Genomic DNA, 144,179 nt, shown 5'->3' with positions numbered 1-144,179 from the left:
CAACGAACAAATGCTGTACCTTCCACATCGGCAAAAAGAATCCAAACCTCAAATATAAACTGAATAAACAAATTCTCACAGCCAACCTACACTCAGTAAAAGACCTTGGAATACTAATATCAAATGACCTAAGTGCTAAAGCCCACTGCAACAATATCGCCAAAAAGGCTTCCAGAGTTGTTAACCTGATCCAAGTAGCTTCTGCTCCGGCAATCTCATACTACTTACAAAACTTTTGCCAGACCCATCCTTGAATACAGCTCATCTGCCTGGAACCCATACCACATCTTAGACATCAACACCCTTGAAAACGTCCAAAGATATTTCACCAGAAGAGCCCTTCACTCCTCCACTTGAAACAGAATACCCTACAAAAATAGACTAACAATCCTAGGTCTAGAAAGCTTAGAACTACAACACCTAAAACACGATTTAAGTATTGCCCACAAGATCATATGCTGCAACGTCCTACCTGTCAATGACTACTTCAGCTTCAACCGCAACAACACAAGAGCACGCAACAGATTCAAACCTAATATTAACCGCTCCAAACTTGACTGTAAAAAATATGACTTTAACAATCGAGTTGTTGAAGCGTGGAACTCATTAGTGTCAACCCCTAACCCCCAACATTTCTCCCTTAGACTATCCACGATTGACCTCTCCAGGTTCCTAAGAGGTCAGTAAGGGGCATGCAAAAGTGCACTAGTGTGCCTTTCGTCCCCTGTCCAATTGTCTTTCCTTTATCTCATATATCATATATATTTTCTTCCTTTCATATATCTTCTCCTCTATTTTTATATATTTTCTTTATATATATCCTTTCATATATCTTCTCTATTTTTATATATTTTCTTTATATATATTACTTCATGTCTGTTCTCTTCTATATGTATTGTGTATTGGACAAAATAAATAAATAAAAAATAAATAAATAGGGAGATAATTTGAAACTTTGCTCAAGATTAACGCCGGCTGACTCACCGGCCCCACGGCGATGTTGCTGAAGGGCCGGGCAGACTCGGACCCTTCAGATGGCGGCCGCCATCTTGTTTTCGGCCGAAATCTCGCGAGACGAGATTTCGGCCGGGAATGCCCTGCCCACGTGGCCGGGCATGACGTCGGGTCCGGGCGGGGCCTGCTGGCCCTATTTAAGGGGCAGCAGGCCGGGAAACAGCCTTTTCGCCCGGACCTGGTTGCCTGAGCAGACACTTGTTTGGTGCTGCTCGGCCGCCATTTTGTGTCTCCCTCGTGTTGCGGCCGCCATTTTGTGGCTACCGAGGGGGCGAAAAGTGCTTTGCTAATACTTCTCTTGCTTCAAGACGTCGTTGAGGCCTTACTCCTTTCACCGGAGCTGTCTTCAGCGATCCCCCTCGGGCCCGAGGGGGACTGGTAACCTCCTCCCGGCTGGGAGGAGGGCGCGGTGGGGGTGTTGGGTTTGGGCCCCCTGGTCTTGGGCGGTTGGTGTTCCTGGATTGCAGGCCTTTGAGGCCTGCCTGCGCAGGGAGGCTTGCAATCATAATTGTCATTAAACAATAAATACGGTGTCAATATATATATATACTTGTACGTATTATACCCAATACAGGGGTTAATAGGGGTAGCAGGGGCTCCCAGGCCCTAGGTAGGGCCCTGTGGGGGGAGTTGGGCCTGCCACTCGTGTTGGGGGTTTCGGCCTAGGTGGTTTTAGTGGCTTATTGCTTACAAAGGGGAAAGTGTGATGGCTCCTAAGAAGAGGCCTGCCACTGCTCCTATGGCTCCGCCAGCAGCGCGCCCCAGGAGGGCCCTTAGGCCTTCTGCCCGGGCCCGGGCCAGCAGGGAGGGGACTGCTGGGGTGGTCCCTGAACAGGGGGGGGTGGTCTCGTTGCCTCCTGCCCCTCAACCTGATTTTTCTCCTGCTATGTCTTGGGCCAGGGTGTTGGAGAGGCTCGATGAGCTCGAACAGTGGAGGAGCGGTGCGGTCCCCGGAGTGTCCAGCGATCAAGTGCCCGCGGCGTTGGGGAGAGATCCGGCGGCGGCCCAGGCTGGGCAGCCGGCTCCGTTCGGACGGCAGGCCCCTGCAGGGCCGATGGCGGCTTTCCCGGGCCCCACACCATTGGGCCCCCCGTGGATGTCTTCAACCCCGTACGGGGCAGGTGAGGCTGCACCACACACCACATCCCTGTCTTTTCTTCCTCCCCCCGCCCCGGGTTTTCCCCCGGCGGGGGTCGGGAGTGGGTCCAGCCTTTTGGGGTCCCTCGCGGGCACCTGCGGGCAGGTGTGGGCTCCGCCGGTTCCTCCTCCGGGGCAGTCGGCGGCCGGCGCTGCTCCGCTGTCCGGGACGGGTCCTGCGGGGACACCTGCGGTGCCAGGGGCAGGGGGGTGGGTTCCTCCGGCCCCTCCTGTCATGCCCCCGCTCCCGGTTTTCCCCTACCCCCATGGGGCGGGTGTTTTTGGCGTGGCGGCCAACTCGGTGTGGGACCCCTTTGCTTGTATTAAAGCGGGGGCCATACCGTGCGGGCTGCCGTCCACCCCTCTGGGTTGCCACCTTCACCCGTCGGTCAAGGAGGCTATTTGGCGGGGTGAGTACGTGGATCTCTTTTCGCTTTTGAACCGTGAGGTTCCCAAGCAGGAGAAAGAGATTGTCCCGGGGGAGAAAACGAAGAAGACCAAGGTAACGAAATGCTTCAGCTCCTGGCTGTATGCCTTTCTTACCTATGGGTCGGTGGTGATCCAACGGCAGCCGGCTATGGCCTCTGCCATGTTTAAGTATATAGACTTAATTGCCAGGGCCCACTTTGAATATAAGGGCACCATCTGGCGCCATTATGATAAGGGTTTCCGCATGAGGATGTCGGTGGAGCCCAACTTGCCGTGGGATATGGTGGTCCCGGACCTGTGGTTCCGGGCCACGCATATGTCCGGGAAGGAAGGGTGTGAGCGCACGGATAGTGGGCACTTTATGGAGGAGGAGCCCGGCGCGGCTTCGCCGGCCAAGGCGACTCCGGGTGTGGCTGGCAAGGGGGCCTCGCCCGCTTGTCATGAGTTTGCTGCAAAGGGGGCGTGTTTTCGTCCCTTTTGTAAGTACAAGCATGCCTGCGGGAATTGTGGGGGGTCCCATGCGGCTTCAGTCTGTCCCCGCCCCAAGAAAGGGGCGGAGAAGAAGGGCGGGGGTCCAGGAAAACCTCCCCCACCAGCTGGGGGAAAAGGGGCCCAGCCCAATTAATGTTTCTGTGCTTGAGGGTTGGTTGATCGACTACCACCCTCGCCCGAGAGCCGAGTTGCTCTTGAGGGGCTTCTCCGAGGGATTTAGGATCCCTTATGTGGGTATTAGGAGGGCCTTCATGTCCGACAACCTCAGGTCGGTTGTCGGACATGAAGACATTGTACGGGCTAAGATTCGAAAGGAGGTGGCTGAGGGCAGGGTCCTCGGGCCCTTCCCGGAGCCGCCCTTTCCGAATCTTCGTGTGTCCCCCTTAGGTGTGGTCCCCAAAAAGGCGAGTGGTGAATTTAGGTTGATTCACCATTTGTCTTTTCCGAAAGGGGAGTCAGTGAATGACTTCATTCCTGACGAGCTTTGTTCTGTCCGGTACGCATCCTTCGATGCGGCCGTGGCTATGGTTAGGGAGTGTGGGGTGGGAGCCCTTATGGGTAAATGCGACATTAAGTCGGCATTTCGGCTCCTCCCCATTCACCCAGGCGACTTCGAGCTGCTGGGCTTCCATTTCGAAGGTGGGTTTTACGTGGATAGGGCATTGCCGATGGGCTGCTCTATTTCCTGCTCCCTTTTTGAGAGCTTTAGTACCTTCCTCGAGTGGGTGCTCAGGAGGCGGAGTGGCCTGGGGTCCGTCGTTCATTACCTTGATGATTTCTTGATGGCCGGGCCTGCGCAATCGGAGCAATGCTTTGCTTTGATGCGGGACTTCGAAGCCCTTTGTGCTCAATTGGGGGTGCCTTTAGCCTCCGAGAAGACCGAAGGCCCTGCCACCAGGATTACCTTCCTTGGTATTGAATTGGATTCAGTGGAGCAGTCTTCCAGATTGCCCCTGGATAAGTTGATTAAAATCAGGTCCAAGCTTGAGGCGGTCCTGGGCTGCAGGAAGGTTACTCTTCGGCAGCTCCAGGAGTTGGCTGGGATTCTTAATTTTGCCTGTCGGGTAGTGGTGCCTGGTAGGGCTTTTTCTCGCCGGTTGTATGATGCGATGAAGGGGCTAAGTTTGCCCCACCATCGTACCCGCTTATGTGCAGGGGTCAGGGCTGACCTCTGCGTGTGGCGGGAGTTTTTGGAACGTTTTAACGGGTTGTCGTTTTGGCGGCAGGAGCTTCTTTTGGAAGCGGAGCTGCAGCTGTGTTCCGACGCCGCAGGGACTTGCGGTTTTGGGGTAGTGTTAGGTGACCAGTGGTGCTGGTCGGCATGGCCTCCGGAATGGAGTGCTTGTTCATTGGTTAAGGACTTAACTTTTTTGGAGCTTTTCCCCTTAATAGTGGCCTTAGAGCTCTGGGGGGAGCAGTTCAGGGATAAGACTGTGCATTTTTGGTGTGACAATCTAGCGGTTGTCCATGTTGTGAACGCCCTGTCCTCTAAGAGTGACAGGGTGATGCGGCTTGTCCGCCATTTTGTGCACAGGTCCTTGTCTTTGAACGCCTTGTTTTTGGCTAGGCACGTCCCTGGTTTAGATAACGGGGTGGCTGACGCCTTGTCCCGTGGTCAGTTGTCCAGGTTTCGGACCCTGGCCCCGTGGGCCCGAGAGTCGCCGGAGGTGTTTCCAGCCCACCTGTGGAGCCTGGGCGGGCTCTCGAGAGCTGGAGAGATGAGGCCTCCAGGGCGATCGCCTTATCGGTAGCTCCTAGTACCCTGCGAGCTTATCAGCGTGCAGGTAAGGAGTTTGGGGATTTCAGGCTGGGTAAGGGTTACCCCCATTGCTGGCCTGCCCCGGTTGAGCACCTAGCTGAATTCTGTGTCCTGCTGAAGGGGCGTGGCCTTTCAGTGAGGACTATCAGGGCTAGGTTAGCCGGCCTCGCCTTTCTGTCCAAGGCGGGGGGGTTTGGTGATTTTACGGGTGATTTTCGCATCCGGAGGATGCTGGAAGGTTGGGTGAGGGAGCGACAGGGGTTTCCCGCTGACACTCGTCGGGCCCTGACGGTTCAGCAGCTGTCTCTGATTAATCAGATATTTGGCAGTCTGTGTGCCTCTCCTTACGAGGCTCGGCTGTTCAGGGCAGCGACTTGCGTTATGTTTTTTGGGGCCCTCAGGGTCAGCGAGGCAATGGCCTCCTCGCAGTCTGACTTGTCGCTCCGCGCCTTCCAGCTCGCTGATCTGACCTTTAGACAGGGGGGTGTCTCTCTTTTGGTGAGACACTCCAAGACAGATCAGTTACACAGAGGGGTTAGACTTGAACTTAGCGCAGCCACCGATAAGTCTGTTTGCCCGGTGGCTGCTTTGCAGCAATTTTGTGTTTTGCGTGGGTCAGGGCGTGGGTACCTTTTTATACACCAGGATGGTTCCCCCCTGACCCGGTATCAATTCTGGGCGATAGTGTCTAAGGCTATGTCTCAGGTAGGCATGGATCCCGCCGGCTATGGAACGCATTCGTTCCGTATCGGCGCCGCCACTAGCGCGGCACTTTCTGGTCTCCCGGCCCAACGGATTCAGGAGATCGGCCGCTGGCGGTCAGCGGCATATTTGGGTTATGTCAGGCCCGCTGAGGATCCGGGGCAGGGTTTAGGCTAGGTAACCTCTCTGTGTGTGTCCTCTTCCAGGTTCCCAGTCCAGGCAGAAACCGACGGCGCTGCTGTGTGGCCACAGCATGGTCTTCTGGGCCGGCCGCTCAGCAGCCAGAAGTGCCATCGGGACCCAGCTGTCGTTGGGACGGTGGGTCAATGTTGTTTGGATGGGCCGGAGGGGTATGCGGTGGGAGGGCCTCCTACCGACGCTGCTGGGTACGCAGCATCTCAGGGCGGTACCCGGCGCTGCTGGGCGGGCGGCTACCCAGGGTCGCGCCCAGATGGGACTGGGTGGTCGGCAGCCCATAGCCGCACCCAGATGGCTGGTCTTGCACCTCGGTGGCAATGACCTATGCCTGCTTGGCGGTCTACCGTTGATCGTCCAGGCGCGCGAAGACCTGCGGCGGCTTCGCACGTTATGGCCCACCACGCAAGTGGTGTGGTCAGAGATCCTCCCACGGATCGTTTGGAGGGACGCCATTTCCCTTAGGGCCATCCACCGGGTTAGACGTAGGGTGAATAAGGCCGTGGGAAAAACTGTCAAAGAATTAGGGGGGATTGTAGTTGCCCATCCCCTCATCACTGTAGATCGGCCGTGGCTTTACCGGGCCGATGGCGTTCACCTGTCAGAACAGGGGAACGCCATTTTCTTACAGGACCTGCAGAGGTCTCTGCGTGAGCTGGCGCAGATAGAGGGGGGAGTCGGGGGGCCAAGATAGAGATCTGACCCCCGCTCCGTGGCAGGTTAGGGGCGGAAATCTGGGTGGTTTCAGCAACTGCGCGTTCTCCCTTGGGCATCTTTGGGGATGATTGACAGGTTCTCTCCAAGACCATGGTGGGTGCTACCTGCGCACTTGGGGGGAACCTGTCTTTGGGTCCCGCTATTGAAGTCCCAGGGTAGGGGTGAGCCGGCGGGACCCCCCTCATGCGAGTGTATGGCAGGGTCTCAGGTGAGGGAGAGGTCCCTCACCTGGACCAGCATCGATTACGCCCATAGTTGCCCAGGAATGTTGACCTTTTACGTCATTTCCGCCCCGGAAGTGTTTGTTTGACCCTGCAGGTCCATTGGTTCCGGGTCATAGTTAAGTATGTTGATTTATGCAAATTTATGCTAATTCATGCTAATTTAATTAATAAATTATGCAAATTTATTATAATAAAAATGACCCAAGTTTAAATCCAGCTCTTGTGTCCGAGTCGTTACTCCGTCTCTTCTGCAATAACGCCGGCTGACTCACCGGCCCCACGGCGATGTTGCTGAAGGGCCGGGCAGACTCGGACCCTTCAGATGGCGGCCGCCATCTTGTTTTCGGCCGAAATCTCGCGAGACGAGATTTCGGCCGGGAATGCCCTGCCCACGTGGCCGGGCATGACGTCGGGTCCGGGCGGGGCCTGCTGGCCCTATTTAAGGGGCAGCAGGCCGGGAAACAGCCTTTTCGCCCGGACCTGGTTGCCTGAGCAGACACCCACCCGCCCTTCCCTATTTTGCAGTGTGCCTAGGGGTCGCCTGCGGGGGCCGAATGGGAATTTTTTGCAGCCTCGCCCATTAGGCCAGGCTGTTTTTTCGCCCATTCCACACTGGGGAGATGGATGTGCGGTTAGGGGGTGTTTGCATTTAATTAGGTTAATTGGCTTACCTCTGGTCATTGGGTAGGCAGGTTAGGGGCGGAAATCTGGGTGGTTTCAGCAACTGCGCGTTCTCCCTTGGGCATCTTTGGGGATGATTGACAGGTTCTCTCCAAGACCATGGTGGGTGCTACCTGCGCACTTGGGGGGAACCTGTCTTTGGGTCCCGCTATTGAAGTCCCAGGGTAGGGGTGAGCCGGCGGGACCCCCCTCATGCGAGTGTATGGCAGGGTCTCAGGTGAGGGAGAGGTCCCTCACCTGGACCAGCATCGATTACGCCCATAGTTGCCCAGGAATGTTGACCTTTTACGTCATTTCCGCCCCGGAAGTGTTTGTTTGACCCTGCAGGTCCATTGGTTCCGGGTCATAGTTAAGTATGTTGATTTATGCAAATTTATGCTAATTCATGCTAATTTAATTAATAAATTATGCAAATTTATTATAATAAAAATGACCCAAGTTTAAATCCAGCTCTTGTGTCCGAGTCGTTACTCCGTCTCTTCTGCAACACTTCAGCTTTCATCCCAGATGGATAGTTCTGAAAAGGGTTTCCAGGGGCTAATGTTCCAAAGGTTTTTTTTTTAAAATCCTGGTGAGTATCCAGGAATCGGTTTTTAAAAAGGACAGAGACGTAATTGTAGGGAAGGGTGTGCAATTGGGATTTGATGTCAATGGCACTTATCTCAGAATTGGAAGGAAAAGTAACAGATGGAACTCTATGCTCTGGGCTTCAATGCACTGCAGCTGTTTCCCTGGAGCTGTAATAGAGAAGATGGCAGCCCCATGCATGCTGTTCCACCCATAAAAATCATCATATCTCTTGGATGATGATGTCACTAGTCCCTGCATTATTGAAAAACTGAAAAAAAAGCAGGATAGGAAGGCAGGTGTTGTTGCAGATCTTCTTGTCTCCTCTGCCGTTTCCAAGGCAGCCCCACGGGCCAGATCTAAGCACCCCGTGGGCCAGATCCAGCCTCTGGGCATTGAGTTTGGTACTCCTGCCCTAAAGGTAGCATCTAAGACTTCAGAATTCATTGGTCTGAGTGAGAATTACGTATACTAGTTCTCTAAATTCTACATTTTTTAAATGTTGGTCTTAATGAACAAAAATAATAGGGATGCATATACCCCTCCTGTTGTGGTTAGCTCTGGCCCAGCTCCTGCCCCAAGGACTGTGGATGTGGGGGAGACATCCACATGATGCAGGCCTGGTTTGCCCCCGGTGGAATCTGCTGATGAAGGTTCCTCTGACCAAGAAGACATGAGTGACAGGGAGGAGGAGAGGGGTGCAGACAGCTCAGAAGGAGATCAATTATCTAGCTCCTCCTTGGATTCAGAACAAGAGTTAATGATACAGCCACGCATGCGGAGAGCGATGCATAGTCAACAACAACTGAGAGATTATTATCAAAGAAAATGAGGCCACCTGTGGTTGGGTGGGGCTGTGGTAATTAGTGAGGCTGCTATAAATAGCAGCCTGTGGGTTTGGCCATTGTGGAGGATTATCTGATCATTGTGTTTCATGACTGCTTTACTGACTGACCTTTTGTGTGCTGATTTTTCCCCACTTTGAAACTAAACCAGAGAAAAGTGTGTTTCACTTTGTGAAAGAAGAAGGACTGTGAATTGCCTCACAGCTGCAAGCTAAGTATCACAGGACTGATAAGGGACTTGTACAAATTACCAGTTTGTTTGGAGACCAGTGCTCTTTGCTATACCAAAAGAGGACTTAGTTTAAGTGAATTTTCATTATAAAGAACATTGTTTTGAATTTTCAAACGTGTGTGTGTCTGAAATTTGTACCTATGAATTTTTGGGAGGATTCTACCAGAGAGCCCAACAGAACACCTCCCATCCCTCTTTCAACCATTACATGGAAAGCTTGACGGAAGAAAGAAGCAGTAATTTTTATTTATTTTATTTTTATTAGTTTATTTTTGCAACAAGCAACCCAAGTTTGATACTGTTTGGTCTTGTAGCCGATTGTTTTCTAACTGAGCAAAGTTAGAAGCATGAATGTACCCAAGTTGTACAAATTGCTCTCCAAAGAGTTCAGGTCATCCTAGGTCTAAACAAATCTGGCCTACTGCTTGGGGTCTGACTTCTTAAAGTGCTGTGCTATACTATTCTGCAGCATCTCTTTTTGGAATGTCATGACAGTGACTAAACAAGGGAAGATTTTTATTTATTTTTTGAACCGGCAAGCAAGTTGCGGTGATCAGCATTTTTGCACATAATCTGCTAAACGGTCATTTGCTCAACAGAGTAAAGACAAGCAACCAAGCACCATCTGCAGTTCTGTGTACTTCTCTAATGATTATAAATATGCATAAAATCCAAAAATCCTGGAGAAACAAAGACAATTCTCTGATAACATGTAGACTAAATTAGCTATAATGAGAGAAAGAGATCTTCACTTAGGCTTCCTTTTATTAAATACTAGCTGATTACCCTATTTATCCCTTCACTTGTATTAGACATGGAAAGTAATGAATTATATCTATAGTGTCAAATCAAAGCAATTTTATTTACAGGGTTTTTAAAGTATAAGGACCTTGTTCAAATCCCAGATACAGAACCTATGGACAGCTGGGAGATTTAGAAGGTCCACCTCCCTGCCTCTGCCACCACCTATTTTAACATTTCCTCAAACTGGGCCTGGGACTTGAACATAAGTCCCTGAGCTGGCCCATGCTGTACCTCCTCCAACCCTGCTGAAATAGGCTGGGTCTCCTCTCTATCTTCCATCCCTGTTTTGCCTCAGTTGAGATGGTCCCATCCTTTGCATGATTAGTTGGTGCAAAGTACAATTTTGATTTTTGATTTGATTTTATTGGATTTGTATGCCGCCCCTCTCCGTAGACTCGGGGCGGCTAACAACAGTAGTAAAACAGAATATAACAATCCAATATTAAAACAGTTAAAAACCCTTATTGTAAAACCAAACATACATACAGACATACCATGCATAAAATTGTAAAGGCCTAGGGGGAAAGAGTATCTCAGTTTCCCCATGCCTGGCGGCAGAGGTGGGTTTTAAGAAGTTTACGAAAGGCAAGGAGGGTGGGAGCAATTCTAATCTCTGGGGGGAGTTGCTTCCAGAGGGCCGGGGCCGCCACAGAGAAGGCTCTTCCCCTGGGTCCCACCAAGCGACATTGTTTAGTTGATGGGACCCGGAGAAGACCCACTCTGTGGGACCTAACTGGTCGCTGGGATTCGTGCAGCAAAAGGCGGTCCCTGAGATAGTCTGGTCCGGTGCCATGAAGGAAACATGAGCCAAAGCTGTGATGTGGGGGCAGACAATCTGTTTAGGATGTGGCATGCTCAATCCAAGGCCCCTGTACATGCCTAATCAGGGTCCCTTTGCTTCGTAGGCCTATTGAGCTGTCCTCCTGTCTCCACCTATCACTCAGCTCTCACCTGTGGCTCCTAGTAGCTGTAGCATGCGCAGTGGCTACATCCCAAGCAACAGCTTTGACAGACTGGCCAAACCAGGTTGAGAGTAGCCTTTGGGTCACTGAAATTCAGTGACATAAGAACTTTTCTATCCTGAGCATATAAAGACAGATTCTGGGGACTGAGCAGATGAAATCTATTAGAATAGGACAATGGTCATGGAATATTGTGTTCAGTTCTGGGGACCTCACCTACAAAAAGATATTGACAAAATTGAATGGGTCCAAAGACGGGCTACAAGAATGGTGGAAGGTCTTAAGCATAAAACGTATCAGGAAAGACTTAATGAACTCAATCTGTATAGTCTGGAGGACAGAAGGGAAAGGGGGGACATGATCAAAACATTTAAATATGTTAAAGGGTTAAATAAGGTCCAGGAGGGAAGTGTTTTTAATAGGAAAGTGAACACAAGAACAAGGGGACACAATCTGAAGTTAGCTGGGGGAAAGATCAAAAGCAATGTGAGAAAATATTATTTTACTGAAAGAGTAGTAGATCCTTAGAACAAACTTCCATCAGACGTGGTTGGTAAATCCACAGTAACTGAATTTAAACATGCCTGGGATAAACATATATCCATCCTAAGATAAAATACAGAAAATAGTATAAGGGCAGACTAGATGGATCATGAGGTCTTTTTCTGACGTCAGTCTTCTATGTTTCTATGTTTCTATGTCATGAAGGCAGTCTCTGCAAGCATTGTGGTACACTAATAGCACAGCAAAACATGAAAAATGCCCCGGTCAACCACTGTGCCCAGCCCATCTCCAACTGTCTTGACTCTTGTCCTGCTATTGGAGCAAGATAGAATCTGGGAAGAGAGAGTGAGGCTCACTATGTGCACTTCTCCCTCACTTTAGTCCAATTCACATGCAAGTGTTGACACCCCCTCCTATTCCTGTGAAGATGTCAAAGTCCTCTTCGAGCATGATGGACGAACATCATAGGCCTATGGAGGGAGGCCTAGGCCTGAGTTTGGGGCGAAGGACAATCTTGGGAACACAGGCCGAAGATGTTTCCTGCAAGATCAGACCGCCGCAGTGAAGTGAGGGCAGCCGATCCACATAGACCATACCACATTCAATCAAAGGCCTCTATACTGGCCTAATCAGGTTCCCTTCATAGGTTTACTGTGTGAGGGAGGCCTAGGGCGTTTCAGAAAAACACTGGGGCTGAGTGTATAGAACACAACCACTGAGCTAGGCTCAGTGTACAAAACATGACAGTTGTTCTGAAAGGCCACCCCAGGGGTGTTGGGGTATCTTACCCACACAGTATTTTTCACTAGATAATAAGTCATATGTGTACCAATTTTGGTTGAAATTGCTTGAGGTGTTCCAGAGTTATGCTGGAATAAACACACACACACAGAGAGAGAGAGAGAGAGAGAGAGAGAGAGAGAGAGAGAGAGAGAGAGAGAGAGAGAGAGAGAGAGAGAGAGAGAGAATGTCTTATTTAATATAGATGATATTTTCTGCTATTGAAATGTACACTGGTGAAGAGAAATTCTTTGCAATGTACCTTCTATTCCACCGCTGTTACAGATTTTAAAAGGTGGCAATCTAATGCTCCCTTAGCGCCATTTCAACTGAACTACAGCATCTTGCACGTCTTTATCATAGCAGCTGAATATTTTTAAAGTTTAAAAGTTCAAAGGTGCCCTGCTAAGTTTGGTTAGCAGGCTTTGAAGTTGGTGTACCTCCACCTTCCAATCTCTTCTGCTTCATAAATATTTCTTATTCTTTAGCCTAGACATAGCACTACGCTAAGGTCTGATATTTTACAGTGTGTGCGTGTATTTGTTTATGAGATCTTTCCTCAATTATTTTATAGATGGCACTGTTGCAGAGAAACACATAGAATGATAGCGTTGGAAGGGACCTTATAGGTCTTCTAGTCCAATCCACCTGCCCAAATGGTTGTCCGGTCTATTGTTGAAAACTTTCAGTGATGGAGCACCTACAACAGTGATGGCGAACCTATGGCATGGGTGCCACAGATGGCATGCGGAGCCATATCTGTTGGCACGCGAGCTGTTGCCCTAGCTCAGCTCCAATGTGCATGTTTGTGCCGACCAGCTAATTTTTGGCTCGAACAGAGGCTCTTTTGGCTTCCAGAGAACCTCCGGGGACATGGAGAGGACGTTTTTACCCTGCCCCAGCTCCAGAGAAGCATTTGGAGCTTGGAGAGGGTGAAACATGAGCCTACTTGGCCCACCAGAAGTTGGCAAATTAGCCTTTTCTGGCCTCCAGAGTGCCTCTGGGAGGTGGGGGAAGATGTTTTCGCCCTTCCCAGGTATTGAAATATGGGTGTGGGCGCTCACGCATGCACAATGAGGCACACGCATGCTTTTTTGGCACCCAAGGAAAAAAAGGTTCACCATAACTGACCTACAACTTCCAGAAGCAAGCTGTTCCACTGAATTGTTCTTCTGTAAAAAAGAAAACTCCTTACTTTATTGAAACATATACAAGGTTTTCATAGGAGATACCGGTGTATCTACCAATTGTTTCCCTATATACAATTCACCAATTCAGATTAAACAGTCTTATATGTGAAATAAATGAGATGTTACAAATATATATGAAAAGGGAGAAGAGAAGGAAGATTACTAAACTGCAGTGAAGGTGACAAACCCTTCATGTATCTGCTTAGAGATCAAGATGCCCTATCCTCCTCTGAAAGTAACAATGGCTTTCTTGAAGCCAAATGATATTGACTCATATTCACATGGAAAATTCAAACCTATCAGATAAGATTAGATGGATGAAAGAGATTCTCCAAAGAATTTGCTTCAACCAGAATCTGAGATTCTGTCACTCAAATCGATCTTAAGGAGATGCAACCTTAAGGAAAGTAAGGGCAGAAAAAGGAACCCAAGTTATAGGGTTTTTTTAAAGGCTTCTAACCTAGAAGCATCCTTATAAATATATTACTGGACACCGGGTAGCACTGAGACCAGTACTTTAGCCTTGAATATTTCAACCTTGAATAATTTCACAGCTGTTGGCACATAGTTGTTACCATGTTGACATTTTCAAAGGATGCTTTGAGGCCTCTTAGAAAAAGATCCTTTGCTTGATTGAGCCAGTGAGTAGATGATTGAAAGTGGCAGCCTACCAGTAGGTATTTACAGGCAGTGACTTGCTCAATAGGTCTGTCATTAATCTGCCAGATAATCATTACCATTAAGTAATGTATCACCTTACTATTTATACACATTTCTTCATAATCTGCTGCTGCTAAAGCATTATCATATGTCTGGATTCATATATTAAAAGATACTTCATAAAAATGGAATGGCTTAGAAGCCATCTAAGAATTCGCAATGCATTTTTTTTTGTTTATCCATTTTCTACTGTATATTTATTATCAATATGGCATTATTGGCACTTCTTCCTTCCTTCTTGCAAGGTTGGGTCAACAACACTCAAGGCTATTGTTTTGGAAGTGAACTGAGAACTTTTTAACTTTAAAGTTGTCATAAGATTTGACAGAATAGATAACACCTTAGTTGCAGGAGACAAAATTAAGAATCATCTTGATGCATTCAGAAGAGAGAATAACAAAAGAAAGTTTCATGGCAAATATTTTTTTGGAAAAGAACTGAAACACACAAATCTGGAATGGAAAATAATTGGCAGCAGTTAAAATAACTTGAAACAATTCATCAGAAAAATATCTTGGTACTGACTAGAAGTATACATTTGGCTTGGGAAAAAAATGGTAAATATATATTTTTAGATATATCAATAGGACTACATTTTCCAAATCATATGATTATCAAATGCTATACTATTCTTCACTAATCAGGATCTGTCTGGTATATTAGGATCTTCAATTTATTAAAGAAATGCACATGTTTAGCCTTGAGAAAATTAGTATAAGCAAGATAAGGTAGGTTTCCTCAATGGTGGTCACATAAGTAGGAAATTTTTACAAATAACTGAATAGTATGATATGCAAAATAGTAGTCTTCAATTTCAGAAATGCAATGATCAGTTGAACATCACGATACCTTTCTTAATGTGACAGTGACCATACCATCAAAAAATCTGAATGAATTCAACATATATAGTAGTCCCTCACCTATCGCTGGTGTTATGTTCCCGACCTGGCCGCGATAGGTGAAATCTGTAATGGGGAATTTATCGCCTGATAGTACTTATTTAAGTATTTATATTGTAATTGTTTGGTAAGTTTTCATTGTTTTAAGTGTTTATAAACCCTTCCCACACAGTATTTATTTTAGATACTGTATTTAAATACAGTATTTACAATTTTAGATATACAGTATATTTTTTTTTTTAAAAAACCTGCCGATCGAGTTCGGCAGGCTGTTTAAATCTGCCGATCGACTTCCTCAGAAACCCGCGATGAAGTGAAGCCGCAGTAGGTGAAGCGCAGTATAGCGAGGGACTACTGTATATTGATATAAATGTTGGACAGAAAGTTTTAGGAATGCTTCAAACTGGATCCCTGCACTCAGCAGGATTAAACTTGACAGTCAATGATTCTTCCTGTTCAATTGAATAATCCTGTTAGTTGGAACAAACACAAAATATCCTATTTACTAGTGAATTCCAAAGAGCTTTCAGGAAAGTTACAGTGTGCATCCAAAGCGAAGAACAGTTCAAATGATACAGCGCCAAGGCAGAGAAAATACACTAACTTGGGACCCTAATATTAACCTGTATATAGTACTTGTTCTCTCAATCGTATGATTCTTAGCAGAAGAAGTAGGCAGTGGTATTATTTTGTACAAAGGGTTGGCAACTTTTTTCGGGAAGTGAAGGTTATTCATTTATCTACTCAAAGACATATATGATACATGAGGCTATCATACACAAGACTCACAATAATTGTCAATAAAAACAAAATAAATAAAACTAACTCAAACCCTTGACCTCAACATATATCTCAATTCCAGCACCACAACATCCCATATAATCTACTGATTCTTACATTTGCTACATACTTGACTTTTCGCTGATGTTTTTAATTTACTCTATTTACTTAATTGAATGAAAACTAACGTTATAGTAATTTTACCTTTATTACACCTTTATTACACGATTCATTAAGAACAATTGAGGGTTCACACTATTTATTTAACCAGTTTCTATTCTGTCACACAAAATCACAACTTGGAATCCAATTGCAGAAGGACCTTTTGAGCAGCGCTCAAAGCTTGGCAGAGAACAATGACCCAAAGGTGCCTTTTTAAAGAAGCAACTGGATTTTCTTGCTTAGAAAAACAAGAAAATCCAATTGCAACCTGAAAAAGCACCTTCGGGACAACCATGAGCTGGATGGCTTAGGATTGCTAGAGCTTTGCACTTTGGGATGAACACCCTTTGCATGGTGCAGGAGTAAGAATGGATTTCTAGCGAAATTTCAGACTACAGGAACCATTTGTATATCAGTTTGAGATGTAGAGAGTTTGTGATACAATGGTACCTCTACTTACGAACTTAATTTGTTATGTGATCAAGTTCTTAAGTAGAAAAGTGTGTAAGAAGAAGCAATTTTTCCCATAGGAATCAATGTAAAAGCAAATAATGTGTATCATTGGAGAAAACACAGGGAGGATGGAGGCCCTGTTGCCTCCCAGGAGATTCCTAGAAAGGCTCCATGGAGGCTTCTCCCTGCCTTTTCCAGTTACAGTTTCAGATGCTTGGGTTTGTAAGTGGAAAATGGTTCTTGAGAAGAGGCCAAAAAATCTTGAATACCCGGTTCTTATCTAGAAAAGTTCGTAAATAGAGGCGTTCTTAGGTAGAGGTACCACTGTATAGACAACACGGACTTCTCAACAGCCTGCACCTGACTTCAATAGTGAAGGGACATAGTGTCATGGATTGTAAAAGTCCATTTGAACTTTACACCGCGGAGGTGATGGATTTAAGAGATCCAAACATTGTTATTTCAAAACAAGCTTTCTTTTATTATAAAAGTAGAAAACAAACAGTGTCTTGATAGACAAAGGAAATCTAAAAGCTCCCATCATGGAGTCTTAAGAACAACAGGAGCAACAAGATGGAAATGACAAGGAGGATATTACATAAAATATGGGAGGTGATTAATGACAAGGCACACATGTTAACTTTTTAATTACTGAATGTCTCTGAGGCTGGCAATACTCAGCGTGACACCCCTTCTTTGGCGGTCATCAGGGACATTGGTTCACATAAGGCACATTTTCTTGGAGAGGTATTCGTGTTGGTCAGCTGGCAGTGGTTTATTCAGCACATCAGTGATCTGTTCAGTTGTGGGCACATAATGTAGTTTCACGAATCCTTGTTTTACGTATTGTCTTGCATTCTTATATCTTATGTCGATGTGCCGTGAACGAGCTCCAACATATTCAGCTTCAGCTATGAATGTAACATTGTCCTCCATAATAACGATTGGTTTCATGGGATCACCCCAAATACTATTAACGAGAGCAGAAACATTGGTTAAAGCATTACAACAGTCAGAAACACAAGCATATTCTGACTCAGTGGAAGAACAAGAAAACAAACATTCTGCAGCCAAGAAGGCTCCACACACATTTTACACTATTCAGGTGACCCTAAGAACACAAATAAACCTCCAGGTGGTCTCAATGACTCTCTAAAATAATGCAATTGACCAGATGTCTGCAAGGAATATAAATCATCCCTTTCCCCACCTGAAGAGGTTTCTTGGATGAGAAGTGAAACATCTGCAAAAAAAACCCACAAAACAAAACAGGAAAGTCCAGTTGCTTCCTTAAAAGGAACTTTTCGGACAATCATGACCTGGATAACTGAGAATATGCATAGAGATAGAGAACTCATGGAAACATACACAAATATGAAGTTTGTTCATGCAGCTGGCACCTGGAACTCCTTGCCCCAGGAAATTATGGTACATTACTTTGTTTTCTATTTGAATTCTGCCAGTGACAGAAACATTTATTTTTATAATGTGCTGTTATGGCTTAATTTATCTCATTTATTTTTAGGTTTGGATTCTGTAGGTTTTCAATTCTGTTTTTTGGCTCCCGATGTTGCTTTTAGTCTGGCACTATTTTAATTATGATTTCTTTTTATTTCTCTATATGATTTTAACAGTTTTTAGTTATTTCAGTGGACTGAGTTGGGAGAGAAAAAAAACCTTATGTTTTATTAATACATACATATGTATGTATGCATGTATGTATGTATGCATGTATATATGTATGTATGTATACAATTGGATGAATTCTTATGGGTTTGATATCAGAGAGACTAGTCAGTCTAGTCATTATTCCAAGAACACATTCTCCAAATATGTCTTTCTTTACTTGTACTAAAAAATTCAAAAGGAAACCACAAGAAGTACAATGGATCCAGAAGTAGTCTACTAGGTGTTCTGTCGGGCTCCCTGGTAGACTTTATTTATTTAATTTATTTATTTATTAGATTTGTATGCCGCCCCTCTCCATAGACTCCGTAGACTTCTCCCCAAAAATTCACAGGTACAAATTTCAGACACACACACGTTTGAAAATTCAAAACAATGTTCTTTATAATGAAAAGTCACTTAAACTAAGCCCTCTTTTGGTATAGCAAAGAGCACCTGTCTCTAAACAAACTGGTAATTTGTACAAGTCCCTTATCAGTTCTGTAATACTTAGCTTGCAGCTGTGAGGCAATTCACAGTCCTTCTTCTTTCCCAAAGTGAAACACACTTTGCTCTGGTTTAGTTTCAAAGCGGGGAAAAATCAGCATACAAAAGGTCAAAGTCGGTAAAGCAGTCACGAAACACAAGGATCAGATAATCCTCCACAATGACCAAACCCACAGGCTGCTCTTTATAGCAGCCTCACTAATTACCACAGCCCCACCCAACCACAGGTGGCCTCGTTTTCTTTGATAATAATCCCTCAGTTGTTGCTTCCTATGCATCGCTCTCCGCATGTGTGGCTGTATCATTAACTCTTGTTCTGAATCCAAGGAGGAGCTAGATAATTGATCTCCTTCTGAGCTGTCTGCCCCACTCTCCTCCTCCCTGTCACTCATGTCTTCTTGGTCAGAGGAGCCTTCATCAGCAGATTCCACCGGGGGCAAAACAGGCCTGCAGCATGTGGATGTCTCCCCCACATCCACAGTCCTTGGGGCAGGAGCTGGGCCAGAGCTAACCACAACACTAGGTAATAAGAATGAGGTACCATGTACTCAGATATAAGTAACAAAAGGATGTTGGAAAGGAATCCTTAAGATTACTCCTTCTGAAAGTTGAAAGAGAACTAATTATCTTTATTATCAGACAGCTGAATACCAACCAAAGAAGATAAATGGAAGGCTAGGGAGTGGGATAAGAAGATTAAGACAGCCCTGCTGGATCTACTTAATGATATTGTGAGCCGCCTCAAGTCTTTGGAGAAGGGTGGCATACAAATCTAATAAATTATTATTATATTTCAGCTTAGGATTCTGTGTTCCATAACAACAAACCAGAAACATTCAGAAAGATCATAAACAAGGACAGGGAATCAATAATCCTCTTTTGCTGTTGCTTTCCAAAACTTGCCATTTAATATATGATGACTACATTTGGTATGATGGGATGATGACATCATCGCTTTATCCCCCAGAAATTTACCCAGTCTCCTTTTATCAGTGATTGAATTGGTGGCTACTGCTTGCTTAAAATGGCATTACATTTGACAGTTTAAATTCTGTGTTGTAAAACTAAGTGCTTCCTTTTATTGGCTCTGAATTTTCCCGCGTTAGTTTCAATGAGTCCTAATATTTTCTCTCTCTGTCTCTCTCCCTCTGTGTGTGTATGTTTGCTGTCAATATTTGTCGTCCTTATTTATGGTTGTCCATTTTTGCACCTATGTCATCTCAGGGCTGGTGAGGATGATCAAGGCAAGATGCCTATTTCCCAGAATCCATTAGCACGAATCCCAGTGACCAGTTAGGTCCCACAGAGTGGGCCTTCTCCGGGTCCCGTCAACTAAACAATGTCATTTGGCAGGGCCCAGGGGAAGAGCCTTCTCTGTGGCGGCCCCAGCCCTCTGGAACCAGCTCCCCCCGGAGATTAGAACTGCCCCCATCCTCCTCGCCTTTCGTAAGCTCCTTAAAACCAACCTCTGCTGTCAGGCATGGGGGAACTGAGATACTCTTTCCCCCTAGGCCTTTACAATTTATGCATGGTATGTTTGTTTGTAGGTATGATTGGTTTTAAAATAAGGGTTTTTTAGTTGTTGTAGTATTGGATTTACATGCTGTTTTTATTATTGTTGTTAGCCGCCCCGAGTCTACAGAGAGGGGCGGCATACAAATCCAATGAATGAATGAATGAATGAATGAATGAATGAATGAATGAATGAATGAACGAACGAACGAACGAACGAACGAACGAACGAACGAACGAACGAACAAACAAACAAACAAACAAACAAACAAATAAATAAATACATAAATAAATAAATAAATAAATAGAAGCCTACAGTGCTGATAGCTATTTGACAAGTTTAGCTTTGACTCTGGATACCCCACACTTTGTTGGGAGCACCATGACTTTAAATGGATATTCACAAGTTACATCTTTCCTTAGTTCAAATAATATTCATATTTCATTTTCAATATTTTATTTTTTTTATTTATTAAATTTGTATGCCACCCCTCTCCATAGACTCGGGGCGGCTAGATGAACCAAATCCCTTAAAATCTCCCTCTATCTCTCTTTGATATACAGTGCTATAACGCGTGCACATTATGCAAATACTTTTATCAAGCACACTGTGTTCCTTAATAGCTCATTGCACTGATTATCTTCATAACCTTGGACACATTTGTCTCCATTTCCAAAAGCAATCTTTGAAAACCCACTCAAAGCCATGTGCGACCTAATAAATCCCCATTGGACAGAGCTTAGCAACACAAGACTATGGGATGATATCTATTTGCCTTTCTGCTTGCTACATGTAAGCCGCATCAAATTATTTCTTCAGATATTGGAAAAATAAAAGAGTTCCTTTTTATTTTCCATGATAACATCCATCACTTACCTGGTACCTGGGCTGGAGGCAAGATGTCATTCCTTTCAAAAGGAAGAGAACAAAAAAAAAGAGATTATTTGTACATGCTCCACTGATTAGAAGATCTGTATCAACGCTAATCATTGCCTTTAGTTCCCAATGCAATTTAATTGTTTTTTTAAAAGAATAAAATAACAAAAATCATGCCAGACAACAAAGCATGTTTTCTCCTCTTTTCCCTAGCAATATCATGACAGCATAATGTCCTATCTCCTTTGCTGCTTTGGGCAAGGCTTGAAAACAAAGTCTAAGCATTAGAAAATTGGTATGTTTAAAAGGGAGAATGTCACACATTACTGTTATTCTGGACACTGTGATGAATGAAACACCAGTTTCTTCCAAAATAAGGTCGAGGAAATTGGTCTACTGCTGCACCACGCACCAAGAGGCCAATTTGAAGGAAACAAACTATAACAGTGGAGAAAAGTTACATCATTCATCTAACTTTGCAGGACAGTAAAGAATACTGTTGTTTTCTCCAATCAGTTGTTATTTTTGTCTTTGAATTATTGTTGGGTTTTTTAAAATTACACTTGGCTTATGACAGAGCGTATTATAAATAGCCTATTTATGCATCAACATTAGATCATCGACAAATTTCTCTAAATTAATTTGGTCTTTCCCAATCTGGAGCTATCCAGATATTTAGCTCCCTTAATTGTTTACCACCAAGAAGGAAGAACACTGGGTTGTGCAAAGGGTCTGGCATGGCTTGAAATATCATTGGCTAATTTCTTGTAGCGTTCAAATCCATATGGTGATTAGCTTGCTTTTCATTTCAATTGGTGTGAATGCAGTTTGTTTATTTATTTATTTATTTATTTATTTAGTTAGTTAGTTAGTTAGTTAGTTAGTTAGTTAGTTAGTTAGTCCAATAAACAATGAGGGTTTTAGTGGGTATATATCTATATACACATAGTAAAATACATGATGAAGGTTATAGAGAAGATACTCATAGTAAAATACATCTAAGAAATAATAGAAAAGAAGATATAGTAATAGAACATATCAATGAAAGAATAGAAGAAGAGATATAGGAATAGCAGAAAGGTATAGGAGATATAGGAGAGCAATAGGACACGGGACGGAAGGCACTCTAGTGCACTTGTACTCACCCCTTACTGACCTCTTAGGAATCTGGATAGGTCAACCGTAGATAATCTAAGGGTAAAGTGTTGGGGGTTTGGGGATGACACCATTGAGTCCGGTAATGAGTTCCACGCTTTGACAACTCGGTTACTGAAGTCATATTTTTTACAGTCAAGTTTGGAGCGCTTAATATTAAGTTTAAATCTGTTGTGTGCTCTTGTGTTGTTGTGGTTGAAGCTGAAGTAGTCGCCGACAGGCAGAACGTTGCAGTTATTGTGGTTTCTTCTATAAATCATAACTAAGCAAGGAACGGCAGGATTTGCAAGTGAGGAACAATGGGTAATTCCACACATTACATACTGTAATCAGATATTTCTCTCCTGAATTCCTGTAACATGGATTCCAGGATATAACTTCCATAGGATAAAAATAACTGCAAAAGCAGTGGGTTATAACAATGAAGACCCACTTGCATCTTGTGGAAGATTTGATTTTTTTTAAAAAAAATATTACATTCACCTTTCTGTACAGAGTTTAATAAAAATTAAACATAAAATTGGTGTGGGATCCTTGGTGCTCTCTGAGCTTGTAATTTCCCTGTAGACATTTCATTATTAAACTTGGTAACATCATCAGTGCTACATGACTCATTGATGATGTTACCTTGTTTGTAATGAAACATCTGCAAGAAAACCCTCAGGCTCAAGAATGCACCAGGACCCAATAGTTCAACCCTGTGCTCAATGATGAGCTCCTATGGGTATGGTCAGGTACGCAGAACCAATAATTTTTTTTCCTCTCTTCTGGGCTCTGAGTATGTTTTTCCTATTGCAGTAAATTAAGTTGAATATGTATAATTTTCAAAGAGCTGTGCATGCATGTGTGGGCTCATACATACGAATACAGTTTATATAGTAGATAATATATATTTTTGTGTGTCTGTGTTTAAGATGTATGTACACATATGGCATATATACATAGAATTAAATGGTATATTTTGGATGTTCAGTAATAGCAAATAGGGAGATTGTATCCCTTTGAGTAGAGGAGGCACCCTAACCCAAACTCTTGACATGAGTGACATCAAGTTGGCCACCTTTAAGACAGTCACATGACGTTTAAGCCACCACCCCCTGGTCACATCATCATCAAGCAACTCCCACCTGGTCACATGGCCGGAAAGCCACACCCATAAAATAAGCCATGTACACAGTGTGGTAGTAAATTTTTTTTGCAGCCCTTCACTGCCTGTGCTACAAATATTCTCTTCCACTGGAATCAGGGATGGGCAGCAGTCGGACTAGTCAGGAAAGCCGTTCCAGCAGTGGCAATGGAGCACGTAGGCCCGCTCCACTGCCGCTGGGCGTGCATGCGCTGTGCAGACGCAGCCTGCGGGATTCTGGTAAAAATTACCGGGTTTTTGCTTCTGCGCATGCACAGAAGCAAAGAAATCGGCAATTTTTGATGCCAGAAAGAGATTTTGGCTGCACATGCGCAGCAGCCAAATCTCACTGCGCGCCTAGAGCGGCAGCTGGGGCCAACAGCAAAAGCGGCCTGCCCCACTTCTGGCCACGTGGGCCTGCTCTTAATCTCCTGGGTCACAGGAAAGATGCCTGCAGTGTGGGAGAGCACAGAACATGCCACATGGCCAGAATTGGGGCCACCAGGCCTGCTCCCTGTGCCATGGCTCCTGCAGGACGTGATCCAGATAAGAAGGGGCGTGGCAAAGCGATTGGTGGGGGGAGCAAGGGTGATCAGTACAGCAGGGCAAGTGGTAAGAAGAGCGAAGGTGATCAGTGCGGCCTGGAGGGGCCACGGGGTCTGGTGGTGGGGTCTGGTGGGGCTGCAGGGGCTGGTGGCGGGACCGTGGGGGCTGGTGGCCTGGCCTCGCAGGGTGGTGCAGCCTGGTGGGGTGGCGCAGCCTGGCAGGGCCATGGGAGATGGCAGGGCCATGGATGTATAGGGCCGGCATCCCCTGCCAGCAGATCTTACCTTTTTTTGCTGGTCGCGAGCAACTGGCAGTTGTTCTCTCCAATTTCCGGGGTTTTTTGCTTCCTCACATGTGCAGAAGCAAAAAGCCCACGGAAATCGTACGTACCTGTGTCTTCGCACGAGATTTGCCTTCCGTGCATGCACAGAAGCTGTATTGTGTGCCAGGAACAGGCGCAATCTCGACCCGTTCCAGTTGGGCTGGGATTGGTAGCCTGCCCCTGACTGGAATTAAAATGATGGCAACATTTAATTAACCTTGATTGATTTTCAAAAGTTTAGCAAGGATAGATTTATCTTTAGCAGGGATGAATCAGTTTGAGAGTTTCACTTGGAAATAAGAAAAACAAAACACTTTGATGGAGGACAAGAAAACATAGCTCTATATTCTTATTATAAAAACTACATGGACACATTTTTAAAGTCAACAAGCTTCTAGATCAGGGGTGTCAAACTTGCAGCCTCACAGCATCGTCATGTGACGTATCAGAACCTTTCCCTCTACGCTAAACTGAGCAGGGCTGGGGTCACCACATGATGCATACAGCCCATGGGCTGCAAATTTGACACTCCTGTTCTAAATCCATTTAAGAAGTTTTACCTTTAGTATTTAAAGCTGAATATTTATTTATTTATTTATTTATTTATTGGATTTGTATGCCGCCCCTCTCCAGAGACTCAGGGCGGCTAACAGCGACAATCAAACAGTGTACAATAGTAATTTGGTATTGATGATTAAAAATCAATTAATATAAAAACCAAACATACATACATACATACCATGCATAGAATTGTAAAGGCCTAGGGGGAAAGAGGATCTCAATTCCCCCATGCCTGGCGGCAGAGGTGGGTTTTAAGTTGTTTACGAAAGGCAAGGAGGGTGGGGGCAGTTCTAATCTCTGGGGGGAGTTGGTTCCAGAGGGCTGGGGCCGCCACAGAGAAGGCTCTTCCCCTGGGTCCCACCAGGCGACATTGCTTAGTTGACGGGACCCGGAGAAGATCCACTCTGTGGGACCTAACTGGTCGCTGGGATTCATGCAGCAGAAGGCGGTCCCTGAGGTAATCTGGTCCGGTGCCATGAAGGGCTTTATAGGTCATAACCAACACTTTGAATATGTTACAATAGTTCAGTTCTTAACCTTCTGGTTGAATTTATTTAATAAATGACTCTTCACCCTTTAATATATTTGGTTGCCTTATTTTTTTAAAAATAAAGAAACACCAGATAACTTACAGGTATATTTATAATGAATGAGGAAGATTAAAAGAAGGTGGTAGGATTTTTTAAAGCATTGGTTTAAATGCAGGAGGGTTTTTGAAATAAAGGATCTACAGTTAAAAGTGAACGCTTTGAGCAAACTCTCTATTTCTACGCTTTATAATCCTTATCATGAAGCCTAATTAAACTACCCCAGCAGGGGAAATTTATAGGAAGCCATAAAGAAAATGTTACTTAACATTGTATGTTGATTAGGCCCACCTCTTCTCCACTTGATTTCCAGATAGCCCGATGTTTAATTCTTTCAGATAAGACAGAACTGTACAAAAATATAGATAATTATCACATGTACTTTATATGCCAAGCAGGAATAATTCTTAAAGAAGGAAGATATGTTTAGGAGCAAATATAATATCTTACCTCCTGCAGCACAGGAAATATTTTATGACCAACTGCTGTGAATGCAGCTCTTTCAGGGTGTTTGAGTTATAATCTTGCTTTAGGAGATAATCATTTTGCTCTTTCAAATCGGTGTTTGCAAACTAAACTGGAAAATCTTAAAAGCATACTTAGGAACCCCAGATTCCTGTCTAAAAAGCCATACACTTCTTTCTCTGATGTCATGATATAAAATAACTTGTTAAGCATTTTTCATAGCTTCCTGATTGGATTACATAATAAAAATTTAATCTGAGTGAATTCAAAACGGAATAATAGAGTTGGAAGCGACCTTGGAGGTCTTCTAGTGCAACCTTTTGGTTGGTTGCCGATCAGTTTCCGGTCACAATTCAAAGTGTTGGTTATGACCTATAAAGCCCTTCATGGCACCGGACCAGATTATCTCAGGGACTGCCTTCTGCCGCACGAATCCCAGCAGCCAGTTAGATCCCACAGAGTGGGCCTTCTCCAGGTCCCGTCAACTAAACAATGCCACTTGGCGGGACCCAGGAGAAGAGCCTTCTCTGTGGCGGCCCCGGCCCTCTGGAACCAACTCCCCCCAGAGATTAGAATTGCCCCCACCCTCCTTGCCTTTCGTAAGCTACTTAAAACCCACCTCTGCCACCAGGCATGGGGGAATTAAGACTTCTTCTCCCCCTAGGCCGTTACAATTGTATGCCTGGTATGTTTGTATGTATGCTTGGTTTTATATATTAAGGGGTTTTAATTTGCTTTAAGTATTGGATTATTATTGTATATTGTTCATGATTGTTGTTAGCCGCCCCGAGTTTTCGGAGAGGGGCGGCATATAAATCCAATAAAACTTGAAACTTGAAACCTCCTGCTCCAGCAGGGGATCCTATATCAGTGATGGTGAACTTTTTTTCGCTTCATGTGCCAAAAGCGGGTGTGGGCACATGCTATTGCATGCCCACATTCATTCCCTCCAGCCCCACATATGTGCACCCCCTTGATGCTCCCTGTAAACAATCCCCCCCTCCGGCACATGTGCACAGGCCTCACTGAAGCCTGGGATGGTGAAAAAACGGCCCAATGGGCAAACAGGATGCTTGGAAAAAATGATTTCCAGTTTGCCCGTTGTGCTGTTTTTTACACTCTGAGGCTTCAAGGAAGTTTCCCTGAAGCCTCCAGAGGGTCAAATGGCCTTTCCCAAGGCCGAAAATCAGCTGGCCCGTGCGTGCATGCGTGCTGGAGCTGACATAGGGCAATTATCTCAGGGACCGCCTTCTGCTGCAGGAATCCCAGCGATCAGTTAGGTCCCGTCAACTAAACAATGTCGCTTGGCGGGACCCAGGGGAAGAGCCTTCTCTGTGGCAGCCCCGGCCCTCTGGAACCAACTCCCCCCAGAGATTAGAATTGCCCCCACCCTCCTTGCCTTTCGTAAGCTGCTTAAAACCCACCTGTGCCACCAGGCATGGGGGAATTGAGATACTCTTTTCCCCTAGGCCTTTACAATTTTATGCATGGTATGTCTGTATGTATGTTTGGTTTTTATATTAATGGGTTTTTAATTGTTTTTAGTATTGGATTATTATTGTACGCCATTTTATTATTGCTGTTAGCCGCCCCGAGTCTCCGGAGAGGGGCGGCATACAAATCCCCTACTCTACTTAAGGAAAGCCCGGGCATCACAAAACATCAGTTAAGCACTACCATTTTTTCTGGTTGTTTGGTTGTTGATGACCAAAGAGAGATGGTCTAAGAAAATACTTTAAGAATTTTGTAAATAAATGATATTGATATTCTATATAAATGTCCAATGGAAGATAAAGCAAAGTAATGTCTACCAGCAGGTATGAAGCATGTGACTCAAGCATCAGATGTGGATTGTAATGGAAAAAAGGAATATTATTTTTTAAAGTTATACTTTTATTGTACTTTGTTAAACAGCAGCCTCTAGCTCAGTGTTTCCCAACCTTGGCAACTTGAATATATCTGGACTTCAACTCCCAGAATTCCCCTACCAGCATTCGCTGCCTGGGGAATTCTGGGAGTTGAAGTCCAAATATCTTCAAGTTGCCAAGGTTGGGAAACACTGCTCTAACTAACCTTATTTATTGGACTTCCATGCCATCCAACATTGCTGCGGCAACTAGACAGATATGCAATTAAAATAACATATAAAACATTGAAACAATAAATAAGAACCATATATTTAAAAATTAAGATAACCTTGGCTAATCTAAAGCATTAAGCAGGGTCAGCCTTGGTCTCCCTATGGATAAGAGACCTTTAGAAAAATATGGGCTTGTGGTATAAACTGGTAAGAAAATATTGAAAGAAGGCAGTGGCAAACCATATATGTCCTTGTAAGGCAACAAGAGTTAAACCTGAAACCAAAAATTAATTATATAGGGAGAGAAGGAAGTATTGCAAAATATTTTGCAGTAAAAATAGTTAGGATGGCCTTACATATATATTTATTTTGTGTTTTCTGTAGCAGCATTTGAATTTAAGTGGAGGTCACTAACATATTTTTTTTAAATAATCCCAGGGCCACATTTTTACTCAAAAAGAGTGCAATTTGGTGATCTAAACTTCGAAGAAACAGATATGAAGAAGGAGAGAGTGATCTGAGTGAAGTGGAATCAGATTGTGGTGAAAATTTAGTAATGGACAATGAGGAACTCGTTGCCGCTGATTCTGACATCAGTAGTGATGAAGCCCCCAATGAAATTAATGACCAGACACTATCTATGTTGTGCAATAATTTATATGACAAGAATAAATTCAAATGGTCTTCTGCACCTTTTGGAAGCAATAGATACAGAACTACTAGTCACAATATCACAAATACCTGGACTACGGCCAGCAGCTAGAGGGTCATTTTGACCTCACATCTGTAATAGAGTAGCAGATATAGTACGTTTGTGGTTAAGGGTTAATCTAGAAATTATTCCGCATATAAATGCTAAGAGGAAGAAGCTTATGTGCTGGACATTTTTACCTCCACCTAAATACAAGTAGCATTGATCATCACTAAATAGTTACAGAAACTTGACTATAAATTTGAGAATATTAAGCTACTCTAGAATAGACCATTACTTTCTAATAATGACTACTTTTTTATGTGGCTTATCATCTTCTATCTGTCTGTTCTTTGGATTTGTATTCATTAATTACAACATGTCCATAGGTGAAATAGATGAAATAGAAAAAGACCTGAAGGTTCAATCTTGCTGAAAGATTATCCCAAATAAAATTTATGTAGTTCCTAAAAGTTGACACTAAGTTGATGGCACATTACTAATCAATCAATGCTAAAGTATTTTTTCATGCTAATATATCATCTCTGAAATAGTTCTTTGTTTGATATATAGAACCCTATATCAGGGAATGTAAATATGCATATATGGCTGCACAGAAGGGATACAGCTCCAAGTCATGCTGTTGCAACGAACAAAAATCTCCCCCCATAATGTTCCCAATTGACAAGCCAGCAGAAAGCAAATATGAAACATTGCATCCCACATGCAGATAAACTGTCAGGCAGGAAGTCTGAAGGACAATTTAGGAAAGGATGCCCTTGTTAAGAGACTTGCCACTGACTGAAAACAAAAACAGCAAAATGGCTTTTCATCATGTTGGCTCAATATAGGATGCAGATCCCTTTTATAAAGATCATTTCTGTTTCCTTCAAACAGCGTGAAATGGTTATATGAGCCAGCCATCTGTTTGCTGGTTGCAAGCAGGTCAGTAAGTACGAGGTGCAGTGATATTTCCGTTTGCAAGCTTGATGACTTAACTACTCTCTGCCAGAACAGCTTTCAAAGTCTGACATCCATCAGTGCTTGAACATATAATTTTCCAAATAGCTGTCTACCAGCATTCATGACCATAGCTCTCCATTATTTCAGTAGCTACGCATTTTCCTTTCCTGACTACAATAAAATGTGATTCATTTCATTACAAAGCTTCTAACAGTGTGTGTGTGTGTGTGTGTGTGTGTGTGTGTGTGTGTGTGTGTGTGTGTGCAAACCCCTAATGAACTAACTGGGAAAATGAAGGACCTGGTGATTATCCTGTATCCTTGAGAACAATTATGGGAAGTTTACGTTGATTTCAGCAAATTGAATAAAACATAAAAGGCTGGGTTCCTCAGCCATGATTTACAAACAGATGTGACAGGTTCTTGTCTCATGCTAAACCATGATATAATTTATTTGACTTTGGGTTATGAATAAACATGTTTATTTTTATGTGAAAGGACCGCCCTTTGCTTGCAGCGCCGCTGCGGTGTCCTTTCACGTAAAAATAACAATGTTTATTTTTACGTGAAGACCTCCTTTTGAAGGAGCTGGGGAATCCCTCCCACGAAGAGATTCCGGGGGCGGAGCCTTGATGTCACCAGCAGGTTGCTGAGGACGCCAAGGTGATCACTTCCTGGATTCCATGGAATCCAGGAAGTGATCACCTTGGCATCCTTAGCAACCTGCTGGTATATGTGATATCAAAGCTCCGCTCCCAGAATCTCTTGGTGGGATTCCCCGTTCAGGTTCGTTTCGGGTTCGGCCGAATTTTGCGTAAAGTTCGTCCGAACTTGCTGAACCCAAACACCGTTGGGTTCGCCCATCACTAAATGTCAAGAAATGTATGTATCCATAAAGTAACTAGAAGTTGAGCTCAATTTGAGATATTTTTCAATGATACAAACCAAGTCTTCATCAGGACTGTTTTCAATTGGTGCAAAATTTTGGAAGGAATTTAATGAAGGCGTATAACGTTCCAATGGTGCAATGATTGTTTATACATATCTAGGAATGGTGCATAGCATGAGAAATTTTCAGGATTAACAACATTTCAATGGCATCCTGTTCCCATCACATCTCCTAATTTTTGCCATCATGGTTTTTCTGGAAAAGAACAGAAGTGTTACCTCTCCTCACAGTACAATCTAACTTAAGTAATCAGTCTACCCTAATCAGTCCCCCGAGGGATAAAAATCCTCATTCAAACCAACCCAGCTCCTATTATAAACACATTACTGTCGTGTTGCATTGGCTCCCTTCTGAGATCATTAAAAGACAATCATAGTTATCAAAACCTTTGATGGGCTTCAAGGGATATTATTTTAGGACACCCAAAATATTAATTTTAAAAAATCTTAAAAGTTGAGACAGTTGACAGGAAAATTTGGGGCGGGGGGACCCCAATCTGCAACCTTTGTTTTTCATCATGGTCTCCTACACAAATATTATCTAGTTTTATATAACAATCAACCCATCATCTTACTAGACTAAAATGAGAAAAACACAATTCTCTGAGACGGGCGGGACATAAATACAATAGATAGAGAGGTAGATAGATAAACGTCGCTACAGAGCACTGCACACCGAGACAACTGGACACAAGAAGAGTTTTTTCCCAAACGCCATCACTCTACTAAACAAATAATTCCCTTAACACTGTCAAATGTTTTACTAAATCTGCACTTCTATTCTACTAGTTTTTCTCATCATTCCTATCATCCTTTTCCTCCCACTTTGGAATGTATGACTGTAACTTGTTGCTTGTATCCTAAGATTTTTTTAATATTGTTTCTTCATTGCTTATTTGACCCCTATGGCAGTCAATAAGTGTTGTACCACATGATTCTTGACAAATGTATCTTTTTCTTTTATGTACGCTGAGAGTATATGCACTAAGACAAATTCCTTATGCGCCCATCACACTTGGCCAATAAAAATTCTATACCTATACCGATAGATAGATAGATAGATAGATAGATAGATAGATAGATAGGTTCCCCTTTTCAGTGACTACAGAAATACATCCATACAGTATTTTTGCTTACAGCAGGCAAGTGGTTAATTATACTATTATCTTCTTCCAAGATGTCTTCTGAGTTGAACCCTGATGTTTTCTGATGGCTTTCCATAAAGTATTAACAAAGGTAATGTGCTTCTTAATTTCAAAGAAGGTTGGCCATGTGCATAGATCCATCTACTACTAGATAACAGAATAATTGGGTTGGAAGGGACCTTGGAGGTTTCCTGCTCAAACAGGAATCCATATATCAGTAATGGGTTGCTACCAGTGCGCCCCGGTGTGTGCGCACTGGTAGCGGTCTGCTGGTGATGTCACAAAGAGGTCACCGGTTGGTTGCCGGTGGCACCACCATCTCTTTTTTTAAATTTTTTTTGAAGATTTTTCTTTTTTCCCCTTCTGCACAGGCACAAATTTTATTTTAATTGGATTTGGATTTGGATGTCGCCCCTCTCCGAGGACTCGGGGCGGCTCACAGCATATATAAAAACAGAACAATAATGTAAATCCAATTAATACTACAATTTAAAAACAATTAAAAGAAAAACTTATCGATCAAACATTCAACAATCATACTTAAAATATTCAGTGGTCGGGGGAAGATCTAAAAGCCCCAAGCCTGGCGGCAAAGATGGGTTTTTAAGCTCTTTCGGAAGGCAAGGAGGGTAGGGGTAGTGCGAATCTCTGGGGGGAGTCGATTCCAGAGGGTCGGGGCTTCCACAGAGAAGGCTCTTCCCCTAGGTCAACGGCACCCTAAGGAGGTCAACTCTGTGGAACCTCACCAGTCACTGCGATTCGTGTGACAGAAGGCGATCTCGGAGATAATCTGGTCCTGTGCCATGTAACCAACACTTTGAATTGTGCCCAGAAACTGATTGGTGAGATGTGGGTATTTCTTGGAAGGCCCAAGACTGCTCATGCGGCTGCATTTTGGACAAGTTGAAGTTTCCGAACACTCTTCAAAGGTAGAGAGCATTGCAGTAGTCGAACCTCGAGGCGAGCTTCCAGTGCTGCATACGGTCGCCAACTTGTTTTTGGAATTTTTATTTAAAAGAAAATATTTTTGGGGATTTTTTGCACTTGACATGTGTCATAAGACATGGCAATGCAGTGTGGGAGGAAGCTAAGCTGCAGAGAGGTAAGTTGGAACCCACCTCTTTCCTATACTCATGATGATGAACCTATGGCACATGTGACAGAGGTGGCACACAGAGCCCTCTCTATGGGCATGTGAGTTATTGCCTGCTGCTCTTTTGGTTTACAGCGTGTGCATGCATGCCAGCCAGTTGGTCTTCATGGGTGCTGGAACACCCCTGTACCATTCTAGACAAGTGGTTGTCTAATCTCTTCTTTAAAATAAGCAATGCTAAAACATCACAACATTTGGAAGCAAGTTGTTCCACTCATTAATTTTTCTGTTAGGAAATGTTTCTTTATTTCTAGGTTGCTTCTCTTCTTAATTAGTTCTTTTTTTAAAAAAAACATTTATTTATTTAGTATATAAAATGCAAAGAAAATAGAAATAAGAAATTAGGGGAAGGAAAAAGAAAGGTGAAAAAGAAAATGTGAGTTACAAGGGGGGAAACAAAGGCACTTACTTCTGACTCTTTTTTAGTGCATTACAAGATAAAATCACTACAACCACAACTTTTTGCTTTTACACATTTGTATATATCTATTTCTATAATGACAAATCTATGCAATCAACAAAACCAAAGTCAAAATTTCATTTGTTTTTCATCACAAGCACAAAATCCAGACGTGATATCCAAGTGAAAAATACACTTAGATAAATTATCCTCTTTGAATATAAAACTAGTTCCTATCCATTGCTTATAGTTGTGCATTAAGGTGTTTTGGAGAATAGGCTGAGCCCCTCTTCTTTTGGGGCAACCACTTAGATACTTGAACACTGCTATCATGTCACTCCTAGTCCTTCTTTTCATTGAACAAGACATAACCAATTACTGCAATCATTCTTCATCTATTTTAGCCTTCTTTGTTGCTCTTCTCTGTGTTTGTATGCATGATTGGTTTTTCTGTTTTTCTGCTATACATAGTTTTTCCGATGTAAAAGCTTAGTAAGAAATAGGCTCTGAAACTTCACAGGGATTTTGAACATATTAGAAACCAAAAATGGATTTTGCCAGCTTCAAGTCCTAGAAAAGGTAAAATACTTATAAGTTATGGCACAACTCCACCGCATGGATTTCAGCTGAACTTCAAGTCTTTCTTCTTTTGCTAAATACACTTATGGGGGGAAAAGGGAAACAGCATACAAAGTTTTCAGTAATATAATAAAATATGCACTAAGACAAATTCCTTGTGTGTCCAATCACACTTGGCCAATAAAAATTCTATTCTATTCTATATGATTGCAATTATGTACAAAATGGTGCATAGAGTGGGGTAGGGCGTGGATCTTAAAGCACAAAGTCCTACCACCCATGAAGCAATAGAGAAATAGCAGACATTAAGAGTATCAAATTCTGGATTGATGTATAATTTGAGGCACATTATGACTATCCTGCAAGATCCTTATCAGAATCAGGGAATAATTAACAGTGAATAAACAAAGTTACTTTCATAAATTTACAAAGTTATTGTTTTGACTGCAAATTCTTCTTTTTTTGCAACAAATTTCTTACAGTAATTTCCAAAGAGGGGGGAATGAAAAAACAAAATGATACCATAGAAGTTTATTTGTGAATTATTTTTCCTGTCAACTAAGATGTGTCTCATTTAATATGATTGAACATCTTACCAACTGGGCAGTGAACTACAGAGTAAATCTCTCTGGGTTTCTTTTGACTACAAAAATGCTTTGGGAAAACTTGTGTTGTTCATTATGAAAGAATGTAGTAATTGCTGTAATGATTCATAGGGTTTTATTCACACCTTTCATTCTCAAGCTCAAGCTGTTTAGCAAAGATATAAACAGAAAGCTTTAAAGAAAACCTTTTCTTTTATACAGTGTACATCATATCAGATGAATAGTTATTTTTTTGCAAGACATGTTCAGAAGCTGAGGCTAAAAGGGACATCTCTACATGGAAAGTTGCCAAGTTTTCCCATTTCAAATGTATTCCCACCCCACCCATCCTGACAATTACAGTAACACAAGGATGATGCTAACGAAGATTATGATTACAACAATAAATACCATGTTGTCCCCAAAAATAGTCTAAAATGTGATACAGAGCATGTGAAGGAAGCTGAAACCGGAAGAAAAAAAATCATTAGCCCAGGATAATGTTCACTATGCGGTGTTCCCTCGATTTTCACGGCGGATGCGTTCTGAGACTGCCTGCGAAAGTCGAATTTCCGCAAAGTAGAGATGTGGAAGCAAATACACCATTTTCGGCTATGGACAGTATCACAAACCATCCCTTAACACTTTAAACCCCTAAATTACCATTTCCCATTCCCTTAACAACCATTTACTCACCATTATTACTGGTACTCACCATTGAATAAGACACATAGTGATCCTGATATTTATAAACATAATTATTTATTAACAATATTTTTTTTGTTATTTATTTGCAAAAAATTACTAGTTTGGTGATGACGTATGACGTCATTGTGCGGGAAAAAACGTGGTATAGAAAAAAAAAGTGAAGTATTTTTTAATTAATATTTTTTGAAAAACCATGATATAGGCTATTTGCGAAGTTCGAACCCGCGAAAATCGAGGGAACACTGTAATTTAAAATATGAATTACAGATTCCAGCCAAAGAAAATACCGCTATTTGTACATTTTATATGCTAAAAGATACTGTATGATGGGAAGCAGACTCTAAAGCTTTGCTTTGGCCTACCATCTAAATATTCTCCAGATGTCTTCTATTTCAGCTTGTTCCGGATTACCAAAGAATGCAATTCTCTTGCTTAAGCCCATATTGATTATTTTTTGCATATAGTGGGCACATTACTTGCTGAGTGAAAAAGTATCCAGCTGCTTCCATGCATCCAGCCAAGTAATTACTAGACACAAAATAAATGAGTCAAGTAGACCTTTGCTCAGACCAAAATCTGTTCATGAAAACAAATATATACAGCTAACGCTGTCAAGTTTTAGTCTTCTTAAGAGACGTCCCTTCATGGGGAATATTGCAGAAAGCAGAGGAAACAAGATTGTACAAAATCAATTTCAGCGAACAGCCTTACGTTAAGAGTGAACAATGTACTTTTCAGTCTATTTCTTATTTCAAAATAAAATAAAAGATACCTTGAATGATATTTACCTTGAGTTAGAAAGATGAGTGCTGCAGGGAAAATGCTTCTCATCAATAGTCTTCCTTACATTCTGAGATGATATTAAAAAGCAAATAAAAGTTTTCGAAATGATACCTTTTCCTCTTGGAAAAAGAGAAGGCAGCAGAAAGGTAAGTGAATATATTGGTGCATTCACACACTAGTCGTTTATTAAACTGTGTTTTTTTTTCTGAACAAGCCTAGGGGGCTGATCCACACAAACTGGTCAGCTATAGTGGATGGATTCATATGCTGTTAAGTCAAAAATAAACTGCACTGTATCTTAGTGCTGTTGGAAAGGAATATCCATCTGGTTCAGTTCCAGGCTGGGAGAAAGACACTGGAAACATGGAGGCTGATTGGAAAGATGTTCTATTGATGAAACAGAACCACATGGAATTCTGGAAAACTGACACAATGGATTTGAGAGTGTTTTTTTTTTTAAATACCTTCTCTGGGTTTTGTACTTGAGCTTCCTGTTCCTGTGCAAACACCTGTATTCTATTGGCTGTTGTCAGACTCCTAAGGAGTCATGTAAGAATTATGTAGGGGTCATAGCTGGTTCCACAGGCAAAGTACAAATCCTAGGTGTTTCTCTGAACTATGTTTGGTTGACGTTTGGAATATGCAATGAAGCGGCTTATGTTCTGAAAGGATGTTGGGCTATAGGGTTCCTGCTTGGGCAGGGGGTTGAACTTGATGGCCTTCATGGTCCCTTTCAACTCTAACAATCAATCAATCAATCAATCAATCAATCAATCAATCAATCCATCCATACATACATACATACCTACCTACCTACCTATTATGGCTTAATGGATTTTTCCTGTGCTGGATTTTGGGTAATGACTGCTTCTAATCCTACCATTCTGCCTTTCTTTCAAAATATCCTGTCTTGAATGGATTACCAAATCTGCATTTATAAAAACTGCCCCTATATCTGGGTGGGGGAAGAGTTGCCTTCCACCCCCACCTCCCCTTCGTAGGGCAATTCCTATTTCATTACAGGAGATTTTGGATAATATGAAAGCTGAGATCATGTTAGGATCAGAAATAGGAGAATGATTGACACACAAACTTTTATTGGTTTTTATTCTTCTAACCCTGTATGCATTGGCAGCCCTTCTGTCTGTGAAATATAAACACAGAATTTGCCAATTGAACAACATCTAGATATTTGGACCAACTTCCAGAATTTTTAGCAATAACTATGATAATGTTGGTTGGAAATTTTGGGAGTTCAGTTGCTGAATCTGGAATTCACTCAATTTGAGAGCATAGACTTCTTAGAACAACATGTAATGTTTAATAGGTGGCATTTTGAACTATTTGAAGAGTCTTTTCCGAAGATCTAGGTCTCCCGATTGCTGCATATTTTTATTTGCAAAGATTGTCACTCATGTGTAAGTGTACACTGATATTATAATGAAACTGTGAAAAATACATGTTGTTCCTTTTCTGGGTGATTTTTACAAGCCACTGGCTTCTGCACAATATAAGAAAACAAAAATTAGTTGCATTGTGTCTTTGTTTGAATTTTTATTTGAACACAGTGTAGCAATCACATTTATTGATAAGAAAATAAAACTCTACATTCGAAATGCCTTCAACTAGAACAATAAACAGCTTTTGAAATTAAAAATGTTCTTCTCTTACAAAGAACCCCTGCACTGGAGCAATAAACAGCTACTGGAAGAATACATTGACTCCCTTTTATATTGAGAACTTACATAACAGAGAAGTCATCAGCTTCAGAAAATGAAATAATATTGATCAGAAGTCCTTAACTTTACAGTTTCATTTCTGCAACCACAATCAAATTCCACAGCCCACCCTCCTTGTGACCAGAACTCCTATAAAACACATCCTCTCACAAAGGCTGTTTTCATAACTTGTCTCACCATTAATATTGTATTGAAAATTTCCCAAGATTACTCAAGAATAATTATTATTGAGAATGCTCTCAAGAAAATGGTTCTAACACTCAGAGCCCCCACCTGTTCCCAAAATATGACTATCCCAGTCAGTGATGGGCTCCTACAGGTATAGTCAGGTACGCAGAACCGGTAGAAATTTTTTGAATTTTTTTCTTTTTTTCTCTTCTGGGCTCTGGGTATGTTTTTTTATCGCAGTAAATGAGGTTGAATATGTATAATTTTAGAAGAGCTGTGCACGCATGTGTGTATATACACATACAGTTTATATAGTAGATAATGTATATTTTTGTGTACCTGTGTGTAATATGTATGTACACATATGGCATATATACATAGAATTAAATAGTATATTTTGGATGTCCGATAACATTAAATAGATAGGGAAATTGCATCTCTTTGAGGCGAGGAATGGCCAGACACCCTAACCCTAATCCAAACCCTTGACGTGAGTGATGTCAAGTTGGCCACCTTTAAGCCACTTCTGGTCACATGATCGTCAAGCCACTCCCACCTGGTCACATGGCCGGCAAGTCACACCCACAAAATAAGCCACGCCCACAGTGGGTAGTAAACTTTTTTTTGCAATGTTAGAATTGCTTTGCTCAGAATTTCCATACAGTATGATTTATGGGAATTTATTGGAATCTGGGAACTAAAGCTCAGCACATTTGGAGGGCATCTGGTTGGAGAAGGTTACTGTATTATACCATAGATTTATATACAGGTATTTGCAAGTTATTTGTATTAAAAATGTTACTTCTCTGCCTTGATCCTTTTTTTAAAAGAAAGTAGTACGCATGACTCTATTCCTTCATGTTATGTAGGGCAATGAAAACAAAGTTTCATTCAACTTTCAAAGATTCAACCTAGAAATAAGGAGAAATTTTTTGACAGTAAGAACAATCAACCAATGGAACAAGCTCACCTTCAGAAGTTCTGGGAGCTCCATCAGTGGAGGCTTCCAGGAAGAGACTGGACTACCATTTGTCAGAAATTATGTAGGGTCTCCTGCTTGGGCAGTGGGTTAGACTAGATATCCTACAAGACAAGGTTCCTTCCAGCTCTATTATTTGTTATTCCCAGCTGAATGTAGACTCTGCCAGCATCCTGAGTTTTGAACTCTTTAATTATTTGTTATTCTTTTTTAAAAATATTTTTATTTGATTTTTTTTTAAACAAAACACACACACACAAAAGACACAACAACAACAAAAAGCAATATGCAACAAAGACAATATGTAACAAAGACAATATGCAACAAAAACAAAAATTAAAGACATATTTACAGTTGCATTTCTGCTTCTTCGGGGTTTTTTTCATTTAAAAAAAATTTGTTATTCTTATAAAGCAAAACCTTTATCCTTGATAACACTTTACACTTCTTTGTTAAACTACTACTAATGAGATAATAACTTTTGAGCTGTAATTTACTTCATTTTAAGTGATGGAATAGAATAGAATAGAATAGAATAGAATAGAATAGAAGCTAGAAAATAGAGCCCCTGCCCAAGCAAGAAAAGCTATACATTTCAGACAAGTGACTGTACTATAATCTCTTCTTAAAAATCTCCAGTGATGGAGTGCCCACCATGTCTGAACACAAGCTGTTCCACTGGTTAATTATCATCATTGTTAGAAAGCTTGTCTTCAATCCCAGGTTACTTCTCTCTTTCATTAGTTCACAACCATTGTTTCTTGTCCTGCTCTCTGGTGTTTTGGAAAATAATTTGACCCCCTCTTCTTTGTGGTAGTCCCCCAAATACTGGAATGTTGCTACCATGTTACCTTTAATTCTTTTCTATAGATTAGTCAGACCCCAAACCGGTAGTCCTTCTTCATATGTTGTAGTCTCCAGGCCTTTGATCATCTTAGTTGCTCTTCTCTGAACTTTTCCCCAAGTCTCAACTTCTTATGTTGGAACTCCTGAAAAACATAGCTATTTAGTCAGATGCAGAAATATCTATACATTTTTCCTATTTCCTCAATCTGATTCCCTCCACCTGAGCTGGCTCGCAATCTCAACCATGCTAGTAATCTCTAAACTTCTAATGCAGAGACCTTCACACTTGACAACTTTAAGACTTGTGGACTTCAGCTCCCAGAATTCTCCAGCATAGCATAGCTGGCTGGAGAATTCTGGGAGTTGAAGTCCACAAGTCTTCAAGTTGCCAGGTTTGGGGACCCCTGTAAATCCAAAACAAGGTTATCCAACTTGGCAGCTATAAGACCTGTGGACTTCAACTCCCAGAATTCCCCAGTCAGCCAATTTCCCAACTTTGAGAAATTCTGTATTCTTAGCTGCCATCTAGCGATCATCTGGCTATATGACATATTGAGATTTCCAGGTCCTGCTAAAAATCAACCCGGATTGTGGGGGCAATATGCTGGCTCTGTTAAAACGTGTTATTGCTTACATGTTGTAAGCCACCCTGAATCTAAGGAGAAGGGCAGCATTTAAAAAAATCGAATAAATAAATAAATAAAATAAACTCCCGTATGCCACTGAGCTCCAAAAAGAAGCAAATGCTTGATTTTTTTTTTTTAAGGCAAGCCCTGATAGTTTTAAAGAAACACCACCACCCGTCGGTCAGACCCAGCCTACCTGCCACCTCCTCTCCCCCTTCCCCCCCCCTCTTCGGTCTCGTCGAATGGAACCTCCCGAGATGGAACGCTCCCGGCGTAGCCCACCCCTTCACTTTTGAAGATGGAAGAGGCCCAAAGCGACCGGTTGCCGTGGGAACGGCTAGCTTGTTTCGGCGGGAGCGCGGCTTCGGGAGACAGAAGGAAGCCGGCCAGGGAAGCCTGGAATGCGCTGCGTCCTTCTCTGGCCGCCGGGTTCTCGCAGTCCTCGGGATCATTGAGCCGGTGGGAAAAGAGGAACAACAACAGTTGCTGTGAAGGGACCGGCGGGGAAGGGGTTAATTTAAAGGGCTCTTAGATAGAGGGGTAATACACCCGTTTACCTAGAATCGCTCATTTGCACAGACTGGCTCTGTAATAAAATGATGGCTAGACTAGGATCAGATCCTGGGTTATTTCCAGTGCACTTATAGGGGGCATCATAGGTTTTTTTTGGTGGGGGGAGAGGAGGGTGTCCCAATATAGTGGAAGGTCTTAACTTATCAGGAAAGACTTCACGAACTCAATCTGTATAGTCTGGAGGACAGAAGGGAAAGGGGGGGGGGGGACAGGATCGAAACATTTAAATATGTTAAAGGGTTAAATAAGGTTCAGGAGAGAAGTGTTTTTAACAGGAAAGTGAACACAAGAACAAGGGGGCACAATCTGAGGTTAGTTAGGGGAAAGATCAAAAGCAACGTGAAAAAATATTTGACTGAAAGAGTAGTAGAAGCTTGGAACAAACTTCCAGCAGACGTGGTTGGTAAATCCACAGTAACTAAATTTACACATGCCTGGGATAAACATATATCCATCCTAAGATAAAATACAAGAAATAGTATAAAGGCAGACTAGATGGACCATGAGGTCTTTTTCTGCCGTCAATCTATGTTTCTAATATCCTCAGAGATTTTGTATGCAGGGGCTGCCAACGTTGCAGAGATTGAGATTTTCCATCTAATTTATTTTTTTGCATCTCTGCAGGTTTTTTTAAAAGCAGCTTTCCCTGTCCTCAAGATGCCACCCAGTGCTAGATTTGGTGATAGAGGCTTGCTTGTTTTGAATTAAATTGCTAGGGGATTGCATTTTGAATTGAATTTGAATTAAATTGCTAGCAGGATGTTTATTTTTGTTTATTTGTTTGTCAAACATGTATAGGATAGTAGTGGTAGTTTGTATAAATGTAACATGAGTAAAAAGTAACTATAAAAGAGGATAATAGGACACTAGGGCAGAGACAGTAGGCAGAGTGGTGAGCTTATGCAGGCTACTCACAAGCTTCTTAGAAAAGGGGAGATGTCAATGGTAGGCAATATAAGGTTAAAATTTTGGGAGGTTGGGGAAGAAGTGATAGTCAGGTTGTACATTCCAGGCATTGATCACTCTATTGCTGAAGTCCTATTTTCTTCAGTCCAGTTTGGAGCAGTTTCCATTGAGTTTGAATCTATTAGGTGCTCTTGTATTGCTGCAGTTGAAGGTGAAGTAGTCATTAACAGGAAAGACATTTTGGTTTATGATTTTATGAAATACATTTAGATCAGATCAGAGGCGAGGTAGTTGTAAATTGTCTAATAGCAGTATTTCAAGTCTGGTGGAATAATAGAATAGAATAGAATAGAATTTTATTGGCCAAGTGTGATTGGACACACAAGGAATTTGTCTTGGTGCATATGCTCTCAACGTACATAAAATAAAATATACATTTGTCAAGAATCATGTGGTACAACACTTAATGATTGTCATAGGGGTCAAATAAGCAATGAAGAAGCAATATTAATAAAAATCTTAGGATATACGCAACAAGTTACAGTCATACAGTCAACATGGGAGGAAATGGGTGATAGGAATGATGAGGAAAACTAGTAGAATAGAAGTGCAGATTTAGTAGAAAGTCTGACAGTGTTGAGGGAATTATTTGTTTAGTAGAGTGATGGCGTTCGGGAAAAAACTGTTCTTGTGTCTAGTTGTCTTGGTGTGCAGTGCTCTGTAGCGACGTTTTGAGGGTAGGAGTTGAAACAATTTGTGTCCAGGATGTGAGGGGTCAGTAAATATTTTACCCGCCCTCTTTTTGACTCGTGCAGTATACAGGTCCTCAATGGAAGGCAGATTGGCAGCAATTTTGTATTTTGTTGCGAAATATTTCTGGACTCTCTCGATTGTATTAATGTCTGATATGCAATGCAGGTGAGCTGTATTCTAGAATTGGTCTAACTAACAAATGTTTTGTAAACTCTGGTTAGCAGTGCAATATTGCCAAAGGAGAAACTACGTAGGATTAGATTAACAATTCTTAGTGCCTTTTTGGCAATGTTACAGTGGGTTCTAGCACGTAGGTCATTGGATATGAGTACTCCAAGGCCTTTGACACAGGGAGGGTCATCTACAAGTTCATTTCCTTCAAGTTTGTATTTTGTATTCTGATTCTTTTTGAGATACTTTTGTTTGAATCTCTGCATTTTTTTTAAAAAAAGCAGCTTTCTCTGTTCTATGCATGCCTGTCAGGAAGTCCTTAAGATGCCATCCAGTGCTAGATTTGGTGAAAGAGGCTTGCTTGTTTTGAATTAAATTGCTAGGGATAGCAGGAATTTCTAGTTTTGAGGCAGGACTGGTTTCTTCTTCTATTTTGGCATAAAGTCCTGGAACATCTGACTGGTTTCCTAATCCCATTGCTAACTAGATATAACTGGTGGAAACAGCCAAGTTTGTTTAGGTTCTAGTATTTGTTGGATGGATTTGGGAGTAAAGTAATTTTTAATATCTTGACTAGAAATGTGCTGTTTGGGATGATACTTTACAAATTGCAAAGTAGATAAGACACGGCTTTTCAGAGTAGGGTTCATGGAATATACTTCTCGTGGTTAACTAAGTACAATGTACTTTTCTTGTTTATTTATTTATTATTCGGATTTGTATAATTATGGTTTCAGATTTGTATGAATAATAGAATAACCCTAAACAAGCTGGGCTGAAATATGGTTAATTTTGTCAGTTAAATATGAACCAGGTATAGGAATCTATCCCAATATTACATAAGCAGAGATTTTTTTCTAATCTGATCCTGTTGAACTGCTGATCTTCCAATGGCAAAGGCTGCATTTTCCCATTGAATTCTTCCCAGTTCTCCACTTTCATTTCCTCCTTTACTAAAAAAAATCCTGTTCAATAAGAAATCCAAAATAATTTCAGTAAGTTTGCATTGATATGGTTAAAACTATGGCCCTATTAATGGGTAAAGTAATATCTAGCAAATAGAATGCTCTATCTTTATAGAATGACTCTGTGATAAAATACCAGTGTGAAAAATTGACTCCATGCAATATTTCTCCTCTGAGTAATTTCTAGCTATTTGCTTGGTGCATTGAGGCTGAATATTGTAAACCTCTCCTTGGGGAAAAACAAATATACTCATTCAACTATGCTTGGAGCATAATATATTTACATAATCTTATTCATAGACTAAATATAAACTTAGGTCAAGACATCGATTTGTGTTAATCCTGTTACCCTCATTATGTTTTTAAAAAACCTGCTTTGTATCACCCAGCAAGTAGTAACATGCTTAAACTTACTTTTGGGACAATTATATTAGTGTAAAGGCTATATGGAAGACCACTGGATTTGTATTAAGAACTCTCTGCCTCTGGAGTGGAATGGAGTGGAATATAGATGTAACCCTGCAGCATATACAATTCAATGTAATATTCTCATACTAATTTTATTAAAAACCCCAGAGGAGCCTCTTGTGCTAATTTTATTTATTTATTTATCTATTTATTTATTTATTTATTTATTATTTAAATTTATAAGCCGCCCAACTCCTTCTGGACTCTGGAAAGCATACTATACTATATTTTTAATATATTAGTATTTAGTATAATTTTACTATAACGGCAACACAAACATCTAGCCTAGTCTTTATACTCAATTTCAAACTAATGTAAAATATGCTATTAAATATGAAAATTTAACATAACACTTGTTCAGAGTAATTTTTACAGGAAACCTCAAAGGTTGATGGTAATACAGTGGTACCTCAAGATACGAACCCCTCGTCTTACGAACAACTCGTGATACGAACCCGGGGTTCAGAAAAATTTTGCCTCCTCTTACGAACTTTTTTCGAGTTACGAACCGGCGTTCGGCGACTGCTGGGAAGCCGCGGGGCTGTTTTAAAAGGTGACAGCCAGCCTGGGGGGCTTCCCAGCAACCTCCCGAACCCTGAACTTTTGCTGAACTTCCGGGTTCGGGGTTCGGGAGGTTGCTGGGAAGCCCCCCAGGCCAGCTGTCACCTTTTAAAACAGCCCCGCGGCTTCCCAGCAGTCGCCGAACGCGGAAGTTCGGGTTTGGCGTTCGGCTTCGGGAAGCTGCTGGGAAGCTGCCCAGCTGTTTTAAAAGGTCACAGCCGGGCTGGGGGGCTTCCCAGCAACCTCCTGAACCCCGAACTTTTGCCGAACTTGCGGGTTCGGGGTTTGGGAGGTTGCTGGGAAGCCCCCCAGGCCGGCTGTCACCTTTTAAAATAGCCGCGCGGCTTCCCAGCAGTTGCCGAATGCCGAACGTGGAAGTTCGGGTTTGGCATTCAGCTTCGGGAAGCTGCTGGGAAGCCGCGCGGCTGTTTTAAAAGGTGACAGCCGGCCTGGGGGGCTTCCCAGCAAACTCCCGAACCCCGAACTTTTGCTGAACTTCCGGGTTTGGGGTTCGGGAGGTTGCTGGGAAGTCCCCCAGCCCGGCTGTCACCTTTTAAAATAGCCGCGCGGCTTCCCAGCAGTCGCCGAACGCCCTTTTTTTGCGGGGGTTTTTTTGGTTGCATGGATTAATTGACTTTACATTGTTTCCTATGGGAAACAATGTTTCGGCTTACGAACCTTTTGTCTTACGAACCTCCCCCTGGAACCAATTAGGTTCGTAAGACGAGGTATGACTGTATTTAGTGCGTGGATTAGAATCATGGTCAGTGTTTAGGTATGGTGAATATTTTGACTATCTTTTAGGGTTAAAATAGAGTCTACTGAAGCGTGCTGTAAATTATGAGAGGGTTGTATTTACTCACTGCACTGTTGAGTTTCAACCTTAATCGGAACCCATGATTACTACCGAACATTCTGTATTCTTCCTGAATCCAATGCACAGTGGAAAGTTTTACCATAAGCATCACAAAACTATAACGTGAGCCCCAAGTTTTTCAAAAGTCCAATACAGATGCTAACAGTTAGAGCCATCTCAAACTTGAATTACCGATGTAATCTAAGCCAAAATTGCTATTACACATAAGAGCACTCATTGATTCTAACCCATAAGTATAATATTTCCATTGAATTTAAGGATCTGGCTTTTCACTTTCCAAGTTGCCATTATAATTGTAGTAACCATCATGATGCATTCCATCTGAATAGAAATAATTTGTTACATCATTCTGTAAACATCAACAATCTGCTCTTTTCTAACACATTGCTTGCATCTAGACTTTGTTATGCTTAAAATAAGCTACTTGAAATTAAAAGAAGTTAAGTAAGAGTTACTTAAAGTTCACTGATTTAAGTATATGGAAGCTAAGCCCAAGGTTTTATTACCAAGCCTTTTACACATATAAAGGTTATTATTCAGTATTGTTAGATCCAATGTCAAATTAATGCCCAGTCAACGAAGCGGTGGAAGTGATGTGCCGGTGCCTGGAGGCTGTTGGGACCTGGATGGGTGTCAACAGACTCAAGCTCAACCCGGATAAGACGGAGTGGCTGTGGGTTTTGCCTCCCAAGGACAATTCCATCTGTCCGTCCATTACCCTGGGGGGGGGAATTATTGACCCCCTCAGAGAGGGTCCGCAATTTGGGCGTCCTCCTCGATCCACAGCTCACATTAGAAAACCATCTCTCAGCTGTGGCGAGGGGGGCGTTTGCCCAGGTTCGCCTGGTGCACCAGTTGCGGCCCTATCTGGACCGGGACTCATTGCTCACAGTCACTCATGCCCTCATCACCTCGAGATTCGACTACTGTAACGCTCTCTACATGGGGCTACCTTTGAAAAGTGTTCGGAAACTTCAGATCGTGCAGAATGCAGCTGCGAGAGCAGTCATGGGTTTACCTAGGTATGCCCATGTTTCACCATCACTCCGCAGTCTGCATTGGCTGCCGATCAATTTCCGGTCACAATTCAAAGTGTTGGTTATGACCTTAAAGCCCTTCATGGCATCGGACCAGAATATCTCCGAGACCGCCTTCTGCCGCACGAATCCCAGCGACCGATTAGGTCCCACAGAGTGGGCCTTCTCCGGGTCCCGTCAACTAAACAATGTCGGTTGGCGGGCCCCAGGGGAAGAGCCTTCTCTGTGGCGGCCCCGGCCCTCTGGAACCAACTCCCCCCGGAGATTAGAACTGCCCCTACTCTCCCTGCCTTCCGTAAAGCTCTCAAAACCCACCTTTGTCGTCAGGCATGGGGGAACTGAAACACCTCCCCCGGCCACGTACAATTTATGTATGGTATGTTTGTGTGTGTGCTTGTTAATATAGTGGGGTTCTTTTTAAAACTATTTTAAATACTTAAATGTATTGAATTTATTTGGATTTGTACGATTGTTTATATTTTTTGTTGTGAGCCGCCCCGAGTTCGCGGAGAGGGGCGGCATACAAATCTAAATAATAAATAAAATAAATAATAAATAAATAAATAATTGGTGAAACTTAACAGTACCTATAGCTGTCCTTCAGTACTTATTTTCTCTTCTTCCATTTATAAATATAGATGGAATTGTTAAAGAAACTGTTTTAATACAAGTTTTTTCTCTTGTAAACAGGTTTCAAAACTGTATGATTTGAATACGTCGTTAAGCTTTTCTGAATTTGCAATCATGAACATCAATGATTTTGTGATACTCCCTGGTTCAAAAACTGGAGTTTCTGTAAAACTGAAGGAAAAGTAAGTTTCTCTCTCTAATTGATTTTGAAGTGCTTGGATAACCTCTTGCCTTTTTATATGCATCATTAAATGCAAACTATTTCTAACCACTAAAGCTGCAATCCTAAAATCACTTACTTGAAGTTAATTTTATTGAAACAAATGAGAGTTGCCGCCTTGTAAATGTATTCAGAATTGGAGTGCTGTTCACATGGGGCTACCTTTGAAGAGTGTTCGGAAACTTCAGATTGTGCAGAATGCAGCTGCGAGAGTAATCATGGGCTTCCCTAAGTATGCCCATGTTACTCTAAAACTCCGCAGTCTGCATTGGTTGTCGATCAGTTTCCGGTCACAATTCAAAGTGTTGGTTATGACCTATAAAACACTTCATGGCACCGGACCAGGATATCTGCGAGCCCGCCTTCTGCCACATGAATCCCAGCGGCCGGTTAGGTCCCACAGAGTTGGCCTTCTCCGGGTCCCTTTGACTAAGCAATGTCGGCTGGCGGGACCCAGGGGAAGAGCCTTCTCTGTGGTGGCTCCGACCCTCTGGAACCAGCTCCCCCCAGAGATTAGGATTGCCCCCACCCTCCTTGCCTTTCGTAAACTCTTTAAAACCCACCTCTGCCGTCAGGCATGGGGGAACTGAGACATCTCCCCCTTGCCCATGTAGTTTTTGTGTATGATATGATTGTGTGTATGTTTTTATATATTGGGTTTTTTAAAGACTTTTTAATGTAAAATTGTTGTTTTTAGATTTTAAATATTAGATTTGTTACCATTTATTGTTTTTTATCACTGTTGTGAGCCGCCCCGAGTCTATGGAGAAGGGCGGCATACAAATCTAATAAATAATAATAATTTATAATGGTGCTTTCTAATGTCCTTTTCCTGTTTCTTTTTTTTTTCTCTTTGTCCTAAATTAGTGGCCTATTGTTAAATAATACCTTTAATTGCAATGGCACAAACAGAATATTCATTCATTCATTCATTCATTCATTCATTCATTCATTCATTCATTCATTTATTGGATTTCTATGCTGCCCCTCTATGAAAACTCGGGATAGCTTACAACATATAATAAAAACAATAAAATACAGTGGCAAATCCAATTAATTTACTAAATATAGTTATTTAGTAAATTAATTGGATTCGCCACTGTATAAAATCCGTAACATTTAAAAAATCAATCGTACACATTCAGACCTCAGCCATATGTAACATTAATTGGCCAGGGGGCCTAAGAACTAATTGCCCCAAGTCTGGCGACATAAATGAGTCTTAATGCTCTTTTGGAAGGCGAGGAGGGTGAGGGCAGTGTGAATCTCTGGGGGAAGCTGATTCCAGAGGGCCGCCCCCTCACCACAGAGAAGGCTCTTTCCCTTTGCCCCACCAATAATAATAATAATTTATTAGATTTGTATGCCGCCCCTCTCCGAAGACTCGGGGCGGCTCACACCAAGCGACATTGTCTGGTCGACGGGACCTGGAGAAGGCCAACTCTGGGACCTAACTGGTCGCTGAGATTCATACGGCATAAGGCTGTCCTGCAAAGTAATCTGGCCCGATGCCAAATATCCTTTTTTTAAAAAAAAAAATTAAAAAATTAAGCTATAACTGTATAGTCCTGTTTCATACAATTCTATCAAAATACCAATCTGCCATTTTCTGCTGCATTGCATATACTTTAAATAGAGAAAGAAAGTACCAGTTTCTGGTGCCAGTTTTAGAGCTGAATTAAATCTCTCTAGAAGTGTACGGGAGCTGCAATTGGAAAAGGTTCAGCTGGAACTTGAAAATAATGAAATGGAGAAGAAACTGAAGCAACTACAATCAAACATGAGCCGAGAGAAACAAGACAGAGGGTAGGTAGAACTTTAATGACTAGTTATTTGGAGAGTAGAAGAGCAAACCTTTGGAAGTTATCCAAACATGGGAAAGTAGTATTCTTTCAGTGTACAGTGTACTGTTTGTTTATATAATTTATATATAGTTATATATTTGTTTTCGTAGATTTTCACGGGTACAGGTATGACGGTCTTGGTATGTTCGGGTTTCTTCCCATGTAGGATTTGGAAATTTCTGGCGACGTTTCGATGAGGTCCCACTCATCATCTTCAGGCTCGTGTTTCTGTCCTTGTTCTAAGGCAAACACTGCGAGACCTAAGCTGCCTTCCTTCTATAAATACTGGTGGCTGGGTTGGTTTGATGGCTCAGCAATTGCCTGCTGTGTAGAAACTTCCTGGTGAGTCAGTGGGGTAACATCTGGTGTCATTGATGTAGCTGAAGTATGCTGATTAACAACCATTAACTAATCAGCATACTTCATCTACATCAACGACCCCAGATGTTACCCCACTGACTCACCAGGAAGTTTCTACACAGCAGGCAATTGCTGAGCCATCAAACCACACCCAGCCACCAGTATTTATAGAAGGAAGGCAGCTTAGGTCTCGCAGTGTTCTCATCAGCTAGCCACACCCTTTCCTTTACTGGGATTCGATCTGGTGAACTCTGCCTTGTAAAGCAGAGAACTAGCAGTGTGAGCTATCAGATCAGAACCCTTCCAGCTCTGTGTGTGTGTGTGTGTGTGTGTGTGTGTGTGTGTGTGTGTGTATATATATATATATATATATATATATATATATATATATATATATACACATACATACACACACACACACACACACACACACACACACACACACACACATATATATATATATATATATATATATATATATATATATATATATATCATACTTCCATATACTGTACTGTATTTTTTGGAATATAAGAGGCAACGGAATATAAAACACACCTTAGTTTTGGGGGAGGAAAACAGGGAAAAGAATCTGCTTACCAGGTATTCATCTGGCTAGCGTCCTTAGTCTGATCAGCTTCAGCACATTATTTTATCCCCTCATTAAGGTCTTAAAAAATATTCTGAGAGAGTAACAAGTAACAAGTAACAAGTAACAGACAACAAGCTTGCAAGCCAGTAAGAGCTGGAATTATCATTAGCATCTGGAAAGAAAAAGTCTGAGCAGGTAGAACAATTGAAAGAGCTCTGCAAAGATTTAGGGCTTGGAAAACATTCTTCTTTGCAGAGAGTAACAATGAAAGAGCTTGCAAGCCTGTAAGAGCTAGGAACATTAATAACACCTGGTTAGGGCTGGAAAGAAACATCTGGAGCAAGTAAAGCAATGGAAAAAATCCCCTACAAAGACAGGATTTGGAAAACATTCTTGGCAGAGAGTGACAATGAGAGAGCTTGCAAGCTGGTAAGAGCTGGGAACATCATTAGCACTGGAAAGAAACTTATTCAGAGCAAGTTAGAGCAATGAAAAAAACCCTGCAAAGACTTAGGACTTAGAAAACATTCTTTGCAGAGATAAACAATGAAAGAGCCTGCAAGGTAAGAGCTGGGAAGATTGTTAGCACCTCGTTAGGGCTGCGGGGGTCGGGGTGGGATGCTACATTCAGAGTATAAGACGCACCCAAATTATCAGCCTCTTTTAGGGAGGAGAAAGGTGCATCTTATACACCGAAAAATGCGGTGTGTTTAACATACTTTTGGTGCATTGAAAATGAAGGGAGACTAGTATATATCTATTTAAAAGTTGTTTCCTCTCATCAGCTAGCCATACCCTCACTGGGATTTGAACACTGTCATACTGAAATTTGCATATATTTTAAAAAAAATAAAGTTGTACTTATGGGGATTTATGATGGAGCTTGGAGTTTTACCCATTACAATGTCACTGTGATCATATGAATGTAATCTGGATATTTAGCCTGTGATTATGATGTTTCAATGTACTGCAATCATAGGATTTGATTTCTGATGTTCTGTTCTGGCTTTGGCACTGAAGACCTGAAGGGAACCATATCATCTGCTGTAAGAGTTCTTATCTGTTAGCCAGAGGAGCAGAAGTCATGTACGATAAACTGCCAATACAGGAAGGGAATATCAAACTTTTATTTTATTTGTGACAAATTGTCTGAAGTAGGCGCAAAGATACAGGGAATTAATAAATGATATGTATGGACAGGAATATAAATAGATAGAAAATTCCGAGAAGACACTTTTGCCTTAAAAGTAAGAAGAATCTGAATATTTTAAGGCTGGCAGATCAAGGAAATCTCATATTGATATAATGGACTTTGAATGCAAAGGACTACATTTCTTCAGTGATTTACATAATTTATAATAATATCATTACACAAATGAGACAAATTATGCTGTTTTATATCAAGTGACAGGAACGACACACAATTTATATCACTTTTATGTTGATGTTGTTTTGCAGATATGGACAGAAATTGATGCAGAGTTATGTAATTTTCATTTCCATAGTGTCTCTTGTGCCATTCGCTTAATGATGTTTCACCAGTGATGCCAATTAATACAAATGATGTGGATCGCTGCCATTACTTATGAATTTATCGAATATTTGCAAATAGCAGACAACTTACTTACCATTAGTCTGTTAAAGTGACATTTTGCTGTATTGTAGCAAATTTTGCATTGCATAAAAATTGGGATTTAATGATTTCTGAAGTACCTGCCAGTTTTTTTTAAATTTACCATAAAATAGTGCAAAGTAATAATGGCACTGTTTAAAATGATTAGTTGTAAGAAAGTGACCTTTTCTTCCAGTGAGAATAATAAAAATTTGTAGTGTTATATTTGTGAATACTCTCAGAGTAATCTTCATGTTCCGTAATTAAGTTCATACCAATAGCTCTATCTAACCACAGTAGGATAATGGTTCTAAGATTGTGTATTTTCATTTCTGTGTCAAAAACAGATGTTTTTTAAAAATTGTTTTCCCATCCAACCTCTTTCTGTTTAAATTAGTGAAAAGCAGCAGTATATGAGCCCCTTGTTTCTCCCTTCCCTTATGCCACTCTACCAATTTAGCATGTTTCTACCAATTGCTATGTTGATAGAAACTGTGAGTGCCCTGCTTCTCAATCTAAGCTAGAAAAGTGATTTTTAATAGAAAACTACTTTATCTGGATTTTTTAATCTCAGCAACTTCAGCAGAAGCTGCAATACATTTCTGGCTTAATATATACTGTATCTTTGTGCTAGGCCAAAATATCTAAAAAAAGTTAAATTATGGGAACTGGAGAAAAGTTCATTAAACTGAGACGTTCCATTACTCTTCCAAGTAACTTCTTCAGTCAAAATGAAAAAATTAAAGTTAGGTAGAGAATCATTGGAATGTACCAACTCTTGCTATATCAACTGCAGGGGTTTCTCCCCAAAATGTACTGCAAATGCAAATGAAGACACAATCATCCAAAACAAAAGTATCAAAAAAAGGTTAAATCATGGCAACTGGACCAAAGTTTAAGAAATGTCTGAGTTTAATAAACTTTGTTATAATTGCCATGATTTAAACTTTTTAGATGCTTTTGTCCTGGATGATTGAATCTTCATTTACATTCACACATACATTCTAGGCCAAACTTTCTCTTGCCATGATGGCAAACCTATGGCCCGCGTGCCACAGGTGGCAACCGGAGCCATATTTGCCGGCACCGGAGCCATTGCCGTAGATCAGCTCCTCAATTTACAGCTGGCCCTCCCAGGGTTCTCCACATGACCCATTTTGAGGAAAGTAAAGAGCTTGTGCAAGGGCATTTCTGGCTTCTGGAGAGCCTTGGGGGACGTGATGGGGAAGGCCATTTTCGCCATCCCCAGGCTCCTAGAAAGCCTCTAGAGCCCTGGTTCCCAACATGGGGCCCATGCCCCACAGGCGGGCAATTTCAATTTTAATGGGGTCAATTGGAACCTTGTTTAAACCTAGTTAATGGCCTTTTAGGCTTCCTCCACTTTTTGAATAATAAGTATTATATGTCATGGGGGTGGGGGCATCATGATTTTAGAGATGCTTAGGTGGGCATCCCCAAAAAAGGGTTGGGAACCACTGCTCTAGAGCCTTGGAAGGCCGAAAAACGGCCCTACCAGGTCCACCATGCCATCACATGCAAAAACCGTGGGAGCATGTGTTGTGGTTGGCTCTGGCCCAGCTCCTGCCCCAAGGAGTGTGGAGGTGGATGTGGGGGAAACATCCACATGCCACAGGCCTGTTTTGCTCCCAGTAGAATTTGCTGATGAAGTCTCCTCTGACCAAGGAAGCATGAGTGACAGGGAAGAGGGGAGTTTGGCAGACAGCCCAGGAGGAGATCAGTCATCTGTATCATCCCTGGATTCTGAACAAGAATTAATGACACATCCACGCATGCGTAGAGTGATGCATAGGAGACAACAACTGAAGGATTATTACAAGAGAAAATGAGGCCACCTGTGGTTGGGTGGGGCTGCTGTAATTAGTGCAGCCTGGTATTTTAGCCTCATGACACTTTATCTGATTCATTGTTTCATCAAGATCGTGGTTTTTGCTCTTTAGGATTGTGTTTGTGGACTCTTTGGACTTTAGAATTGGACTCAATTTCCCCGTTATTGGGTGATGCAATTGGACTGCATTTAACCTGTGCCTTGTGTGTACCAGAAAATCCCTTTGACATTTAAAAAGGGAGCTGTTTCTGTTTTTCTGTTTATAAAAACTTTTGGGTATTCCTTTTATCGTGTGGTGTGTGTCTTAATGGACTAATTACCCAGTAATTATGGACGGTTGAGACACACTGGCAGAACAGCATGGAGAGATGACATGCACATGCATGGGGGGTGGGGTGCACTGAATTATGGGTGTAGGAACGCATCCGCATGACTCCCCCACTCTCCCCCCATTTTTGGCACGCAGAGTGCCAAAAGATTAGCCATCACTGCTCTGTAACATTGGAGCATTGTTTGTTTGTTTGTTTTTCTTCCATTGGGCTTTTGAATTCAATTTCAAGTACTGTCAGCTCCTCGACTTCACTTTCCATTCTTTGGGAGGGCTTTATTATTTATAAAGTTCTTCTTATATTTTACTAGAAATTCAATCCTTGGAAGCTTTAAGTGCATATGGCTGCATTATATATAAAAAAACCACCATATGTAATCATTCTTTATTTCAGAGAATCCATTTCAGATGTCGAAATATTCTGCAGACAAAGCACAGCACTTTTATCTGTAACTTTGTTTGCTATAAATTTGAAAACTACTTTATTAACCTCTTCTATTTGTTTCCCTTTCTCAGCGATGTGAGTAATAATGCTAACTTTCTTTGCCAGGATCAGCTTTTTAAGGATATGTGGTCATTAGTGTTCAACTGTACTTAGCAAGATATATAGTTCTGTTTAAGTTTTAAGTGTTACTAATGATCTTGGGCCATAGTCATTAATTTTTGTATCTTTTCCCCAAAGTCTTTAATACCACATGCTACAAGTTTGTGATCTTTCCCTCCTTCCCTCCTTCCATTTCTTTTATAGTAAATGATGGCTCTTCAATTAATTTATTTTATTTATTTATTTATTAGATTTGTATGCCGCCCCTCTCCGCAGACTCGGGGCGGCTCACAACAGTGACAAAAACAATATATATTGACAAATCTAATAATTAAAATCTAAGATAACAATTACACATTTAAAAATCTAAAAGCAAGGAACCCCAATATAAAAAACATACATACAGTCATATCATGCACTAGAACTACATAGGCGGGGCAGATGTCTCAATTCCCCCACGCTTGACGACAGAGGTGGGTTTTAAGGAGTTTACGAAAGGCAAGGAGGGTGGGGCAATTCTAATCTCCGGGGGGAGTTGGTTCCAGAGGGCCGGGGCTGCCACAGAGAAGGCTCTTCCCCTGGGCCCTGCCAAATGACATTGTTTTGTTGACGGGACCCGGAGAAGGCCCACTCTGTGGGACCTAACGGGTCGCTGGTATTTGTGCGGCAGAAGGCGGTCAGTTTGTCAGTTTGTAATTATTCGTTTTGCTGATTGCTTGCAAGGGAATGAAGTACAGTGTTCCCTCGATTTTCGCAGGGGATGCATTCCGAGACCGCCCGCGAAAGTCGAATTTCCGCGAAGTAGAGATGCAGAAGTAAATAAACCATTTTTGCCTATGGACAGTATCACAAGCCTTCCCTTAACACTTTAAACCCCTAAATTACCATTTCCCATTCCCTTAACAACAATTTACTCACCATTATTACTGGTATTCACCATTGAATAAGACACAGTAATCCTGATATTTATAAACATAATTATTAACAATAATAATTTTTTTTGTTATTTATTTGAAAAAATTATTAGTTTGGTGATGATGTATGACAGCATCGGGCGGGGAAAACCATGGTATAGAAAAAAAACCGCGAAGTATTTTTTAATTAATATTTTTTGAAAAACCGTATTATAGGCTATTCGCGAAGTTCGAACCCGCGAAAATCGAGGGAACACTGTAATACTAGAATTGGAAGCAGTTATTATTTATTTTGGTCATTTTGCCACTACTTGTCTGAAAGTTCCTGGTGTGGATGATGCTATGGGTTTGGTCTAGCTAACTTGTAACATTTGGTCGGTAACATTTAGGGTTTTTTTAAACAAAGTAGAATTAAGAGATATTAAAATATTTGTTCCAGAAAAGAAACCTAGAGTAAATCTTTACATTAGGTTCAAAGTGCTGTTACTAAAGCAAAGCTAAGTTGTCTATTGGCCATTATTCTTACATATACTAAACATGATTGAAGCAGAGGGCAGGCCCTATCTCTTCTTATTCCCAAAGAAGAAGAAAAGTAACAAAGGAAGTTAGATATATTCTTGTTCTAGAACATAGAGTATAAAATCATAGGGCTGGAATCCCAAAGGTCTTCTAATCCAACCTCCTGCTCAAGGCAGGAGAATTTATAATATCCCAAGAACAAGAAGCAATGAAGGGAAATTAATCAAGGAAAGAACCCATATAGAAAACAAGAGACATTTCCTAACAGAACAATTACCGGTAATCAATGGAACATTTTACCTTGATAAGTTCTAGGTGCTCCATCACTATAAGTTTTTAAGAAGAGACTAGACAGTCATTTGTCTGAAATTATATTAGGTCTCCTTCTTAAGTAAGGAGGCTGGATTAGAAGAATTCCAAGGTCCCTTCCAACTGTTTTTCTGTTATATTTCTGGATTTGTGATGCCCCGACAGCTGCCTCATAATTCTGGAGAAAGGCATTGTATCCAATGTGTTGTAAACAGTGTTATATCTATGGTCTGCAATATTCTTCATATTTGTTTATGAATGCTCATAAAAAGATTTTTTGATCTCCCTTTAGGCGAACAAATGGTTATCGATGGAAATCAGGTCACGGTAGTCTAAATACACAACCACAAATCTTACAAGATAAAGAAAATGCTATAAAGGTAATACAGATAGGATATTTAAATAAATTTTACATAACATCTTCAGTAAATAAATCTTTTTGTAGGATAGCACTGTGGTCAAATTTTTGAAAATAATTGATTGAAACTTTTTGATACTATTATTACAAAGTGAGCCTGAATGGCAGATTTTTTTTAATCTATATAGAAAGACTTTTTTTTTTTTTGCCAACTTGTACTGCATATATCTAGGGGGAAATTATCACAAAATCTAAGTCCCAGCAGATTTTCATGTGAGTTTTTAAAAAATTGGGCCTTGTCAGATACTATTGCTTCCATTGATGTGTTTATTTTCATTTATTTTCATTTAGAAACATAGAAAATGGACGGCAGAAAAAGTCTTAGCTATCCATTGAGTTTGCCAGGTTTTCTGAAAACACAGATTCTGGCATAGGTACAATATGTGATTTTAACTAGGCAAAGTGACAGAGAAAATAATTTTACAGTGGTACCTCAAGATATGAACCCCTCGTCTTACGAACAACTCGTGATACGAACCCGGGGTTCAGAAAAATTTTGCCTCTTCTTACGAACTTTTTTCGAGTTACGAACCGGCATTCGGAGACTGCTGGGAAGCCGCGCGGCTGTTTTAAAAGGTGACAGCCGGGCGGCGGGGCTTCCCAGAAGCCTCCCGAACGCCGGTTCGTAACTCGAACAAAGTTCGTAAGAAGAGGCAAAATTTTTCTGCACCCCGGGTTCGGTTCGGGAGGTTGCTGGGAAGCCCCCCAGTCCGGCTGTCACCTTTTAAAACAGCCGCGCGGCTTCCCAGCTGTCTCCCGAAGCCGAACGCGGAAGTTCGGCTTTGGTGTTCGGCTTCGGGAGACAGCTGGGAAGCCGCGCGGCTGTTTTAAAAGGTGACAGCCGGCCTGGGGGGCTTCCCAGCACCCCCCGAACCCCAAACCCGGGTTCGGGGGGGTGCTGGGAAGCCCCCCAGGCCGGCTGTCACCTTTTAAAACAGCCGCGCGGCTTCCCAGCAGTTGCCGAAAGCCGTTTTTTTGCAGGGGGGGGGTTTGGTTGCACGGATTAATTGACTTTACATTGTTTCCTATGGGAAACAATGTTTCGTCTTACGAACCTTTCGTCTTACGAACCTCCTCCTTGCACCAATTAAGTTTGTATCATGAGGTATTACTGTATTTTAATATTATGTTTTCCCTTTAACAACTCATGTTTCCCCACCCCCAAAACTGACACATTTACAGATTTTTTTAAAATGTTGCTTTAAATATTAATAGCAAAATGTTGCACAGTCTCTGAGAATCTTCCATTTCTGAGTATGAATTTGATAATTTCATTATCACTGATAATTTACTAGAGGTTCCTTGACATTGTTTATAATTCTTGATGCCTTATTTTCTCATCTGTTGATTCTCATGTTTTAGCATAGCAGTTCTAAGTTTTAAAGAACACAGAGCATAAAAAAAATTAAATTGAGAAACTCTTATGATTGTTATTTTAAAAAGAAAAAATAAGATAACTATGAAATAAATCAAGTTTAATCAATTCATTGTATTTAGTTTAATACTCTTGTCTGCAATTCCTTAAACCATTTTTGTTTTGGAAGTACATTGTACCTGAGGATGGCAGCCACTAGTTGATTTGAGTAGTTGTGAACAAAACTACAGGAGCATTCCCACATGATCTAAAACACTTTTTGCCTTCAATTTAGAGGTATGGCACAGCCCTATGAAGGACAGTGTTAGGAAACAAAGGGGGATTTTGGAGAACAGTTGGAGAAATCACAGTTTAATTCTCCCTCCCTTCCTTCCTTCCTTCCTCCCTCCCTTCCTTCCTTCCTTCCTTCCTTTTTTTACCAGGTTTCTTCAGGCAAAGTAAAACTGAGGCTACTTAAAGAACACATTCCAGGTAACAAGGTATTTGCAATATTAAGATTTGAAATTAAGGCAATAATAATAATAATAATAATAATAATAATAATAATTATTATTATTATTATTATTATTATTATTATTATTATTATTATTATTATTATTATTTATTAGATTTGTATGCCGCCCCTCTCCGAGAACTTGGGGCGGCTCACAACAATAATAACAATGTACAAATCCAATATTTAAAAACATAATTTAAAAGCCCTTATTAATAAAATAATCACACAATCCAATTCAATCAAACCATACATAAAGCAGTAGTTAGGGGAGGTGTCAATTTCCTCATGCCTGGCGGCAAAGGTGAGTTTTTAACAACTTACCAAAGGCAAGGAGGGTGGGAGCAGTTCTGATCTCCAGGGGGAGTTGGTTCCAGAGGGCCGGGGCCACCACAAAGAAGGCTCTTCCCCTGGGCCCTGCCAGAGAACATTGCTTAGTCGACGGAGCCCGGAGAAGGCCCATGCTGGGATTCGTGCGGCAGAAGATGGTCCCAGAGGTATTCTGGTGCGGAGGTTTGTAATTCAAATGTTGCAAATAATATTATTCTTCAGCCTTTTGGGGAATGTTACAGAAGCTGCTTTAAGTAGGTTAAACGAATTAATTGGTGACATCGCCCTACCTGTTTAATTTTCAAAATGAAAAAAATAACTCACCCAACAGACTCAATCTACCACAATGGTTTCTAATCTGTATTCTATGAATTACTGATAATCCATGAAAACGGTGCAGATTGTACTTCTTCAAATAGAAGTACAATGACTGTGGCCAAAAGAAAGCAAAAATGGTACCAATAGTAATAGGTACCTTGGATGCAATCCTAAAACAACTGGAATATCACCTAAACAGTCTTGGCATTGATAAAATCCCCATCAGTCAACTTCAAAAGGCAGCTTTACTTGGAATAATTTATACTCTATTACAATATTTTTAATACCATCAAACAACATCTGCCTATCTCAATTCCTTGGGAAGGATGTCATAGGTGGATAAAAATGCCACTCAAAACATCTGTTTGACTACATGACCAGTCATCATAACAACATATTTATGAAAAAAATGATTTGATAGCCTTACTCAAAATCTCATATAGATTTCAACATTAACATCTTGTGAGAATTGATAATTTAACAAGGATCTATCGATGTAATTACTCAATAAATTTTGAGGATGCATAAGACTACAGATGGCCCCACATATAACCAAGCCTGGAATTTTGGCCATTGAACTCAGTGATCATTAAGCAAGATGCCATGTAATCACTTCATTCAGTGACCACAATCCCAACTCTCCCGAGTTCAGTCTTTAAGCAACCTTGCAAGTTATTAATTGGAGAGCTGGGGAGAGGGGCCATCATTTCCTGGTAAGGTGGGCCAGGGAAGATGACTGTAAGAAAAATTGGCTTGCTACAGTTTTTGGCAGATTTAAGATCTGTTCCATTAGTTCTCCTCTGGAGCAGAAATCCCTTGATGTGCTAGAGGAACAGACCTCAAATCTGGCCAAAATGCTAGCAAACATTATAATCCTGGAATGGTTAGAATGCTGGCATTTGCTAGTGTTTTCTGTTCCTATAGTTAAGACTCTGAATGATGGTGTTTTTTTCATGGAGGCTTTCCTGAACCCTGGAGATGGTAAAAAGGGACCCCGTTTGGCCATTTTTTGCACTCCCCAGGAGGCTTTCCTGAACCCTGGGGAGAGCGAAAAACAGCCCAACAGGCTTTCTGGAAATCCAAATTTTCAGTGAGGCCTGTCTACATGTGCCGGGGGCAGCAGGGGGGGGGGGATTGTGCGCATTTGCAGGGGCAGTATAGTTGTGAGCATGCATGGGTGGAGGGCATTGCATTATGAGTGTAGGCATGTGCGTACCCGAGCCAAAGAAGGTTCACTATCATTGCTCTAGCAATTAGCAGCATTCTGAAAAGTTCAAAATAGTGGCATTCACTAGGGTTTGTCCTAGAGGCCACTGCAACAACATTGCCAAAAAGGCTTTAAGAGTTATTAACCTAAACCTTCACAGCTTCTTCTCTGGTACTTTTGAACTGCTAACAAGAGCTTAAAAAACATTTGTCAGACCAATCCTAGAATACAGCTCGCCTGTATGGAACCCACATTGCATATCTGACATCAACACAATTGAGAGAGTCCAGAAATATTTCACAAGAAGAGTCCTTCACTCCTCTTCTCACAACAAAATACCTTACTCCGCCAGACTTGAAATTCTTGGTTTAGACAACTTACAACTCCGTCGTCTCTGTTCCGACTTAATTATAGTTCATAAAATCATATACCAAAATGTCCTACCTGTTAACGACTACTTCACCTTCAACCGCAACAACACACGAGCATGACATCGATTTAAACTAAATGTCAACCGCTCCAAACGTGACTGCAAAAAATACGACTTTAGCAACAGAGTAATCAACGCCTGGAATGCCCTACCTGATTCTGTGGTTTCTACTCCTAACCCCAAAACCTTTAACTTTAGACTATCTACAATTGACCTCTTCCCCTTTCTAAGAGGTCTGTAAGGGGCGTGCCTAAGCGCACCACTGTGCCTACCGTCCCTGTCCTATTGTCTTCTTTTGTTACTTTTTTTATCATACTTATCTAATATTTAATTTGTACAAATTATCACCCTATAATTGTTTGACAAAAATAAATAAAATAAATAAATAAATTTTAAGCTTGTTTCTCCACTGCGAGATGATTTCTCCTTTCTTCAAGCAGAGGAGAAGTCCCTCAGCATGATGGGGGAACAAACCTCAAATCCAACGTGCCTGCCAGCTTCCCCACTGACTTTCTGGGGAAGCCAACAGAAAAGATTATAAACTGCAATCGCATGATTGCAAGGCACTTGGAAACTGGGCATAAATGCAAACAGATTATCATGCACCTGAAATGCAAGCATATGACTGGTGATGGTGCAATTTGTTTATAATGGCCAGTAGTAATTATGGGCCATAAAACACTCTTTCCGAGGCCATCTGTGAACATTCATTAAACAAGTGGCTACAGCTCGCTTGCCACTTGTATCTAATGTTGAGTTCTGCCATTATGGGGGGGAGTGGCCTTGTGCCATAGATCTACTGTATTTGTTATATGTTGTGATCCGCAGATGCTTTCAGTGGACAATATAAAGATCTGCATAAAGGAGAACTTTGTATATTTTCAGAAATAGTCCAAAAATATTTATTATAAGGTTGCAAAGATTAGTACTTCAATTGCTTCAATGTAATAGTTTATTTATTTATTATTGTGTAATGTATGTATGCTACTTAATTCTAAATAATATTAAGCAGTTTATATCAAAAACAGAAGCACGAAGAAAAAATCATGATAGTGAAAACAACTACAGCACCACTACGGGGTGGTTAGTCAGTAAAGTTAGTCTGCTTTACTGCCAAGTTGCTTATTAGTGCCAGTCATTTATCTATGCTTTAAAAACACATCTACATTTTGCAGCTCCAAGTGCAGCCAAGCAGCCATTTGTACATAAAACAGCAAATGATGCAGCCACTGAAAAACCTAAAGTGAAGGGCAAGGCATGTGGTCAATGTGAAATGAAGACAGCATTGCTAGTAAGTAGGTGACTGACTCTAGACAATAAATATGCGTATCCAAAAAAGTAATACTTTTGAAGTTCATTTGATTTATTTATTTGGTAAAATCCTTACAATAGCATATGTTAGCACAATAAACAAACTTGACAGCTTTAAGAATTGTGGACTTGAACTCCCAGAATTTCTCCTCCAGTCAACGCTAGCTCAGGAATGGGAATTGAAGTCTACAAGTCTTAAACTTGCCAAGTTTGAAGACCCTTGCACCTCTAATCCCTAGCCCAGGGGTCTTCAAACTTGACAGCTTTAAGACTAGTGGACTTCAACTCCCAGAATTCCTCCTCCAGTCATGCTAGACGGGGTAATTAGAAGGCAAAAACACCCCCATTTTTTGTGAAAAATAAGTTTTTTACTCATTTTTTCACAAAAATGGGGTGGACAAATGGTCTGGGAAGCCTGCAGAGAGCTCCTGGGTGCCAGGGGATGGAAAAAATGCCCCCGTTTTTTGAAAAATGGGCCATTTTTTGACATTTTTTTCACAAAAATGGGGCATTTTTACTTTTCCCTTGTCCCCCGGAGCTCTGCAGGCTTCCCAGACCCTTTGTCCATCCCATTTTTGAGAAAAATAGGCCCATTTTCCGCAAAAATGGGATGCAGGCATGGGGCTTAGGAAAGCAAAAATCACTTATTGCATTTTTGCATCTTATACAAAAAATACGGTAGTTCTCTTGTACTCTTGACTTATTGCATTATTGCATCTTATGCATTATTGCATTATTGCATCTTATACAAAAATACAGTAGTTCTCTTGTACAAAAAGAGAAAGATAGTTCCCCTCCTCACATCAAACAGCTCAGTAGCTTCACCGGTATACTAGCACCTGGCTTTTAACTGATATTTCCTTGAAGCTGTTTTCTTATTTAGTGTAGGGAGCTATAAGTACAATCAGGTAAACTAAAAAGCATTTCAAGATCATAGAAAGTATGTATTGAAGATATTTGTATCTTAATTTCCTTTTTTTCCTCCCATCCACAAGGCGTGTTTGGAATGTGGAGAAGATTATTGTCCTAGCTGCTTTGCCAGAATGCACCAGAAGGGGGCACTGAAACTCCATAGAACAACTTATTTGAAGGTATATTTCTTTGCAAAGCCTTGTGTAATTGCGAACTCTTCTTAGGAGACATATTACCACTAAATACATGCACAAACAGCCACCAAGACAAATTTAGGAGCACTTTTATCTGTGATATGTAGAAATCCTTTTGGCAAGTTGATGTTCTTATTCTCCATTTGCTCTTACCAACGTTGTTATGTAGAAAAACAGCCCTAAATGAGTGAGAAACCCAGAATGCATACTTGAAACTCTGTATAGTAGAGAATTGTGCTTAAAGTCCATAACTCTCTTCAGATAATGCAAATAATTATCATTATCTGCTGTTAGCTTGTAATGGCTATGACATTTTACAGGATGAGTGCATTTATGCAGTAATCTGGTCACATGAGCACTCTGGCATAGCAAGCAGCCTTCCTGATTGAAAGCAATGGCACATATTCTCATTAGGAATATGTTACTTAAATCAGTGATGGGCAGCAGCCGTTGCGGTCAGGTACTCCGTCCCGCTGGGAAATTCCGGGACGTGTGCGCACCCCATGTGAGATATGGCTTCTGTGCATGCGCAGCAAAATCTTGCGTTAGGATGCTTGCGTGAGTGAGATTTTGGCAATTTTGGCTGATCTTTTGCGCATGCGCAGAAGCAAAAATATCGGTGAAAATTCCCAAAATCGGCAAAAATTCCCAAAATCTCACTCACGCATGCATCCTCTCACAAGATTTTGTTTGCTGCGCAGAAGGAAAATATCGATGAAAATTCCCAATTTTGCGCAGAAACCAAATCTCATGCCGATGGGTGCGCATGCGCAACAGCCTCGAAGGGCAAACCGGTAGCACCGAAGATGAGCAGCCCTTCATTGATCACTTTATTATTTATTATTTATTGTTTATTATTTATTGTTTATTAATTTAATTTTTTGTTTATTTATTTATTTGTTTATTTATTTATTTTTTATTTATTTATTTATTTATTATTTATTCATTTATGTTTTATTTATTCATTTATTTTTTATTTATTCATTTATTTTTTATTTATTCATTTATTATTTATTATTTATTTGTTTGTTTGTTTGTTTGTTTGTTTGTTTGATTGATTTTTATGCCGCCCTTCTCCTTAGACTCAGGGCAGCTTACAACATGTTAGCAATAGCACTTTTTTAACAGAGCTAGGCTATTGCTCCCACAATCCGGGTCCTCATTTTACCCATCTCAGAAGGATGGAAGGCTGAGTCAACCTTGAGCCGGTAATGACATTTGAACCACTCACCTTCAGATCTACAAGTCAGCTTCAGTGGCCTGCAGTACAGCACTCTACCTGCTGCGCCACCCCAGCTCATTTTTACTTATTTACTTACTTACTTACTTACTTACTTACTTACTTACTTACTTACTTACTTACTTACTTACTTTCTTACTTACTTACTTACTTACTTACTTACTTACTTACTTACTTACTTACTTACTTATTTATTAGACTTACTTACTTATTTATATAAAAGAGGCAGAGACCGCACCCATTCATTTTGTGTAACTAAACATCTCTTGCTGTTCGGTTGCTTCCATCTGGCGTTGTCTTTCAAGGAAAACACTGTTGCGCTATTTTGCATCTCTACAGAATTTTCCTTCAACATTTCTTAGGTCCCTATTTTCTGCGGCCATAATGGCATGGGAAAAATTGCTTCTCCCACAATGTGTAGTACCAATTGGAACACAGAGCTATGGCAACAAAGTCAGTCAATTATCTCCACCAGTCACTCTGGTGGAATGGCTATCTGCTTGGAAGCACATACGTGTTATCCATTTGCATACCTAATCCTTCGCAGCAGCTTCTCTGGTAATTTTGAACTGCTAACAAGAGATTACAAAACACTTGTCAGACCAATCCTAGAATACAGCTCGCTTGTATGGAACCCACATTGCATATCTGACATCAACACAATTGAGAGAGTCCAGAAATATTTCACAAGAAGAGTCCTTCACTCCTCTTCTCACAACAAAATACCTTACTCTGCCAAACTTGAAATTCTTGGTTTAGACAACTTACAACTCAGTCATCTCCGTTCCGACTTAATTATAGTTCATAAAATCATATACCAAAATGTCCTACCTGTTAACGACTACTTCACCTTCAACCGCAATAACACACGAGCACGAAATCGATTTAAACTAAATGTCAACCGCTCCAAACTTGACTGCAAAAAATACGACTTTAGCAACAGAGTAATCAATGCCTGGAATGCACTACCTGATTCTGTGGTTTCTACTCCTATCCCCAAAACCTTTAGCCTTAGACTATCTACAATTGACCTCTCCCCCTTTCTAAGAGGTCTGTAAGGAGCGTGCATAAGCGGACCACTGTGCCTACCGTCCCTGTCCTATTGTCTTCTTTTGTTACTTTTTATCATTACTTATCTAATGTTTTATTTGTACAAATTATCACCATACAATTGTTTGACTAAATAAATAAATAAACAAACAAACAAACAAAGTTCCAAATATTATCACATCTAAGTAGTCTCTAGTGTGGTTGATTTAAGATATGTAATGTAAAGTGAATGGAGATACTAGTTACTTACAGGTGGCTCCTCCCAAGTCCTGCTTTGTTGACTGATCATGACTGCAGTGGGCAGGGCTGTTCTTGGGTTTGTGTGTTTGCCTTTTCTGCTGCTAGCATAGTATCCATTGATCTTTGCGTAGAGGGGGAGGATGTTGGAAGAGTAGGATTTGATCAGCATGCTTCTCAGTATGCTCACGATCATGGTGATTAGGATGTGGCTAGATTAAAGCCTTTGGAATGTCTAGTTGCCATGCAAATAGATATGGAATGTAAGAAGCATAAACACGCTTAATGCAATGAAAGATGAAATGAAATGGCATAAAGTGACATCATCGAATTGAGAAGGACTGGGATTGAAAACTTATAGCCAAAATATTGCTTCTCTTAGGACATGAAACAGTAAGCAACAGTATTTTTATAGCTAGCATTGATATAGCTACAACAGTTCTTAGATACAACCAGTGCAGTTAATGACTCAATAATATCAGATTTCTTGAACAACATTTTAATATAAAAATCATTCAGGTTTATGCTGCATATGTACGGCATAGTGCGGAAGAAGAGGGGGTTGATGAATTTTATGATTATCTTCAATTTGAAATTGACAGAAAATTCAAGCAAGATGTGACGTTTTTGATTCAAGGTTGAAATGCCAAAGTTGGAAACGTTAAAGAGGAAAATGTAGTGGAATAGCTTAGAAAACCAAAATGAAGCGGGAGATGAACTTGTCAATTCTCCCAACAACCAAAATGATGGTCTATGTGTGTTGCCAGGTGGAATATATAGAAATTAAATTGACTATGTTCTTGCCAAAAGAAGTTGAAAATATCTCAATTATAGCATCAAAGACATGGCTAAGTGCCAGCTGGAACAGACCCTGAACTTTTCATGTGCAAGTTCTGAATTAATCTTAAGAAGAAAGCCAACCAGCCTCTATAGCAAGGATGGATTCCTCCTGGTTCGGACCAGATTGCCCGAACTGGCAAAGATCCACTGGTGACATCATGGTGCCAGTCTGTGGGTGCTGCCATCTTTGTTTGAAATTTTTAGCGAATTTTTCCATGTTCAGATGGCTTCTCTTCTTGTGCTGCTTGAAAAAAGGCTCTCCCACCTGCCCCTGGGTTAATATTGACCTTATTTCTCCACCCGAAGCACAGCTGATCAGCTCCTCAGCTGTGTTTTGGGCTGAATCCTGCTACTGAGCATGCACAGAAACAAAATTGCATGAGGTTATGCAAGCGAAACATCACAATGCAAACCGGTGATAAAGATAAGTGGAACCCACCCCTGCTCCCCAGCATTATCTTGATCATCATTTTCAAGGAGAATATCAGAAATTGCTTTGAAGTCCTGAACAAGAAGAACTCTGGAATCAACTAAAAAGAGATTTGTTGAGAAGAATGTGAAAAAACACTACCAGAAATTAAGTCGAGAAGGAGAAGGTGAGGACACCCAGCAGCAAGGTTGATGGACTCAGTGGTTGCATTATTGGAAGATCTTAAAGACCAGATTAGGAACAGATCATTATGGAAAATATCTGCATATGTAGTCACTGAGAGTTGACACAATTGATGCCACATGATAAATTAATCAAAATGGCTGGTGATAGTTTCTGGACAAATTTTTAAAAAAGATACTGTACCTCTTATCATAACTTTTGGTTGACTTATGTATTTTATAGAATTGGCCCAATTTTGTAAAATTGGATTATTTAGGGAAGACATTTAAAATAATAAAATAAACTGGACCTGTCTTAATTTATCTATAACTACTCAAATATGGAGAATTGGTTTGGAATTAGAATAGGGTCAACACTACAAAATTTAATAAAATTTAAACATATTGAATTGTCCAACTTCTAATGAAGATGTTTTGGAAGCTAGAACAGAATGGATTGGGGGTTAGTTTCTTGTAAGAATTAACATTTATGGATGATCAAAGAAAGAATGAAAAAGATGATGCTATAATTGCAACCTTATAGCAAGCAATTCATGTGGCTTCATTTATACATATTGCTAAAGCAGAATTTTTCAAAAAAACATGAACGGAACCTACTGACTTGGTTTGTTCATCATACAAAGGCATGTTAGATTTATAAAAAGCACTAACTGAAAAGCAAGCTACATTGTGGCTTAATGTTATATCTCAACCTAGTTGTGCCTTTCATAATGAAAAAGTATACATCAGAATAAAAGTAATATTTTTGGAACCAGTACACCTTGGAATTGTTGTTTTGGTTATAATAATTTCCTTCATTTTGGTCATAAGGTGCTGAAGTTAGGAACTCAAATCCTTTTTTCATAGACTTCTTTCTTTTGCTATCTGCCAACTGGCAGCTTTAAACATGCTTTGTTCCCAAATGAAATATATTTTTGTAACTGATCCTTTCTCTTTGACTCACTTCACAATAAAGTTGGCTATTCTTTGATGAAAACCGATGTTCCTGATATTTTTCTTTTTACTGCAATAACAGTGACTTGAACAAGTTTACCCAGGTGCCACACTTGCATGACTTGGGGTGGACATGCAGTCACCTGCTCTTTATTGCCAAAACCAAATACTTAAGAGCACTTAAAGGTGCCACCTTGCATCTAACAAAAAATGAAAGCAAGTTGTACATACATAGAAAGAATCCAAACATCACCCAATTGAGAAAATCCAGTTGAATAAAAAAACAATGCAATTAAACTGGTTGTTTATAATATTAAAACATCTTCATTAACCCTTACAATTGTCTTAATAGATGTATATATTTTGTTATTTAGTGTCTTGGTTCTAATTGTTAGTACTTTGAAGAATTTATTCAAAACATGGAAGAAAAAATGCTATTGGTTCAGATATATAATTTGCAAGGGATATGCTGTAAAAACTTGTTTGTAAAAATGTAGTGTCACTAGAATTGCCTTAAGTATTCTCCAATTTTAGGATAAAACATAAGCAATTTTTATAATTAGATTTCCCCCCTAAAATGTTTAATGCTTTAAGATAATTGTGCTTGTGGCACTGGCTGCTTTCTGTGTATTCATGTTTCTGACCTTCTGTTTTATAGAGTATAGGCCATTTATGCTCCCACTTTCCCTTGAATATTAAGTTCAATTAGTTACTTCTTGGTTAAGCAGAACAAATTGTATTATTTTCTTTGAATAAAAAGTCCAAAATCACAGCTTGCCAGAGTTAATACAGAACATATGTAGTTTTTTAATATAGTAATGTTTATTTATAAAAATGTATTTTGGGGTAAATATTAACTTGAATCTTTCTGTTTGTTTTGTAAAATAATTTTAATTATGCTATCTATTTCTATTATAAAGAATAATCTGTGTAATATTAAAATGAATACTATCTTTAAATTCTTAATATTTGAATTACTTGCATTTTATTGATAGATTTGTATTTTATTTACTTAATCTGCTATATGTTGTGAATTTAGGCAGGTTAGGCTAACCAATACAGTGGTACCTCTATCTACAAATGCCTCTACTTACGAACTTTTCTAGATAAGAACCGGGGGTTCATGATTTTTTTGCCTCTTCTCAAGAACCATTTTCCACTTACAAACCCAATCCTCCAAAACTGTAACTGGAAAAGGCAGGGAGAAGCCTCCGTGGAGCCTCTTTAGGAATCTCCTGGGAGAAAACAGGGCCAGAAAAGGTGGGGAGAAGCCTCTGTGGGGCCTCTCTAGGAATCTCCTGGGAGGAAACAGGGCTGGAAAAGGCGGGAAGAAGCCTCTGTGGGGCCTCTCTAGGAATCTCCTGGGAGGAAACAGGGCCGGAAAAGCTGGGGAGAAGCCTCTGTGGGGCCTCTCTAGGAATCTCATGGGAGGAAACAGGGCCTCCACCCTCCCTGTGGTTTCCCCAATCACAAGCATTATTTGCTTTTACATTGATTCCTATGGGAAAAATTACTTCTTACAAACTTTTCTACTTAAGAACCTGGTCACGGAATGAATTAAGTTCGTAAGTAGAGGAACCACTCTATCTTACTTTTTTTTTTTAACAATTCTATAATTTCTTCCCTCAGTGTGGAGTTGGGCAACTGAATGGAGCTGAGCATTTACTGACCAGATGCATTTACTGACCAGATGCCCTTCCTGACGCCTATGCAGAGTTTGCAGCAGATATTTTCTCTTTGCACCCAAAGAGAGAAATATCTGCTGCCTGGTTAAGATTGAACTCACTGCCTCCTGAATGTGAGGCGAGAGCGCCATCTCTAGGCTACCACATCACATAGCATCGGAGTGGAATCAGGACGACTGAATGGAGCTCAACATTTACTGGCCGGTTTCCTTTCCTGATGCCTATGCAGAGTTTGCAGCTGCTATTTTATCTTTGCACCTAGAGAGAGAAATAATTTCAGCCTCTCTAATGTGAGGCGAGAGCTAACAAATAAGTTTCATATACCCTAGTCAATTGTATAAATGAGCATTAGGCAGCCATTTTAATGTGTTAAAGGAAGAAGAAAAATGAACTTTTTTGGAAATGGCTGAAACCCTGGACAATAACTGTAAATGACAAAGCCAGTTATCTGGAAAGAGAAAAAAAATGACCATGTAGATAAGAATGCAGGCAGATGAAATGAGAACAACCAAATATCAACCTGTAAACTTTGCTTCTTTGCCTGATATAATTAAAATAGGGTGTCTATAGTCATCTGTTGATTATACAGGGATACAAAGTGTTCTGTCGGGCTCTCTGGTAGAATCCTCCCAAAAATTCACAGGTACAAATTTCAGACACACACACGTTTGAAAATTCAAAACAATGTTCTTTATAATGAAAATTCACTTAAACCAAGCCCTCTTTTGGTATAGCAAAGAGCACTTGTCTCCAAACAAACTGGTAATTTGTACAAGTCCCTTATCAGTTCTGTGATACGTAGCTTGCAGCTGTGAGGCAATTCACAGTCCTTCTTCTTTCACAAAGTGAAACACACTTTGCTCTGGTTTAGTTTCAAAGCGGGGAAAAATCAGCACACAAAAGGTCAAAGTCAGTAAAGCAGTCACAAAACACAACGATCAGATAATCCTCCACAATGGCCAAACCCACAGGCTGCTATTTATAGCAGCCTCACTAATTACCACAGCCCCACCCAACCACAGGTGGCCTCGTTTTCTTTGATAATAATCTCTCAGTTCTTGTTGCCTATGCATCGCTCTCCGCATGCGTGGCTGTATTATTAACTCTTGTTCTGAATCCAAGGAGGAGCTAGATAATTGATCTCCTTCTGAGCTGTCTGCCCCACTCTCTTCCTCCCTGTCACTCATGTCTTCTTGGTCAGAGGAGCCTTCATCAGCAGATCCCACCGGGGGCAAAACAGGCCTGCAGCATGTGGATGTCTCCCCACATCCACAGTCCTTGGGGCAGGAGCTGGGCCAGAGCTAACCACAACATAAAGGTTTTTTAAAATTTGTATTGCATTTAATACATGTATAAGGTTCCAAGTAATGCGTTACTTTAAACTTGACAATATGATTTTTTGTCCATAGGGGAAAGCACGTATCCCAGTTGGAAAACTGGAAGCTGCACAGCAGTTCCTGAAAACTGTCAATCCATTGGAGACTAATGACTTCATAGATAATGGACAGGGAAAAAAAGTGACAGATGCAGTAGAGGATATAGTTGCTGTTCCTCCAGCTTCACCAAAAATGCCAACAGATAATACTGAGGTAGTATATGGTGTTTGAAGCCAGAAATTTGTGATCTTAAAAATAGAGTCACTTCTATGACATGAGCATAACCAAAATTCACTTATTCGGGGTGTAGTCTAATCAAAGCAACTTAGAGAAAATCCTTGAAAGAAAATCATTTGCTTTTATATTTGTTGTCGGGCAATTGAATAATATTAGATATTATCTAGAGTTAATATCTAATATTTTCTTAATTTTCTTTTTCATCCATGCTTCAGAGCTATCCTGAGGCTTTAGAACTATCCTGAGTCTAATATATTTATTTATTTATTTACTTACTTATTTATTTATTTATTTATTTATTTATTTATTTATTTATTTATTTATTATTTAGATTTGTATGCCTCCCCTCTCCGCGGACTAATAAGCAAAAGATTCAAAAAGTTTTCCTAAAAAATTTTCTGATAAATTTGGGGAAATGCCTATAATATTTGACATGTTAGCTTCCTTTCCTCCATTATTTTTTTTATTGCATTATAACATGTGAATAAAGGTAATGACTTACATAAAAGTCCTCTTATAGACAGAAAAATGCAGTACATTGGCACTGGTGATGCATCTTTCTTTGAACACGATAGCTGTGGTCATTGAAAGATGAAAGAGAACTTTCTAAAAAGATCTCTCTGGTCATCTGGGCATTCAAAAATAATTGTTTTCCTAGAAAAGCAGCTGTGATGATCTATGAAAACACCTTGAAGCAGCTGTGCCAAACAGTGTAAAGGATTGTATTGTCTCAACATTTTGAACATAGGAATTTTGCTTGTGCTCTGCATGCTTTTAAATGCTGCGCACACCCGAGCGATGTACTAAAAGATAATTAAATCCATCTAATTCAAGTTAAATTTTTCAATTTTAATTCAGAAACATTCCACAGTATCTTCTGTGGACTGGGCTGAGATTCAAGATGGTGGATTTTTTCTGCATGGCACCTTTGATGAAAAAGAATCTGCAGAGTCTTTTCAAGAAGCTCTGAATCAGTGGAGGAGTGGAAATAGTTCCCAGAAAAGTAAAGAAGAACGTTCCTGCCAGGTTGGGTCAGGTATTGGCTGCGTTTGTTCTGTACAACAAAACATTTTGAAAAACCCAGCATAACAGTTCGACTCTATTTTCAATTTAAAAGTAGGGGGTGGTTGCATCTTTTCCTGGACATGAAAACAGTAATAAGTCTGCCCCATGTCCTTCAAGTGCTTTGCTTGTCTTCCTGTCTCTCTTTTTGTACGCAATACAAAATTACCATTCACATATTTAATCAGAAGTTCTACTGTTTCATCTTTTTTTAAAAAAAATCAGTACTTCTGTGCTGATGTTTTTCCCAGAGGCCATGGGTAGCTTGTTTACCAAGCCTTAATGGAATTTCAGTGCAAAGAGCTTATGGTTGTGGCCAGTGTTCCCTCTAATTTTTTTGGGGGGTGGGCAGAAAAGTATAGTGTCTGAGCGGCAGTCCCTTCGGGACTGGGCAGCACAGAAATAATAAATAAATAAATAAATAAATAAATAAATAAATAAATAAATAAATAAACAAACAAACAAATAAAAAACCCACCCTGTTTTGCCTCAGAGAATTTCAAAATAAAATACTGTACTATGTGTCTATAACAGTGAGCTCATAATAGGGCAACTCTATCAATATCAAAATGCCACTTAAATAGTTGAGCTAGTTTCAAACTAGATTTTGATTTTCTTTCTCTCTTCCTTACTCCCATTCTTTTTCTTTCTCTTTTCCTTCCTCTCTTTTTTCTATCTGTTTCTCTCTCTTCCTCTCTTCCTCTCTCTCTCCTTCCCTCTCACTCTTTCCCTCTCGGCTTCTGGGCAGGTTTGGAAAACTCTGAGTTGATGATGATTTTTAAGTGAGCGATTGCTCACTGCTCAGCTTAGAGGGAACTATGGTTGTGGCAGTATTGATTTTATGAGTTGCATGTTATTCTAGTGAACATTAATATTCTGGATTATTTTTGAGGATTTAGTTTAAATATTCCACAGATCATTCTATTATTTTATAGTGAATATTACAGTAAGATAAACACAAATGAACATGATTATCTCCGGGACCACCTTCTGCCGCATGAATCCCAGCGACCGGTTAGGTCCCACAGAATTGGCCTTCTCCGGGTCCCGTCGACTAAGCAATGTCGTTTGGCGAGACCCAGGAGAAGAGCCTTCTCTGTGGCGGCCCCGACCCTCTGGAACCAGCTCCCCCCAGATATCAGAGTTGCCCCCACCCTCCTTGCCTTTCGCAAGCTCCTTAAAACCCACCTCTGTCGTCAGGCATGGGGGAATTGAAATTTCCCTTCCCCCTAGGCTTATAGAATTTATACATGGTATGTTTGTATGTATGAGTGGTTCTTTAAATTGGGGTTTTTTTAGATTGTTTTTAATATTAGATTTGTTTACATTTTCTTTTTATATTGTTGTTAGCCGCCCCGAGTCTTCGGAGAGGGGCGGCATACAAATCTAATTAATAATAATAATAATAATAATAATAATAATAATAATAATAATAATAATAATAATAATTCAATCATATTTGGTAGGTGTGCAATTAAACCATGCGTATTCTAATCCAGAATATGTATATTTTTAAGGACTATAGTATAATTCAAACCAGAGCCTTTTCTTTTGGCTCTCACGGACAGAAAAGCTAAGGAAAGAAAGTTATTTGTTGCTAAGTGAGACAGCCATTAAGGAAGTTTTTCCCCATTTGCATAGCAGTTGTTAAGTGAATCACTGCTGTTGTTCAATTAGGAATATGGCTTTTAAGACAGTTTGGCTTCTACATTGAGTTTGCTGGTCAGAAGGTTACAAAAAGTGATCCCATGACTCCAGACACTCTCATAAATATGAATCAGTTGCCACAATTGCCAATTTTGATCACATAAGTTTGACAAACACTCAAAGTTCACTATATTTATGACTGACTGGAAACTCCTTTCAGACTTTTTACATTTACCAAGTAAATATGATGATGATGGCACTTGATGATGATTTTAATGAATAGAAAAAAGCTAGACAATAGGAAAAAGTGAGCTTTTATTTTTGTCACCATAGAGTAAGAAATAACCTTGTACTCATATTTGCTTCAGAGAAAATTGGAAGCGACTTCTATTTCTGTTTCATTGGGACCTTTGACTTCTTTTTTCTTCCCTTTCTTACTTCCTTTATACTAGTTTTTGTTAGTTTTTATCTTCTCTTTAAAACTTTTAATATTTTTTAAAATTATAAAATTACAATCAGGCAAAATTGGTACCTTCGCATGCTAAAATAATAGCTAACAATTTTCTCTTATTGTTATAGAAAATTCAGATACATGTCAGGTGCAGACAAGCCCTCCAATTATGAAGAAGCCTGTTGAAATTGAATTCAAAGAAGATAGCTTGAACTATATGGAAAGATTACTAATTAAGAAGCATAGAAGGTATTGACTGGATTGCTGCAGTGTGTGAGGGAAATTGCATTTTCAAATGAATCAAACTATATAATAATACTTTAAAGTATTGCTTTTCAGAAGGATAACTTATCCTAAATGTTGATTGGGAATGAATTGCAGTAATAAATACCAAGGTTTTTTATTATCAGTTATGCAGTTAGCAAGCAATTGCCATAGATTTAAGATTCTTCATCAATAGAAGAAAATAATTGGAATGTTAGCATTGTAAACAGTTATTGTTTGCTATTGAACTTGAATTATTCAGTTGCTTGTGAGCAAATATTGATGGGAACTGAAAAACAGTGTAGCTCAGCTGTAGATGGTTGGAACCAAATGTTGTTTTATTACAATTTATTTATTACTATAGTTATTTAATACAGTTTAATACAGTTCTTTGTATCCTCCTCAAAACTTTCTAGGGTTTTACAACAGTGTATTAAAATACCCAGAGAACCATTAAATCTTTAAAAATGTTCACTGCCCCTCCAAAAAATAATGGAAGAGACACATAGGTCTGGAAAGGACCATGGAAGTCTTCTAGTCCAAACCTCTACTCAAGGCAGGAGTATTTATTTATTTATTTATTTGTTTATTTATTTATTCGATTTTCATGCCGCCCTTCTCCTTAGACTCAGGGCGGCTTACAACGTGTTAGCAATAGCACTTTTTAACAGAGCCAGCATATTGCCCCCACAATCCGGGTCCTTATTTTACCCACCTCGGAAGGATGGAAGGCTGACTAAACCTTGAACCGGTGATGAGATTTGAACCGCTGACCTACAGATCTACAGTCAGCTTCATTGGCCTGCAGTACAGCACTCTACCTGCTGCGCCACCCCAGCTCTATCTCTGTACTTATTACTCTTTGTACTCATCTTTGGGCCTCAGACTCTTTTTTGGTATCATAATAACCAGAACTGGATACAGTACACCAGGTGTGCAGAATAGATGGGTGTTATTATTTTTTGTGTTCTTGATGCTATCCCTGTATTGATGCATCCTAGAACTGCATTGGATCTCCTTCCTAAAGAATAACAGGATGGAGACTATCTAGCTCCACAGGAAAAGCTGTTCCAAAGTAAGGAAACTTGTAAGCGCTCCTTGTCCACCTCTGATAATGTCAAATTCTGAGGAGGATGAGCCAGGCTCCTCTGGATACCGGCAGTCAACTGAATTAGTTGCAGTACTGCAGTACTGCATTCTAGCCATTGTGCTACTGCAGCTCTCAGATTAGGTGCACTTTCAGATTAGGTGTGATTCTGTTGAATCTGGTCAACAGGTAAGCAACTGTATTCTATGCAATCTATGACTTCCAGGTCATATTCATGGGCAACTCCATGTACACTCCCTAGATCAGGTGCTGAAATTAGTTATAGTCTCCTCACCACATCTACCAATATTCCAGTAGGTATCATTGAGTCCACCAAAGGATTATGCACTTGATTTTTCTTGCAGACTACAATCCCATTATTTAAGGCACTACACTCCTTATTTTCATTTCTAGATCTCCAAACAATCAGTTGTCATATAACATTATAATGGATGAACTAAAACTCAAGGAATCATTGTTCGATGAAATTCCTGATACTTGGAACAGTGAAAAGGAAGAAAAAGAGGAAGGAGAGGAGGAGAAGGAAGAGGAGGAAGAAGACATAATAAATGCTTGTGAAATAGGTTAGTTGGCTTTTCATACATCACTGTGTATGTCTAAGGCAAAACAATTTCAAGAATTCAGCTAGTGAATTAGCTTTGGAGGAAGTGAAATCATATATTAGTTGACTCCAAAACGCGGCAGGGGAATATTTAAATACAACCAGGTATTGCTGCACCAAACCCAAAAGAAAGATTTGTAATAGTGTATAAAATAGAAAGATTTTATTGAGAAAAAGGAAACTACAATTATTGAACCCATTCTCATTACCGTATTTTTCGGTGTATAAGACGCATCTTTTTATCTCAAAAAGGTGGTCAAAAATTGGGTGCGTCTAATACACTGAATGCTGGGCGGCGGTCAGCAGTGGCAACGGCTGTCCCCGAGGCTGCCCAGCAGGCCGGCTGCTCAGTCCTCGGGATGCGTGGGGCACGTGGCAGCAGCTTCGGAGAAGCGCGCGGGCGACCCCTCAATGCATCAAGCTGGCGGAGGAGCCCACTGGGTGGCTTCGATCATCCGGTGGGATGGGGGCTCAGCTCCATCAGCCCCCACCCCAGGTCGGTGAAGGTGCTCTGAGCAAAGCTCCATCAGCCCCCACCCTCGTGGTCGGCAAAGGCGCTCCGAGCAAAGCTTCCTCAGCTCAGGAATTCTGCAGCTGGCGCCCTCTACTCAGAGCACCTTCGTCGGCCACCGCGCCCTCCAAAGGTGCCCCCAAAGGCAGGAGATTGGGATGGGGCCTGATGGAGCCAAGCCCCATCCTACCGGATGATCGAAGCCGCCCCACGGGCTCCTTTGCCAGCTAGATGTGTTGAGGGGGGCCCCGCCCACTTCTTCGATGCTGCTGCCGCGCACCCAGCCTCACCTGCCCGGAGACAGGTGCTCTTCCTGGGGTCCCTGCCACCATCGCCCCAGTTCAGATGCCTACCTCGGAAGCCCAGGATCCATGCGCAAGGCTGGAAGACGATTCCCCCTCAGGAGCAGCCTTGGCCCATAGCCCTCTTGCCTAGGAGCTGCCTTTCTGGATGACCGAGCTTCTTCGGCATGAACAGATGGAAGGAGATGGCTTACTTCGCCCAGTGAGGGAAAGAGGCAGGGTGGTGCTGGAGAAGGAGGAGGAGGAGGAGCTGTGGCCGTAGCCACAGGTGACTCTCCCTTTACCTGCCAGGCCGGCCTTGGATCTCCGCTGACCCCTGGGGCGGCACAGCTGTGTCCCGTTTTATTTCCCTGAAGTTTTGGGGTGGGGAGGGGAGGCATTATGATGCACCCAAGTTTTCACCCTCTTTTGGGGGGTAAAGAGTTGCATCTTATACTCTGAAAAAATGGTATGTAGTTTTTCCATGTTCTTATAAGTCCACATTGTTCTCTCAGTCATGGTGTTCATGTAGTGCAAACTATAATTTTCAATAAAGATATATCTTCTAATTTTAAGTACATTATGTTAAATATTTGAAACATTTATTTCTAGAATATAAAGCAAGAAAGCCATATTCTTTCAACAAGCAGGTGTTGTTATTCTAGTCATGCAGAAATATTTATTACTTATTACCAATCTTAAAAACTGGTCAGTGGCAAAGTTTAAATTTTTATTTCATTTCAGCTTTAGAAATGAAAAAGTATTGGGCAGATTTTTCGGAACAAGAAGAGCCTGAGACTGTTCTTACAAGCCCTGAGCCTTCTTTGAAAATCAAGATCCTTGATGATGTGAGTATATAATATCTGGTTAGTTCTCTTTTAATTTTATCACTTACATATTAGTTGGGTCACTTATATATTACAAAAGTGGATAATATCTTCCTGCATGTAGCTTTATGTTAATTATTGAACAAACTATTTAACTCAGTCACATCTGTGTGCTTTAACGACAGCAGTATCAAATGGAACATGCATAGTAAGTTTTTGTTTTTTTGTTGTTTAGTTGTTAACTTTGTGTCCAGCTTTTCAGGATGTAATGAACTCTAGCCCACTAGGCCCTTCTCTATGATCTCCTGGAATTTTTCCGAATTCATGTTCATTGCATCCATGACACTATCTAACCACTTTATTCTTTGTTCTCCCCTCCTGTTCTGACCCAGCTCCCAAACACAATAGACTCTCTGTAGTTAAATTAATTATTCCTTTATTAGGAGTGCCAGCAGCCCCAGCAACAAGTCTCTCTCTCACACACAGCATAGTCTGTCCGGCAGGGAGATGAATAATTGTTTATCACATCTATTTATCTCGGTCCCCTGCCTTTTATCCCCAGAGCTAGGGTGGGGCTTTGCTAGCAGTGGTGGCTTTTTCCTCCTAAGGATCTGCTGATAGATTTCCACTGCTCTCCTTTCTTCTGCCTTTTGCACATCCGTGCATCAGGCACTGGACCTAGCTGTTCCTCTTCTTCCTCATCAGCCATCTCCAGACCTGTGACCTGTTGATTCCCCATGTGAGGACTGATGGATGGCCCAGGCTCTGTCCCTGTCTCTGACAGCTCCATTCCCTCTTCCCACTTAGAATTCTCAGGTTGCCTATTGGCTCTGACTTCCACATTGCCTTTTTATCTGATTTGGTTGCTGGAGGGGCTGGTGGCTAACAGACCACAACGCCTTCTCCTTTTGCCCTCAATCTTACAAACTTTTTTTTTGTTTAGGGAAGGAAAAAGATTATGTAGAGCCAAATTAAATCTAGCAGCAGCTAAAGTTAAGCAGAACACAATTTAATAAAGTTAAATACTATAGGTAGTCCTTGCTTAATGGTACCAATTAGGATCCGAATTTTCATTGCTAAGCAGTGTGAATGTTGTTAGTACAAGGTACATGGTTGTTAGTGTTTGCCATTATAATCTACCTATTGTAGTCTCTTGTGCTATCACTTTAAATATTTTGGGCTGGTTCGCCATAAGAGGGCGCCAGTACTCCTTCCCTCAATGATGCTTTATCCCTCATTCATTTTTGCTTTGCCTTGAGGAGGGAGTGTACTTGCTTAGTGCTTGTGTTTGCTTAGTGCTTATTATGGATTGTTTCTATTTGTATACATGTAAATAGTACTTATTAAGCATAACTAAGTCTGTGTCTTTTTCTTTGGCTTTACCACACATCCACACTCTGTTAAAATTCTCTGCTCAGTGTATGTCAAAGGTCTCATAGCCTATCTATACCGAGACATACCAACAAATGTAAAGCAAATTACATCACCGTGCCTTTTGGCAATGGCCATTCCAACAGTTCCCACATCATTAGATGAATCTTCGTAAGTCATTAAGCCACAACTTCATGTGACCCTGACTTTTTACTTTCTGTCAAATTTATATTTTGACTTTCTTTGTCTTAAAAAAAAATATTTGTATTAAATTTATATACATTTAAAAGATCATACAAAAACAAGAATCAAAAATCATAAGCATAATAACATATGAAAAACATATTTTTAAACTTATTGAATAGAATCTGTGCTTAGTGCAAACTAATAATTTACCCATCACAATTTTCCAACATGTATAAAATCCAATTATTTTATAACGCAATTTGTAAGATAAAATATAATATAAAATCTATGTATTTATTTTTATAAGGCTTGTAAAGAAGAGACAGAAGAAGAGTCCACTAATTTTATAGTAATGGAAGCTGGGTCTGATGAGCTGATATATTATGGGTAATTATTTCAATTTAATTATGAATTGTGCATTTGTGAAAGACCCAGGTTTGCACCTTAATATTCCAAGAATACCAACAGATCTTGAATGAGTCTCCAGAGCAAGATGAGTTACTTACTATGATATTAAAGAATCTGCTGAAGATGTAGCCAAAAGTCTCTGAGAAATCCTGGAGAATAGATGATCTACTGGATCATCAGTTTTTGAAAAAGGAATGAATGAGGACCTAGGGAACTACAGACTTATCAACATAACAATGATACCTTGGAAGATCCTAGGCTAGCTGATAAAGCGATCTGTCTTGAGAACAATGCAGTGATTATTAGAACATGAGTTAGTCCAAAAAAAAAGTGTGGTCTGAGTAATAGATTGTAGGCATGCTATGAACATAGTATTTCTTATGAAAACATGTGACAAAGTATTGACAACCTTCTGTTAAAAAGGCAATAGAAATGAATGGCATATTTATTAAATGGATTCACAGCTATTGTAAAGAGAACAAGAATATTTTTTTAATCGTATTGTGGTCTTTGGTCTTTGATCCAGTAGTCTTATAATCATTAATGGGTTGAATAAAGGTTGGAAAGACTACTAGCAGATTTGTAAATTTCACAAATTAAATGGGTTAGCTAATACTCTAGGTCAGGCTGACAAACTCAGGGAAAAAGTCATGATATGTCACATGACGATGGCGTGATAATGCGAATTTGACACCCCTGCTCTAGGTAATTTTTATATGTATAGGCTTTCATTCTGAAGTTTGTATGCTGAATTATATGGGTGGTAATGTAAAAAAAATCTGCACAGCCGTACTATTGATCCAGTGCATGGATCTGTTTTCATATATTTCAGATATTTAGTAAAGGAAAGGAATTTGTAAAAAACTCAGTATTCTCTCAGTTTTAGACTCCAAACTGGAACATAAACAAATCATTTTAGCCTTTCACATTAAACAACCATATTTAATAAAAAATAAAAACAAAAAAATCCCATGATTTCAAAAGAATTAATATAATTATTTATTTTGTTTTCTGAAAACATAATTTATGTTTGTATTTCTATGCTATTTTTTAAAAAATCAAAACGTTATTAGAATGACAGTGCAAAATAATTGCCTATTCCAAGTCAGATAATTGCAAGCAATTAATGGTCAAATTATTTCAGTAATTTCTTTCTTCAAAAAATTGCAATTTATGATCGCTGTTTCAGTATTTGTTAAAAAAATTATGTTTAACTCATAGAAATCTGTCTGATGATGCCCTAACATGATAGTTTGATCTTTTTAAATTCTATTTTTTGCTTTTTATCTCAAGTGGTACTATGTCAAAAACTCAGATGACTGAGCCAGATGTTTTTCTGCCTCCCTTCATCGCTATGACTACAAGGTCACCTATTTCTTCTGTAGATAAAAGAGAAAAGGGCTTAACTTTTCTTTGTAATAGACATGAAGAAACTCCTAAAAGTAAGCTTATAATATTTTTCTCTTCTGTTAATGTAGACTTGTGTCAACATTGTTCTAGCCTCACTCACAAACTTCAGAAGCAGCCTTGCTAACAGCTTCTGTATTTTTCTCAAGGGTATATCTTCAGAAAAACTGTTCATATGTTCACTAGACCACTGGAATGCTGATACATTTTTAATATAAGTACTTTTTACTTCTTGCTTAGCTTAAATAGGGTAGACCGGATCAAAAAACCAATGCCATGCAACTCGAAAACTATTTTCATTAGAACAGCTGAAGTAGCAGAATTTTTCAAATCTGTATGTGCTTCTCCCCTCCCTTGCTTCATCTTTGTGTGAATAAGGCATATATCACATGCAAAAGACCACTCCACATGTGAAGGTTCGGTTAAGCGTCAGAAGGTTGTTGCTAAACAACCTATGCCCATGAATCTTCTCAGTTAATGGTCAGCACCTGGTTAGAGCTAAATAAGGATCAACGGTACACAAGGAGGGTTGGACTTACTTCACTTGTGGCTGCCTAGGGATTCTAGGCTGATCCCTTTTTTCACTCCCCTCCCCTTCCATGCACTCTCCAACAGGATAAATGTTTGGTCAAATTAGTTTGTTGGAACGGACTCATTCAACAGGCTTATCTGATTGTGGTCACGGGGGCTGTAAAAATAATTCAAGGAGTCCAGGATTAATAAAAGGGAAAACATTTTATTTCAAACAAAATCAAATCAAAATTCAATATGCATATTATTTTTCTTTTTTTTCTTTTAAAATATAAAACATACACACACAACTTACAAGTGATCAGTGCCCGCCACCAGACAACATTCGTACCCACCACCAAAATGGGGGCATATTTTATATATACCATTTTAACTCAAGAGCAATACACCTATTTACATATTATAAAGTGATTCTTATTTATTCCTTGTAGCTTGGTCTCGAATTCTACTGACCATATATCCTCTTATATCCTACCTTGTCCCATCGTCCCATCAGTTCCCGCAAATCAGTTTCATTGGCCGAATTCATCCTCTTGTCCATAATCTCAAATTGAATATGATCCACCATGTACCGGTACCAATCAATATGCATATTGAGACTGGAAAGACCACAGAAAAATGTCCATGTGTCTCTAGGGTCACTAATCAGTAGTGAATACAGCTTTTTATACATTTTTTGCTTCTACATCCTCCCATATTCCACACCCCTAATTTACTCCCATATTGGGGTGGTTCCTTAATGATTCAGCACTTCCATTGTCCATCTCCTTTTTTTGGGTATATCTCCCTCAACTACTTGGGACTTTTCAAAGTTCATTAATCATTGATATTCATGTCTTTATTGGTTCTACATAATTTCCATATCTCCTGTTCATTCTTTCTAAAGGTCATTTGCGCATGGGCCTGTGATACATTTCCATATTTGTAGAGGAACAGATCTCCCCTTTGTATAGGAATAGGGTTGTTTGAAGATTACATGAGGCATAGGGTTTTATTATTTTCTTACAGGAGCAGATCATTCCATTGTCCTTCAAGGTCATTCTTTATGCCTTCTACATTTCCGATTTTTAAAAAAAATTCTACTGGGTACATGGTTAGATGAGAAACTGATTTCATAATTTAGTATTCAGAATAGCTAGAGGATAAGGTGAAATGTGGCATGGGATAAATGAAACATGGGGAATTGTACAGGGAATACCCCTGGCTTCCCACCACCACTCGCATTAACCTTAATTAATAAGCTTTTGGATTTTAAATACTAAAATAATAGCAGGGAGCTAGCAATACAACAGTTTCAGCCTTCATTTGTATTATCAGTCTGAATAAAGCTCCTTGGTGTTTCATGCGAGCTGATAAAACTCCAGGGCTAATTATTCGAGAGGCTATGTGCCGCGATTTCAACTGACAAAGATCTTTTTTCCTCTCAATTCTTTAGCGAGAACATCTTCACACTTTGAAAGGGCTGACGTTTCCGGTAGTTGTTCCTCTAGAGAAGAAATGACTCCCAACTCCTTATCTGAAAGAGCAATAACAAAAGACACGAGTGGTAAAATGAAAAATAAAAGCTTTTGCATGTCAAATGAGCAGACACCATGTCCTCCTCAACTGCCCGCCAGCAAATCTTTCCCAGCCACGGAGTTAGTTAAAGAAAACAAAGTGCCTCAAGGGTTGCATGATGCTTCACCAGTTATTGCAGAATGTTCTTTGGTATGATGACTATATATTACTACTACTACTGCTATTTTAGCTTGGGAGAGATTTGTCTCCTTATTTATTGAACTATTTTTTAGAGTGCCAATCAGAATAATTTCTGGTTGTATGGTACACTGTACTTTTAGGTGGTCGCTGAATCCATGACAGCTATGAAGTAGAAGAGGAAGGAGAGGTTACAGGGAACAAAAAATAATCTTGCATATATGTCACATGTTTTTTGCTGAATTTGAAAATTAAGGGAGACTAGGATAGATCTATTTCGGCCTTATTTTGGCCTCATCAGCTAGCCATATCCACTGGGTATGTATACAGTGTTCCCTCGATTTTCGCGGGGGATGCGTTCCGAGACCGCCCGCGAAAGTCGAATTTCCGCGAAGTAGAGATGCGGAAGTAAATACACTATTTTTGGTTATGAACAGTATCACAAGCCTTCCCTTAACACTTTAAACCCCTAAACTGCAATTTCTCATTCGCTTAGCAACCATTTAGATTATTACTCACCATGTTTATTTATTAAAGTTTATTACAAATATATTTATTAAAGGTGGACGAAAGTTTGGCGATGACGTATGACGTCATTGGGCGGGGAAAACCGTGATATAGGGAAACAAACTGCAAAGTATTTTTAATTAATATTTTTGAAAAACCGTGGTATAGCCAGCTGATGAGGCCAAAATAAGGCCAAAATAGATCTATCCTAGTCTCCCTTAATTTTCAAATTCAGCAAAAAAAAACATGTGACACACACACACACATATATATATATATGTATTGTTTGTTTGTTTGACTTCTATGCCGCCCAGTCCCGAAGGACTCAGATCTTCTATATGTGGTGAAGCAAGGCTACTAAGGTACATTTTGTCTCTATCTTCATGATCGTTGATAGCATTTCCTGCCCTTTATCCCTTTGCTTTAGCTTCTTTCAGGGGAAATAGTTTCCAACCACACACTTACTTTCTAAGAGGTTCCCAAAGTGCCTACAATAAATAAACAAATATGTTTACCTGGCATGCATAGAAACCACATTCCATTTACAATAGGAAATCTTCAGCAGTCAGGAATGGGAACGGAGGTGCCATTCATGCTTCCAATTTCCCCTTCTTTAATTAATCTGAGAAGAAAATATCCCCCATTATTATTGGTTGGTACTGAGGAGGAAGGGAGTTGGCTGTGTTTACTTCTGAGTCCACTTGTTTGCAGAGATTGAAAAGATCTTTGGCAGATGGTTTTCTTTCATTGATTTATTCAGCAAGTACATAGCTGTGTCTAGGATGATTCTTTGAACATTAAGATGCAGCTGATGCAGATGTGTGAATGTTTACTGGGTTACAATTGTGTTCTTGTAAGAAATATTATTATTATTATTATTATTATTATTATATATTATTATTATTATTATTATTATTATTATTATTATTATTATTATTATTAATTGGATTTATATGGCACCCTTATGCAAGGACTCGGGGCAGCTTACAGCATATAAGAGAACAATACAAAATCTGAAATCCAATAAAACTAACAATCTGAAACCCAAATTTAATTTAAAAACCAGACACTTCTAACAGACCAAACATACATTCCATTTAACATACATTTATACGCAAGGGCTGATGACTAATGTCCCCAGGCCTCTTGGCCCTGCCTTCAGATTCTTGCGGAAGGCAAGGAGGGTGGTGGCAGTACGAATCTTTGGGGGGGAGCTGATTCCAGAGGGCTGGAGCCCCCATAGAGAAGGCTCTTCCCCTAGGCCGCGCCAAGCAACAGTGTCCAGTTGACGGGACCTGGAGAAGACCAACTCTGTGGCACCTTAATCCTCCTTAAGGTCACACAGGCCAATCTACAGCCATCACTATACTTTCCCATAGTCACATTTTAGATGTCTGTCTTATGGGACATCTGATCTTTAACAGACATTTCTGACCTTGAAATTACTTTTTTTTTTCACTTCTAAAAAACTCACTCTGTCCATTTCATTATCCCTTCCATTCAGAATGTTCAGAACTGCTTATTTAGAGAGTAAAATTGGCTTATTTGGATGTAAAAAAATTGAACATTTTATGCATTACTTATTATTATTTATTAATTTGACTTCTATGCTGCCCAATGCTGTGGGACTCAGCCTATTAAATACAATTATTTTTTTCTCACACATTAGTCACACAATTCTTTATCAAGTATGTAACATATACTGTGTCTTATATATAATTTATTTAGTTCACTGTCTTGCTTAATTTTTTCTTGTCTTTTGAACTCTGCTTCCCACATGGCCATCTTTCATAGGGCTACCACTTTTCCATAGCAATTTCTATTTTTTAAAAAATAATATTTGATATCAGCGGAAGCTTAAATAATAAGAGTGTACCGAGGAGTATATGGGCTTAGAGAATAGATCAGTGCTTCTTGACTCTAAATAGTTAATTATGTTCATTTAAATATATTTATGCATTAATGATTCCCATTTGAAACTCAAGGATTGTGAGAAATATGAGAGATTTCACCTGGCTGTTTTTAATATTTTACAAACTTAATTTTCTTATTCTGTATCCCTTAATTGTTTTATAATAGCCTCAAAGAAGATTTGTATTACAATGACTGTGTCAAATATTTAATATAACACTGTCCTTAATCATTTACTTAATGTTCCTCCTTTAAATGTATTTTTTTTAAAAAGAAACCATATTAATAGAACAATCTGCTGATTCTTTGCATGTGTATAAAATTTGCTTCTAGCGTTTGCACTGACAAATGAGGCCATTTGGTTTGTTGGACAGCAGCATCTACATTTCTTGTTTCTAGCTGTACTAAAGCTATGATATCCCATTTCTGCATGCCTTTAAAAATGTGTATTTTATTTTATACATAATTTTATTCCTGTGGAACCGACCAGATTTCAGTATGTGCAAATCCACTTACATTTCCCATGCTGCATGAAGAAATCCAAAATAATGCACCTGGGTAACTTCGGCCTTTTAATTCAATATATAGTATTGAATAAATACTATAAATATTGTGTTTATTTTTAAATATAGTCATGCCTGCATACCACATTGGCTCTTTATAGAGACAGGGCTTAATGAAAGTTTAGTAAAATAAGAATTGACTGCAAAAAGTCAATAATATTAATATTTGGCAATCTAGAAACAAATGACAGTAGCACTTAGACTTATATACCGCTTCACAGCACTCTCAGTGGTTTTACAAAATCATCATATTGCCTCAAATAGTTTGGGGAAAATAGCATGTAAGAAACTTAATTCTGAATAGGCAAGACAGGACAATATGTCATTACTATATTCATACTAAATGCATTATACTTACATTGGTTTCCTAGTATTCTTTCTCTTCTGGGCAAGGTGATGTCCTGTTACTTTTGGGGAAATCTCTGGGTATAGCACATAGCTCAACTAAAACAAAACGAACACACACACACACACACACACACACACACACACACAAGACCTAATACTAGCAGCAAAACTCACTCTATAATTTCATTGCTTACTTGGAACCTTTAGGAGAGACTATAAATGATGATAGTCCTAATTATTCTAGCTACAGAGTTGGCCTTTTCCGGGTCCTGTCGACTAAACAATGCCGTCTGGTGGGACCCAAGGGAAGAGCCTTCTCTGTGGTGGCCCCGATCCTCTGGAACCAACTCCCCCCAGAGATCAGAGTTGTCCCCACCCTCCTTGCCTTTCATAAGCTCCTTAAAACCCACCTTTGTCGTCAGGCCTGGGGGAATTGAGATATTCCCTTCCCCCTAGGCTTATAGAATTTATATTTTATGTCTGTATGTATGATTGGTTTTTTATATAATGGGTTTTAACTGTTTTTAGTATTGGATTATACTGTTTTGTTACTGTTGTTAGCCGCCCCGAGTCTGCGGAGAGAGTCGGCATACAAATCCAATAAATAAATAAGTAAGTAAGTAAGTAAGTAAGTAAGTAAGTAAGTAAGTAAGTAAGTAAGTAAGTAAGTAAGTAAACAAACAAACAAACAAACAAATAAATAAATAATGCTTGGTATGTCTGTATGTATGATTGGTTTCTTAAATTAGGGTTTTTAAATTTAACTTAAACTTAAATATTAGATTTGTTTATATTGTCTTATTATTGTTGTTAGCCGCCCCGAGTCTACGGAGAGGGGCGGCATACAAATCTAATAAATAAATAAAAATAAATGAATACATCAAGTTACTCTGGATTTTAGATGTTTTAAATGGATTATTCTATACATGAGTCCATGTGGAGGAATTCAAGATAACACTTGGAGTTATTTTTCTAGTCTTTTTCTTTTATTGTCATTCTAGTTGTCACAGGTCGCCCTAAGAGAGAAACCTGTTTGTAAACCGTATCAAGGACTTGAAGAATTTTTTACAATGGGTACAAGTAGTCTGCAGTGTAAAATGGAATCCATTCCTTCACCATACAAGGCCCAAGACTCTCCAAAGAACATCATTTCATTTTCAGGTTGTCATACATAAGAAATTTCTCTATGGTGCTTCTGCTTATTAAGAACATTTTCAGTGCATGGTAGTTTCTCTTTCATTTTTTTAAATGAAATAATTTTGTCTGTATGTGTTAGAAAGATAGCATTGTGTGCAAGCAAAGTTTGGCTTCAATTGTTATAAATGTTATAACTAAAAGACATAGAAATATTTCACTATTTTTTAAAAAAATGGCATTCTTTTATGTTATATGTAACTACTAAGCAATGCTATATTACACTTATTATGGGAAATATAATTATGTAAGTATTTGCTTTTTTTAAAAAAATCTTCAAGTTATGGTTGAGGGAACTTGATTGCCTCTTTATCAAGAGAGCTCTTTGGGAAAGCATTTATTAATCATGTAGAGATAACTCACTTGCTTAATAAACAACCTGGTCACTAATGAAAATGCTACATATTGTCTTAAAACAGTTTCCCATTTTACTTTTGTTGGCTGGTAAAGTGAATGTTTTAAGTTCATCTTTCCAGATCATTCAGGTTTTAACCTTGGAATGTTTATCATCTTGGGGTTGCAGTTGGGGTCAAGCTTACTTTCCACCAAATCTGTCCAGAGAAAAGGCTATGAATTAAAGGTCTTTCAAAGGTTCCAGTTGATGACATAGTATGACAGCAAGACAGTGTCAGCTCAAGTCTCAAGAGCTTTCAGTGAAATTCATTTTCAACTCAAGGTGAAACACAATAAAAGACAGGCACACAAGAAGTGCAAAATTATTATTATTTTTAAATAATCCAGAAAAATCATAGAACAATTACCAGCTAACATTTAATGGCATGATGGAGGATCCTGATATTTTCTAATATCTGTAGCTATGTATAAGAAAGTTTTAGAGGTTTCTGAAAAATGGTTACCACCAAACATAAGACAGCCTCCTAGTTGCAATGGCAATTAGAATTATTAACAATTGGAATAATTAAGCATGATCGCCATGTACAATGGACATTTTAATGGCACATGTGGAAGTCTGAACAGAAACAAGTTTATATTTCCTATGGTAACTATGTTACTTATTGCCCTAATAGTTCCCACTTCAGGCCAAAATAAATAGAGTTGTATGTGGACACTATTATCCGCGCTTTAGTTTCATAAAGACAGAGGTACAGAACTAATGTAGCATATAAATTGCTATCCATAAAGGCTTTTCCTTAACTCTGTCAATCCTTGTTGTAGTTTCATGTACTAAATGTCTATTGTTCTAGAAAGCTGCCTAACTTCAGAATGAAATGTTCAATGGTTACCAGAGAAAATAAAACAAATAGGCAGAGAAAAATTCAAATCATGGGTTTGAATTCAGAATATGTCTGTTTGGACTTTTTTCTTACTATGTTAAATAGAAAGTAATGATGTAAATATTTGAATTCACTTTATTTTGCGGCTATGAGCTGATGCAAACTCTCATTTGATCTGCTTATTTTACTATGTAATATACCTATACATTGATTATTTTTAATTAGATCTCCATATTAGCAACAGCTCATTATAGTTTTTTAGACAAATTGATGGATGTAAGTCTGTATTTAATTTAATAAGCCTATGATGCCTCTCACTTTTCCTTTTTTCAGTGTTTATTACATAAAGGAAATTAGCCTGAATCAAGACATTGCCTTTAATAGTTTGTTTTATTAAAATTTGCCCTTGCCAATTTAAACTGGCTGCTACCAATTCATCAAGTTGAAGATCCAGATGAACAATTTAATTAATGCAAGCTTGATCTTCTAACTCTTTTTCCCCCTATTGTTTGGTACATAAGTTTCCCGTCTTTGCTTTCTCACAAAATAGACTACAAGTTTACTTTTTGCATGCTTTTAAGAGCAGTTGGTTAGGAAGTAAGAAATTGAAAAATCTTTACCTGCTTATTTTCTCTGGATCAGGTTGCTATTGAAACTGCAAGACGAAGAAAGAGAGACATAATTATTTTAATATAATGTTCAGGTTCTCAGAGAGAGTTGTTGAAGATTTAAGTAATTACTTAATGTTGCATGCATTTAAAGTAATGGCTGTTCACCAGTATATATTTTTTAAAATATAAAATGCCTGATTGTCTTAACTGGATGTATTTTTTCATCTTCAGGACCAGAGCAATGGACAAGGCATTTGAGTCTAGGGGAATGTGCTGATGAATGTGTAGTACAAGAAATAATGAACAGTGAGCTTGGTAGACCATTAAGTAGACTGGGAAGGCAAACTCCACGTTTTAGACTTTCTCAGGCAAACGTATCCATTGGTGAGTTCTTTCCAAAACTAATTGGGCACTGACAGCAGTAATTTAACCTCCCTGCATAATTCCTTCCCAATACTGTAACCAGCAAATGATAATCAGTTGCAATGTATTTCAATGCATTGTACATTATTAAGTGTTTTACTTATTGACTGATGTTAGATATAGTGTGAAGAATTAAAGTTGCCAGTTGAGATTTTTTATGTACTGCGTCTATGATGGACAGTCATATATCATTTTCCCAAAAAACTATTTTATTGGTAATAGAACTGCTGCTGCATTGTTTTTTTAAAAAAATCCTGTAATATTAATCTCCATAATTGCATTTCTGCATATTCATTCCCCTTTTTGGCCTTCTGCTTGATGTAGCATGTATAGACTAGGTTTTCATAAATGTTTTATTTATCTGGCTTACTCTATAAGCAAGTAGCTCATTTGTGAATTGGGAGAAGAAGCAATATTTTTCATTCTTTGTTATTCAGGACTTATGAAATGATAAAATAATGTATACTAATAGCAAACCCATCTCAAGGTTTTGATCTTCATGCAAACAGAATCTTTCAGAAAGAAGAGGGGTAGTATTAGCAGACTCGTAAAAGTTTGCAGAAAAGCAATATAACTAAAATTGCTCAAATAATAGATTAATAACTGTTAATGCCACGTTATAATGCCTTGGTAAGGCTACAGTTGGAATACCGCATTCAATTTTGGTTGTCACGATGTAAAAAGGATTTTGAGACTCTAGAAAGTGCAGGAAAGAGCAACAAAGATGATTAGGGGACTGGAGACTTAAACATATGAAGAACGGTTGCAGGAACTGGGTATGTCTAGTTTAATGAAAAGAAGGACTAGGGGAGACATGATAGCAGTGTTACAATATCTCAGTGGTTGCCACAAAGAAGAAGGAGTCAGCCTATTCTCCAAAGCACCTGAGGGTAGGACAAGAAGTAATGGGTAGAAAATAAACAAGGAGAGAAGCACCTTAGAACTAAGGAGAAATTTCCTGACAGTCAGAACAATTAATCGGAACAGAAATTGTGACTGGTCCACCATTGGAATTTTTTAAGAAGATCCTGGATAACCACTCCAAGAAGATCTGCAAGGTCCTTTCCAACTTTGTTATTATTATAGCTACAGAATTTAGATTGACTTCTGTTGAAGGAAGACTGGAAAATAAAAAAGGGAATAAAAATACAATCCACATTAAAACAATCACACCCTATGTACATTTTCTAATATCAATTATAGTTGAAATGTTATCATGGAAGAAAAAAAATTATACTGTACAGTAAGAAATCATAATTTTTCACTGCGTTTATTATTACTTTAAATCAGTATTTGTCTCCTTGAAGATGTGCGGACTCCTTCACATCTTCAAGCTGCCAGATTAAGAAACAATGCCTTAAACAATCATGATCCACAATATGATACTTTACTACTCCCACACATACTAGAACTCTCAATGCAATGCTCAAAACAGATATATTTCTCTCCTTTTTTTTTGGTTTCAGATAAGACCTCAAGACCTTTATCTGCAAATATTCCCGTTCGCCAAATTGTTAAACACCCCCCTCGCCCATCTTCAGTCATTGAGACAGGATCCAAACACTTAAGTCCACGACCTTTATCTCAAGCTGCTTCTGAAATTTCTGAAATTTCAGGCATTGATGTCACTGAAAATGATGATCCTTCTTTAGAATATTACACCAGTCAACAAACCCTAACAGATTTAGACCATGAATTAAAGACTATTTCAGGTAATTGTACCAGTTCATCAGAGTTGCTTGGCAAAACAATGTAATTTTGATGGCTTAAGTATCGTTGTACGGTGTATATTTTTATGTGTGTTATTTTTTTAAAAAAATTGGGATTACTCACAATGAAATGGCCAGAAAATGGAAAAGTTTGCAGTTTTATTTCTTTTGCCCTATTATTGACTAAAGAAGGAGAGACGTGAATAAGTGGTCAAGCTGTAGCATTCCTCTACAGCAGTGTTTCCCAACCTTGGCATCTTGAAGATATCTGGACTTCAACTCCCAGAATTCCCCAGCCAGCATTCGCTGGCTGGGGAATTCTGGGAATTGAAGTCCAGATATCTTCAAGATGCTAAGGTTGGGAAACACTGCTCTACAGTGTCTTTTTCTAATACTTGGAATGTTCCTTTGAATATAAATACAAAGTTTATTGATCGAATTATAGTTCAGTTTGAATGAATTTATCCTAGGGATCATTTTCTCTTTTTTGTTTTAAAAGAAGAAAAGTGGTTTTAAAGTAAAAATGTTGCATTGGAAAGCCATTTATGGATGTTTGGGTATTAGAAGGATTGGCTAACATAGTAGATTTTTTAATGGGTTAGACGATGATATGTTGAGTCTCATTTCCTTCCACGTAGGTGGACTAGGAAATAGAACTCAAGCTATCTGTCTAGAATAAGTATATTGAAGAACCATAAGTATATTGAAGAGCAGAAGAAATCATCTATGCGAATGCTGCTTGTCAAAGTTTGAGAGGAGCAGGGAGCAGTAAGCCAAGTTTGGGCTTAATGAATGAGTCGGAGTAGAAAGAAGTGAATAAGGATGGATCAGCAAGCATATTTACATAATATGCATAAATAAATAATTCATTGTTTAGCTTTTGGTTCATCTTTGCTGCATGAATTGCTTTCAGCAAACAGAAATATGGTTTATTAGGAAGTCAAACTATAAACTAAGAGGTCAGTAAGGGGCGAGCATAAGTGCACTAGTGTGCCTTCCGTCCCCTGTCCTATTGTTTCTCCTATATCTCCTATATCTTTTCTTGTATTCCTATATTCTTTCTCTGTTCTTTCATTGATATATCTTATTCCTATATCCTATATCCTTATTCTTGTATTTTATTCCTATATCTCTTCTATTCTCTCTCTGATATATTTTACTACGGGTATATCCTCTATAACCTTCATTGTGTATTGGACTAAATAAACAAACAAACAAACAAACAAACAAATAAATAAATGTTAAAAAAAGTAAAAGGGAAAGTTTCCCCTGTCCAGTCATGTCTGACTCTAGGGAATGGTGTTCATCTTCATTTGCTAGCCAAGGAAACCAGCATTGTCCAAAGATGCTTCTGTGGGCAGGTCGCTGGCCTGACTATATGTTTAGGTTCATGGAACGCTGTTACCTTCCTACCAAATTGGTACCTTTTAACTACTTGCATTGGCATGCTTTTGAACTGCTTGGTTGTCAGGAGCTGGGACAAAAACTTCAGAAGAGAAGAATTTGGGGGTAGTGATTTCTGACAGTCTCAAAATGGGTGAGCAGTGTGGTCGGGCAGTAGGAAAAGCAAGTAGGATGCTTGGTTGCATAGCTAGAAGTATAACAAGCAGGAAGAGGGAGATTGTGATCCCCTTATATAGAGCGCTGGTGAGACCACATTTGGAATACTGTGTTCAGTACTGGAGACCTCACCTACAAAAAGATATTGACAAAATTGAACGGGTCCAAAGACCGACTACAAAAATGGTGGAAGGTCTTAAGCATAAAACGTATCAGGAAAGACTTAATGAACTCAATCTGTATAGTTTGGAGGACAGAAGGAAAAGGGGGGACATGATCGAAACATTTAAATATGTTAAAGGGTTAAATAAGGTTCAGGAGGGAAGTGTTTTTAATAGGAAAGTGAACACAAGAACAAGGGGACACAATCTGAAGTTAGTTGGGGGAAAGATCAAAAGCAACGTGAGAAAATATTATTTCACTGAAAGAGTAGTAGATCCTTGGAACAAACTTGGTTGGTAAATCCACAGTAACTGAATTTAAACATGCCTGGGATAAACATATATCCATCCTAAGATAAAATACAGGAAATAGTATAAGGGCAGACTAGATGGACCATGAGGTCTTTTTCTGCCGTCAGTCTTCTATGTTTCTATGTGATCTCATCCCATCATGTGGTACTTGGGTCTCAAGCTGCCAACCTTCTAGTCGACAAGCCGAGCATCTTAACTGCTGTTACAGGCCCTGTAACAATAAATGTTACAAGTACGTACATAATTTAGATTATAATTTTGCAGTAGAATTGTAAATCTTAAGACATGATGTTTTGAGCAATGCATTTGTCTACAACATTGTCAATGTCTTAATCAAAAGAAATAGACTATCTTGCTTCAAGTTTGGGGTGCATCTCCAAGGATTGCCTTCAGAATATGCAACCCTTGCCAATAGTACAACAACTTTTCCAACTTAATCAACTTCCCTGTTAATTAATATGGCAGACTGAGAGAATGTAAAATGATAGAATCCTTTGGTAGAAACCATGTGTGATATTTATTTTTATTTATATATTTATTTGTCAATCAAGTATAAGATAGTAGTTTATATAAACATAACATAGAACGTCATGATAAAAAAAGACAATAGGACAGTAGAACAGGGACAGTAGGCACAATGGTGCACGCCCCTTACAGATGTCTTAGAAAGGGGGAGAGGTCAACTGTAGACAATCTAAGGTTGACAATTTTGGGGTTAGGGGAAGAAACAACAGAATCAGGTAGTGAATTCCAGGCGTTGATCACTCTATTGCTGAAATCGTATTTTCTGCAGTCTAGATATGACATGATATGTTTTCTTTTTACTTATTAATGCTAGTGCTACCAGAAGAGTATAGCAGTCCGGTGTGGATAGTTCCATAAGTTTATAGCAGAGTCAACTAAATAAGTACATATCTATATTACACTAAAGAGGTTTCAGCAATATTTTGAGCAAGAATATAATATGTTTTGTATGTAAGATAAACATCATCAGAACTGGTTATTTTTCCATATGCTTTGTAAATATTTCATGCTTCTAAGAATTTCCATTGCATGTACTTTATATATATATATATATATACCGGTATATATTTGTATATTGGACATTTCAGATTCCTGGGAAAATCTCAATGGTTTTAACTCTGGAGACTTCAACAGACATTCAAAAATCACATCTCGGGATTTGCATAACAACTATGAACAAAAAGACTGTAGTCAAGGTGATGCTGAAAGGTTAGTTAATCCTGACGTTTATTAAGCTTTGAGGACACTTCTCTGTACATCTCAAAATCCCTTGGTTTTTTGAATGAAGGCCATATTCTTATGTAAAATATTCCTTGCAGTTCTTTGAATAATTTTTTGTAAACAATGCAGGTCTTCGTGATGGTTAGAAAAATGGTGCCTTCGTGTAGCTTAATGTGTTTTCCCTAATTGTTTGCTAATATAATTTGCTTCCCAATTATTAGCTCATTTGAAACATGTTTAATTATAAATGGTTTGAAAGCATTAGATTTTCTCTGTTTCTAATCATAATAGCACTTTTCCTCAAGTTAGAAGTCTGCAAGGATTCCGCCTCTCCCCCCGATTTTTTCTCCTACTCCCTCCCTATGTTATCTAGTTTGGCCTCTTCCACCAGGATCTCATCGGAACTTCTTATGGTTTTAAGGTCAATCTTACATCTTCATGAAAGTCCGAAGCTGCTTTTACTGGCTATTTGCCTAGTAATAACACCCCATAACTTTCTGAAGATCCAGCAACTATCTTAAATTTCTTAGTTCTTTGTTCATTGCCTCAAAATTAAAAAGCCCCTTAAATTTTGACTTTTCAGTGGCTGGATGGTATTGTTTCATACTCCTGCCGAAATCTCTTTTTCAGGTTTTATAAATGTCATTTAAAGTTTATTTGATTTTTTAAAAAAATGGGAAATAGAGAGGTCAGTGATGATATACAATCAGGCCATTGGTGGCAAGATCTATGTACAAAAATTCAGAACCTAAATCAAGAGAATTGGAAGATGCTCCCAAAATACAGCAAGGTTGGCATATTACATTTTATGTTGATTAAATTAAGGCATAGGGCTGTTTTAAGAAGGAATGCTAGTCTGTGGGAATATTTCCTGTTCCACTGGCTACCGCACAACCCCCCAAAATAACTAAGCCCTTAGAAATAGTCCAGGCAAGAAACACCAACTGTGAAAATTAATATTACATTTGTTGTATGAATTTACCATTCAAGAAACAAGGGAAGGTCCCTTCTCAAATGTTTGTTAGACCTCCATTGCTTCTGTGGCCTAAGTTGCCTCTTATCTACATTATGCCATTATAATATTGTTTTTACCATTGTTGTGAGCCGCCCCGAGTCTTCGGAGAGGGGCGGCATACAAATCTAATTATTATTATTATTATTATTAATAATAATAATAATAATAATAATAATAATAATAATATCTAACCTATACTTAATGGCAGGTGAGACTTTTTTTCTTCTTAAATGCTGAACAGATAGTCCTCGACCTACAACCACAATCAAGCACAAAATTTATATTGCTAAGTCAGAAATGTATTGAGTGAGTTTTGCCCCATTTTACTTTTCTTTTCTTCCCACATTCGTTGAGCGAATTACTGTAGTTGTTAAATTAGTAGCACGCTTGTAATTCACGTGACCACGGGGATGCTGTGTCATGATCATTTAAGTTATAAGTCTTTTTTTTCAGTACCCTAAATTCGAATGGTAACTTCAGATGGTCCAATAAGTGAATTATTATAACTCGGAGGACTACCTGTGATCTCTTTTTTTCCAGATGTATCTTGTGGGCTTGTGACTGAACAGCTCAATTGTCATTTCATAAATCCAAAATATTTAAAGCTTTGCAAGATTTTCTTTTACATTCAATTCAATTCAATTTATTAGATTTGTATGCCGCCCCTCTCCGAAGACTCGGGGCGGCTCACAACAACGATAAAAACAATATGATAATGGCACAAATCTAATATTAAAAATAACTAAAAACCCTATCATAATTAAAAAACCAAACAGCACATACATACCAAATATAAATTATAATGAGCCTGGGGGAAAGATGTCTCAAATCTCCCATGCCTGGCGGTATAGGTGGGTCTTAAGTAGTTTACGGAAGACAAGGAGGGTAGGAGCAGTTCTAATCTCCAGGGGGAGTTGATTCCAGAGGGCCAGGGCCGCCACAGAGAAGGCTCTTCCCCTGGGGACCGCCAGACGATATTGTTTAGTCGACGGAACCCAGAGAAGGCCAACTCTGTGGGACCTTATCGGCCACTGGGATTCATGCGGTAGCAGGCGGTTCCGGAGGTACTCTGGTCCAATGCCATGTAGGGCTTTAAAGGTCATAACCAACACTTTGAATTGTGACCGGAAATTGATCGGCAGCCAATGCAGGCCACGGAGTGTTGTAGATACGTGGGCGAATCTGGGAAGCCCCACGATGGCTCTCGCGGCCGCGTTCTGCACAATCTGGAGTTTCCGAACACTTTTCAAAGGTAGCCCCATGTAGAGAGCATTGCAGTAATCGAACCTCGAGGTGATGAGGGCATGAGTGACTGTGAGCAATGATTCCCTGTCCAAATAGGGCCGCAACTGGTGCACCAAGCGAACCCGGGCAAACGCCCTCCTCGCCACAGCCGAAAGATGATACATAGTTTAGATCAGGGGAGTCAAACTCATGTCATCATGTTGTAACGTGATGTAGTGCTGCTTTTCCCTCCTTTGCTAAAATGGGAGTGGACCTGGCCAGAGCGTGACACATCCAGTCCACAGGTCGCGAGTTTGACCACCACTGCTTTAGATGAAGTAAATGCAAAGAAAACTATACTGGGCAAACCACTAATAATGTAAGCCACACGGTATTGTGGACATTGGGCAACTACTCTGATGTCAACTGAGCCTTTCAGCTTGTTATTTGCAATGATTTCTAGGTATTCTTTTTTAAAAATCCCGTAATATTAAACCAATCGGTTTTTGACTAGTTCTAGGAGATATTTGGTGTTCCAGATCTTGCTTTGACTTCAATAGGTCTTGATTCTATGATTTTATGAAGTAACCATTTTATTTGTTCAAGATTTAATTTGCTAGATGAAAGCATTTGGATATTTTCTTTTTTTTATACCTTCTGTTTTATGAGAGCAAATTGCCTTCATGCTGATCTGGCAGTCTGGTTATTGAAAGGAGGCATGTGGAATTTTCTTCAACTGGTTAATTGTACAGCAGGCCAAATGAGTCAATCACTTTTGCTGGCTTTATGTTTAGGTTTGTAGTATATAAGTACAACTGGAAAGATGACTAAATGTTTGCCCTCTTCAGTGTCTTTATTGTAAATCTGTACACAACAGAATACACATAGTAAAAGTTTAACATACTATGTTCATACCATTTTCTGTTAACTTGGGGATTCAGTGAAACAGTCAATTTGATTGGGAATGCCTAAGTCTTGAGGCAGCTGTAACCTGATTCTCTTGTTCATTGCGGCTCCCATCCTTATAATTTCATCCCCGTCTGCATGTGCTATTTTGAACTTTAAGGGGAAAAAAACAGTAACAGAATATCCTTGATTTACAACTATTCATATAGTGACTGTTTGAAGTTAACAATGGCACTAAAAGACATATGACTGTGCTTTATGCTTAAGACTGTTGCAGCATCCCCATAGTCACGTGATCAAAGCTTAGTTGCTTGGCAACTGTCATGTATTTATGATGGTTTGTTGATTGATTGATTGATTGATTGATTGATTGATTGATTTGATTTATATGCCACCCTCTCCAGGGACTTGGGGCAGTTTACAACATATAAAAAGAACAATACAATACAAATCTTAAATCCAATTGATATAAAACCCACTTATCTAAAGTCCCCATTATATTAAAAATCAATATTTTCCACTCACAACAACATACATATCATTCATCGTCCAGGGGGCTACAGTCTAATGGCGCCAAGCCTGGCGGCATAGATGAATCTTTAAACTTTTACGGAAGATGAGGAGGGTGGGGGCAGTACTAATCTCTGGGGGGAGCTGATTCCAGAAGGCCATGGCCCCCACAGAGAAGGCTCTTCCCCTAGGTCCCACCAAGCAACATTGTCTAGTTGCTGGGACCTGGAGAAGGCCAACTCTGTGGATCCTAACCGGTTGCTGGGACCCATTCGGTTGCAGTGGGGGGAGGGGGTCATTTGATCATATTTTTCAACCTTCTGACAAGGAAAGTCAATGGAAATTTAGATTCACTTAACAAACATGTTGCTTCAGTGAGTCACTTAACAATTGTGGCAAGAAGGGTCGTAAAATGGGGCAAAGCTTACTTAACAACTGTCTCACTTAGCAGTGGAATTGGAACTCAATTGTTGTTGTGCATGGAGGACTATTTGTAGCTTTATCTGTTTTACAATTCACAGAATTGTAATATAATATAGTTGGATCTGAGCTACCATTCAAAGAGCATAGATCATTTGCTAGTCCTGCTGCCTGCTGAACTTTATACATAGTGTTGGCCACATGTTTTTCCAATGGCAATATTTCAGGTTTTCTTGGTAAGATCCAAGTGTTCCTACATAAGTGCCAACAGAAAATATTCACCTATTTAGAAAAAATATAATTTCTTCTTTATTTTTTAGTCTCTATGATGAACATTATACAGATGATGAAGATGACAAGATGGACAGACAACAGGTGATAGAATTGCAATGAAAAAAAAAAGAATCCAACCTCATATGATCATCTGTTTCAGCCTTCTAATCAATCCAAAATACTTGTCCCAAGTATGAACTAAAGGAAGTAAATAAATAAATTAAATGCACATTGATACTAAAAGATAAATGAAGAACAATATAGTTTCTTCCTGTCTTTTTCTGTAAGAAATTTTAATTTACATTTGCCTTATGTGTACCAATGAAGCAAGGAGTCAGCTTCATTCAGAAATGTTGCTTTTAAAACTTTCTAGTTCTTCAAAACTCAATTTAAGGGTGAGTGACCAGGTCCTCCAACAGTTAACTAGTACACATCTTGACGAATGATTGTAGCTTATCTGGATATCCACAAAGGAAAGGACATTATGAATACTTCTCTTAGGTTCAGGATTTGCCATTGTTCTGCATGTTCTGGAGACAGTGGCAGAATCTAGGACAGTGATGGTGAACCTCGGACACATGAGTCAAAGGTATCACATTTTGACATTTTGGGTAACACGGCAGTGTCCATCAACACCCAACAGCTATTCTCGAAATCACAGCCGGTTCTCACAGAAGTTCACAAAAGGTGATCACATGACAGCAACAGCATAAATATGAGTCAGTTGTCAATTGCCTAAATTGTTTTGAGAACTTTGGAACTTTTATTTTGGTGAAAACATCTGGAGACTTTAGAGTTGTTTTCACCAGCTCTATGCCAATATGATATATCCAATTCTTCGAGGTATTTGCTTGCCTTAGAGTTTTGCTTGATGTGAGTCAATTATTTGGAATCCTGACAACACCTACATTTTGCTACAGTATTTGGGAAGTAATACAATATTTATTTTTTATTTATTTATTGGATTTATACACCGCCCCTCTCCAAGGTTATTAAGTCATAAACTACAAAGAGATAGTAGTCTGCTTGCAAGTGGATTTTTATTTTCAGATAAGGTTAGCATTTACACACTATGTGTAGGCTACTGGTATGCTAATAAGTAGTTGGTCAACAGTTGTGTGGGTTTCAGTTGTAATTACTTTTTTATAATTACTGAAGCTAGACTTTGCTGAGGATTTCCACTAGTGAAATGAGAGAATAACAAACCTACACAGTTCTACATGTACATATGTATTTAGGAGCTGCACCTTCTACATTTTTTACAAATTTATAGAATTTTAAATGTGAATTTGTAAAGATGTAGCCTATTAACAAGCCTTCTTTATCAACTCTACACTCTCCCCACATTCTAACTTCCAAATCTTTTTTTTAAGTGTATTACTCTTTCTCTCACCTCTAAGTTGTAATTTGTGTTATTTCAAGACCTTCACGCAATAAGTTAAATAAGACCTCCACTGTGTCTTAAATTGCATGTTGGTTGTTTAAACAGGTTTTGTTGATGATGCCATTCAGATGAAAAGGTGAAAAATTAATTGCTGGTCTGATTTTATATACCTACTACAGAATTAGGAACTGCTTAATGTTTTTAACCAACACAATTCTTATTGTTGTTTTTTTGCTGTACTATTTAGAATGCTACTAACTTCAACTCTCTTACTGTTGTCAGGTTTCTTGTATTCCTTTCATTAGAGCTTAACTTCATTTAGATGGATCATTAAAGAAATTAATCATTGGTGTCACACAATCTGACATGCAGTTTCTATTGACAAATGTTTATCTCTTGCAATAAAAAGCAACTTTTATTATCACAATTAGAACGTTTACAGAACCTAAATGAGAACAAATAACATTCTCAACTACTTTGTAAAATGGGTACAGGAAATAACTGTTTCTTTTTTTTTTTAACCTTTCTCAGATTACTTTTCTTGGCTTTACTGTAATTTTTCACTTTCATTGTAAATTTATTATCACTCCTTATAGAAACATTCCTCAGACCTATGCACACTTTAAGAATGAAATTTAACACTTTGAAATTTCTTTGTGCATCAGCCAAAGACCTATGCAGTGTAGCATTTAGTATTATAAAATCAGCCAGATGCAAACTAGAAGCTTAGTGTAGGATATAAGGTTAATCATCCATCCAGCTACGTACATGGTAAGAATGAGTATGGAAGCCATACTGCCATTGGTTCTAGTAGTTAGATGCAGCTATCAAAATATCCACTTAGTAAACATTAATAGTCAAATTTTCCTTAAATTTGTCTAATTCCATAGATACGTCCTCATAGATATGTCCTCCACTCGAAAAAGAATATCCTACGAAAATAGACTAACAATCCTGGGCCTAGAAAGCCTAGAACTATGGTGCCTAAAACACGATTTGAGTATTGCCCACAGGATCATATGCTGCAACATCCTACCGGTCAATGACTACTTAAGCTTCAACCGCAACAACACAAGAGCACGCAACAGATTAAAACTTAATACGAACCGCTCCAAACTTGACTGTAAAAAATATGATTTCAACAATCGAGTTATCGAAGCGTGGAACTCATTACCGGACTCGATTGTGTCAACCCCTAACCCCCAACATTTCTCCCTTAGACTCTCTACGATTGACCTCTCCAGGTTCCTAAGAGGCCAGTAAGGGGCGTACATAAGTGCACTGGTGTGCCTTTCGTCCCCTGTCCAATTGTCTTTCCTTTCTTTCACCTATGATATATATTCTCTTCCTTTCATATATCCTCTCCTCTAAGTTCACTTTTACCCTTATATATATTACCACATGTCTATTTTCTTCCTATGTATTTGTGTATTGGACAAATGAATAAATAAAATAAAATAAATATGGATATTTAAATTCATGGTCCTCGTCATATAGGATGGCAGTGAATTTAATAAAGTATCTATGTGTTATACTGAGAAAAACAAATATTGGCCCCATGTTTTTCCCATATTTTACTTTAATAGCTTCACATTCTAATACAAGGAAGGAGAATAAGACTTTTTTTTACAACAATAAAGATATTTCTTTCCTTATTCTTCCCTCTGAATCAAAAAGTCCCAAATATTCAAACTTGCAAAATAACTATCCTCTAAGAGTCTAAGTAATTATTGCAGTCCTCTAAGTTTCTCAGTGTAGAAGAGCCTAATGCTGGGAAAGATTCAAGGCAAAAGAATAAGGAGACGGCAGAGAATGAGATGGCTGGATGGAATCACCAAAGCAGTCTGTGTGAGTTTAAATGGACTCCAGAGAATGCTGGACAGGAAGGCCCGGAGAAATATTGTCCATGGGGATCGCAATGGGTCAGACATGACTTTGCAACTAACAACAACAACAATTAAATTTACTCCTTTTGCAGCCTATTTTTCAGTTTTACAGTAGCTGTTGTGAAATTAATTCCCCATCTGATTTTACACCACATATTTATATAACTGCATTACTATATTGGCAGTTTATTTTTATTCCTTCTCTAATAACTCCTTTCATGAAATTCACTTATTTTTACAGCTATAACATACTGAGTTGTTATTTTCATTGAGTTATCCAGCATGTCTCTAGTTCCCTTGCTTGGCTTCAGTTTCAAATATATTTTAAGATAACACTTTTTATTGTTGGTCTGGTCTTAATGCTTGTTTCAATCAGTTCCTCAGTGCCTACTCAATTGTTTGCTTTGAAAGGTTACCTAGTACCTCAGCCTTATTTTATACCATATTTCCTAGTCTTGCTTAGCACTGATCATTTGTCAGATAAGTAGGCATATATTGTTAGTTTCCTAAATACAGTTATACCACATTATTAGCATTTGAACAATATCAGGGATAAGAAGATTATTAGATCCTGATGGGAAATACCATATCACACAAGGTGTGAAGGTGAAGAGTGCATGTTTATTATTCATTCATTTATTTATCCATCCATCCATCCATCCATCCATCCATCCATCCATCCATCCATCCATCCATCTATCTATCTATCTATCTATCTATCTACCTATCAGATTTATATGCCGCCCCTCCCTGAGGACTCAGGATGGCTCACAGCATATAAAAAGAAAATGTATATTGAAATCCAATTAATTAAAGTTAAGAGTTAAACCTAAAAACCAGAAAAAGATTAAAATGCACACATATCCATTCAGCCAACAAACCCACCATACATTAATCGGCCAGGGGGCAGCGCCTAATGACCCCAAGCCTGGTGGCATAGATGAGTCTTTAGACTCTTACAAAAAGCAAGAAGGGTGGGGGCAGTATGAATCTTAGGGGGGAGCTGATTCCAGGGGGCTAGGGCCCCCACAGAGAAGGCTCTTTCCCTGGGTCCCGCCAAGCGACACTGTGTAGTTGACAGGACCTGGAGAACTTGTGGGACCTAACCGGTCGCATGGGATTCATATGGTAGGAGGCGGTCCCGTAAGTAATTTGGTCCCATGCCATGTAGGGCTTTATATGTCATAACTTTGAATTGAGTCCAGAAACCAATTTGCGGCCAGTGCAGACTGCGCAGTGTTGGAGAGATATAGGCATGTCTGGGTAGGCCCGTGACCGCTCGCGCAGCTGCATTCTGTTTAGATTATCTTTCTCCAAACCCACCTCTTATATTGAATTTGTACTTCTGGAATTCTTGAATTTATAGCCAAAATATCTGGAACATAATTATCTAATTCCAAATGTTTCCTTGATTTCAACACTGCATTCAAAGAAGGCACTAGAGCAGCAACCTTAATAGCAATAGATCTATATACCACTTCATAGGACTTTACAGTACTCTGTAAGCAGTGTACAGAGTCAATATTTTGCTTCCAACAGTATTGGAATTTTTTATTTATTGGAATATATTTATTCTCTTGGGGCACTGCCAAGAGAAAGATGAGAGACATGAGACCGAACAATGCAGAAGAGCTGAAGGCCGCTATTGAAGCATCCTGGTCTTCCATAGCACTCCAGCAGTGCCATAGGCTGATATCTTTCATGCCATATCGCATTGAGGCAGTAATTACTGCATATGGGTCCCAAACCAAGTACCGAGTACATATGCATGCTTATACTTTTCAGAGGTCCAATATTGTACAATCCTTGTTTTATTGATCACATGTAGTATTCTAATTTTTTGAGATGGTGGATTGGTGGTTTTATGAGTTGTACTCCATAATCATCACAATTATGACAAATCACGGCTTGAACTATCTTGCCTTGCATATAATGAGTCTCTCCATATATTACATGTCACCTTTTAAGCTGCATTACTGAAATAAATGAACTTTTGCACAATATTCTATTTTTTTGAGTTTCACCTGTATATAAGATAGGAGATTTGAATTGGGCATTATCCTATTTCTCAAATTGATTTTGCCTATTATTGAAAAAGCTGAGTTCTTGGCTAGATCTAATGAGTACTTGAGTAGGAAGACAATGGGTGGTGTACACCTCAACTCCCAGAATTCCCCAGCCAGCATGCTGGAAGAGGGATTCTGGGAATCCCTCTACTCACAAGAGCCTACAAAACTTTTGCCAGACCCATCCTAGACTACTGCTCATCTGTCTGGAACCCATATCACATCTCAGACATCAACACACTTGAAAATGTCCAAAGATATTTCACCAGAAGAGCCCTTCACTCCTCCATTCGAAACAGAATATCCTACGAAAATAGACTAACAATCCTGGGCCTTGAAAGCTTAGAACTACGGTGCCTAAAACACGATTTGAGTATTACCCACAAGATCATATGCTGCAACGTCCTACCAGTCAATAACTACTTCAGCTTCAACCACAATAACACAAGAGCATGCAACAGATTCAAACTTAATACGAACCGCGCCAAACTTGACTGTAAAAAATATGATTTCAACAATCGAGTTATCGAAGTGTGGAACTCATTACCGGACTCAATTGTGTCAATCCCTAACCCCCAACACTTTTCCCTTAGACTCTCCACGATTGACCTCTCCAGGTTCCTAAGAGGCCAGTAAGGGGCGTAAATAAGTGCACTGGAGTGCCTTTCGTCCCCTGTCCAATTGTCTTTCCTTTCTTTCAACTATCCTATATATTCTCTTCCTTTCATATATACTCTCCTCTAAGTTCACTTTCACCCCTTTTATACTATCACATGTCTATTTTTCTTCCTATGTATTTGTGTATTGGACAAATGAATAAATAAATAAATAATTGAAGACTCCTTAAAGTTGCCAGGGTTAGAAAAAACACTGCATCAATATCTTCTGTTTCCCCCCTTCCCCATACCAGTTTAGTTCTCTTTCTTTGCTATATTCTATGTTCTATATTAACATGTGAAATAACGAATTAGGTATGTGTATATATTATAGGTTTTCTTGTTAACCAGTGATCATCTTCGCCTCTCCTGAAGATACGGTAGTAGAGGATTTGCAGCATTTTGAAATTTACCTGAAACAGCAAATTAGGGAAGTAGCATGCATTATTATTATTATTATTGCTAAGAACAGAAATGAGACAATTCTAGATAACGCTTGGATAGTTACAATTTGTTTTTGTTTAGTGTTTGAAAACACACAGAACGACATTCACTCCTTTGTAATCATAAAACCCACTTTCTGTTCTGATTAGACATGGCGGAAAACTATTAATTATGTGTGGAGATTAAGTATGTTAATTAGTAAAATGCTTCTTGCCTTGCCTTCTAGAAAAAGCTTAGTCATGTGAGAAAAAGCTTTCCATAGAAATAAAACGTTTTTCATATAATGAGGCATTTGCTTGTTAAAGTAAACACTATATGATCACATGATCTGTATGGATGCAAATAGTTTAATGACATTAGCAGTGTACAGGGATATTTGCTCCTTAAATTAATTTTCCATCAACCCTTAATTCCTTAATAATATAAACAAGCTGATAATAGAAGAAATATGTGAAATCTGTAAAATTGAGTGTTTTCCACTAAAAGTTATATGTTACATCACATATTTATGTTTATGTTTACATCACATATTTATATTTATTCTATGTTTCTATGTTTCTTTGTTTATTTTCATTTATTATTTAAGGTACAGTGGTACCTCATCTTACGAATGCCTCTTCTAACGAACTTTTCAAGATACGAACCCGGTGTTTAAGACTTTTTTGCCTCTTCTTCCGAACTATTTTCACCTTACGAACCCAAGCAGCTGCTGCTGGGATGAAGGGGTTTCTTCCCCCCCTTTTTTTGAAGAAAGAAAAGGGAGGGGCAGCTTGGAGGAGTAAAGATTTTGCATGCTTGCAAAGGCACTGAAACGGTGTCTTTTTAAGAAAGAAAAGGGAGGGGCGCTCCCCTTGCCTTTCTTCCTTCCCACTCACCCTTTAGCCTAGCCTTGCTTCTTCCACCCACCCCCTTTAGCTGCTCCTCCCTGCCCTCTGTTCGCCTCCCTTCTAAAGCTTGGGATTTTCCTGAAGGATTTGCACACATTATTTGCTTTTACATTGATTCCTATGGGAAACATTGTTTCATCTTACGAACTTTTCACCTTACGAACCACCTCCTGGAACCGATTAAGTTCGTATGATGAGGTACCGCTGTACTTTATTTGTTTACTTGACATTTTATATGTTTTACTCCATCCTTGCTTTGCCGGTATGTGCAACAAAAGTAACAGGAAACGTAACACAAGGCAGAGATTAAAGCTATAATTACAATCCAACTCACAAATGAAGGCAAATATATGTGTTTCAGCATAATGTTTGCAGGATTGTCAGTCACGGGGGCCAGAGATTTAGTCTTCTTAGTTTTTAGACCCGTGCTGGAGCCCATCCTCAGGAAACATCTCTGCTAGAGAAAAGTTTCTTGAAAATTGGCTTCAGCATAAACAGGAAAGCTCAGAAGACTAAATCTCTAGCCCTGGTGACTGACCCAGATTGGATCTAGCTACAATCAAACTAAGCACAGCATTAATTCAATTTCAATTCAATTCAATTCAATTTATTAGATTTGTATGCCGCCCCTCTCCGAAGACTCGGGGCGGCTCACAACAATAATAAAAACAATATAACAGTGAACAAATCTAATATTAAAAGAAAAGATATATAAAACCCCAACAATTAAAACCATACAACACATACATACCAAACGTAAAATATAAAAGCCTGGGGGAGGTGTCTCAGTTCCCCCATGCCTGGCAATATAGGTGGGTCTTGAGTAATTTGCAAAAGATAAGGAGGGTGGGGGCTGTTCTAATCTCTGGGGGGAGTTGATTCCAGAGGGCCGGGGCCGCCACAGAGAAGGCTGGGGCCCGCCAAACGACATTGTTTAGTCGACGGGACCTTATCGGTCGCTGTTATTCGTGTGGTAGCAGACAGTTCCGGAGGTACTCTGGTCCATTGCCATGTAGGGCTTTAAAGGTCATAACCAACACTTTGAATTGTGACCGGAAACTGATTGGCAGCCAGTGCAGGCCACAGAGTGCTGTAAAAACGTGGGCGAATCTAGGAAGCCCCACAATGGTTCTCGCTGCTGCATTCTGCACGATCTGAAGTTTCCAAACACTTTTCAAAAGTAGCCCCATGTAGAGAGCGTTGCAGTAATCGAACCTCGAGGTGATGAGGGCATGAGTGACTGTGAGCAATGACTCCCTGTCCAAATAGGGCTGCAACTGGTGCACCAGGTGAACCTGGGCAAATGCCCTCCTCGCCACAGCCGAAAGATGATGTTCCAATGTCAGCTGTGGATCGAGGAAATAAGATTGCCTTACAAAGTATTTTTAAAAAAGAAAGTGAAAGAATTCTATAACTGGGGTCCACTGTTAATGGAGATGCAAGTTGGTCCATAGATGGACTACTAGATATAGAATTTGCCAAGGAATGCAAAATTCCTAGAAGGGAAGAAACAATTATTGAGACAGATCTTCAAGCACTTCCAGTGTTTGATAATAAGCAGCATTCTTAATGGAGTTTTGAAGCAAACTAGAATGAAATCAACTAGGGCAAGATGGATGCGAAATGGTTTCGAAAATGAACATCAGATAATAATCTGGCATGTTATCATGTTATGAGTTAGCTATAGTTCTTGAACTTTTTCAGAAGGAAATACCACACTAGAACTGTTAAAGTAATCCGACTCTATTAAAACTACATAACACATCCTAGTATAGGTAGCAATGTAAGAAATTGCAATAACATGAAATCTATCTATTATATACACAAACATGAATTAATATGGAAACGTCTAATATTTAAAACGATGAAGATAAAAATGAATGAATTCTGTCCATTCTTTCAATCAATTAATCATCTCAATGTGATATTTAACACAGCACTGCCTGGGCGATACTAAAGAAAAATCATTACAGTGATTCAGTTCTGGATCTATAAAGGGCTATCCCTTTTAGAAAAATGGAGTGCATTTGCAAAAATGAAAGTAATAAAGAAGACATGAGTTGTATTGACTTTGAAGATAGAGCTCGAAAGGCAGGAGTGTCAAATTCCAGGCCACATCCGGTCCATGCAGTGCTTAGATCTGACCCACAAGGCTGTCCTTTTTTTTTTTTTTAATAAATTTTATTGATTTTATAAGTTTACAAAAAACAAACGTATAACAGTGCACAGTGCATGTGCCCATCACCAAACAACACACACACCCCATCACCCCTATTAATCCTTGGCTCTATCTTGAACGCTTTTTTTACTAAAAGAGTGATTGTAGTTTATTTTTCGTATTTACATCACAGATTCTACTTAACATATAATCTTTTACCTTGTTCCATCGCACCATCAGCTTCTCTAGTTTATTCTCATCAAAATTATTTAATCTTATTTCCATAATTTCAAAGTGTATGTAATCCACCATGTACCAATACCAATTCTGTAGTGTCCATTTTGTAGAGTCTTTCCATCCTAATACTATCACCGCTTGAGCACTTTCCAATGCTACAGTTTTAATTTCTTTAGATTCTCCTAGTTCCCTATATTTAATTAAGATTGCTGTTTCTTTTGTAATTATCCAATTAATATTTAACATTTTATTAATTTCATTCTGGATTAGCTTCCAGAATTTCTGTATTTCTATACATTCCCAGATCATGTGCATAAAAATTCCTTTTTTCTGGCATCCATGCCAACATTTACCTTTCTCTTTCCCCTGGTAATGTGCAAGTTGAGCAGGTGTATAATACCACTTATGTAAGATTTTTCTTCTCATCTCTTTAACTCTCGTATTTTTAATCTTATATATATTTACTATTATTTCTTCCATTTCTCTTTCGTCTATTTTTAAGTCATCCTGCCAACATCTTGTTAGACTTTTAACTACCTCTTCTTGCCTCTGCAATAGCAATCTATATATGTTACTGGCTTGTCCTTTACTTTCATTTATCTTTACCCTTATTATTTTTTCCAAGTTATTTTCTTCTCGTAAGAAGGTTTCTTTATTCTCCCTTTTATTTAAACATGTATATATTGCATTAATCTGCAACCATTGCTGTTTACCGATCAGCCATTCCAATCTAGTTCTACTAACTCTTCCATCTTTCTCATATAGCTGTTCCATTCTCATTACCCCTTTACTATTTAATATTTTAATGATTCTAATTAAATTAGCCTCATCCCCTATATTCAGTGCATGCAACGTTGATAGCTTGGATAACTTTATTCCACTTGTCCTCTGCCATTTAAGCCATATTTCTAAACATGCTTTAAAAGAATCACTTAGGGTACTGATTTCAATTCTATTCCAATTTTTAAATAATAATTCTTTATTATTTATATTATTAATTTCTCTTTCTAATTCTACCCATTTCTTTTCCCCCCATAGCTGTAGCTCGATTAACCTTTCAATTTGAAATGCATTTCTATATATTACTAGAGATGGGCTTCCCCAACCTCCTTCTTTTTCTTGTGCATACTGCCAATGCTTCCTTATTCTAGATTTTTTCTCTCCTTCAATCCAAAAGTTTAGTCTATTATCCCATTCTCTTAATTTTGCCTCAGGAAAGCTGCCCGGTAAAACTTGAAACAAATACATCATCTTTGGTATTATCATCATCTTAAGGGCCCTTATCTTAGCCATTCTTCCTAAATTTTTCCCCTTCCAATTTTTGATCTGCTTCTGGATTTTTTTCCATATTAAGTTATAATTGGCCATTGTTATTTTGGATGGATTTTTAAATAACCAAATTCCCAAATATTTCATTTTTTTACAACCTAGTTTCAATCCTGAAATTTTTTGAATTTCAATTTGCTCTTTGGGGCCAGTATTTAAGCATATTATCTCTGACTTTTCTATATTAACCTTGAGCCCAGATTGATCTTTAAATTCTTGAAGTAATATCATTATTTTTTTCATCATTTCAATTGGGGTTTGAGACATTACTATAGCATCATCTGCAAATAAGTTTAATTTCAATTCAAGTTCCCCTATTTGATAACCTCTCCATTCCTTATCATTTCTAATTTTATTTGCTAAGGTCTCAATTGCTAATGCAAATAGCATTGGGGATAATGGGCATCCCTGTTTAGTTCCATTTTGAATTTTAATCATTTCTGTTCTATTGCCATTTACTCTAATTTGAGCTACATTATCCTTATATATTGTTTCTATAACTTTACAAAATTTATTTCCCATATTTAAATCTTTACATAGTTGAAATAGGTATTCATGATTAACTTTATCAAAGGCCTTATAAACATCTAATTTTAAAATGCTTAATTTCCTTTTGGTACTGGTAGCATGATGTAGAACATTAATCACGTTTCTTATTGGTTCAAAGATTTTCCTTCCTTTCACAAATCCATATTGATCTTCTCCAATTATTTTTGGTAATATATTCTCCACCCTATTTGCCAATATTTTCATAAATATTTTATAATCCTGATTTAACAAGCTAATAGGGCGATAGGAACTAGGATCCATTAAATCACGATCTGGTTTTGGGACTGTTATAATTTCTGACATTTTCCACGTTTGTGGAGTTTCAAAAGTTTCCATTACATTATTGAACAATTTCTCCATATACGGTAATAATTCGTTCATATACACTTTATAATATTCAGCTGTAAAACCATCTGGACCGGGAGCTTTAGCAGGTTTCAATCCCTTAATAACTCTAGATATCTCCTCACTTGTAATTTTTGCATTTAACATTTGACTGTCCTCTTTCTTTAATTGCTTTTTAACCTCTGAAGTTTGTGAAACAACATACTCTTTTTTATATAATTCCCCATAAAAGTCTCTCATTATTTTTTCCATTTCTACAGTATTACGCTTTATTAGACCATCCTTATCTTTTAAAGCAGAGATAACAGATTTCTCTTTTCTTTTTTTTAAATAATTTACCATTTGCTTCATGGATTTCTTATTCCAGCTACTAATTCTATGTTTCATAATCATCTTCATTTTATTCCAATTTTCCTCATCAAGTAATTGCAATTGCTTTTTCTTAAATGATAGTAATAAATTCCATTCTCTGTTTCTTGTAATTTTTAAAGTTTCTTGGATTAATTCTATCTCTTTTAATAGATTATTCCTCTTAACATTCCAGGATTTCCTAAGGAAAGCTTCCGTACTAATGCAATTACCTCTCATCACTGCTTTATGTGTATCCCAAACTATTGTTTCTTTAACCTCGCCTGTTGCATTAATACTAAAAAATCCATTGAGTTCCTTTTGTAATTTAGTTCTGCTCTCCTCATTTGCAGAGACAATGGGGTTATACCTCCAAATTCTTTGTTTGTTAGAAATCCCTATTTCTAACACAACTAACATAGGAGCGTGATCTGATAGCCATATGGCTTTCACTTCCGCTTTCTTCAACTTAACCTTATCTGTTTTATTAATTAACATATAATCTATACAGCTAAATTTATTATGTCTAGCAGAATAGAAAGTGTCTCTTTTAACCACATTTTGATGGAGGTCCATCATATTAATTTTATTTAAATGTAACTTTTTCTTATCCCCCTTCCCTGTTGTTAGTTCCAAATTAAAATCACCTGCTAAAACCACTATACCTTCCGCAAAGTTATCTAATTTCCGTTTTACATTTATTATAAATTGTTTTGCATTTACGTTAGGGGCATAAATAACCGCTAAAGTTACTAAATTATTTCTTATTTTCCCCTTAATAAATAACATTCTACCATCCTTGTCTCTCTTAATATTGCTTAACTGAAAATCCACTCTTCTATGAACCATTATAGCCACCCCTCTGGATTTATTCGTTCCTTTCGAATGATAAGTTTTTTCCCATTCAATATTTTTTACTAATCTGTTTGTTTTTTCCCTTCCCTTATGGGTCTCCGACAAGAATAAAATATCTGCATAACAGTCTTTAGCCAGCTTCATGATTCTACATCGCTTCTTCTGTGATGATAGACCATTTACATTGAGAGATAGAAGGCTTAGATCACCCATCTGCATAAACTAAATGCATTTCCTCTTTCAACAAAACAGAGCCTACCGGAGAATTGTTTATTTTCCCAAAGAATCCCCACCCTGTGCCCCTCCCCTGACCCTCCCACAGGGGAAGGCAACGGAAAAAAAATCTTCCGCTACTGAGAGGCACGCTTAGATCTACGTTCCCTCTGAAAGCCCTCCCTTCTCCCCCATTTTACAAGACAATAAAAGATTCCCCCCTCCTTCCCTCCTTTCCCTTTCTTAACTAACGTGAACCCCCAACAAGAAATACAAAAGTATGGAAAAAAGGAAGTTAATTAGTTGAAAAACTTAATACCATATTAGCACGACAACTCAGTTCAGTTTATTATTTTTTCTTCTGTCTGGTCACACGAGGCTGATCACGCTTCTCCGATTGCAGTGAGGCCAATTCTCTTTGAAGTTCGGCAATCTTTTCCTCCTTGGTTTGTTCTGGCTCGCGAAAATGTTCTGCTGCTTCAGGCTGGTCGATCGGTGCCTGGATCTGCATTGCTTCCTCTGGATTTAATCCCAATTGTAAAAGCATCTTCCTTCCTTCTTCTGATGACTTTGCCTGGAAAAATTTAGTATCTTTAAACACAATGATGGTGGCAGGATATCTCCAAGAAAATTTTATCCCATTTTCATACAGCTGAGAAGAAATCTCTCTCATCTGGTTCCTCATCTTGAGAGTCTCGGCAGATAAATCTTTTAAAACACGTATTGGAAAGGCTTTGTAGCGTAAGTTTAAAATCTGTTTGAGTTCTTTAAAAATCTCTGTAGCTCTTCTTTCTGAAAGAAATCTGATAACAATGTCTTTTGAATCACCCCTGCGAGGACCAAAAGCCCAATGCGCTCTTTCAAATTCTTGCAACTCACATGTAACTTTGTTCTCAAAGAACCACTGGTAGATTTCTTGAATAAGTTGTTTGCCCCCCCCAAAATCTTTGGGGAAGCCTCTCAAACGTATGTTAGCACGACGCTGTCTATCTTCAAGATTAATGATACGAATTTCCTGGCGAGATTTCCCCGCTTCCAGTTTTCCAATCCTTTGATCTTGAGTTTTTGTTTGTTGTTTCAGTTCCGCCATTCCGGTTCCCAGTGCCGATAAATCTTTTTTCATCTCTTGGAGCAACTTGCCCATGTCAGCAAAACCTTTAAGCAGCGAGTCCATCTTCTCCTCCAGCTCCACCGCAGACGCCATCTTCGCTTTGTTCTTACTTCTTCACCCAACCGCGTTAAAAAGAGTTGTTTACTTCAACTTTTAACTCCTTCTGGTGAAGTTTTTCAACAGTTTATCCAGTTCACTCTCCTCTCAATCCACTTTTAGTAAGCTAGAGAGGGTAGTTAAGGGTTAACTTTTATTTTTTCTTCTTCATATGGGGGAGCTTTCCTTTGGTGCGTCTAGTCCATCCGACGCATGCGTAGATCCCCCCCACAAGGCTGTCCTGGAAACAGGGAAAGACCAGCCTGTGGTGCCTCTGCCAGTAAAAATGGAGCTCATAATTGTTCTGCCGGGCTCTCTGATAGGAGCCTCCTGAAAATTCAAGGGTACAAATTTCAGACACACACACACGTTTGAAAATTCAAAACAATGTTCTTTATCACAAAAGTCAAAATAAACTGAGCACTCTTTTTGTATTGCAAAGAGCACGCTTCCCAAAACAACCGGGTAGTCTGTACAATTTCCTTTAAGCAGTCATTAAGTACTCAGCCAGCAGCTGTGGAGAAACTTCACACCCCTTCTTCTTCCAACAAAGTGAGAAACACACACACACGTTGCTCTGCTTTGGTTTCAAAGGCGTGAAAAAGCAACAAAGTCCAGCACACAAGATTCCTGATGAAACTGCGAACAGATATTCTTCCACAATGGCCAAACCCACATGCTGCTATTTATATCAGCAGCCCTAATTACTGGAGCCCCACCCAAATACAGGTGGCCTCCCTTATTTCCTGTTATACGTTCTTACTTGGTCTCTTCTACGCATAATTCTGCGCTTGCGTGGGTCCAAAATTTCATCATCTGAAGCAATAGAAGATAAGGAAGATTGACTGCCTTGGCTGTGTGCCAAGCCCTCCTCTGCCGAATCATTCCCACCTTCTTTGTCCGAGGAAACTAAACTCTGAACTGATTCTGTCAGCAATAACACAGGCCTGTGACATGTTGAAGTTTCCCCTGCATCCACCTCCCCATTCCCTGGGGCAGGAGCTGGGCCAGAGCCAACCACAACAATAATGGCTACATGCAGCCCTTCCTAGCTTCATTTTCAGCTGTGATGGCTTCCTGCAGCCCTCTGCCAATGAAAACAGACCCGGAATGCTGCAGGTGGTCCTCCCAGGGGCCATTTTCACTGGCAGAGGGCTGAAGAATGTCCAGCTGGTCACACCCACCCTGGCCCTGCCCACTCAGCTGCCTGACGTAAATAGAAGTCCAAACATAAGTAAACACAAAAGCAGCCTTACTACTCCCAGTCCTGATGGAAATGATTCTGAGTTCACAAGGCAGCATGGGTAACTAAAAGTGAACAGAGTTTTTAAAAAAAATGCAGGGCAAAACTGAAGATTTGCAAAGTCTGACTCCATAAATCAGGATATTAATTTCCAGCTGCAACAGAGTATGATATAATGTAGATCTGGCTATCCTATTTAAAGTCATTTGAGGGGATATACTATCCATCAGAACAGTCCTGGCATGTGGTCCCTGCCCTCTCACCTGCTTCTCAGTAGCCTTATGATCTGGAGCATCCGCAGGACATACACACAAAAACCCCATCAAAATGGCAAGTGTAAATAGCTCGATGAAATCCTGCTCCTACTCTGCATGTGCAAAGTGTACCACTCATGTTAAAAAGGTGGCTTAGAGAAATATTGGAAGAGGAAATTGAATACTCACCATAAAGTATGCTTCTGGGCATTTGGAAATGGCGCTACCCCAGACAAAAGCTCTATCTAATGACGTGCATAGTTACTGTGGTCAGAATTTCAATAGCACAATTATGGAAGAAAGAATATATCCCATATGAAAACTTAATCACTGAAAAAAAATTTAGATGTGCTGAAATGGACATAATGACAAATGAAATTAAAGGAGTAAGAAATAAAGAAACTAAAGAGATAGGTGTGTATGCAAAAGACTTGGAAATATTAACATTCTGTTTTATATTACTATAATGATTTGTATTTGGTTTGCTTATGACACAATGAAAGGAATTGTAATGACGATGTGATAGCAGAAACGGTATTAGATCTGTAAGTACAACGATATGATTTTTTTTAAATAATAAAAGTTTAAATATTTTTTTTAAAAAAGAGAGGATTTGATTACTTCAGTATTGCTGGCTATTTTGATAAGGATGCATGCTTGTACTATCATCAGCCCTACAAGTTTGTTTGAAATAGGTCACGCCACATAGATCTTATTGCTTCTTTTGACAGTGACTACATTAGCTGATTAAGTGGGTGCCTGTATATCAGCCAGCAGCATGTTACGGTTGCCAAAAGACAGAACAATTGGAGATCGTAGTAAGTGGTAGTTCCATTGTAGCATAGGTTAGATCGTACTGTGAATTTTGTCTCCAATTTTGGTCGCTATACTAGAAAAAGGATGCTGAGTGTTTGTTTGTTTGTTTATTTATTTGGTTAGTTAGTTAGTTAGTTAGTTAGTTAGTTAGTTAGTTAGTTAGTCCAATACACAATGAGGGTTTTAGTGGGTATATATCTATATACACATAGTAAAATACATGATGAAGGTTATAGAGGAGATACTCATAGTAAAATATATCTAAGAAATAATAGAAAAGAAGATATAGTAATAGAACATATCAATGAAAGAATAGAAGAAGAGATATAGGAATAGAAGAAAGGTATAGGAGATATAGGAGAGCAATAGGACAGGGGACGGAAGGCACTCTAGTGCACTTGTACTCGCCCCTTACTGACCTCTTAGGAATCTGGATAGGTCAACCGTGGATAATCTAAGGTAAAGTGTTGGGGGTTTGGGGGTGACACTATGGAGTCCGGTAATGAGTTCCACGCTTCAACAACTCGGTTACTGAAGTCATATTTTTTACAGTCAAGATTGAAGCGGTTAATATTAAATTTAAATCTGTTGTGTGCTCTTGTGTTGTTGTGGTTGAAGCTGAAGTAGTTGCCGACAGGCAGGACGTTGCAGCATATGATCTTGTGGGCAATACTTAGATCTTGTTTAAGGCGTCTTAGTTCTAAGCTTTCTAGGCCCAGGATTGAAAGTCTAGTCTCGTAGGGTATTCTATTTCGAGTGGAGGAGTCAAGGGCTCTTCTGGTGAAGTATCTTTGGACATTTTTGCCAAGAGTGCAGAGAAGAGAAGGAAAAGATGGCACATGGCAAGAAAAAAAGGATAACGGAAAACATGAGAGCATGCTTCCATCATAATTCTATAATTAGGAACAAATTATCTCACCTGAGAATAAGACTAGAGCCAACAGATAGGGGCTTTATAGAGAGAGATCCAAATTCAAATGAAAATGCTGCCATCCCCAGTAAAGAAAGTTGCTGATTGGTTTGATTGGCTTCGCACACCTTCCTTTTCTCTATGTAATGTTGAAATGATCTAATTGTCTCATCTTTTTCATTGAAAATGGAAGAGCTAACTGGAAGGAATAAATCAGGTCAACCATAGTAAAAGAAAAAACTTCTGCTTTGGGTCTTCCTACCCAGTACTAGGGGAATTGCCACAATTCGTATAACAACTGTATCTTACATAGTAAAGTAACAAATCTTTTTTCCCCTTGGGTCATGCTAGAAGCCAATGAATAGGATGAATAGGAACTTCTATCTGTTGCAATAGTTAGGGGTTGAATAGAATGAGAAAGTAGGAGTTCCTCTCACCCTCCTTTTGGCCACAAATACCAGAATGAAAGCCAGGAATGTTTAATGCTGTCCAACTTTAGAAAGTATTTAGAATACCATAGTGATAAAACACTTTTGTTCAGGCTAGTACATTTTAAAAAAAACAACCCTTTCATATCTAAATACTAAGATAGGACATTTTCCACTTTTCTTAAAAAAAAATACAAGGCCATTGTCAAAAGAAAAAATATATAATAGAAATGTATTCACTTCATTAAAGCAAAACATACAAGTCATGATTACATATTATTTTTGTATTGATGTGCAATACTTTTGACAATGTAGCAGTGCAGAGATTTCAAAAGCCAACTTTATGCAATTCATTCTGCAGTGCAAATTAAAATTCTCTTAACTGTCTTAAGATAAAGCATCACCAACTTACATTTCATGTGCTAGAAGAGATGGAGTCTGCTTTGCAAGTCAAAATAACTTCCTCATAGCATATTTTGCATGCTAAAATTTGTTCCTGTTGAATATGTTCGGAATACTATTTTTTGACAGCTTATGGTACTATATACCAATGTTTCTCAACTTAACCACTTTAAGATATGTGGACTTCTGCTCCTAGAGTTCCCCAGTCAATAAATGCATTTTTAAATTGTCACGATTTAGAAAAACCTCTATACAACATACCTTTGAAACAGACACGTGTTCGTTATATCAGAATGACTTCATCAATACATTCTGCCAGTTAATACCTCTCCATCTCCATGTTTTTAACAAATTTAGAAATCCTCCAGATTTCCTGGTGGAAACATTGACAGTGCTAGTACATTTGCCTTACCTTTGGCGACTGTCTGGAGTTATCCCCATTTAAATTTCTCCATAATTAACAATATTTTTTAGCCTTCTATTTCATACAGATGTGATGAGAAAACTAGTATCTGGGTTCACCTAATAGGGCACCATTCATTGAAGTAATATAATTTTTCTTAAATGATTGCATGGAAGGAGATTCCAGAATGGAGTCTTCACTTCTTCCTTACCATCCTCTCATTTATGAAAATAAGTAAGCAAATCTCCAACATATTATAAGAAGTTCCAAGGGAATCATTGTTATATCATAGTATAAGTCAGGGGTATCAAACTCGTGTTGTCATGGCGACATAACGTGACATATCAGGACCATTTTTGTATAGTATTTTGTATAGTACAATATTTTGTATAGTACAGTATTTAGTATTTGTATAGTATTTTGACTCACAAATGGATCTGCAAGTCGTAGTTTCATCGGATTTCTTTTAATTAAGGGGCGTACATAAGCGCACTAGAGTGCCTTCCGTCCCCTGTCCTATAGTCTCTCCTATATCTCGTATTTCTTCTCTATTATATCCTCTATAATCTTCATTGTGTATTATTGTGTGTTCTGTCGGGCTCTCTGGTAGACTCCTCCCAAAAATTCACAGGTACAAATTTCAGACACACACACGTTTGAAAATTCAAAACAATGTTCTTTATAATGAAAATTCACTTAAACTAAGCCCTCTTTTGGTATAGCAAAGAGCACTCGTCTCCAACCAAACTGGTAATTTGTACAAGTCCCTTATCAGTTCTGTGATACTTAGCTTGCAGCTGTGAGGTAATTCACAGTCCTTCTTCTTTCACAAAGTGAAACACACTTTGCTCTGGTTTAGTTTCAAAGCGGGGAAAAATCAGCACACAAAAGGTCAAAGTCAGTAAAGCAGTCACGAAACACAACGATCAGATAATCCTCCACAATGGCCAAACCCACAGGCTGCTATTTATAGCAGCCTCACTAATTACCACAGCCCCACCCAGCCACAGGTGGCCTCAATTTCTTTGATAATAATCTCTCAGTTGTTGTTGCCTATGCATCGCTCTCCGCATGCGTGGCTGTATCATTAACTCTTGCTCTGAATCCAAGGAGGAGCTAGATAATTGATCTCCTTCTGAGCTGTCTGCCACACTCTCCTCCTCCCTGTCACTCATGTCTTCTTGGTCAGAGGAGCCTTCATCAGCAGATTCCACCGGGGGCAAAACAGACCTGCAGTATGTGGATGTCTCCCCTACATCCACAGTCCTTGGGGCAGGAGCTGGGCCAGAGCTAACCACAACAATTGTGTATTGGACAAAATAAATAAATAAATATAAATAAATTTAAAAAAATAAATTCACTTTAGTGGTCATTTGTTTGATTAATACCTTATTATTAATGGAAGACTGAAAGCATGCTTCGGATGAAAGCCTATCCTAGCTAGGCATAGGGTTTTCAGAGCAAGCTTTATAAGTAAAAAAAATGTATAATCTCACACTGATGGTTCTACTGGGATTTTGCTGTGGTTTCAAAAGAAAAGATTATAAGAATAGACGACTGCCAAGAGAGCATGTATGGATTACATAGTGAAAAAGGACCTTGGAAATAAGCTTCAAGCTATGGAGGTATTTGATAATTAAAACACCACATGAGAAGCCATCTGTCTTGTTGAACACATAATATCCTCACGTTGTGATATATTTTGCACTTCAGGTCCCTGCAGAATCCTTGAAAGTCAGGTTCAGGCAAAACAAATCAGTAATCTCTGACAACAAAAAGCAATAGCACCTCACGACATGTTAAAAACTAACAGGGTTATTATGAAATGTATTTACAGTATGGTTTAGATGTTAGATTTTTCTTCCAGGTACCTTAGGCAGCTTCGATCAACCTCTCCCTTGTTTCTATTCACATAACAATAAATTTCTCAGTTGGGTTTAGAGGGTAACTAATCCAAAGTTACCCAATCTGCATTGGTTTATGTTTGTTTGTTTGTTTATTTAGATTTGTATGCCGCCCCTCTCCGCAGACTCGGGGCGGCTCACAACAGAATAACAGAAAACAGTTTCAACAAATCTAAATTCCTACTAAAAACATTTTAAAAACCCCATTTTTTAAGCACACATACATACACACATACCATTCATAAATTGTATATGCCCGGGGGAGATGTCTCAGTTCCCCCATGCCTGACGACACAGGTGGGTCTTAAGGAGTTTACGAAAGGCAAGGAGAGTAGTGGCAGTTCTAATCTCCGGGGGGAGTTGGTTCCAGAGGGTCGGGGCCACCACAGAGAAGGCTCTTCCCCTGGGGCCCGCCAACCGACATTGTTTAGTTGACGGGACCCGGAGAAGGCCCACTCTGTGGGACCTAATCGGTCACTGGCATTCTTGCGGCAGCAGGCGGTCTCGGAGATATTCTGGTCCATGAAGGGCTTTAAAGGTCATAACCAACACTTTGAATTGTGACCGGAAGTTGATCGGCAACCAATGCAGGCTGCGGAGTGTTGGTGAAACATGGGCATACCTAGGTAGGCCCATGACTGCTCTCGCAGCTGCATTCTGCATGATCTGAAGTTTCTGAACACTTTTCAAAGGTAGCCCCATGTAGAGAGCATTACAGTAGTCGAACCTCGAGGTGATGAGGGCATGAGTGACTGTGAGCAGTGAGTCCCGGTCCAAATAGGGCCGCAACTGGTGCACCAGGCGAACCTGGGCAAACGCCCCCCTCGCCACAGCTGAAAGATGTTTCTCTAATGTGAGCTGTGGATCGAGGAGGACGCCCAAGTTGCGGAACCTCTCTGAGGGGGTCAAAAGTTCCCCCCCCCCAGGGTAATGGAAGGACAGATGGAATTGTCCTTGGGAGGCAAAACCCACAGCCACTCTGTCTTATCCGGGTTGAGTTTGAGTCTGTTGACACCCATCCAGGCCCCAACAGCCTCCAGACACCGGCACATCACTTCCACTGCTTCGTTGACTGGACATGGGGTGGAGATGTAAAGCTGGGTATCATCAGCGTACTGATGATACCTCACCCCATGCCCTTGGATGATCTCACCCAGCGGTTTCATGTAGATATTAAATAGCAGGGGGGAGAGGACCGACCCCTGAGGCACCCCACAAGGGAGAGACCTCGGAGTCGACCTCTGACCCCCCACTAACACCGACTGCGACCGACCGGAGAGGTAGGAGGAGAACCACTGGAGAACAGTGCCTCCCACTCCCAACCCTTCCAGCTGGTGCAGAAGGATACCATGGTCGATGGTATTGAAAGCCGCTGAGAGGTCAAGAAGCACCAGGACAGAGGATAAACCCCTGTCCCGGGCCCGCCAGAGATCATCCATCAACGCCAATCAGTTTCCGGTCACAATTCAAAGTGTTGGTTATGACCTATAAAACCCTTCATGGCACCGGACGAATCCCAGCGACCAGTTAGGTCCCACAGAGTGGGCCTTCTCCAGGTCCCGTCAACTAAACAATGTCGTTTGGCGGGACCCAGGGGATGAGCCTTCTCTGTGACGGCCCCGGCCCTTTGGAACCAACTCCCCCCAGAGATTAGAATTGCCCCACCCTCCTCGCCTTTCGTAAGCTTCTTAAAACCCACCTCTGCCGTCAGGCATGGAGGAACTGAGATATTCTTTCCCCCTAGGCCTTTACAATTTACGCATGGTATGTCTGTATGTATGTTTGGTTTTTATAATAAGGGTTTTTTTTAATTGTTTTAGTATTGGATTGGATTGTTACATGTTGTTTTTATCATTGTTGTTAGCCGCCCCGAGTCTACGGAGAGGGGCGGCATACAAATCCAATATATAAATAAATAAATAAATAAATAAATAAATAAAATAGGTTTGGACCAGAGGTGGGATACTCTCAGTTCGGCTGAACGGGGAGCGACCTGCTGGTGACATCACAATGATGTCCCCAAACTGGATCAATCGGTGCCGGTCCATAGGCGCTGCCATCTCTTTTTTTTCCCGGAACTTTTTTCTTTTTTTCCCTTCTGCGCGTGCACAGAATTTCTGGCACTGCATGCATCGCCATTTTTTGGGGTGGGTGGGTTCCCCAATATTTTGAGGGGTCCTTTGCACTGCACATGTGCGCATAAGCACAAACTCTGCATGCACCCATGAGGCCCTAACATGCAGTGCGGGAGGAAACAAACTGGTAAATTGGAGTCACTGATTTGGACCCAGAATTTTCCAGTCTAAGACCAAGAGCTCAATTACTAGGCTGCAGAGTTTCAACAAACCTTGCCAAGAATTGAGTTCATTCTTACATTTTGTTAAAAGGCTCATCCCAAGCCAAAATAAAGGGGAAAAAAACCAGAGAACACAAGTAGTTAATGCAAGCAGAGATGAGGTTTATTCCAAAATCACAACATAAGGTGACCAGAGATGGTCACCCTAGGCCTCCTCTGCAAGCTAGGAAATCAGCTGCTGGCCAGCTGATTTCCAGCTAACCTGGAGACTCTGGGAAGGCATTTTTGGCCTCTGGAGGGCCTCAGAGGAGCAGGCTCTACGGAAGTGTCTGGAGCCTGGGGAAGGTGAAAAATGGACCTATCGGGCACACCCAAAGTTGGAAAATGGGGGGGTATTGAATTATTGGTGGGGGCACTCAAATATGTGCAATAGCATGGGTGCATGCACTTTCGGCACCTGAGGAAGAAAAGATTTGCCATCACTGCTCTACACGGTCTTTCATTGTTGCTAGTCAGCTAATACACTAGGAAAGGTCAATATCCTTCCTAAATAACCTTTAATAACTTTGCAACCTAGTCCTAATCATATGTAAGTGATGTGTGCTTGAAGTTGCTATTCTAGAAAAGTATTTTGTACAGAGTCTGAAAATAAACCTTCAGAAATATCAGAAACAACTATCAGTTGGCCCATTGATCCATATAGTTCAGTTTAGCTTACCATGATTCCTGTTTAAGGTTTCAGACTGATCATTGTTCTAGCCCTATTTGACTTCTTCAGAGACACTAAGAATTGAATTTGGCACCTTCTGTAGACTAAGCCCATGCTTTGAATGAATCTTGATATTTCAGCCATTTTGGTTATAAGTCATTGAATGTTGGGTATCCAAACCAGGTCTAGAGACGACAATTTTTTGATTCTACTATGGAACTCTGCAGGTGCAAAAAAGATATAACTTTATAGCAAATTCACAGGCTACTTCAGACTGCATGCAAACTGGTGATATAGGAATCTTTCAGTTACACTGAATTTTTCAGTTACACTGGGCAATTGCAGGTAAATGTCAAAAAAGGGCAAAATACATGGCATCGGACCAGATTACTTAGGGGACCGCCTTCTGCTGCAGAAATCCCAGCGGCCAATAAGGTCCCAAGGACTTGGCCTTCTCCAGGTCCCGTCGACCAGACAATGTCATCTGGCGGGGCCTGGGGAAGAGCCTTCTCTGTGGTGGCCCTGGCCCTCTGGAATCAGCTCCCTCTGCAGATTTGCACTGCCCCCACCCTCCTCACCTTTCACAAAAGCCTTAAGACCCATCTATGTCGCCAGGCATGGGGCAGCTAGATCATGCCCCATTAAATGTTATGTGTGGATGTGATTGAGTAAATTGACTGCTTTTTAAGATAATGGGATTTTAGCTTACAGTTTTAACTATTAGATTTGTATAGATATTGTTTTGTACTATATTTTATACTGTATAAATCTCCGGAGTGGGGTGGCACACAAGTCTAAATAATAATAATAATAATAATAATAATAATAATAATAATAATAATAGTAGTAGTAGTAGTTTATACAAGCAATGCATATATAATCTCACTTTTGAAACAATACTGTCAAAACTATATTGTTTGATTGTGTTGTGGTTGGCTCTGGCCCAGCTCCTGCCCCAGGGAATGGGGAGGTGGATGCAGGGGAAACTTCAAGATGTCACAGGCCTGTGTTACTGCCGACAGAATCAGTTCAGAGTTTATTTTCCTCGGACAAAGAAGAGGGTGGGAGTGACTCAGCAGAGGAGGGCTTGGCACACAGCCCAGGCAGTCACTCTCCCTTATCTTCCGTTGATTCAGATGATGACATTTTGGACCCACGCAAGCGCAGAATTATGCGTAGAAGAGACCAAATAAGAACATATTACAGGAAATAAGGGAAGCCACCTGTGTTTGGGTGGGGCTCCAGTAATTAGGGCTGCTGCTATAAATAGCAGCATGTGGGTTTGGCCGTTGTGGAAGAATATCTGATCGGAGTTCGTCAGGAATCTTGTGTTGCTGGACTTTGTTGCTTTTTCACACCTTTGAAACCATCGCAGAGCAACATGTGTGTGTTTCTCACTTTGTTGGAAGAAGAAGGAGTATGAAGTTTCTTCACAGCTGCTAGCTAAGTACTTAATGACTGCTTAAGGAAAATTGTACAGACTACCCGGTTGTTTTTGGGAAGAGTGCTCTTTGCAATACAAAAAGAGTGCTTTGTTTATTTTGAATTTTGTGATAAAGAACATTGTTTTGAATTTTCAAACGTGTGTGTGTCTGAAATTTGTACCCTTGAATTTTCGGGAGGCTCCTATCAGAAGAGCCCGGCAGAACAGATTGTTTCTAATCTATTCAATAACTAAAGTTATTAATGAATGTGGATTTAAGTGAAAATGTACATACTGTGAAGAAAGAAGAAGTGTAATCCATCAGGCTCTTACAGGTTTGGGAGAATCCGCAAATACCACCTCTGACTGACAGAGTGTGGTGGGAATGGAGATTTTGCTATAACCCTTCACAAGGAGTGAGGAGGGAATGGGATTTTACAGTATCCTTCCGTTGCCATTCCTACGAAGCCACACCACACCCACCAAGCCATGCCCGCAGAACCGTTAGTTAAAAAAAATGGATTTCCCCACTGGAAGAAAGATGGCAGAATAACAATTTCTACCTATGAAAGAGGAAGATCTGAATGCTCTTTACTGGTCCTTCCTTCCCTCTTATAACACATAAACACAGGCATAATCACAACTAATATAAAGTTTATGGATGATTGCTTCTTTTGCGGCTTTGATTGTAACACCGGAACCAAAGTGCTGATCTCAAATTTGTAGCATTAGCGCCTCTGAAGAACTCTTAATAAGGTAGATGCAACAATTAGAGTAAATAACACTGTCTGGTAATGTGCTGTTAGCAGGATTATTAGATGAAGCGAAAGAAGAACAAATATAGATTGCAAATTAGATCCTAGAAGACAATGAGTTGTCAAAAGGTTTCCTTTGCTGCATTTGTTGAACATTTTTTTAGCTTGACCGGAAAGGAGAGTTACTGGGAGTGCCCTTGCCATTACATGAATCAATCAAATCCATTATGCACAGGTGTCACACTTGATTGCAGTACATGAAATCATGTGAAGTATTCTGACGTCTTTTGCTTTTGCAGAGCTGAGGTAGGTGTTGTCTGCTTGTAATGCTTCCACCCCATGGGCCACAAGTTTCACATGCCTGCTTTGATGTGTCTGGAAAGAAGGTGAGCATAGTTTTAAAACTGGAGAAATAAATATCAAAACCCCGCACTGTGGTGCGGGTATATTCTGTGATAGTTGAAAGTGCATATTAAGCACAGGCTCTAGGAATGAAAATCAAGGAGCGCAGTTAAAAATAAAGCCCTATAATGAAGTATATAAAGCAGTCAAGAAATGTACTGGGAATTAGCATTTTGTAGGTAACAAAGAAGGCCTTGAAAGAAATAGAAATGGATGCTATTATGTGATTATACCAAAAAGATCAGAAATGTGCAGGTGATAATAATAATAATAATAATAATAATAATAATAATAATAATTTATTAGATTTGTATGCCGCCCCTCTCTGAGGACTCAGAGCGGCTCACAACAAATAATACATGAGATATAAATCCAATAAATAATAATAATTTATAAACCCTTATAAAAACAATCATACAGTTCAGACAAACCATACATGAAATGGAACAGCTTGGGGTATGTCAGTTTCCTCAACCCTGGTGACAAAGGTGGGTTTTCAGAAGTTGTGAAAGGCAAGGAGGGTGGGGGCAGTCCTGATCTTCGGGGGGAGTTGATTCCAGAGGGCCGGGGCCACCACAGAGAAGGGATTTTGGAGGTCTTCTAGTCCAATAACCTGCTCAAGCAGGAAACAATAGATCATTAAAAATCTTCAATATTGGAGCATCCACAACTACTGGAGGCAAGTTGTTTCACTGACTTATTGTTTTACCAGTCAAGAAATTCTTCTTAGTATGGTTATCTTTTTGATTAGTTTCCATCCATTGCTTCTTGTCCCGACTTTAGGTGCTAGTTTGGAGAATAGGTTGACTCCCTTCTTCTTTGTGGCAGCCTCTCAAATACTGGAATGCTGCTATCATGTCATCCCTAGTTACCCATTTTATTGAACTAGTCATATCCAAGTACAGTGGTACCTCTACCTAAGAACGCCTCTACTTATGAACGTTTCTAGATAAGAACTGAGTGTGCAAGATTTTTTTGCCTCTTAAGAACCATTTTCCACTTACAAACCCGAGCCTCTGAAACTGTAACCGGAAAAGGCAGGGAGAAGTCTTCTAGGAATCTCCTGGGAGGAACTAGGGTCGGAAAAGGCGGGGAGAAGCCTCTGTGGGGCCTCTCTACGAATCTCCTGGGAGGAAACAGGGCCTCCACCTTCCCGTTGGTTTCCCCAATCACACATATTATTTGCTTTTACATTGATTCCTATGGGAAAAATTGCTTCTTCTTACAAACTTTTCTACTTAAGAACCTGGTCATGGAACGAATTAAGTTCATAAGATACCGCTGTATGTCTAGGTAAAAAATAGGATGGGGATAAAATGTTAGGCTGCATATTGGAACATAGAAACAATGAAACATAGAAGACTGATGGCAGAAAAAGACCTCATGGTCCATCTAGTCTGCCCTTATACTATTTCCTGTATTTTATCTTACAATGGATATATGTTTATCCCAGGCATGTTTAAATTCAGTTACTGTGGATTTACCAACCACGTCTGCTGGAAGTTTGTTCCAAGGGTCTACTACTCTTTCAGTGAAATAATATTTTCTCACGTTGCTTTTGATCTTTCCCCCAACTAACTTCAGACTGTGTCCCCTTGTTCTTGTGTTCACTTTCCTATTAAAAACACTTCCCTCCTGAACCTTATTTAACCCTTTAACATATTTAAATGTTTCGATCATGTCCCCCCTTTTCCTTCTGTCCTCCAGACTATACAGATTGAGTTCATTAAGTCTTTCCTGATACGTTTTATGCTTAAGACCTTCCACCATTCTTGTAGCCCGTCTTTGGACCCGTTCAATTTTGTCAATATCTTTTTGTAGGTGAGGTCTCCAGAACTGAACACAGTATTCCAAATGTGGTCTCACCAGCGCTCTATATAAGGGGACCACAATCTCCCTCTTCCTGCTTGTTATACCTCTAGCTTTTCCTACCGCCCGACCACACTGCTCACCCATTTTGAGACTGTCAAACATCTGAAGGGCCCAGTTTTATCCCAAATAAAATCTACCTATACTGTGACTAAAACACAACACAGGCTTGATGTTTCAAGGTTATGTAGGCATAACACTAGCTCTAAAATGTGATTTTATTGTTTATACATTTTTCTTCTTTATATCCTCTTGCTAGCTTCCTTTTCTCTAGATGTCACTATTGTACAGCTGATAGAAAATAGTGCCCTGAATGAAAATGTGCAATTTATGTGAACAGAAAGCAAGCAGCAAACTGATTCAGTTGGCCATGGTTGTCATATCAACAATAAGGTTTCCCCAGCAACTGAAGGAGGGAATTATTTTAAAGGTTTATTTACATACCGTTTGTAAAAATGGACATTACAGAAAAATCAATATTCTTTTCTCCATATGGTTAAAAGGGTAATTAAAAGCAGCTTCTACTGCCATTTCTATGTTAATACTAATGATTCAAAATTAGTTTTGTTAGTGTAATTGATGGCAATGGAATTAATTAAGATTTGCTACTTACTCCAAAGTGTTGCCATTTTATATCCCAACGATTTACATATTCCTAAAGTGTTCACTTGATTGCTGAGAGAGAGAGAGGGAGAGACAGAGCACATAAATTATTACTGTATGTTTATTTGACAGGATAAACCTTCAGCACTGCATTGAGTGGATTATATATGCAAATTTCACCATGACTAAATTTAATCTATTTCTCACTCAGGGCTGGAACAGGATTTTCTGAACAGGGGATGCTAAATGTATCAAAGCCTGTTTTGAAATTATTCCTATCTGAAATCTGAAACTGTTGACTGAGTTTCCACAATGATCTCATTTGCATCCTTGAAGTGGTGGCAGTTTCATGGCCACTGGTGAAATTGGATCATTGGATTATCACCTCAAAAAGACCAAAGTTAGCTAGGTTTAGTTAATCCGGGCTACCTTGTGTCATCTTTGAAAATTGTTGTAGATCCCATGAATCTTTCTTTCTTTCTTTCTTTCTTTCTTTCTTTCTTCCTTCCTTCCTTCCTTCATTCATTCATTCATTCATTTATTTATTTATTTATTTATTTATTATTAGATTTGTATGCCGCCCCTCTCCGTAGACTCGGGGAGGCTAACAGCATACAATAAGACAATTCATAACAAATCTAATAAATTTAAAAAACATTAAAAAAGCCCATTATTAAACCAGACATACACACAAACGCACCATACATAAATTATATAGGCCCGGGGGGAGGGAGGGGGAATGCCTCAATTCCCCCATTCCTGACAGCAGAGGTGAGTTTTAAGGAGTTTACGGAAGGCAAGGAGGGTGGGGGCAGTTCTAATCTCCAGGGGGAGCTGGTTCCAGAGAGTCGGGGCTGCCACAGAGAAGGCTCTTCCCCTGGGACCTGCCAGACGACATTGTTTAGTCCAGTGTTTTTCAACCAGTGTGCCATGGCACACTAGTGTGCCGCGAGACATGGTCAGGTGTGCCGCGAAGAAAGAAGCTCAGGTTCCGGTCTCGCAACTTTTTGCTGAGAGACAGAGAGAGTGAGAGAGATAGAGAAAGAGAGAGAAAGAAAGCAAGACAGAAAGAGAGTGAGAGAGAAAAAGAAAGAGAAAGAAAGCAAGAGAGAGCGAGAGAGAGAAAAGAAAGCAAGAGGGAAAGAAAGCAAGAGAGAGAAAAGGAGAGGAAGGCAGAGAGAGAAATGAGAGAAAAAAGGGGAGGAAAAAAGAGAAATGAGAAAATAATTGAGATAGAGAATGAGAGGAAAGAGAAAAAAACAAAAGAAAGAGAGAAGTGACTCTTGATTTAAAGCATATGATAAAAAGCACCCAAAGAATAAGAGAGAAAAAACCCCCAGCCCTCACCTGTTTTTGAAAATAGTTCAAGAGTGTGTATGTATACACACACACACACGGGGGGGGGGGGGGAGGAGACAGGGATGGAAAAAGAGAGAAGAGTGTCTTAGGGTGTCATTTTGTGTCATTTTGGTTGGTGGTGTGCCCCAGGATTTTGTAAATGTAAAAAAATGTGCCGCTGCTCAAAAAAGGTTGAAAACCACTGGTTTAGTCGACGGGACCCGGAGAAGGCCAACTCTGTGGGACCTAATCGGTCACTGGGATTCGTGCAGCAGAAGGCGGTCCCGGAGATATTCTGGTCCGATGCCATGAAGGGCTTTATAGGTCATAACCAACACTTTGAATTGTAACCAGAAATTGATCGGTAACCAAGGCAGACTGCAGAGTGTTGATGTAACATGGGCATACCTGGGGAAGCCCATGATTGCTCTTGCAGCTGCATTCTGCATGATCTGAAGTTTCTGAACACTTTTCAAGGGTAGCCCCATGTAGAGAGCATAACAGTGGTCGAATCTTGAGACTATCATCTCAAGTTACCTGTTTCATCCGACTTGCTTTTTCTAAAACAAGTTTTTATAAGAAAGGAAAAAGAAAAATGAAAGTAATTTTGTTGCAGAGCAAAGAATTGTGTCCCAGGGTCATTATTTCCACAACTACAGTATGTACAGCTCAAGCAGGGGTGAAATGCTTCTGTTTTGCTCGTACCTGTCAGTCATTGGAAAGCCGGTCGTGAAGGGACCTCTGTGCATGCGCAGAGGCTAAAAGAACCCAAGTAGTGGTGTTCGGCAGGTGGCCACAGCCTCGTGCTCCCTTCGTGACTGGCTCTCCAATGACTGACAGGCACAAGCAAACCGGGATCATTTCCTCTCTGAGCTCAAGGTCCTTTTGATGTTCTGAGAAAATTAAAAAAAAAATAGTGATTGGCTGCTACCTAACACATTGTTGGGAAGTATGCCCATCACTCCAGAAATAAAAAGACAAGAATAACTGGATGATGAAGAACATTCCGTAGTTTCAGGGAAGAAGCTCATTAGCCTGTCTTCTAAACAGCTATTTTGTAATTGATCAGGCAAACAAAAATATCTGTGGTCACAGTGGTGATAGTGGTGAGCACATTGTCTATCCCTCAAATAAAGACTAACATCAAGTCAGGTTGCAGCCTTTCCTCTGGAAAGCTGGATGCTTGACTACATCCAATGAATTCCATTCGTTGTAGATATGTGTTTGTATTTGATGTGAAACAAATATGGTTGCCCTACATATTATTTCCCAATGTTGCTGCCCACATCCACTTCTGGATTTAAATGATACATTTTCTCCTTATTCCAAAAGACTCCCAATCTTACTAGCCTGCTGTTGAATGTATAATTTTATCTATTTTTTCCCTCTGGATTCATCTTGTCAAATAGTCAAATTAGAAATTGATAAAACCAAAGCCTTCCAAATGCCCAACAATGCTTTGTTAAGCAAAGAATTGGAATGCAAGACAAGACTTCTCATTTCCTTATCATTTTACTGTTATATATACACTACATTTCATCATCATCGTCATCAAATAGTTGATTATCTGATTTTCTTCAAGGGTTTAAGAAATCTGGTGCTATTTGCAAATTTGTTAAAAAGTATAAATAGATTCTTGTCATGTGAATCAGTTCAGTGTGCTAAAGTAGGCATGTGATCTTAGTGTGGATTGACTTCCTCTTAGATTGGCTCACTTTATATATTCATCATAACAGTTTTGTCACATCATATTGTAAGCAGGGTGTCATATTCCTTTGGACTATAAGACAGCAATTTATGTTAATCCTAACCCATCTATAATGCCTGGTCAGTATTCTGCCTTTATCCTGCCAGTCAAATTGCAAAAAGATGGTATGAAAGCAATGGATTGCTCTCATTAGTTAGAACCTAAACATTTACAAGTATACATCTAGATTTTGTTGAAGAATAAGGCACTTAAAATTGGTAGAGCTACAGGTTACATAATAATAATAGAAACATAGATAATAATAATAATAATAATAACAACAACAACAACAATAACAACAACAACAACAACAACAATAATAATAATAGTTTATTCATAGTGCCCTTTTAACAAAGGGCATAACAGCATGTTAGCAATGGCACTTTTTAACAGAGCCAACATATGTAATATGTTAACTAAAAATGGTTGGAAAATTCACAGCCAGGCGAGGAGGAAGGGTCAAGTTGGGAAGTAGCCTTGTGTTTTTGTGCATCTTATAATAATAATAATAACAACAACAGAATTGGAAGGGACCTTGGAGGTCTTCTAGTCCAACCCCCTTCTCGGGCATGAAACCCTACACTACATCTGCAAGAGGCATAATTTTGACATCCCCTAAGTTCCATGGGACATTATCTATTTGTTCTTAAGGGAAGGCAAGCAGACTGGGGAGACTCTTGTCATATAGTAAAATGCAATAAAGTATCTGACTTGAATCATGACTGGATCTGGTTGCTTGCGTCTGATTCTGTTCATGATTACTGATAGAACTGAATTTCACGAGTTAAACTGTTTCCATCTAAAAGAATCCATTCTTCCAATTAATTATAACCTTTTGTTAATGAATATGGCATTCTGTCTTGCTTGCAAGAAGTATCTGGATTGCTTTGAATGGTTTTTTTCTATTCTACTAGTTTTTCTCATCATTCCAATCACCCATTTCCTCCCATGTTGACTGTATGACTGTAACTTGTTGCTTATATCCTAAGATTTGTATTAATATTGCTTCTTCATTGCTTATTGACCCCTATGACAATCATTAAGTGTCATACCACATGATTCTTGACAAATGTATATTTTATTTTATGTACGCTGAGAGCATATGCACCAAGACAAATTCCTTGTGTGTCCAATCACACTTGGCCAATAAAATTCTACTCTATTCTATTCTATTCTATTCTATTCTATAAAAAGATCCATTCCACCATCTTTGGAATGCTGTACCAAAATTTTAAACGTTTCCCCAAACATATTTGGACTAGTCTTAGTAACACAAAATCCTGGATAAACTATTAATTAGCCACTGTTTTTTACCTAAATTCTTTTTTAAAAAAAGAAAAGAAAAGTGAGGGTGCTATTAGGAATGGTTTATCAGATGCAGACCGGCCTACATTCTAAAACAGTTAGATGTAAATATCTCTCCTCCCCCAAATAACTTTGCCATATTCTAAAGTAAGTATTTGGATTAGCATGGTAATGCATGTGGAGAAGACTAATTGACTCCCCTCTGTTTAATAAAATCCATTTATTCCTCCACAGGTAACTTTTATTTTTGTTTTTTTAAAGTTCCATTAAAGCCAGTAGACATGTTTAAAAACTTGCATGTAGGTAGGTAAGGTCAATTTTGCTGAATGATAATGGACACAAAATCCCTAGTTAAAAATAATTGAGGTGTGTGTGTTCCAAGGTAGTTTATATTAGGGTATTCCTTGGTTCCTCTGGGGAAAAAAAGGAAGAATTAATTATTACGGGTGCAAGTGTAAATCTAAAATATTACAATCTATAAAGTAAAAATATGTATTGAGTCTGTCATCTGCACCTCTATAACTGTCTGGTTTGGTGCTGCAACCCAACAGGACCGACACAGACTTCAGAGAACAATCAGAACTGCAGAAAAAGCAATTGCTGCCAATCTGCCTTCCATTGAGGACCTGTATACTGCACGAATCAAAAAGAGGGCGGGGAAAATATTTACTGACTCCTCACATCCTGGACACAAACTGTTTCAACTCCTTCCCTCAAAACGTCGCTACAGAGCACTGCACACCAAGACAACTAGACACAAGAACAGTTTTTTTTCAAACGCCATCACTCTACTAAACAAATAATTCCTTCAACACTGTCAGACTTTCTACTAAATATGCACTTCTATTCTACTAGTTTTTTTCATCATTCCTATCACCCATTTCCTCCCATGTTGACTGTATGACTGTAACTTGTTGCTTATATCCTAAGATTTTTATTAATATTGCTTCTTCATTGCTTATTTGACCCCTATGACAATCATTAAGTGTTGTACCACATGATTCTTGACAAATGTATATTTTATTTTATGTACGTTGAGAGCATATGCACCAAGACAAATTCCTTGTGTGTCCAATCACACTTGGCCAATAAAATTCTATTCTATTCTATTCTAAAAATAAGTATCAGCTAAAACAAGATAGCTAACACATAATGAAGTGATGAATAAAACAGAATTGATTGATTCTATGACCAGTTATGATTGATTAATTGATTAATTAATTAATTAATTAATTGGCACAATTTAATGCATTATTAGCTCTTGAGTAATTCTTTCAGTGCCTGATAACTCATTTGGGAAATAAAGCATAATTGGGCATAGAATCAATCAATTCTGTTTTATTCCTCACTTCATTATGTGTTAGCTATCTTGTTTTAGATGATATATATATTTACTTTATAGATTGTAATATTTTAGATTTACACTTGCACCGGTAATTAATATGCCATTGTAGTACTCTATTTTTATTATGTTATGCTTCGTTAGGTTAGTATTTATCTCATCCATTTGATGTTAGTTTTGGGCTGCATATTTTCAAATTTTGCTGGTCATTGACTAAATAAACAGCATTTTAATATGTTATCCTTAAAATCGTTCCATGCAGATAAAACAAATAAATTAAGATATGGCAAATGTCATTTCTGACATTTTTGGTATCATTTCCTATAACTCAGACTGTACCAAATTGTACTGCGCTGTACTGTGTTGTACTATACTATACTGTATTGTACTATATTGTATAGCACTGATAACATTACCCAGTTTGGGTAATGTAAGAAAACAACCAAGCTCAGAAGCAACAAGGACCCCTTCTGTACTGTATTATGCTATACAGTGTTCCCTCGATTTTCATGGGGGATGCGTTCTGAGACCGCCCGCGAAAGTCGAATTTCCGTGAAGTAGAGATGCGGAAGTAAATACACCATTTTTGGCTATGAACAGTATCACAAGCCTTCCCTTAACACTTTAAACCCCTAAATTACCATTTCCCATTCCCGTAACAACCATTTACTCACCATTATTACTGGTACTCACCATTGAATAAGACATTTAGTGATCCTGATATTTATAAACATAATTATTTATTAACAATAATTATGTTTTTTTGCAATAACAACGCTGATTGGGCGAGATTTCAGCCAATCAGCAATAGCAGACAGAAGTTTGGTGATGACGTATGATGTCATCGGGCTGGTTGATTGGTCTCACTCTCACGAAATTTCTCCTTAATCCTAGATTGATTCTCTCTTTGGCTAGTTTCCATCCATTGTTTTTTACTGTGCCATTTGGTGTTTTGGAAAATAGATTGACTCCCTCATTTTTGTAGGAGCCCCTCAAATTTTCTGACAGAACACTTAATCAGTGGACCAACTTCCTCCAGAAGTTCTAAATGCTCCAACACTGAAAGTTTTAAAGAAGAGATTGGATAACCATTTGTTTGAAGAGGTGTAGGATTTCCTGCCTAAGCAGGGGGTCGGACTAGAAAACCTCCAAGGTCCTTTCCAACTCTGTAATTCTATTCTATTTTATATATTGGAAGAGTGCTACTTTTCTGGGCTATTTTATTGTGAGCTGGACTAAGGGGAAATTTCCTAAGGGTGAGACCAATCAAGTTGGCCAAGCCATGCCCACAGTACAGGTAGGGAAAAAAATTGGATTTCACCACTGCCTCTAATAAAGGACACCCTTCCACTGCTCTAATTAATACTTCTGAAAGAAGAATCCAAGAATCACATGTGATGTGTCCAAGTGAATATTTGTAGACTGGAGGTTTCAGTTACTGCCTGTTTGCTGCAGTCAAGAAAATTTATTGACATCTCATACAATGTTCAGTTTTTAGTGAAATATTGGGGCCTGGTGTGCTACCTTTGAAAAGTGTTCGAAAACTTCAGATCATGCAGAATGCAGCTGCGAGAGCAATCATGGGCTTCCCCAGGTATGCCCATGTTACACCAACACTCCGCAGTCTGCATTGGTTGCCGATCAATTTCCGGTCACAATTCAAAGTGTTGGTTATGACCTATAAAGCCCTTCATGGCATCAGACCAGAATATCTCCGAGACCGCCTTCTGCTGCACGAATCCCAGTGACCGATTAGGTCCCACAGAGTGGACCTTCTCTGGGTCCCATCAACTAAACAATGTCGGTTGGCGGGGCCCAGGGGAAGAGCCTTCTCTATGGCGGCCCTGACTCTCTGGAACCAGCTCCCCCCAGAGATTAGAACTGCCCCTACCCTCCTTGCCTTTCGTAAACTCCTCAAAACCCACCTTTGTCGTCAGGCATGGGGGAACTGAGATATTCCCCCCGGGCCTATATAATTTATGTATGGTATGTTTGTATGTATGTCTGCTTAATAATGGGTTTTTAAAAATATTTTAAATTGTAAATTATTAGATTTGTCATGAACTGTTTTATTGTGTTGTGAGCTGCCCCGAGTCTACGGAGAGGGGCGGTATACAAATCAAATAAATAAATAAATAAATAAATAAATAAATAAATGAATGAATGAATGAATGAATGAATGAATGAATGAATGAATGAATGAATGAATAAATAAATTTTGACCAACAAGCAAGTACTAGATCACATAACCACCAGATGTGTCACTAAAAGGGTAGAAAACATCAGAAAATTTTGTCTCACTTATTTTAGCCATGTCATGCAGGGGAATTCACTGGAGAAGGCAATTATTTTGGGGGAAGAGTTAGTGGTAAAAGGCAACCAGGTTGTCAAGGTATATAATGGCTGGATGCCATCAAAGCTGACATCAGCCAGACCATAGAAAAATTCAGAGAAGCAGTGCAAGATTGGAAGATGCGGAGAAGCCTAGTTCATAGAATTGTCAAGAGTTAGACATGACTGAATGGATAACATCATCAACATCGTCATACACAGATATTCCATTGTTATCCTCACTAAGGAGACCTGAGAGCAACACATCTGGTTGGGTTTCCAATAAGCAGAGTCACACTGTTTATTTTTATTTATTTTATTTATTCATTTGTCCAATACACACATACATAGGAAGAAAATAAACATGAAGTAATAGATATAAAGATAAATGTAAAAATAGAGGAGAAGATATATGAAAGGAAGAAAATATATATGATATATGAGATAACAGAAAGACAATTGGACAGGGGACAAAAGGAACACTAGTGCACTTATGTACACCCCTTACTGGCCTCTTAGGAACCTGGAGAGGTCAATCATGGATAGTCTAAGGGAGAAATGTTGGAGGTTAGGGGTTGACACTATTGAGTCCAGTAATGAGTTCCACGCTTCGACAACTCGATTGTTAAAGTCATATTTTTTACAGTCAAGTTTGGAGCGGTTCGTATTAAGTTTGAATCTGTTGCATGCTCTTGTGTTGTTGTGGTTGAACCTGAAGTAGTCATTGACCGGAAGGACATTGCAGCATATGATCTTGTGGGCAATACTTAAATCGTGTTTTAGGTGCCGTAGTTCTAAGCTTTCTAGACCTAGGATTGTTAGTCTATTTTCATAGAATATTCTGTTTTGAGTGGAGGAGTGAAGGGCTCTTCTGGTGAAGTATCTTTGGACGTTTTCAAGGATGTTAATGTCCGAGATGTGGTATGGGTTCCAGACAGATGAGCTGTATTCTAGGATGGGTCTGGCAAAAGTTTTGTAGGCTCTTGTGAGTACAAAGTGAGCCTAGCTTTGGCAGGTTAAGCTGTTTATCTGGATGTTTTCTAAAAAGTTTCTCTTACAGGTCAATCAGAATTTACCTTTTCTAATTTAGATCCATATATTTCTACCCTGGCCTCTATCTCCATCTCCAACTCCATTTCTCTATTTCCATTGCTATCTGTCTCTGCCTTTAAGAAATATTGCACTCATGACAAATAGCAAAAGCAAGAAACTTGAAAATAGATGGGCTAAAGGATGAATAATTTATAAGAAAACACTTTTCTTTAACTCATTAAAATGGCCTGTCATAGAAATTTTGCAATTTTCTTGCTCAAGATGAAACTAGAACACATGCAAATGATCATTTTTTAAAAAATAAAATAAAATATACCGGTAGCCCTATTTTTATTTTCTTAAAAGCTTTAGAAAGAGAAAAATAAAGTTCTAGTGTGAAATAGCACAGATTTCTTAATCACAAATAGCTCAGTCATCAACTTCCTGATATTTCAATTCTTAAGAAGTTTGACTAAAAAAAGAGCCCTCTCTTTAATAAATGTAAATCTGTTTTAGAACTGACATAGTAGCGGAAGATACTTATACTGTATTTGATGGTACTTGAAATGCTCACTCTATGCATTTCATACATTCCCTCCCTGTCTTGTATAGCTTATAGATATTTCATTGACTAAGTACATGTGGAAAAAGTGAATTATATGTATGCTTTGAGAACCTTGTAATAATCTTCAAAAGCTGCTGTTTTGCATAACCCACAATGATACCTCAGTGAATACATTTAGAGGTCATGAGTGGACAATGTCATTTCAGATTGCCTTCAAAAATTGTGAGTATTGTACTGGAGCTTTAAAAAAAGATATTGGATAGCCATTTGTCTGGAATGATATAGGGCAGGGATGTCAAACACGATTTCATTGAGGGCCACAACAAGGTTGTGTTTGACATTGGAGTGTCAGTGGGCTGTGGGGGAGGCAGGGGGCATGGCCATAGTTGATGTGGTCAGCTTGAAAGCACTCATTTCAGGGGCACCTGTAGTGGCCAAGTGCTAAGGCAGGACTTCCCTGAGATTCTCCCTCACTCTTATTATAATCTTCCTTCCTTCCTTCCTTCCTTCCTTCCTTCCTTCCTTCCTTCCTTCCTTCCTTCCTTCCTGCCTTCCTTCCTTCCTTCCTTCCAAGTGTCTTCCTAACAGTCTAATTTACTCCCTCCCTCCTTCCTTCCTTCCCTCCTTCCCTCCTTCCCGCCTTCCTTCCTTCTAAGTGTCTTTCTAATAATCTACTTGTATTGATTATTTTCCCTCCCTTGTTTTGAGGAGAGAAGTTGGAGATTTTCTCTCTTTTGTTCCTCCCTCCTTCTCTTTCCTTCCCTCTTCATTATTCTTCTTCCTTCAGCTTTTCTCTTATTTTCCTTTTTATGCTCTCTTCCCATCTTTGCCTTTCCTCTTTCCTTTTCTCCTTTTTTGTTCCTTCTTGCCCAAATTCAAAAGTGGAAGGGGTCAAACTATTTCCCAAGGCACCTGAAGGCCATACAAGAAATAATGAACAGAAACTGATCAAAGAGATATTCAATCCAAAAATAAGGAGGAACCACTTGCCTTTGGAAGTTGTGGGAGCTTCATCAGTTGAGACTTTCAAGAATGCCATTTATTGGAAACGGTGTAGGTATCCTGCTTGGGATGGGCTAGATTACCTATAATTTCCCTTGCAATTCTGTTACTCTTTTTCTTGTAGGAAGAAAGGAAAGCTGATCTTTTGCTGTTTATCCTTTCATACAGCAGAATTATCATTCTGGGATGTTGGAGAACAAGACTCTATGAGTATTGGGACCAGGTGGGTTTTGGTACCATTTCTTCCTAAACTGCTCCACCCCATAATTTTCCCTCTCTCCCCATAATTGATATGTGTTAAAACTGCCTTCCTATGGATCTTTGTAATACAAGGACAACTAATTCCTTCTATTTCTTCTCTCCACTCTATGGATAGTTAGTAAATTGGGGGAGGAAAGAAAGGGAAGAAGATATTTTTATGCCTGTTTTCCAACACCAAATAGACATGTGTCTCCCCACCCCTGGAATGGTGCTAAACAACCACTGTTCTACACTTTTCTGTCTTCTGTGGGTTTGAAGAACTAGAAGAAGACTAACCTGCCTTCCCTTTATCCTTCCCCATTTTACTTACCTTTGCATATGAAGAAGCAATGAACAAAGAAAGGAAGACTGTCTCTTTTGATTTGCAGCCTGGCAGTAGAACCAGTAGGATCTGTGGGACAGGAGTACTATATCATCTCCACTTACTTTTATGTCTATATGCTTTCTTTCAACTCCTACATTCAATATTAGATCTTTAAATTTACTACAAAGAAAAGATGTATGACATGAACTTATTTACTAGCTTCTAAATTTGGTTCTATCATTCTGAGCAATCTGAAAAAAGATATCTGAAAATTTGTCTAAAACAGTATAAGGTCTCCTGATTGAGTATGGAGTTGGACTAGAAGATCTCCAAGATCCCTTCCAGATCTATTATTCTAAAAGCTATATTCTATATTCCAAAAGCTTCAAGAACCCATTATACGGTTTTTGCTACCCTATATCTGCTGTCTTGCAAAAGTATATTGCCACAAATTCTTAGTAACTTCAACGATTGTGGTAAACCATGATAACTTGCCTATTTATGTAGCAATATGTGGTTTAATATATTTGTCACACCGGTGGCTACCAGATTACATTTTAATCGAAAACACCTGAAGTTTGATATGGATATTTTAATACAATATAATTAATAGTAAAAATCTGTGAAGAAATTTCAAATCGACTCCTTATTTTAAGCTGAATAGAAATCACTATATACACAATTACATATTTTTAGATATCTCATTGACATTTGGAAAAGCAAACTTAGCTGCAAGGTAACAACATTTTTAATTTCTCATCATATGAGTTTTAAACAATAATTGAAAATATTAAGGGTGGTGTCTATGTGTCAGTGCATATCATTGTGCTTCTTGGACAAGGAACAAAATAAAGACATTACATGCATATTTAGATGAAATTTGCTATCTTTTTCCAATGCTATTTATTTAAAAACCATACAACATTATCACCTCTACAAACATTAAGTTTTTATACAATGAGACTTTCTCTTCCTTTCTTCCCACTCAAATGGTCCCAAATTCTCTGAACCTCCCAATTAAAAAAAAAATACACAATATATAGCATGTTTGAGCAATAAATCAAAGAAACTTTAATAGAAGATCATTATATAAAAGGCATTCAGGTGATGTAGAGCTGTACCAGGTGACATTTTTTTTTAAAAAAAGAAATTGGTGCCTATGTAAAAAATTTATATTTTCCTGTATAGTCAATGACACAGAATTATATTGTATGCAGATGCTCATGCTTGACAAAGGTTATTTCTGCAAAAGTGATTTATAGCATCTTCTAGAGTCATCCAAACATCATTGTGCCATCATAACTGTAATGCAGGCAGGCTTTAAATTACTTCGGCAGTAGATGGGTGATGTTATGAAGACACTAAAAGTCACTAGGGTGGAAACCACCAAAATAGAAGATATCTGACTACCTGGAGTTTAAGATGTGAACAGAAATAGATTCTGTGCTCATTATCATAAATGATATAATGTACAGAGGGATGGGCCTTAATTATATCAGGCTTAGAATTCATCCATGGAAATCAGTGGGATGTAAATGAGTAATTTAAGTAGCATTAATTGTAATGGGTTTTTGAAAGCATGCATGTAAGCATGCATTTTGTTCTATCATCCCGATAGCATTCACTGGATTCATTTTTATTTCCATTTGTAAACTGTAGGCATGCAAGTATTCTTTTTTATTTTAACAGAGGGACTTATTCTGGCTTATGTTAATAGGGGCTGTTATCCTGAGATAATATGAGTCTATTAATCCTTTGGTTTGCTGGGAAATTCTTTTCAAGGAGAAGGCACCATAGCTACATTGCCCAATTCTGTCCCAATTTAAAAAATTGGATGAAAAATTATTTTACTTTCATTTCTGAAAAGGGCATTCTTACTGAACTTTATTAACTTTTATCTTTGCAATTACACATTACACTCTTTTGCGGGGGGGGGGGATAAATTGAGTTATCGATTTAATAACTACCTGTCATTTCTAAATTAGCCCAAGAATTTTTTTCCAAGAGCTTGGACAGCTGCTTCCCAACTGGTTGCCAAGCCAATGCTTTGATGAAAGCTGTCAGTGATGCCTGAAATGAAATTTTAGTTTTATATATTTCTAACACGTCTCGGAAAACAAGGCTAGATACAGTCTTAATGTAATGTTAATCTGAGATTTTTGAAGGAGCTTTGAGTTAGATCAGGCAAGAAATGCTGGCAGCATAAATACATTCTTAATATAATGTTAATCTATGATTTCTGAAGGATTAGATCAGATAATGAAATGTCTCTGGTGGTGCTACATGATGGACACTATAGATAAAAGTATCAAAAGTCAGGACCTAAACACCCACGATCAAGAATTGCCTAAAGATGAGTAAGCCTCTGTTTTGCTAAACTTCTATATTGTAAGAACCAAGACTGATTAAAATCAGCTGCTTATAGGCCAATTTTTTAAAGTTATAAAATAGAAGAAAGAGGAGTTTTGTCAAAGTAAGTGTCTGTTTTCATCTGCTATTTACCTTGCTACCATTTTCATTCCAGGAAATATTTGTTTTTGAAATTGTTGAGGGCAATTATTTTTTTTAAAAAAATATCACGGTTGTTTTTAAAACATTCTCCCGAAAAAGTGAAGGCAAATATATATTTTTTCCTTTCTAGAGTTTGCCTATTATTAGAATTCATGTGGATTGATCCTTTCTTTTGTAGATTCTTTGGGGATATCCTAAAGCTGAAAATTTCAGTTGCATATCAACTGAAGATTTAAAAGAAGAAAGGGGTAAAAAATAGCTCTGTTCTGGCCTTGTGTCAATTTAATTTACTAAAGTAATGTAATTTTTCAAAACTCTGCAAGAGCAAAAAGTAATCAGGTTTGTCCATCTCTCAATATATATACAGTATATATTGTATATGTGAATGCATGCATGCATGCATGCATGCATGCATACATACATACAGTAAAGAGCTGCAAAAAAAATTACTACCACACTGTGGGCGTGGCTTATTTTGTGGGTGTGGCTTGCTGGCCATGTGACCAGGTGAGAGTGGTTTTCCCTATCTATTTACTATTGCTGAACATCCAAAATATACTATTTAATTCTGTGTATATATGCCATATGTGCAGTAACGGGCAGTCAAAATTTTTACTGCCACACTGTGGGTGTGGCTTATTTTGTGGATGTGGCTTAATGGTCATGTGACTGGGAAGGAGTGGCTTGCCGGCCATGTCTTGGGAGAAGGGCGGCATACAAATCTAAGAAATAATAATAATAATAATGTGATCAGGTGGGAGTGGCTTGAACGATCATCATCATCATTCAAGTGAACTGTTAAGTCCTCGACTTACAACCTTACCAGTGTTGCTCACTGTGGTGACAATTTGCTTCGCGTTTTCCACGCTCTCCTTCCTAGGTTGCCCCCCACACCTCGGGCTGGATAGGTAGGCAAACGGGTGCTGCCAGAAGCATAAATGCTGCCAGTGCCGTTTCCACCCACGCCTTCTGCTTTCATCTCAGGCGGGAGGTAGCATTGTGAGACTGGAGGGGAGCCGGGCAGGAGAGAGGGAAGCTCATCCGAGGCCAGGAAGGAGGAAAGAAGAAAAAAGCAAGGAGCATAGATGCAGCAGCAGCAGGGAAAAAAAGGAGAGCCGAGCCGAGGCCAGTAATCCAGGAAGTGACAGCTGCCGATCAGCTGGAGCTGCGCATGCATCTTCATTTCCGCCAGTGGAACTGCATTCCACCCCATCTTGCCTGCTGCCCACCCCTGCATATGTGTACATACATATTACACACAGGCACACAAAAATATACATTCTCTGCTATATAAAATGTATGTGAATGTACACACACACACGCACAGGTCTTCTAAAATTATACACTTTCAACCTCATTTACTGCAATAGGAAAAACATACGCAGAGTCCATGCGTACCTGACCAAAATTTTTCTACCGGTTCTGTGTACCTGACCTGTTCTGCTGGGCTCTCTAGTAGGAGCCTCCCAAAAATTCAAGGGTACAAATTTCAGACACACACACGTTTGAAAATTCAAAACAATGTTCTTTATCACAAAATTCAAAATAAACTAAGCACCCTTTTTGTATTGCAACGAGCACTCATCCCAAAACAACCAGGTAGTCTGTACAATTTCCCTTAAGCAGTCATTAAGTACTTAGCTAGCAGCTGTGAAGAAACTTCACATCCCTGCTTCTTCCAACGAAGTGAGACATGCACACACACGTTGCTCTGCTTTGGTTTCAAAGGCGTGAAAAATCAATAAACAAAGTCCAGAAAACAGCAACACACGATTCCTGAAGAACTGCGATCAGATA

General features: G+C 39.4%; 1 protein-coding gene across 2 annotated transcripts; it reads left to right on the top strand.

Annotated features, from left to right (window-relative positions):
• The first annotated feature begins 40,298 nt into the window (after nt 1-40,298).
• Nucleotides 40,299-101,477, top strand: ZBBX (zinc finger B-box domain containing). Of its 2 annotated transcripts, none has more exons than XM_070753582.1 (20): nt 40,299-40,421; nt 46,964-47,085; nt 48,816-48,929; nt 56,284-56,371; nt 58,207-58,255; nt 61,738-61,853; nt 62,869-62,964; nt 70,986-71,165; nt 72,048-72,225; nt 74,478-74,598; nt 76,115-76,284; nt 77,859-77,962; nt 79,806-79,885; nt 81,200-81,348; nt 83,280-83,551; nt 87,870-88,029; nt 90,140-90,292; nt 91,798-92,043; nt 95,186-95,306; nt 99,714-101,477. In XM_070753582.1, exons 2-20 carry the CDS (start codon nt 47,018-47,020, stop codon nt 99,784-99,786), a joined length of 2,538 nt encoding a protein of 845 aa, XP_070609683.1. In that variant the 5' UTR covers nt 40,299-40,421; nt 46,964-47,017; the 3' UTR covers nt 99,787-101,477. The 2 variants fall into 2 exon arrangements, with proteins under 2 accessions (XP_070609683.1, XP_070609682.1); XM_070753581.1 differs by having other exon boundaries at nt 40,315-40,421; nt 58,207-58,263.
• Nucleotides 101,478-144,179: the final 42,702 nt, after the last annotated feature.

Source organism: Erythrolamprus reginae, chromosome 5 (assembly GCF_031021105.1).
Source record: "Erythrolamprus reginae isolate rEryReg1 chromosome 5, rEryReg1.hap1, whole genome shotgun sequence".
Taxonomy (NCBI): domain Eukaryota; kingdom Metazoa; phylum Chordata; class Lepidosauria; order Squamata; family Dipsadidae; genus Erythrolamprus; species Erythrolamprus reginae.
The sequence above is the reverse complement of the archived record's forward strand: the minus strand, read 5'-3'. Positions and strand labels throughout refer to the sequence as shown.

What these genes read in the sequence shown, in the direction of transcription:
- ZBBX (XM_070753582.1), top strand. Translation starts at nt 47,018, where the DNA reads ATGAACATCAATGATTTTGTGATACTCCCTGGTTCAAAAACTGGAGTT. An exon ending in ATAGAACAACTTATTTGAAG is followed by an intron (nt 62,965 to 70,985) that starts GTATATTTCTTT and finishes TTTTGTCCATAG; the next exon opens with GGGAAAGCACGTATCCCAGT. An exon ending in TGAATTAAAGACTATTTCAG is followed by an intron (nt 92,044 to 95,185) that starts GTAATTGTACCA and finishes TGGACATTTCAG; the next exon opens with ATTCCTGGGAAAATCTCAAT.